A 120,027-nucleotide genomic window follows, 5' to 3' on the forward strand; every position below is an offset into this window, starting at 1 on the left:
ACTAACTAAGGGGCCCCTACTAACATCTTTTTATACCCTTTACACGAAAAAGTTTATATACCCTTATAAAGTTTGTCCAGATTTTCGTAACGCATTAAAGGAAACGTCGCAAATACTATGAAGTATATATCAGTAAAGTATATATATACCTTTTCAGTTCAAACTACTCTCTCAGCTTTTGAACTCTTCGAATGAAACTTTACACACATACTTTTTGGGAGCGGCCCCTGATCACTATATGATTTGATTGAAATTAAACTACTATTTCTTATAGCTGCCATATAAACTCAACAACCGGATATGGTGTTTCTCAGTTTTTAATAAAGATACTCCAATGAAATTTGGTATATGTTAATGGTTAATGGACTATTCTGCAATATGGAGTAGATGCAGATTTAAATATAGCACCGATAGAAATTGAGGATTGAAGCACAACTATACGGCAAATCGGGTTGTCCCACTTTTGAGAATTTATTAAAAATAAATACAATGAATACATAAATTTATAATGGGTCCCCTAAATTCGTGGACCCGAAAGCGTTGCTTCCAGTCGCTTCCCTGTAGTTACACCACTGATTCACAATGTCTCATTTAGGCACTAACTAATTTATATTAACGACATCATACGTTCACATTATAATAAGCTCATTTATGCAGCTAATAGAACTTTCACAAACTTTTATAAACTTTACTTAATAATAATAATAATAAAACACTAAATGTATAATTGATAAATTATATTGATAATGAGCTCATTTATATGAAAGCACTTTATGTAGTATACATAGAAGGTATATCATCCTGTGTATATACCTATAATGAGCAAAATCGCCTAAATGAGACAGTGTGAATGTGCAATAAGACGTGAATAATACAAAAGTATTATACATTAGTATTAGTATTGATAAAATAAATATGATTAATTTATATATAATTAACTTAAAATATAATTAATATATAAATAAATATATATATAATAAATTTTATTAGCACAGTTAAAAATATTTACAAAAAGTAAAAGTCATTATTATCCGAAAATATGTATTAGATACAATAAAGGTACATATTGGATATTTTTAATTACATAGTGCATAGATATATATATATATATATATATATATATATTATACATTTTCAATATATAATATATATATAAAACAATACATATTTATATAATATAATAAATGTTTGCTATTAATACAATTATTGAAAAATTAGTATTTATAATAATATTTCGTTTCATTATTTATGTTAATTTTTTATCTAAGATTACTGCATATTTTTTAAAAACTTATTTTTTAAACAAACAACACTAGACAATATAATGTCTTTTCACTTCATATTCCAATACATTATGGATATTGGAATATGTCATTCCCCGTCCTTAATAATATTTAATAAACAATTTAGATTGAAAATATAATTCAATTTTTTAAACAACCGGTGCCAATAACGTTTAAAGTATGTACTTCATTGATATAAAAAAGAAACAAAACTATACGCGACATCACCTATATTAAAACTAATTGATATTAAATTAAGCGTTTACACCTTTACTTAAATGCTTCAAAAAAACAAGAAATATAGCATATCCCAAAATAATATCATGACTCTCTTATAAAATACATAATATAATATTAAAATTTATTTGTTTATTTTCACATATATGTACATATCCATATAAATACTTCATATGACCTCATATTGGCGAAATAAATAGAATTTTAACAATTCCCGGTGGGATAGAATGCAGTATTGTAACGCACTTTACGAAGGATTTTGAAATTTTAAATCAAGAACATTTCAAATAAAGTATTAATTATACCTGTGTAGGGTAATATTATAACAAAATTTTTTTTTTTTATAATATATTAGCACTGAATATAGAATTTAGCAAAACAATAAAATTTAATTTATGATTATAAGATATAAGATGTATCACCTCACCTATAAGATCTACAAATAAAATTTTAGATCGTACCATCAGAAGGAGGTGCCGTTTGACATGACGTGACATGTGAATGGTGATCAAATTTGATTTAATTTAATTTCGGAATAATTCAGAAAGAATTGTCGGTTTTTATACTGAAAACAATTGAAGTTTAAGCCCACACCCTAACATCCATTTCGCACGAAAAACTCCAAATAAAAAAAATTCTCTACACAATTTTGACGTTATACAGCATTTTTATTATATAGAATTTTCTGTTAATTTTTCGTGAGAAATAAATATTAGCACTAGGATTTTTCCTGGACATAGGAACATCGAAAAGAACGAGAATGGTGGCAGCTTAGCCTGCTCTGGTGCTTCCCTAGCGATACCGTCTTATGTTACCCTAGATACCAATAAAAGTAGTACTTACCTCTACTTTCTTTAATTTGCCAATACAACACTAAAGTCATGTGCAACTTAGGAACTCATCAAAAGACATAATGTGAACACTGCAATACTTATTGTAGTTCTTGCTGATCATTGGTGTATAGGTACCCATGTAGAGAAGCTGCGCATTTTTTATAAAACGAAACAGAAACCATAAAACATTTTCTCTGTGACGTCTAGACAAAATAGGTCTTTAGGAAGGTACTTTTTTAACAGTTTATTAGACTGTTCATCGATAACGAAGACCTATTAAATTATCTAAATTCGACGGGATGAACTTAATCTATATTCTTCCATATTAAGGGTTCTTGTGAGTAATAAGCTAGCAATTGAGTTACATGGAAGTTTTAGGAAGGCCTTCCATTGCAACCAACCAACTAGGCTTTATATATAAGTAAACTCTTTTCAGCAATTCAATGTCTCGATAAAAAGGAGACCGATAAGTACAAAATATTCCTTTAATTTGAAATATATATAAAAAAATTCTTGATTTTTTTTCAGTTTGAAGTATAAAAAAGTTAAGTGAATACATCTTTCAAACTAATAACATTTCCGCCTTTAAAAGTTAAAAAGTACTAATTATGTGGTGTAAGTATTTATACTTAAAAGTGCAAGTATTCTGTAATTTTTAATTATAAAAGTTCGAGCAAACAAACAAGATCAAGTGAAAGGCAAATCATGATGAAATGTTTTGACAGCTTTCCCAGGAGAATAGTTAAAATTTTATGTCTTTACTTTCGCACATAGGTCGGTGATTATCAAAGGGTAAATCTATTTCTCGTCATTGATGACTGATTTATTGATGTCAATTCACAGCTTCAAGAAACTAATAATACTCTAAGAAGTTGAATAAGCATAACGTTATTATTTATTAATAAATTTGTTATAAATTATTGACGAGTTTTTTCATCAGAGTTTTGAATCTTCACTTATAAAAGATAATATAACTACAAATGATATTTACAGATTGAGTAAATCACTAAACCCTCACTAGTTTAGATTGGAAATGAGAAAACTATTAGATCATATATACAGATTGACTATTTCTCCTCACTAATTTAAAATGGAAATAATAAAACTATTCGATGATGTTTTGAAATAGAAGGTGTACAACCTGGATGAAAAATGTTTTTCCCGATAACATTGAACAAGCTGATCCAATTGCAAGAAAAGACAGTAGGAAATGAAATAGTCTAGAAAAAGTAAAACCTAAAAATCAATGGCAAATAAAAAATGAAAAATTAGATTCAGTTTACTGATACCTTTTCATACCTTCCTGTGTCATAATAGTATCTAGCTTAATTTTTATGGATTTCAATATAATATAATGCTGTTTTTATACGAAGTAGTGTATGAGTAGTGTATAAGTAGTGTATATTGTGTATTTAATACTGGAAGATTGCCTCATTGAAACACCACCACACCAGGGGCATTGAAACACCAGGAACATTATATATAAATTAGTTATACTGATCATTGTTCACCAACATTTATTCAGAAGTAATCTTCACGGATTCCATAAACCATCTAGATAAAGGCATTAATGTAAATGATATATTTATAAACAACATAGGGTATGCAGACGACACAACACTCATAACTGATAGTATAGACGATCTTCAACTTCTTCTTGAAAAAATTAACGTGAAGAGTAGAGATTTTGGCCTATTCATGAGTATCAAAAAAACCAACTACATGATTATCATTAAAAAACGACTAACATACAACGATATTACTATCAAAAATGAAACTGAAACTATTTAACCTATATTTAAATACCATGGTTACTGGTTAAATGAAGATCAAGAAATTAAATGTCGAATAGAAACTCTTTCCGCAAATTAAAAATAATGGTATAAAATAGCAACATCAGCATCAACTTACGTACCCGCTACGTTAAATGCTATGCCTATTACATCCTACTCTATGCCCTGGAATCTTGGACTTTAAAAATTCTAATAATAAACATATTCGAAGCATCTGAAATATGGTAGTACAAACGTATTCTGAAGTTTCCTTGGACGGACAAAGTGTCAAATGAAGAAGTTCTAACAAGATTAAGAAAAGGTAGAGAACTCCTAAAAACTATAAAAAAAAGAAAAACGAAGTATTTTGGTCATATCATCCGAAGTCCAAAATGTCCAAAATATTGTAGCAACTCATTGTGAAAGGCAAAATTGAAGGCAAATGCGGCATGGGAAGAAAACAAATGTCTTGGTTGAAGAACATCCGACACTGGACGGGATTAACAACGATTGAAGACTTGGTACATACTGCTAGAGACAGAGAGAACTTCAAAAACATTATGTCTAACATATTGTAATTTATGTGATTCTATTATATTCAATTTTTAAATAAACAATCAAATTAGAAGAAGTACTGTATGGAGTTCTGTTTTATCTAAACATAACTTTTCTAAAATTGACTTACATTAAATGTTAGACATTCCCAACTACCCCAAGATTTCAAAGTGTGCAGTCTACGTTTACTTGATTTTCATAAGGAATATATGTTAACCGGAATAGTTCATTTCGTGTTATTCTTGAAATATCTGTAGTTAACATTGAAATTGTCATTTTAATAAGGAGCGTAGTTTAATCCACTGTAAGTTAGTCTTGTTAAGCTAGTTCTCACAGCTTACTCAAGTTTTCCTCGTTATTAATTGGTTCGTTATAATTTGGCACATTCTCTATTTTAATTTTTATTTGGTGTTTACGTTAATTTAGGGCTATTGGAAAAAAAATTTTAAAATTGAGTTTTAAGGTTTTGAGTTTTGGTAAACAATCTTAAAACAATTTAGAAACCTTTCCCAAACTTCAATCCTTTTCCGTTTAATAGAAAAATGTTGTGAATACCTATTTCTTAAAACGAATTTTTTCTACTAGTTCTAGAGTCACATGTCTAGAAGTAGAACTGGTTCCAAATTTGAGTTCAACAGATCTAAATTTATCGAAAACCGTCGAAAAATTAAAATAACAAACAAAATTATGGAATAATAATTTTGATTTATTTACAATTATTTTTAAATTTCATAATTTACAATATTCATTCAGCTTAATTATTTTTGGTAGACACTTCCTTCCGATATTATTACGATTTTATCTGCACATACATTTAAATTTTTATATTCACTCCCCCAAATTCTATATCCGGCTAAATTTTTGTTTTAAGGCATCTAGAAATAGAGCAATAAATGTAAATTTAGCATACATCTCTGTTTTACTCTTGCAATCGTTGCCAAACACTGCGATTATATGATACCATTCCATATCGTAGAATTATCCTAGGTGAGCAACCCAGATTACTTAGCTTATAGAACAAAGAGTTTTTGTCAATAGAATCAAATACCGATTGAAAGTCTACACAGAAAACGTATAAGTTGTTTTCTTTTCCTACATATATTTTTACTAAATATTTTAAGGTAAAAATAACAACTATTAGTAGTTGAGCACTATTTCCTAAGTCCTTTTTAGTATTCGTTAATCAGGGTGTGATTAACAGGAATGCATAATTAGGCTTTTGTAATTTTAATCGTGCTATGGCATAAAATCTAGGGTTTTTTTTAAGAGAAACATTTTTCAGTTATTCACAAAAAAAAAACAAGATATTCAATATTTAACTCAGAATTAAATTTAATAATTGATTTCCTTTAATTCCTGTTGGAGCATAGGACACTATGCTTCTAGCATAGACTTCTATGCGTGCTAAATATAAATGAAGGGATAAATTATACTAAACTAAGTTATATTAAAAACACTTGTTCTGCTAAAATTAATAATAAATCTAATGCAAGGAATTCCTAAATATATTATTTTTGGGAAATAATTATTAGTATGTGCATTTAAGGCATTTGTGGGTCCTCTGCTTTATGCAAGTTAACACACACGTCTCCCAAATCCGGCCCTGTGCTTAGTTTCATTAACGGAGCAATCATGCGATATTATTCGAACGCATGGTTGCTACCAAATGGGACATCCACTTGTTTGTCTGGAAAAGTCCCCTTTCGCTTCGGTAGCTCCCAACTTCGCAAAAGTGCGCTTGAGCTCTTCTACTTGATCTATCGAACTAGAAACACGGAATACCGGACAAATTAAATTAATATTTAACTTACATAAATGTTAAAAAGTAATGTTACTTCTACAATATACTTTATATCCCCTCTACTGTTTATGCATGTATAAAATCAAATAAATTAAAAATATGTCAGTTCTTAAAGTTGTAAAACTCGGTTCTACAAATAAATCTGGAATATATCTCAAAATGGAATCACAATTGTCTTATTAACATAATAAAATATATTTTAGGTTGAAATCAGTAGGATATCCATTTCAGATATTACTTTAAAAGAACAATATTATTAAAATGAACAACTTCCATTTTTGTTTATATATCCAAGAAAATATAGAAAGAAGTGAGTGGTTCCAATAGACGGATTTTACCTGTGATTTAGAATCTTTTAGGAGAGATTCCAAAAAAATATTATCCTTAGAAAATTGTTCATTGTTGTATAATGAATTGCTAAGTATTACAAAGTCTACAATATGTCATTAAATGCAATTTCTTTTATGTTAATTAGTTTTTTGTACTGAATATACATCTAGTTGACAGAATTAATTTAGAAGACATCCTCGTCAGAAGTGTTTGCGGAAAGCATCCATATCACTAGACAATTACATAAATAACAACCCAAAATGAACATTCGGTGAAAAGAAAAACCAATAATGAAATAAGTAGTAACTACTTCAGGAGCGTATCTTTTTACTTAAACATGGGTGCTATACATTGGACGTATTCAGTGTTAAAAATATGTAACCAGTTTTCCGTGAAAACATTTGCTTTTTTATTATAATATGTCTTCAAAGACCGCAATTCATGACCAATGATTAATTGGTCTTTAGGTCGCTATGTCTTGATGACGTCTTCACTAGAGGATCGATGCATTTCTATTCCCAACTGTTTAACTAAAACAAGCTCAACATATATTAGGCACTTGTCAGTGAGAAGACTTGTACGATAAAAAACTTTACTTATTTGCTTAGAAGAACAGCAAGAGCATTTCCCATTTTATTGCAATTAAGTTATATCTATGAGACTCGGCAAAATGTTTGAAATTTTAATTTTGGCGATATATATTTTTAATATATAGGGGTCTTTACTTCTATTTTATTTAATTTTACTTTTCTTAAATTAATGTTAAGGTTTGTACCATTAACAAAGTTCATAAGTAATTAAGAGAATAATATTATTTGTTTCGTTGTTTCTGAAACTAATGCACATAAGATACACTTTTGCTTAAAATTTCGATCAACCTCTATTTTGAATAGATTATTTGGAGCGTGCTATTAGTTATAAAATACAACATCATTTAAATGTCCTCCACAGGACATTTTACAGTACTAAATCCTTATAATTTCTGTGACGTGACTGCACATAGTAAGCAATAATGGTCTCTTGCATAGCCCCCATGGAGTGTATGAAATCCCATCCTATTGGAACTACATATACTTAAAATCTATATATTCATTTTCATTTGAAAAAATGTGTAATCATGTGGCTGTACCGATCAGACTGGACGATTTGCAAAACAACTTGATCGTTTTCAAAGAAATACTGGTTATTGAAACCTACAGCCCAAATATCACACCATTGAATAACTTATTTTGGATATAAATATTTTTCGATAGATACTTTTTCATAGATATCTGTTGTCTCAGATGCAACAATTTTGCTTGTTGACATATTCACTAAGCGTAAAACAAGCCTTATCAGTGAAAAAAATCTTCTACAAAAACATATTATTTGAGTTAAGTTTTCACAATTTCAACATATCTTGAAAGTATGAAACGATCCACATTTTAAAATGCTAAAATAAGATATATACACGATGCCTTTTACGACAGTGTTGACTGACACCTATCACTGTAACAAAGCTGTCAAGTCAGGACCACGAAATGGATAACACTCTATTGAATTATATTATTTTATATTATATTTATTATAATTTTATATTATATGTATGTTATATTTATATTATACTGATATTATATATTTGAAATTATATATATATAATTTATATTTGCATTAAATTTTTAATGTATTAATATTAATTTTATATTAATAATATATTTATAATATATATTATTATGCTTACATTAAATTTTTATTCTATTTATATTATATTAACATTATATTTATGTTATACTTATATTAAATTTATATTGGTGATGTTATATTTATATTAAATAGAAATTATGTTTAAGTTATATATATATTATATTCGCATTATATTTAAATTATATTTATATTATTTTTTCGTTCTATTTATATTATATTTATATTGTACTTTCCTAATGTCCATTTTGTGTTTATATTATATATATATGTTATATTTATATTATATTGATGTTATATTTCAAGTAATGTGTATATTGTACTTACATTATATTTTTAATATATTTGTATTATTATATTTCAAGTTATATATTTATATTTTATATTTATATTACATTTTTAATATATTTATATTATTTTTATATTATTTTTATATTGTATTTATATTATATTTATATTATTTTTGTGTTATACATATATTGAATTTATTTTATATTTATGTTGCATTTACATATCAAGTAATTTATATTTTATATATACATTGTATTATTAATATATTTATATTATATTTTGTTATACTTACATTTTATTTTTATTCTATTTACATTTACATTTGTATTTACTCACATATATTTTTATTATTTATATATATTATATTTATGTTATATTAATATTGAATCTTATTTTTCTTACATTTTATTTTTATTCTCGTATATATATTATATACATACATGCATATTATATTTATATTATATTTTACTGTACTTACATCTTATTTTCATTATGTTTATATATTTTATTTATATTATGTTATATTATTAAAAAATATTATGTTATATTATATTATATTATAACGTTATTGTTAATGTTAATGTTAATCATTATAATTTATTGCATTATATTATATTTTATTATATTATATTATTTTATTTATTCTCCCTAATTTAATTAATATATTTATTTACTGTTTAATATGATATATAATATGCCAAGCAAAAAATGTTGTTGAATACATTTTGCTGCTGTTGACAGGGGGGAGCGAGCATGTTGGCATCGTTCGAACTGTTCGAAAAGTTCGAGGTATAAAGATGTTTGATGCTTCTTCATTGCGTGCGTTCATACATGGCATGCATTTGCTTTGCGATACATGCAACATCTTCCAACTAAGAAGACAAATGCTATTGGAAAACAGAACAGTTGCAAAGCGAACGACTAATGTGGTGGATGTGTGCCGGCGGGAGACGCGTCAGAATAAACCAGCGATTTGTACGTAAAATGTTTACAATACGGGAAGCGTTGATTATAAATATTTCAGAAGATGCTGTACAACAAATTCATTTATCATAAATATTGTTTTGAGATTTAAAAATCAGAAAGTCAGAAAGTCAGAAAGTAAAAGAAGATATTTATCAAAAAACCGCACTTAGTTTAATTTAGTGCAGCTATAATAAATAGTCCTCAGCGAAGACTGTGTGATCAAAGCGTTCTTAAGTATATTGTGTGTGTTCAGAATTGTTTGCTTTTCACCATGCAATTTGCGGACTGTTTGACTTTAAATGAGACGTAAAGAGCGTAGCCGCAAAGCAGCATGCCGGTTGAAATTGATCCATAAAGTTGAATCGATCTCTAAAAAATAATGTCTGTCTAAATTGATACGACTAAGCATATTTGTTAGTACAAACATTTATGAATGTTATTACGTTTGTTGCTTCCATCCACCCGGCGAAGCATCTGTTAGTGTTAGTGAATTGAATCGATGGGGACGGCAAAACATACTCGAACGGGTTTTAAACGTATTTGTCGTATTTGTCGGTATTTTAATTATTTAACTGATTTGAGCTTAGTAATTAATTTGTCGACCTGACTTTTTGGCTGGCTGGTTGGTTGGCACTTGTCGGTCTGTTCGTTGAAAGAAGTTGGAAGATATATACCAAAACGATCTTTGTTTATTGAACGAAAGCTAATCCAAATATTCCAACAAAATAAACGGTTTAAATAAGAAGAAGAAAGAAGTTCAACAGGTCAACAATCAACAATCAACATCAACATCAACAATATTTTTTCACATAAACGCTTTATGCGTAAACAACACAAAATATATTACAAATAATAAATAAAAATTAATTGCATTGGAATAAAGCAGTACCTAAATCTTTCTGGCTCCTAATTTCTAAGAAAATATATTTTTAGTGTAAACATATATATATTTTAGCTGTAGTAATTTATGACTGCTATACCAACGCATAAATACAATCGAAAAATTAATATTTAATTAATTTAGTTTTATATAATATATACATATATATATATATGTATATATATACATAAATTGCAATAAAACTAAACAATTAAATTAACAAGTATTATACTCCAGTAATGCCACAAATATAAAATTAATTAAATAGTCAGTGTTCTCGTATATAGTATATAGTATAGTAAAATTAATTATTTAAACCACATATAAGCATATAAGCAAATAAGCATCTAAGCATAACTTTTTCATTTAATAACGAAATATAAACGCCATGCATTTACTTTGGCTTATCACAATTGCGACAGTATCAGTTCTGCACTTGCAGCTAATAAATTGTGACGATCTGGCAATTCTAACAAATATTGTTGGTAATACCAATATCAAAAATGAACAGCACCTCAGCGACAGTATTAACACGATTACTGGCCTACACGTAAACAGTTCATTAATAAACAGTATTCTGAACAGCGGTAATAATAATGACAGGAGCGTGGGAGGTGCCGTTAATTTAGGAAGTGTAGTGAATAACGGTAACAATGGTATGAGCAGTAATGTTGGATTAAGTGACATTCAAAGGAGTACAACTGCCTTTACAACACTGGCCTCTTCGGGCGGTAAGAGTGGCGACGGTGGAAGTTTAACGGTTACTGCTCACGGACATCCATTAGCTGGGCTTACCGAACTAGGAATAATCGTTCCTAGAAATCCAGGTATGGGTATACTGGATGGACACCGTATGCTTGGCGCTGAAAGTGGAGTTACAAATGGCATTGAAAATGGCGTAGATCGCAACAGTGGTGCACAAGCCCCATACTAGTAAGTACCGAAATGTTTTTTACTATTTTATACAAATACAATAATATATAATATATTTATTATCATTGCCATTTTGGGTAATGGCAAGAAAATTATAAATTATAATAATGAATATTAATTAAAATATTTAAAATGTAATATAATATAATATATACATAAGTAATAGATGAAAAAACATTCAATATGCTTCTATAAGAAGATTCTATGATGTCAAAGTTCTGTAAATTTGTTCTATTGAGAAGATTGAAGTACTTCAAACTGACATCAGTTTACAAGTATACACAAATAGCTTCTTTGAAATTATTTTTTTTTTTTTTGTTTTTTTGTTATTTACTTAATATTATTTGAAATTTGTTGCTCTTTACAAACCTCTCATTAAAGTACTGAGATGGAGTGTATTTTATGTACGCATCCAATTTTATATGTTTAGATATATGGTATTCGGATTCTTTGTTGTAATGCTGTAATGTTGTAAACAAATTAAATGTATACAATTTTACCAATTACATTTTAACCTACACTCATATTAAATATTTTTTATGGAATGCAATAAAATTTGCGCAACTACTGTATATCCTACGAGTATCACGAGTATTAGGAATCAAGACGTTTAAGCTGATTGTTTATACATTCCGCTCAAAATCCAAAAATTTATAACGAATTCAAAACAAAATTTATTATAATTTTAAATTTGAGCAATACATTTTTAAAATTATTTAAAAATATTTCCCACTTAAAACATTTACTGCTTACTGCTTGAAGTAAATGTTTTATTGTCTTCAGTATATAGTAAATTACCTCGTTAAAACTGAACTATTCTATATACATATGTATATATATATGTATTTCTATATTGTATATATTGTATATATGCTTGAAGAATTTATCGTAATTGGAAAATCTTAGTGCAAATTTATTAGATACAGATATTCCAGAATTGAGTTCTAACTCATAGGAAAGTAAACTAAACTACGAGTATAATAAATAAATGTTCATTTAAATTTGACTTAAAAAAAACATTCAAATCAAATAATACTCAATAAATAATTCTTTTATTGAATTGTTGAATTGTTGAATTGTATATTTGTACTATACGAGTAGATTTATACTTCAGCATAAAACTTAAATTTTATTTCTTAGTGTCTTAAGCCGCTTAACCGCTTAAAGTTGTAATTCTCAATTCGATTTCATTAATTTAGTTGTTTATTTTTGTTTGAGTTATTTAATTTCTTAGACTTCTGTAGATTTCAGTCTGTTTGTTAAAGAAATAATTTAATTGCACCAATCAGGCATCAATTTATTTTAAAATGAAAAACATTTCTGCAATAATTTTTTATTGTGCTTTTAAAATTCTGATCGTTTTCGATGTTTAAATGCAATAATTATAATTATTTTCAGTTTAAAAACTTTCCGTACTAATTTATGATCTAGTACATTTAACTAAACCCAACAGAAACGAAAAAAATTTATGCAAATTCTGTTGTGTATATATTAAGATGGTTTAACACATAAAAATCGCGAACTCAATGTAAATAAATCCAATTAAATTACGATCTGATCTCCATCTATTTCCGGAGCGATAAAACTTAAATACAAAAAAATTTAACAGTTCGGCATATAGGTATCTTGCACTATCAATTCACACTTTTTTAATATTAAAGTCAGTGTAAATTATTTAAATTAAATTCAAATACATTCATTTATCCTTTTCTTGTCTTAATGTAATCAATCAAAATTATTAAACATCCTTAATTAATAAATTGACGTGTTATATAAAATATGTGTAACTTAATTTTGTCCAGGTAAGTAGGACGGACAGACAGACAAAAAACTTTTGATACAAGTTTTAAAATATTATATAATACAGTGAAAACTCTCCCAACAAACACCCTTATTAAGACCACATCCCTCTTAAACAAACAATATTTCTAAAAAGAACATTTTCTCATTGTTAGTTCGAAGCGCTTAATACTTTTTGGTCGGACACGTCCCTTGATTGTGGAAATATTGTCAGCTGAAGAGTGTTGGTTTAAGGGAGTTTACACTGTGTCTCATTACTTATTATATTATTTAAATATATATTTACTAAAAATCATACTTTTATACTACCAGAATAGCAGCATGCAACAGTACGATGTTATCTGTTGATTATATTAGAACATTATATTAGCATATTTTAAACGATCCCTGCAATATACACACCCACAACTTAAAGATGATAAGGTAATAACGGTTTAGTATACTCTAAAAATTGTCTTCATAAGATTTTACACGAAAATACCGTGAAGCGACGAGTATTTTACATTTTAAACAGGGTAAACAGGCACAATTGAACTGCAACTTTTAACGAAACCATATATTTTTGTGTAAAATCAAATTTCATTAAGTTACAAGCAAAATTTTGTAACAAAACGCATTTTTAGCACGAACTTTTGCTTTGAGTTGGTCATTAAATAGATTGCATACTATTCCTCTGGGTGCATATTTGAAATCTCCATTCATTCCGAAACAAAAACCTACATTGGAATAACATAACCCTGCACTCGGTCTTTGGCCAATTTGAGTAAAGAAAGAAAGGTGGAACGTTCTTGGTTGGCAAGTGTTGCATATGATAGCAGACAATCTGGTTGAAACGTAGACTTTCCCTAATCGATAGTACTGATTGTTTATAGCTTTAAAGCACTTTCCAAGGTAACGTGGTCCAAACACACCAGTAAGGAGTGATTATAGCTCAACCCAAATTATCAGTCTATCAACTTCTCTGTTAAAGTAAGCTTAATCTTTTGGTTAATTAAGAAACTGTTAATTTGGAAAATTTTTCAAATCAATAGGACGGTATTTGGTGATTGACTCCGTTTCCACAAGCGCAACAACCCCTTCTTTCTATCGAACACAACTTCTTTTTTTTTTAACCTAAATTCATTGTTGTCCTATTCAAAGCTTATAAGGTTTCTCTTTGAACTCACTTTTGAGTAGATATGTTTTTATTAATTTCAATACATTAAGCTGAGCAGCCATTTATCTACCACTGTAACGGGGATTTCTTTCTAGACAAGCTAGCAGTTTGCTATGCTATTGTTTGGGACACGGAAAATATGTTTCAGTTAAGATATCCGAAGATTCCAATAAATTATGGATAAAATTTTGTCTAAGAAACCAAGACGTTAGTGCTTTAACATGCTTGTAAAGAATTAAATTAAGGATTAATTAACAGTTCGTCGTAAGTTATATTAGTTAAAATTTAATTAAAAATTAATAAATACTTTTATAGTTTTCTATAGATAGTTTCGAAGAGTTTTTTTGATTGCGATTAATTTCATTTTTCATGAGACCGTAAATATTTGGTATTTCTAGATATCTGAGTATAAAATTGGAATATTTTTTGAGTAGTGCGAACGTATGCAAACTATACTACTTTGATATCCTAATCTCTTCAGTATAGCAGCACATAAATTTTTCAATTTTTTTTGTCTAGTTTCTAGTCTAGTTTATAAACTATTATTTCGTAAATAATAAGCGTTTGTTAATATTGATGTATTATTATCAAAAGTTCAAAAGTTATACTATTTTCAAGCTGAGGTCAGCTAATTTGAACCAACCAGTACAAAATGAAATCAGGAAAAATCCGCAATGCAGGAATTGCAAATTAATTAATCCAAAACTTATCTTCCTAAAATTATACACAGAAGTACCATAAAACTACAATTTCAAATTTGGTAAATATATTTCATATATCATTTGGTATATATATTAATTCAGAAAATTAAGTACGTTTGGACTTTATACATATGTCCAAAATCCATAAAATGAATATGATTTTAATTTTATCCATATTTTTAAAAATTAGAAACGTTTGGACTTTTTCCATATGTCCAAAACCATAAAATGCATATGATTTTAATTTTAGCCATATTTTAGAATATACCTAAATTTATGTTACTACTACCCATTCGATTATTTTAAAATGTGGTATATATAGCATAATATATATATTATAGCATCTAATAATTATAAATATTGGCTATAACATATATGCAACTAAATAAAATTTTTTTGTTTGTAAAAAATATATCTTTGAGTTACTTAAAAACCTTATCTCATTAATAATACACAAAATTCATACATTCTATCATTAAATAATTTGTTTTTATATAAATTTATATATAATAGTATTTATTGCAAGTTTTCTTCTTTATACCAATCACATCCCCATTAAGTTTGACACTCTCTATGTTGTGCTTCCAGAACACACAGTTCTGAATTCTCACTTTGTATATACTTCATTTTCTAAATCACTTACCACACCATCTAAAATATAGGTATAAATTTAAGTTATTGCTGATAATGTAAATAATCTCTTATGTATATATAATCTTGTAATTGTGAGAAAGTATTACAAATCAGTAACTGGATGTGAATTTGATATTTGGTTGCATGTATATTTCTCCCACGTAACGCTTTTGCTGTAATATACTCGGTACATCGCTGATTTTATTTTTTTTTTGTATATTTTGACCTTTAACTGCTGTGCTCTCCGAAGTTGTCATTCACATTGATTCTGTTATGCTATTTTCATTTAAGTGAATCTCTTTAGTTATTAAATCTGATTCTAAAAACTTAAAACTCTCCAACACTTCCATAGTGTCATTGCCAATTTTTGGTAATATCGCATTATCTGTGGCATCGATGAACCGAAACTCATTTTATCCAATTCAATTACTATAATAATATCTAAATTTATTCATTTTATTAATACATGTTCGTTAGATTATGCACATAAAACTGAATTAAGGATTCCTAGGACATGAACGAATGGATATTCTCTCTGCTTTATTAATTACCTATTCAGTGTCTGCCAAAATCGTATTTTTTTTTATTTTCATTTATATTGTTGATGGTTATTTTTAAATTTTTAAAAGGGGAACTTCGCTATCCGAAAATACCATATTAATTTGATGTTATATTACTTGGATCACACACACATGCGGATCATGTATCATTATTTTTAATGTACTTTTTCTACATGAAGTCAAAGTACATAGCTGAAACGTACTTAAGATTACTTTCGTTAAGTGACTGTCCTCTGCGTTACTTCTGCTAATATGCCTCGCTGCTTAGTTCTCTAATAATGGCTGCTTTTATTTCTCATGACATTTATTTGATGCCACTGACTCAGTGTAAATGTGACATTTGCCTCATTTATTGTGTAGACGAAATACAAAACAAATTACAAAACTAGAAAATTAAGAAACCCAACTACTCCTTACAAAAACGAAGGACATGCTTACAGGCAGACAGATATATAACCAAAATTGTGGATAGATGCTTACAAATGTATAAAATCTAAAAAACGTTGGGGTGGTTCCGTTTTATTGTAAAGCTGCTACAGGCAAGTAAGCTAAAGCAAAAAAATTTAATTTGCCATTGTTTTTTAAACATGAAAGGAAAACATTTTATAATATGTATAATAATAATAATAATAAAACCAAGAAAATTTAGCTTTGGCGTCACCGAAGCTTCAATACCCTTTGCACAGATAGTTTTGCTGCAAATCGATTATTCACTATTTTCTTACAAACATTTTCAGTTTCGAGTTCAAAAACGTTTTTAGATGCTAAGTCCAATGCAATTAGGTTTACATATGTAAGTTCATTTCCGATTGTTACTTTGTATTTTGTATGAGCCTTTCACGATAACGTCAATTAATTTTATTAATATTCAAAGTTCACTAGCCTGGACTCGCAAAAGGTCCTTTTGGCAATTTTCATCCAATTGCCTACGTTAATTAGTGAGTAAATTGCCGACATACAGGCAGACAGACACACAGACAGCAAAACGGACATGGCTTAATCGATTCGTTTTGTCATTCCGATTAATGAAATAAGTGGTTCATATGGTCTGTGATGACTCCGTTTCCCGTTACCGTGTGTTACAAACATTTTGACAAAACTAATATACCCTTCATTCGCAATAATGTAAAGGGTATAAGAACAATAATAATACAAAATTGGTTCATTAAACCGCTACATAGCTATAAACAGCAATGATGTTGACAAGCAAATATTATACAAATGGCTGTCAAATGGCGAACTGTGTGTAGAAACTGAAGCCTTGATGATTGCCATAAAGGACGGAGTCATTCAAAAAAAAAAAAAGTAAAAAATACAGAAAATACGTTATTAATATAGAAGGAATGGATAATAATAATTACAGAAGTACCCACAATCAGAAATATTAGAGCATACTAATGCATTACTCTGTAACTTTTAGTATGACTAATAAAAACGACAACTTTTAGGCAAATGGATTCATTCCTATGGTTCGTTAACTTTTCTATTTTATCGTTGTAGAATAATCTATTTTTGAACTCAGAATAGACTTCAGGATTAACAACTACTTCTACAGGGAAGTCAAATTTCTTTCACTGACACATAGTTTTTATATCTGCAAGCAGTTAGTAGTTGTTAGGCGCCGGACCACAGAAATATAATGGATAGGGAAGCATTTGAAAGACAAACTCTTGGAATATTACCGTCATTATACCAAGAGTTATGTTTTTGGTGTAGAAGTACTGTTTTTTCTATTCATTTACTACTGACATAGGTGGTTTAATTAAGGTAATCGATGAATGACAGACCCTGCGCATCCCAAATTACTGTTGATTGCAGTAGACTTAACTAACTGCCAATTTGATTCTATAGTATATATCACTTTTGAAGTAATGTAGAGTATAGAAGTAATACATTTTATTCATTTAATGCAGTTTATTGCGTAAAATTTTTTTAAGGTAATCGAGAATTGATATACATCGCGCATCTCAAATTACTGGGACCAAAATTAACATATATATTATTGTTCAATCCAGTCATATTTTCTTTATACTATTCACTCAATTATTTGCTGATTTGATTCTAAAGTATAATGACGAACTCAAACTTCATCTATTAATACATGCCTTTGCAAAAGCATCATTTTTTTAGTCTAATTAGCCCCAACCACACTTGCCTGGTTAGCAAACACGGTATCCATCCATTGAAAATAAATATAGAAACCTTTCGCAAAAATAAATATTCGTGCTAATTGAAGTTTATATTTCCTTTAGAAATCTTTAAGGTTTCAGATATCAACGTAAATTTCCCTTCACGGACATTCAAAATTATTTCATGGACTTTCTTGATTTTCTCTAGAAAAACCGCTGAATTCAAGTATTCAGACCATTCATGACTAATATGAACAAACTATCGATTGATAATAGATAATGACAGAATAAAACAACCATAACACTTTTTAAGCCATAGCTGGTTTTTCGCACTATTTATTAATATTAGAATTCACCGCATCGTAAATACATGAAATTTAGATTTTAACATTATTTTGAAATATACGGAAGTTGCACCATAACTATCACAATGATATGGTATGCCTTAAATAAATTGTAAATCGTTGTTATACAAAATTAAATAATAGTGTAGTGTAATAATAGTGTAATAAATTATTAATACCCTATTCTCTATACTTTCATACAACCAGAAATTTGCAACATAAAAATAGAAATAGTTTCATTGACCATATTGAAAATTAAGAATAGGTCTCATTATATAATTGGCCTCATTATAATAGGAGTGAAGAATGAATCCATAGAATAATGCAAAACTGCTAGTATTAATGAAAGGAATACTCAAATCACAAAATTGTCGATTCTGACCTCTTCCAATAAGTCTATTACGGATTGGTAATCGCTTGCAGTCCTGTTGGAACTTCCTGCACACGTTATGGTTCCTACTCTACGTCATATCTCCAGCAGGCAAGGTAGTTTCCACTTAGTTAATTCTTAAACAAGCTAGGGACTATACCCTTAGTATAAATATGTATGTTCAAAATGTTAAAAGAATATTTCAAAATGGCATTTTTAAATATTAATCGTTGAAATCTTAAAAAAAATCTCAAAAAAAAATCTCAAGAAAAAGTCTTAAGCGGCAAATATGTCATTAAGGCACTGAATGCTTTTCTAATTTATATTTTTGAGTATTGCTATGGCAATATTATAAGTCGCAGGAAGTACAAATGTATCGGACATACGCTTCGTAAAAACTCTGACGAAATAGTATATTCGGCCTTACAATGGAATCATCAAGGAATAAGAAGCATGGGTCGGCCCAAAATGACGGCTTAGATGCATTACCAAGGAAACCCAAAAATCTTTAATTAGTTGAAACCCTGCTGGAAATCGCGATATGTGGAAATCTTATGTATATAGATTTAGTTTTTAATTAATTAATTTTTTTTTTTGAAAATATCAATTATAATAATAATATTATAAGTCTGCAGCTAAAAGAAATTGCGAATAATCTTGATCGTGTTCAAAAAGAAAGGATATTTCTGAATGAGACAATAGCAGGAAGTTAATTAACTAACAATGGTGCATGACAACAGTTATTGAGATTAGAAATAAATATTTAAAATTAATATAATTTTCATTCAACTGCAGGAAATGTTGATGTTTGGCGGTAGATACATAGATACATATGTAATCGACTACGTTCACAAGCCTATAGACCCATAAACGACCATAATGTTTCCAAAACAAATCCTATCAAAATAATTATAAAATAACAACACATATACTAAACCCGCGGCACTTACGATTACAATTCGGTATATAATTCAAGCATAATGATACCATAGATCGCACACCATACACAGCTGCGATGCATATAGTGTCATAGACAATATAGATGTTAAGGTATGCTACAAAACAACAGTTCGTACAGCAGGAATCGCAATCGTCCACGAGCACGGTGTTACGTTTAGGCCAGGTGCACACTAACGGCAAAAAACGATATGTATCTTTAATCTACTCCATTGAGTAGTTATTAGATATATTAGATCTAATTGAGTAGTGCACGATAACCAGCAGCACCGCTGCGTGCAGTTGCATACACTTTTCATCGCTCACAGGCAGAGTGGCGGCACCAAGTGTTTTTTGTCTATAGTTTACTTAGATTGTTAGAGTTTTTGCAGTTACAGCTACAAAAATATCAAAATTTGCTGTGAAAAATTTAGAAAAAATAAACTAGAGGCGAAATGAAACTGGAGCATAAATTGAGTGATCGCACATATATGTTAGTAAAAAGTGCAAAACAATCCACTACAAATTGGCCTCATTATAATAGGAGTGAAGAATGAAGCCATCGATTAATGCATGCGCTGTGACAAAAGATGCAAAGATGCAAATTAATGAAATGAATTATAATTTGAGTTTTTAAAAGAATATTTTTCTAAAGTCTATGTGACTTCATAAACAAACTACCAATTGTCAGCCAACTCAATTATTTTTGATGACTCAACAATAATTCATTGATTTGAAAATTGATTTTCATTTCAGTTATTATTGTTTTAAGACACGAAGAGAAGTTAAAGACAAAGTATAATGCGTTCTGATATTGCAATTCAAAGATAAACGCATAAGATACATTTTTGCTTGCTTGTGCAATTCGTCAGTTGGAGGTCTTGATTGAAGCGTACCGCTTCAGTTAGAGATTAAATTCTCTTATTTAATTCAATAAACAATTTTTCATTGTTCTTATTCTTACAAATTCTTTTATATATCTTTATTAATTTTAAGAATTACTTGCGTTAAAATAACTATAATTTTAAAGCTTGAAGAAACTATTTTCTTCTCTATTTCATTTTAATACAAATGCTTTTTTCATTATTTAATAGATTTAATAAATAAAGTTCATTATTTGAAGTTCTGGTTTATAGTTCTGCTTTATAATTTTTGATATTTAAATTATTTCACTCAATATTATTGGTTTTCTTCTATTAGCATGTAACCATCAGTTTAACTAATGACTCATATTTCCTATGAATTATAGTGTTTGAGTAATAGGAAACTTGGTGTCAATTGTGGGTATAAGAAAGTAACACTGTTCAAAAGTCACTATTTATACAATAGATATATATGTATTAGTTTAATAAAACGTCAGTAATCATTTATACTATATACAGTGACATAGTACTTAGGAACTATATATATAGTGACATAGTGCTATAGTGACTATAATAAAAAGTCACTATTTATACTAAAGTTATATATTTAAGACTTCAATAAAACATTAGTCACTACTTATGCTATAAGTAGGGATAATAAAACGTCATTCACTATTAATATTATAAGCAGGGACATAGTACCATAATAAATATCAATTATAGTTCAATAATACATCAGTTACTATTTATGCTATAAGTAGTGGTACTGTAGTGACTATAGTAAAAAGTCACTATTTATACTAAAGACATATATTTGATAGTTAAGTAAAACGTCAGTTATTTTTCTCTTTCTTCACTTCTTTTTAATTTACCCGGTATAAATATTAAACAAAATGATATCGGATGCAATTTGCTTTCAGCTTAGGGATATGTTATGATTGCAGTCACAATCACACATTTGTTGTTCTTTTCAATGCAAAATAAAGTGAGCTGTCATTGTCAAATTTTCAATTAGCATCGAAAGCAACAACAATATATTCTTACATTTAGTTGCATTATGATTCCAAACTGTTGTACACATTATATTTAAACGAAACCTACATACGCGATCCCAGTTCCATTGAGAGTAGTATGTATATTTCTAGATTACATACTTTCAGTCTTTATAAAAGGATCAAGCTATGGCATACGATTACGGTTTATTGTCTTAGGATATTTTAGATTACTTTAATTCTTTAAAAAAAAATACATTTTTAATTAAAATCAGATTTAATTTAGTAGAATTGTTATCATTTCCTCAGCTATATACTAAGCTATAGTTTACATATTTTTAGATAAATGTTAAACTTCTTCGCTTTTATTAGATGAAAATAATTATTAATATTGTAAGAATTGTAAGAAAATTTTGTCATATTTCTTAATTGTAATAAGAATTGCGAAACAGAAAAAAAATTTCTTTTTAATATATTATTCAGTTAATACTACTTATAATACCTCCAAATTTTACTTAGTTTCACACATAATTAGTACATCCCTATATATTTTTTTTTGACAAATATATTTTTAAGAACTTTTAAAAATGTCTTGTACAAAATACATGAATTTTTTGGATCACTGCGAATTTCTCAAAAACTAAACTATAGGACTATCATCCATATCGTATGAAAAATTGGCATGAAACTCTATATAAAAAAATTTTCTAAACTGTCCAAATTATGTAGTTTGTTTTTTTAATAAAAAAAATTTTAATAATTTGTTGTTTTAATAAGCAAATATTTTTTAATAATAATTTTGTTTTTAATTTGGCTTTTTTTTAATGTACTTCAGCAGACGTTTGACCGTATTGTTCCATGATTATTTCAAACATCTAGCAATGAATTGCACATTTTTGGTTAATAAAGAATCTTTGAGATATCTTTTCTTAACAATCTGACAGAGATATTATCCTTGAAACTTAGCCAAGTTTAAAGTCTGATAAGGTTAATTCACTTTCATTTGATTGGTGTAGTCGTCGCTTTCACCGTTGTTCGCTGCGATCCTTTTGCGGATTCATCTGGTCTACGTATGAAAAACGTTAATCAGTGCATCATAATATACCATTATTTGAGCTGAAGTGTAGAAGGCTGCAACTCCAATAAGTACCATCTTATCGGGTCTCAAAAATTTTCTGGTTACTTGTATGTTATGTAATTATAATAATATCTACTGACTAAATTCGAATTTTCTCGATACCAATTTACTTCGATAAAGCTATTCATTATAGCGCTCATTCTCCATCGTTATATATTTAGATAGTATTTCGTATGCCTGCCAGAATTGACCACCACAAGGTTTTATAGATTAGTATACTTTGCTTAATGTTTGAATATGTACAGCGAATATAATATTATGATATACTATATGAAAGATATCGCATTTAGTGTTTATGGTATGCAGTAGATATTATAATATATAATATAATATAAAATATATAATAGTTAGATTTATTGAAGTCATCTAACTTGCACGAATATGTTATGACTTCCAATAGCTAAATTATTTTAATGTTTCGCTTTGTTACATACTTGATTCTAATTGCTAATTGATTCTAATTCTGAGTATTATGTATATTATAATACTATTACATATTAACATTAAAACATGAATTGTAATATAGAGAAAATAACTATTCAATACATTGACAATAAAATTTAAAAAACATATATAGAGGAATGGTATATTATTTTTTGTTGGAGGTGTTTAGGTGTGTGAAATCTGAACACAGTGTTGTATATCGGTTTTATAACGGAGCTTAATCTGAGTCCAGCATATTATTTTTTCCAACGTTAAATGATCGCACTAATGGAAGAATTTAATTATATTGATAGTAATAATTGAAAGCTCCATATATTGTGAAATATGGACTACTAATCTGATCAATCAATTATTCTTACGAGTACCAATATTTTTCAGAATAGTCTTAGAATAGTATGAATGGTGATCTATTATTGATGTTATAATTCCAATTTCAACAAACCCAAAAGAATTGAATATGATTTTTAACATATCAAAGTTTTATGACAATTTTGCATTTGAAAGAAGCACCAGCCTTCACCGAAACGAAAGCTAATTTCTAAATATATCTGTGCCATTCACGGACTACCTGCCAAATGCTTATTTTTTTTATTTGGATAAATTATATTAGTTAATTTTTAAATTATATTTTTAAAATACATATAGTGGGCAATAATTTATTTTTCAACCCACCTTCGCAATTTTCATTATACGCAAATATTATTTTTGTATAGAAAAAAACCCAAATTATTTACAGGAATAAGCATCTTTTTCATATAGTTAACTATAATAGGTAAAAATATTCTTGAAAATAGTCAAAACTTTTGTTTAAAGTTACTCTTTTCACTTATAATCTCCATTTCAATATTGATTCCCAAATAGCGCCAAATAAATTAAAAATTTAAATAACTATATAAATTAGTATTTCAATAGTTTATTTAGAAATCTATAACAGACGAAATTTCATTTAGTCATTAACTAAAAATAAATGTCTTTCTAACTATAAAATATCCTCAGTTTAATTACTAATCTTTTTTTGATTAGTGCAACAACATTTTAATTCATTAAAATGGTTACCTGCTTGTCATTAGTTCAGATATCTATATTTTTTGATATAAATTAAAGTAAAAGATAAAAAATAATGCATTTGTAAATTGCAATTCAGAGATAAACGCTGAAGATACAACTTTCCTTATCAGTTGCAAGCATGCGAACGTAAGTAAATTTTCATATTTAAAGGCAAATGACCATTTTCAGAAATTTCTTAAATGTAAGTTCATTTACAAAAAGTAAGAATAGTCACATTACGTTTTGTAAGGGGCAAGACCCCTAAAATATTTTATGTACTGTTCAAGTGTAATGAGAAAGACACAAATAAAAACCCAATGAAAGTAGTAATAGACAGAAACTTGACTTACCATATTATATATGACATTATACAAACGAAAATTTCAAATTTTGTTATCACTCGTATTCCTACTATGTATGTTTCTTTGGGATTGTTTTCATTATAATGATATACTAACCTATCTTAGCTTCCTCATTGTATCATTATTGTATAAAGGGGTATATACGTAACCAATCGTAAATGTAATTCTTGTCAATTTGCAGACTCTTAGTTGTCTATATACCATACTATCTTCTTCTCGAATTTTTATTAACAAAAACGAATGTAACGTTTTAAAAAATCTTCGGTAAATAATAGAGATGTATTGAGAGAACGCCTGCACAAAATCGGTTCGCAAATTTGTCCTAGAGTTCTAATTTGATCTGCTAATTTTGCTGTTGAAGATCCACCATGTACCACCATACCACTATCAGAACTGTCCAAACCACGGTCATCGGCTAACGTTTGTGCGAACCGCGACAAGTTTCTACCACTATCAGGCAAATTTTCCATTACATTATTTTATTTTTATAATAATAACAAATAATATTAATAATACTGTTGTTGATAGAATTGTGAAGGATGAATTCATGTAAAATTTATAAAACTAAATTTAACTTTATTATGTTGTTATTTCTGCGGCCCTCCAACCTATTCAGTGGTTTATATTGCACCGCTATCTTATTTGGTATGGACAGCCCTGTTCTAGAAGGTCAGTTGCGACTAACACAGGTATTATGAATTCATGTCAATTATGATGTAAACCATTTTTTCACTAACATATGCAATCTGTGATCAAATATTTTCAGTAAAAGATATTTACATTACAGATCTCTCGGTCTGCTTCGTATACCGTCATTGTTCACTCAAGATAGACTGAAATATCTGTAATGTAAGTATTTTCAGTAAAAAATATAAAAACTAACAAAATTCTTTTTGTGTCCTAAAAAATTGGTGGTAACATCTTTATGGCACAAGCCTCATTCACATAATGAAACGCAACACAAGATCCTTTTTATAATTTCTAAGCCGCTTCAGGTGTTGTTGGTGAAGTCATATCCGAATCTTTTTTTGTTGAATTATTAGCGAATACCGCTGGTATCCATTGTAAACATTACTTTTCAAAACCCAAATCTTAACTTAAAATATTACTTACTATGGATGTGTAATGAAATGCTTAGCACTAAATCTCTCTCCATCAATCGATGAAACAGTTGTGGCATCTAGTCCTAACCAGTTTCTTGAATTTTTTCGTTGATTATACAAACGACAATAAACAGCAATTGGAGATCTGGAGAAACAAACTATGTCGGCATATAATTTATAGTCTACGTATCGCTTACTAAAAGAGAGTATTTTGCTAGTTTTTGGCGTACGGTACCGTAAATCGAGTTGAAGCGTTATTTTTACTGGAATACGAAGGAATTAATATTTTTTCTTATATTGGAACACACAAATTGAAGCAATAAACATTGAACATTTAAATTGTAAATAAGAAAGAAACGATTTGTTTTATATATTTTGACATCTATTAGAATTATAATTTGCATAGTTTCTTTTTTCAAAGCTATTGCTTTCAATCAAAGCAAAGAGCGAATAGCCCAATATAGACCAGTTTTCAAATATTTCAATTTTACTTAACTCTTAAAGCAGATACTTGCTATGCCTGTACGTACTATCGGCAAACCTAAACCAATTTTTAATTGAGATCTTATTTTCTCTATACAACAGTAATTCCGTTTTTATGTTTGTATTCCCCCTTGAGGATAATAAAATAGGTATATGCATTCACTTAAATACTACAAAAAAGCAGTGAAAGTAGCATACTCGTACAATTGCTAACAGAAAAAAGGTCCTTTTTAAATGCTTATATTTAAGGCCATTGTTTTCTTCTTATTTATTTTCCTAAGACGACAAAAGGTCATTTTGAACAGCACAATTTCTGAGACGTAATGTATACTTCATCCCTTTTATCAAACAATTTACTGTTTACAACTGTTACACTTTGTTGAAGGTAGTAGCAAACAATGTTATCGTATCCTTGTCGATTTATGGATTTAATTTGCATCACTAGTAGTATAATAAAAAGAACTTTTGTTCCACACTTAACAAAATCTTCTGTTGTAAGAAGATTTCATCAATGCATCAAAATGTTTGCAAAATTATAATATCGGTTAACTTTCAGCATATAACATCATATATAACATGAATATATATATGACATATATTCTAGGTCTGTGACTTTTTCACGTGAAAAAATGTATCTATAGGTGTATTCTTTTGACATAAATGCTCCAATAGAACAACTTTTCGTGCTTAAGAATAACTTGGCATCACTGCCTAAACCAGTAAACATATGACAAGTAATTAAAATTCAAACAAATTTGCGGTTGAAATTTAATAAAAAGTTAAATGTATATATAGGCAATACGAGATCGTGAATAAATTCGTTTATATAATTTTTTAACAACTAACATCACTAGTTTAACACTGTTTTATTTTCCTTGCAATTGCCTTATAACTTTTTGTTTGTAGTTTAATTATTGTGTTTTGTATTAATTCGTGTATTACATTTTGTAATGAACACAGAAAGTAGAAATTCATTAAATAATTAACTTCTTCAAAATTACTAATCTGTCAGTCATCTTCAGAAATTTTATTGAAAAAATTAAAAGAGATTTTTTAAAAAGCAGCGAACTACAACAACAAAAATTCATTTAATATTATTTTACTTAATTATTGAGTATTGCCAAATACCCATTGTCAGTGGTCTTGAAAATAATTCTTGTATTTAATTAATCGTTAATAATTTTTTTAAACTGTAAGTACCAAGAATCGAACTTATGCCCGGCCAAATTTGAAGCTCAGAGTCAGCGCTCCTTAATCAACTGACCCAAAGCCGTACTTGACTTTTATGTTCACATATTTTTCTGGAGTTTTGTTAATTAGCTGTGAAAGTTTTATTAACAAATTCACTTGCTGTGTTTATATTTAAACGAAGTCATAAACCAGCTGTAGAATAACCAAATTAATTAATTATATTTTTATTTTTAATTGTTAAGCTTCAATACTATTCTGTTTGTACAGCCATTATTTGTAAAAAAATTATTAATCAAAAATATTTAAATTTACTTAACACTCGCAAACTCCTCTATCATCTGACTGGAGTTTTCCATTTTCTTCCGAAAATCATTCAAAATAGATTAGTTTTAAGATTAGTTAAGCACTTTCAGAAAAGTGGGCTTATTTTAATTTTTGTTTTTTTTTAAGCGACAAGTGTTCTATTCGAGCATTCACGTCAAAAGAACACATACTATGTTGTTCTGCCTATCTAATAAATACCTCCAATTTATTCCCTCTGTAATTGAGCTAATCAAATAAAATTAATTTTCCACTAGATCTTGTAAAAAATAACAACGTAGGGGTTATCAAATATATTGCTTGACTATTATATAGTTCCGACACCCCAAAGAGAGGTCGGGAATGAATTTTAATACGGTCAGCCAAAAATATTTAATATACGAGTATAATAAAATGTCTGTAGGTGAGGTGGTATCTGCGTTCACACACAATTTGTGTACTTTCTGAGCTATACGTATGTACATAGTGGGTAGCTACCATATGAATAAAAGAACGGTCATGTCTGAATTCCTATGCTGTATTTTTTGTTTTTATTTGCCCATGGTTAGACTAACCAAGTTAAATATTTACAAAAAAAATGGAATGGAGTAAAACATACATTACTACTTGCAAAAATATTTTTATCACATAAATATTTACAAAAGAAGTTACGGAATGCAAATAATTTCCTTCTGTTTTTAATTGGTTTTATTGAAGCAAACTGAAAAAACATAAAATTAAAACTCCTTTCAATCAATAATTGTAGTCAATTTTGCCATCAAAAATTCTTTTATTATATTTTTGAATATAATCGTAACAATAAATGTTTTATTATTGTAATTTTAAGCTTATTATACCTGTGCATATTATATGTAGTGTTATTATTTTATTAAACAATTATTTGTATTTCTATTCAATAGATTCAATTTTGCTTAATATTTAATAAATTAATTTTGAGTGTTTGTCCATGAGAGCATTGCATTGCGATGTGACTGCAATGCACTTTAATTTATTTAACGGCAGTTGCAGGTTTGAATTCCTACATCAACGCAATTCGATTATAATCCAACTTCAGTAATGGAGTAGAATAATTAATCATCCATGTGTTTATATCATACATCAAAGATGGACATTTGCTATATAATTTTGAAGCACTGAAGTACCAATCAAAAACTCTACGAAATATTGTAAAGCTTCATGGTACATATCAAATTACTCTATTCATCATGATCTGAAAATTCCTTTTCTAACAGAAGTAATACGAAAATTCAGTAATAGATATGTAGAAAGTCTACCGGCAGGTTGAAGAGGTTCCAAGTTCTAAACCTACCAAATAGAGTATGGATTGAGTAACATAAAGCAAAAGTAATATAATATAAAAGTAATTTAAGTTTATTCTTTTAGTATAATAGGTAGTATATAGAAAGGCTAAAAACGCATCCAAATGAGATAGCTATGCATCGCCTAAACAACAGCTAGTCAACCGGAGTTCCAGGTTCTAAACCTACCAAATAGAGTATGAAAATTAATAAAATAAAGTAATTAATAATAACAATTAATAAAATAAAGTAATTAATAATAACAATTAATAATAATAATTAATAATTAATTAATTTTAAATAATTTGCGTATTTTTAAATAAACATATTGTAAATAAAAAAAAAAGTGCATCGAAGATGGCAAGTGAGAGCCATAAAAGGTGAGCGGATCGTACTTTTTGGAACTGTGAGTACTTTTCCGATTATACTTTGTCGTTGTCATGTGCGTATGGAATAAAGATTATTTGCCTTCCTTTTTTGTATTAAAATTAACATAGCTTTTAAAAGTTTAATCCATTTTTATCACATTTTCCGTTATCGATACAAGCAGCTAGTTTTTCTCTACTCCGATGTGTTTCCTAGAATTTTTTTAAAAGTATGTATAAATTCAGAAAACAAATAATTTGAATTAAAAATAAATAAATAATTAAAAATATTAAAATAATAATATATTACAAATTTTGATTTGATTTTTGCCAATACTTGATACAGCTCATACTGGTCAGCCAAAAATAAGATATATTAAAATAATATAAAAAAGAATATTTGTTGTTGTAGTTCTTTATTTATCAAAACCTCGCCGTTATAAAATTTGGTTATAAAATTATTATTTTTTTTTTTAAAGTGGTTAACGTACTTTTTATCCAAAACTGAAAAGAATATTCGACAATATTGAAACACAAATGCAAACTACTGAATCCTGATAGTGTTAAGCTTTCATATTCACTTGAATGTAATTCCAATATCTTACAAGCATTCCCTCGCTTGCATATTGATGACAAGTTATATAGTTGTTGGATATTTTTCAGCAACTCTAAATGCTACTACTACTTAAATTCTTGACTCCTAAAAGAAGTATAGAGCCTTAACAATTAATTTAAATCTAACTTTGTTACGAGCATTAACTGTGACGTTGTTTCTGGTATAATTGGTCTTTAGCATATCTTCTTCAATCTTACGCTTCCATATTCTAGTTGGCGCCCGGGACGTCTAGAACCTTGTGGGCTCCAGCGGAGAGCCTGTCAGGCTGTGAGTCCGATCCAGTTTCATTTGCGATGTTTTATCTCATACGATACTTGTGATTGCTCGCTACGTCCGCATAAATCATTGTTCGAAATTCGTTTGGGACATTAGATTTGCAGAATTCTTCTTAGATACCTATTTATTTAGAAATACCTAAATATGAGATTTTATGCTGGACTTTTCTTTTCAGGCTTTGCACCTGTTAAAGAAGACAGACTTTACGTTTGAGTTGTATGCATATGCGGAATTTCGTTTTGGTGGTAAGTTGACTAGAACTTCATATGGGACCCAATTGTGCAAACGCAGATCTTGGTTTATAAATGCGTGACTAGAGCAGATCTAACAGTATTCAATAATATGATAATCAAATTAGTGTATAATCTGCAAAATCACCAGATTATCTACATAAATTTGTTTATATAAATTGCTTACTAATTTTTCTTTTTGACATTCTTTCATGCAGTGCCCTTGCAGCTACCATCCTGATGTAGTCTTTTTGATATGATTATCTGAACTCTGTTACCCAAATATTACTTTACTATTAATAATAGTAAATTAAAATGTATTAATTTTTTTATAGTTTCATAATTAAAGTCATCCACTTTTATTTATTTATTTATTTTTAAGTTAGAATTAAAATTAATTTTAAAGTTAACTAAGAATAGAGAACTGAACTACTAGGTCCTTAGTTCTAAGTCATCTACATATATTTTTTAAATGTTATAAATAATTTAAAGTGTCTATTATGAACAAACTCCATATAGAACTAATAATATTGAAATCGTTAGTAATTATATCAGCGACGGAAATAGTCAAACAACCCCATTTCGTTGAAAATATTATATTTAAACTTGTTACATACAAAATATATCTATGAAAAAAACTATCAGCAATACTTACCACGCAAAAGCACAATTAGTATTGAAAAAAATTATGAAATGCGAAATGAGGAATAAAATTGTCTGTCTGTCATGACTAAGTGTTGGCAGTTTTATCGCAAAGTTATAGAGCTAATTAAAATAACGTTTATACAAGGATATCTTACAGATCCAGGCAGATGAACTTTAATAACAAATACTTGACCATTATATATAATGTCTGTTTGAAATATCTTGAACGTCTTGAAAATCGGATTAATTTTTATCTTCGTTTCAAATTACAGCTTTTATAATTTATGAGATATTCCAAAAAAAAAATCCTTGCAAAATATGTCTATATGTACCATCTGACGATTTCTTAGATATCGTTCCAAAACATATATTGATTTAATTCTAAATAATCTAGTACATTATATTTAAAATTAAACGTTAATAATTAATAGTTCAGTTACAATCTATCTTATAGAAATAAAAATTTTATATGTTTGTAACTTGAAGGTTTTATAATTATAATATTTTGGGGTCCATTGAACTTTAAGGCTCTGCGCGAGTTCGAGTAAATTGAGGTAAAGTAAATTGAAATTTCTTAGGGACTTTTTTACATTGCACTTTTAAATATTTAAATATTTAATTATTTAATTATTGCACTTATTTTTTTATCTTGTTCAAAAGTTCTTAAATTTATTTATTAATCATCTTATAAAATTTTCACAATGGTAATACCTAATTTACCTAATTTTTATCTAATTTACCCTACTCAAAATTCTAGTAAATACCAACATTCGCTGCTTTGCCGATATAATTTACTATTTCCCTCAATTTACCATCAATTTATTCGAACTCGCACACGACCTAAATATGTAAATAAATACTTAAATACGGTTTGACTCGATTCCTCTCAGTTGTCAATTGTAAATTGCTTTACACATATTAGTTAAATAAGCTGATAAGCTATTAGAAATTATAATAAGTTCTTTATAATTATTAAATCTCATAAAACTTAAAAAATTCTTTTCTAAAGAACCAGAAATAAAGCATTACAAAGACACCCACAAAAAACTACTATAGCGTAGCATGAATCATCCATTCCAAAAATACGTCCATAATTTAGGCGTCTAAGCAAAACTACATAAGGACTACACTAAAAAATTATTTAAAAATAATCCAATACTAAAATTTTTATTACATTAATATTATACATTATACATTATATTATACATTAATATTATTTATGAAGCTGTGATATCTATTATAGCCTAATAATATAAGAGATTAAAATTCACAACTTGTCACTTTTTAATATATAAATTGCAAGTTTCATCAACAACATGAAACTGAACTAGTCTATCAATTAAGGAAGAGACTTTGTGGTAGATTTTATTGATAATAATCTATAATGGTTTCCTATGTGAAAGCAAACTAAAATAAATCACAATTCAAAAATGTAACAAATAATAGTTAATGCTGTTATGTTGCACAACAGTGAACACAATTATTACGAAACTCATAATGCTGAAATTCGTATGTACCTAAGAGCGATACCAGAGAATGGTATAGGTGTTTTTAAGTTCTGTATACATTCATACATATATATAATTTAGTGGAATATTTAATATATTTAATATTATGTACATTAAGACTGAAAAGTTTTCGGAAATTCTCATTTAAAATTCGCGCGCTGTATATTTTTCGATATTTTAAGTTTATGTAGTTTGGCAGCACTGTCCTTAATTACTATGCCAAAAATGAGCTCGATCTGTCAGACAGTTCGTTTACGGCAGCTGTTGAAACCAGTTCACCTCAGTAGTGCGTTGCGAAATGTCTTCGACGGTCGTACGACCGTCCTGGAAGGCTTTGTACCACTCATAAACTTGAGTTTTCGATAAAACTGATTCCCCATAAGCCTTTTGTAGCATTCGCAACGATTCTGCACACGAAATTTCGTTCGAAACACAAAATTTGATGCAAACTCTTTGTTCAATATTTTTTTCCATTGTTTTTTTCGCAACGCCCTACTGAGGTGAACTGGTTTCAACAGCTGCCGTAAACGAACTGTCTGACAGATCGCGCTCATTTTTGGCATAGTAATTAAGGACAGTGCTGCCAAACTACATAAACTTAAAATATCGAAAAATATACAGCGCGCGAATTTTAAATGAGAATTTCCGAAAACTTTTCGGTCTTAATGTATGTATAAGATATTAGGTGCTATCATCTTGTTCTTTATATACATATTCATATTGATTGATTTTTACCTATATGGTTTGAGTGAATTGTTACATGTATAAAATTAAAGACTATAAACTTCAAAACTTATCGTTTTGTAATTACATAGAAGCGCAGTCCTTGATCCGGCTCTCTCTCCATATGAGCACAAACTCTTCACATACAAATTCTTTTTTTCTATAATTAAACAGTACTTTTAACTTTTCGGTGGTATGAAAAGTAACATAAAATGTTTCACGTTAGCCATCTTGCTTCTAAGTCTTATTAAGTAAAGTAAAAGCAGGTAAGTGGAAATGATCACTCGGTCTACTGTATATGTCATTTTGTGATGTGATTCTTCAAACACTATAATGTTGTACAGCTTACGATTAATGCTTTCTCCACGATTATGACAACTGCTTCTTTAACTGAATCAGCATTAGACAGATTATAAAAGTACCCGTTGTACATATTGTTTTAGAAAGAAAGCTACGAGTATCATAGCATGTCAACTATATACTCCTTTCAAAAGAAACATTAAAGACAATAAGATTTCACTGCAATTTAGAACTCATGATAGTTGTTTGCAACTCTATTAATGGTCCACTATAAAGTTTTAATTATATTTTTAATTAAAATCTAAAATATATAGGCGTCCATTAGTCAGAGAAACTTTATGGAGACAATACGTTGTATTTCATATGTGTTTCTTATAGACAAATGACTTTCGAAGATTGCTCTTTGATAAGAAATACTTACTCAATGTAGTTGTTGTAAAGGCCTGTACTGTTCCAGTAAAAAATATTCAACATCAACTATTAAAGTAGCAGAAAATGCACTTGCTTACAATATATATATATACATATATATATATATATACATTTATTATATATATACACTATAAATAAAGGTCGTGTATTAATTATTGAATTGGGTCAGAGTCAGACTCGTTAAAGAATGTAACATGTTTATCTTGCGTGTTTGTTCGGTTATATAATGGTATTACGATGTGAAAGAGAGATTAAATCAGTAAGATTTTTATTTGGAAGACAGTTGGTGACAGATTGAGATATGATAATGCTGTTGATATTTTATGCATTGGGTAGTGTCAACGAAGAGTTTAAATTTGTGGCACGTAAATATTAAATAGAAGAAAGAGACAGTAAAAAGTTTGTTGATTCTATTGCTGAGATGCGACTAATTGAAGTTGTTGTGTTGGACATTAAATTGAATATTTTTTACTTGTGTTGTGCTAATATTCTTTTTGAGAGATTGAATGTTTGTTTTTTAAATATTGGCATATTAAAATAGTCATTGTCTGTACATATGCCTAGCTAATTCTACACTGCATTTCTTTGCACTTTTGATTTTAAAAATCAATTTTGGATCCAAGAGTAACGTCCAATAGTTAGCACAAAAGTTGCGTGAGCAGTTTATGTTATCATATAATGGAAAGCTTATACCCTATACACTTCGGATTATTCTTACAATACTCACAATACCATACCCATGGTATTCCCATGGTAAGTACATTATCAAGTATTTGACTTGTGAAGTATTCCTTGGCTCTAAGCTTACACCACTCATAGTATTTTATAAATAATTGTAGATGAATGAATTAAACCCATCTTTTCTGGTGAGTTTCCATAATTTCCACACAGTGGAAACTGGTTATAACTGCATTGAAAAGACCGACTCAATACGGTTGTTATAACCGACAGTTGTTATAAGTGGGAACATAAGATAAAAAAAAAATAGTTATAGTAAAAAGTATGTATATTTCATAAATCATTGCTATTTACATTTATCATATTATAGTTTACTTTTTATTTCATAAGTATATGTATACAAATATTTTACATTTTCTGTAGACAAATTATTTCGTCACTGGAAATAATTTTTGTTTGGTGATTACATTTTTAATGCATATACTTTGTATTTAAATAAGACCCCAATGCTGAACATTATTCGACTACTGAAGGTTACTTAAATGATATATCATACTGCAATCATTTTAATCTATAGCATATACCCATTTACTGCATTTAACGAACTGAAACGAACTATAACCAGGACCAAAAAATACAGCCGTATGTCTATATGTCGTTATTTAATTTTTATTTTGGGGATTCGATGTTAACCGAAATAGGTCGAACCATTCGTTGGGAGAGAGCATTAAGGCTAAGATGATTTTTTTTTATTGAAAAGATTCGACGTCGCTATTAAAGGTTGCAAATCAAATCTAGAACAAAGGTTGTTTTAACCGTTGTTTCAGTTGTCTTTATAAATGATTTCTGCTGCATAAGCTACGCCTTATTCTTAATCTAATGTCATTTTCGATTGGTAAATCTTGGCTAACTTTTTCAATCAAGATTCACTTGTAACGTAATTTTCATATCGATTGTTAAGTCTCGAGCAAAATTTATAATACTTGAGACTAATTTATAACATTCTTGATATTTTGCCAGAGTAGCACGATTACACTAAAATTAACAGCTGTTATATATGACTTAACAGATAAAGAGTGATTTAATATATCTATTCAGCTTATCTTTTGAACCTAGCCATTAATAAACACCAAACCTCCTTCTGTTACAACTTTAAGTTTATAAGTAGAACTAAATTAATGTTAAATTGAATTGAATATATGTATTTATGATAAATATAAATACCTACTAATTCAAACTACAAAAATTTTAGATTACTCTAAAAATGATCGATTGGGCAACAAAATTTGACGGATCGAAAATGAGTCGTGGGCTTTCAATTTTTATATGAGTTAAGTGACTCATTTCAAAACAAAAAATTAAAAGTTTGGTTTTTAAAAACTTTTTCAGTGAATTTTCGTATTTAAAAAAAAATTTCATTAATGTTAATTTTATTTTGTCGAGAGTGACACGTCTGTATGACGAAGAGAAACTATTTAAAAGTTAGAAAGGTTCGAATTGTTAAGAAAAAACAAGCACAAAAATTTTATTTTATTTATTGAATGGTCAAGTACTCATAATCAGTGGTCTTAGGAAATATTCAAATTTCATGATTAGCTTATATTCTGTATATAGTTTGCTTGAACTGCAAGTGCCAGGTTTAGACCTCGTGTCTGTCAAATTAGAAGCTTGGATTCTTGAGTATGGTCAGCCAAATTTCAATAAATTAAATAAAATTTTTGTCCTTTCCTTGCTATTCGAATCCATCTAACTTTTAAAATTTATTAAATTATTATTATACATTCTAGTATTTTTGTAAGTAGTTAGTTTTTATCATCACATCTTATAATCACGAACTTTAGGTGGCTTTAGGTGGATGTACTACTGGGTGGCAGTTAAGCAAAATTTTTGTGTGTGTGTTGGATCTAAGCATTAGCATAAATTTCGCTAGTTAGAATAATTGAAAAAAGTAATGTTCGCGAACTAATTATACAAATGGAAATGTGAATGTGAATGTAAAGTGATTTTTTTACTAATTAACAATTGGCATTCAAACTATTTATTTTACTGAAATCAGACATCTAATCTCTCAAGAGATGGGAGCACAAGCGAAGCCATTCACACTCAGGTGACTCCAACAATTGAAAGTATTGGCATAAAAATAATTTAAGTTATATTGTATTAATAATATCGCATTAAACAAATAAAAGGGTTTGATAGGGAAATAAATTTTAAATGGATTTACAATAATTAAATTTTACAAAATTAAGTAAAACAAATAAATTTCTTCAAAACCGATGTGGTTTATTACTTGATTTTTGTTTATTCTGCGTAAACATTTTTCTTCACTTCCACACTTTTGAATTCAGATTGAATTTTGCGTGTTACGCTATTTCCATCTGTGTTCACTCTTCAACGACTTGTTAGAAGTAAAAAATCTTCGAAATCCGAACATATTTTTGGAAATGGTACATATGTTAAATAGAGTTAATAATTGCTTGCACGTGCGAGAGCACGCTTCTAAAAGTCGCATACGATCGATCCCCTGTTCATGTGAAGTCTTCCGATCAACAGCGGATCGCAGAGGGTAATAAATGAACTAACGATAGAAACGCAACGATGGCGTTTCCAAGTTCTTTTACGTCCTGACTGACTAAAAGAAAGTATTATGTATATTTTTCTGCATTAAAAAGTGCGTACATGTGTGCATACATATGTACATTATACATTATACGTATGTATATATATACAAACATACATTTGCTGACTTTTTACTGCAAGGCTATTCATAAACATTGATTCCGAATTTTATTACGGCGAGTAAACAAAAAAATGTGTTTACTGCCAGCGATTCATGTACGAGTACGTGTTGCTTAAAAACTCGGCAAAACAATAATTACTTAAGCATTTCAGGCATTTTTAGGCTCAGCGCACAGCTCTTTAACCACATAACCACAAAATTCAAAATAATTGCAATGTCTTTATAATATAGAGGTGTTTGCCAGACTTTTGACATCAAAGTGAACTAATAGAGAAATTACTCTCGACATTGTGAAAACGTCTTCATTCTCCTCATATACCTTATATACCTTTAATTATAACACTTAATTAATCGTAGACAAGCGGCAATAAAATTGGCTTCCTGTGGACTGGCAGGCACATTATTTAAGTCGGAAATTTACTCCTTCAAATTTGAACATAATTTCATTATTTATTTATAATAGAAATTATTATTTATTTCTAATTTAAGTATTATGTACAAACAAAATAATATTGAAATTTAACAATTAAAAATAAAAATATAATTAATTAATTTGATTATTCTACATCTGGTTTATTATTTCGTTCTAATATAAACACAGTAAGTGAATTTGTTAATAAAACTTTAACAGCAAATTAACAAAACTCCAAAAAAATATTCGAATATAAAAGTCAAGTACGGCTTTGGGTCAGTAGCTTAAGGAGCGCTGACTCTGACCTTCAAATTGGGCAGGACACGAGTTTGATATCTGGTAATTGTGTCAAAAAAATTATTTAGGTATAATTAAATAGAAGAACTCTTTCCAAGATCACTGATCATGGATATTTGGCAATACTCGAAACAGCAGTATAGTCAAATAAATTTTTGTTGTTGTAGTTCACTACTATTAGAAAAACCTCTTAATGTATTTTATAAATTAACAATATAATATTATATCATAGACAAATCATATGTAGAAAACGTATACAAAAACGTTTTTTGATCCAACGTTATCAAAAAATTGACTTTTTTTCGCTCAAAGTATATCATAACAATTCATTAAATCATAATTTATGGCGTTTTCGATCAGTAAATCTGTGGTAACATTTTTAACCCCAGATTCACTTTTTACTTTTAGTGTGGTTTTCATTTTCGATTGGTTAATCTGTATAAGACTCGAGATTAATGTATAACACTCGAGATTAATGTATAACACTCGAGATGAATGTATAACACTCGAGATTAATTTAAAACACTCCAAATATTTTACCAGAGTAACACGATCACACTGAAATTAACACCTGTTTTATATGATTTGACAGATGAAAAATTATGATCTGCTTGCACATGTGCCCAATTTGTTTGTTTATGTTTTTAACTGTCCAGACCAGACCAGCCGAAGATATATTCTGCAACGTCGTGATATTTACAAAAACGGAAGATAGTAAAATTAATAATCTTGTGATGAATGTTATGTACAACTACACAGAAAAAAGTTAACTAACACAGTTACAAATATTTTAGATTATTATATATCCGAATGTTCTATTTGGTAACAAAATTGGCATATCTACAGTAAATCTAGATTAAATACAGATTAAACAATCGAAGACGGCATTAGTTTAAAGGTTCAATTTTTTATTTTGCTCTCTGTTTACTTATGATTTTATTTATTTTATAATTATTAGTTTATTTTGCAAATGAGATAGCTTTACGTTCTCATTCTCTCTTTTCTTAAATATATGGGTCTTTTTTTAATTTGTACTGAACGCGTAAATGATTATATTCTCTTCTAGATTGAACAGCGACCGAACGGTAGACATTTATCTTCATTTATATGTTTGTGGTTAATGATAATATTAACAGTGTGATCTGATAAAATGAGTCAATTTACTAGTCTTGAATCCTATCTTATGTGTACGTACATTTGAACAGGCTGTACATTCTGTGCACACCCATTCATCAATAGATTTAAGTAACGTTAGCTATTCTCAACAGCATTTCCTCCACTATTTATCTCATTATAGCTAACTTTGAGACTTAATTATCGGGATTAAAAGTTCTCAACAACTATTTACATTATCATATATCTCATTATAGCTTAGCTCTTGCAATACTGGGCTTAAAAGTTTTCAACAACTATTTACATTATCATATATCTCATTATAGCTTTAATACTGAGAATATGTTATAATATATACATATATATATCAAAATATAAAGTATTTAATAAGAGTTTTATATGGAATCAATTAGATATGTTATTTAGGCTATTAAAAAATATTGCTCGAAATGGCCGTCTCTATTGCAATCCATTGTCAAATAGACGTATTGAGAATACTGGACTCACACGAGAATTTTGTTTGCAATTTTAGCTGTCAAAAATTTACATTTTGCATTCAAAGCAACAACAACTGACAGCTATAATTATAAATAACTCTCGTGTGAATCCAGTACAAAATTAAATCGCACTGCTTACACAATCATAATCAAAGCCTCGTTTTCAATATATCATTTTCATTGTCAAATATTGTCAGTACAATGCAAACGGGTAGTCATATGATGTCATGAAATGAAAACGCATTTGACACACCAGTCAGTTATAATTGCCATTTGCGATGAAAACATAACTCTACGAATGTGCAGAAATAAGTAACAATTTTTATACAAAATTCATACAAAATACAAAAAAAGTTAATAAAGGAATATGTTTTTGATGTTCAATAATTATAATTTAACATAGTCTAATATTCCAGTTGCAAAAGTTGTCTTCGAAGACATCGTCATCAAGTCTGATTCTAAAAGACAATGTCCGCATAAAACAGTTACGTTGCAAATTAATTACTTTTTATTATACTCACTGTCTTGTAAGAATACTTAAACTCTAGTACCCGTAGTGCACAAAGCACATATGTATTTTATTTCTGTAGTTGTCTTAATATTTTTTATGTCTATATATATATATGTGCATATAATATTATTTTTGTTATGTTTAAAATTGTATCTTTTTTACTAGAAATTGACAATGTACCATATATTCAACTCTTCAAATTAAACATAATGCAACAAGCAAGTAGAAAAGAAAAGATAGTGTTTTATACTAAAGATAAAACAGATAAAAAAAAATTTGAAAGAATTATAAATATGTTTACATTAAGCTTGTATAAGGGCTTTTCGTTTTATCTGGAAGCCATGGAACCAGGAACAATATGTAGCTATAACATCAGTAATTTTTGCATCTCCAAGATCGTAGTGGATATGTGCGTTTTGAACATATATACTTTCATGTCTATATTTGCACTTTTTTGTTTAATAATAGAACAGTAAGAGAAGACAGCGACTTACCATATTAACCAACCGTTCCTGTTTCTAAACCAGGAGTCGTGGGTTTTAGTTAACTTTGTAAATTAATCAAATTTTAATACTATTAATTTTAGAAGAGATTTTGAAGTATATGATATCTGCTAATAGCTCTATTTTATTAGTAGTAAAATCTTTGAAAATAAAAGTTTATTCAATTTCAAAAATAAATTATTTGTTTACAAATATTTTGGTTCTGTTGAAGTTCAATAGAAAGTTCAATAGAAGGAACTAAGTAAAATTGTTAAACTAATAATTCTAAGCATCATAATTCTAAGTTTCGTTGACTAATTACTTAAGTGCAAACATGAATGCAACATGGTTTTTCTACTGATTAACAATTGTCATTAAAACTATTCATTCTATTGACATAACATTCAGTGCTATTTAAACCATTTTAAGCACATAATGAAATGCATTCGCTGTATTTCCAGTCTTCACGTACGTAAAATATTATCAAAAAAATTTGACTGATTAATTCAAGAGTTTTTTCGCAGTTCGTCATGTATTTCAATCTATGGGTCTACAGGTATGCGCCGCGTCATCCATGTTAAGAAGTCTTCGAAGACAGATCAATTCGGTTCTGACTAGGATTGCACTCTGATACTTACAAATAAATATTAATACTCACAAATATGCGGCAGTGGCCGAAACATTTATGTAGTCCATCGTAAATTGCATTCATATAAGTTGCAGACCCGCGCTATCACTATTTTTTCGCAGATCGTCATGCCTCACAATCTATTGGTCTACAGATATGCGCCGTGTCATCCATGTTAAGAAATCTTTGAAAACAGATCGAATCGTTTCCGATTGGGACTCTAATACTTACAAATAAATATTAATAATGACACATTTGCGGTAGTGTCACAAACATTTGTATGGTCAATCCAAAATTGCATTTATATAAGTTGCAGACCGGCACTATCACACGGGTCGTTTTTTACAATATTACAATATTTTGATTACCTCAACGCGTTCTCAAAATGTGCGTTCACATCATCGTTACCCGGTTTTGTTTGGTATTCGCTTGACATTTGTATATAATTTTGTTGTGAAAAAATATGAGGTGTTTAGTTGTTCGCGAAAAAGTTAATAAATTGAATGAAGAGTGCGAAAAATTTACAAATTAAATAAAGAGTGCGAAAAAACAATAGCCAACAAATAAAATACAGAAAGAATCATAAAAAATTATATATAAAATGAATGATTTTTGTGAGAAGCAGCTTTTGCTTCTAACAATACAGAAAAGTGATTTAAGGGACTTGTATGGGAAAGAATATTTTTAAATTTTATATTCCATTGTGTTTAACTTTAATTTAAAAAAAATACATATTTTTATATTATATTTTTATATTCCAAACAATTTCGAAAGTATTCACTAATATTTTATTGAAGACACCTGTAAAATAACTTTTCTTTTTTATCGCGTGAAAAATTTGGCAATTTAATAAATTCAACAATTTTTAATTTTCGAAAAGAATTTTTTATCACCTATACAGGTATTGCTCTATAGGTATATTTTGATACTGTTTCTACTGAATACAGCAGTTGGCGGCATCAAACAATATCAGACAATATCAGCAACAAATAAAAAAACTGTGTGAATAAATAAGTTGTTAACATTATATAAATTTTATACGGCATATTAACTGAAAATGGTTTTATGGTAAAAATATAATAATGATACATTTTATTAATACCAATTAGTAAGTATCATTACTCCAAGTAAGCGACGGAATTCAATAAGTGTTTTGGTCTGAGGGTCATCATGGTAAAAGTTAGGAATCAGACATTTCTAATTACCAGGTCTTTCCAAAACTTACATGAAGTTCACAAAAATATTTTAATTGCTGTTAATAGAACCTTTGACAACTAGCTAATATACACTGCTCCCAAGTTCTAAAAAAAATGTATGTGGCTTCAGTAGAAAACATTTGAGGTAAGTGAGAAAAACTTTATAAATACAATGAAATATATCAACAAAAATTCTCTAGTGATATGTTGCATAAAATTTAGAAGATATTTATGAAAAGTTCTTTATATTCTGTGTAACAGTTCTCAAATTTAATGAAAAAGAAAAAAAAAATTCTATAAAACATTTTCTTATATTCTGATGTTCTTTTCTAATGGCTAATGAACACAGACTCTGAGCTTAAAATTTGGCAGGGTACGCATTCAATTCATAGTACTTGCAGTCGCATGAAATCATTTAATTAAAATAATAAAATAATTATAATTATAATTTAAGAAACAATTACAAGACCACTTATAAAAGGTATTTGGTAATATTCGAAACAGCTGTTTGGTCTTTTGAAAATTCAATTACAATAAAAATAAATAAAAATTTTTGTTGTTGCAATTCAGTACTGTTCGAAACCTCTCTATGAAATATTTTCGTGAAATATCGTGTACAAACTTGATTGAGTGTTCGTACACGTAATATATCTAAAAGTTGTGTAATTCCACAAAATGTCAATATTTACTCATATGAGTACATTTTAAAATTACTAAGTTTCCGTACTTATATGGGTTAGTCGAAAATATTGTAACTTCTGAGCACTTGAAAGTTTGCACACGCATGCAAATGAAAAAATAAAGATCTTTTGTAAACAAATTCTAGCAATTTTGTAGAAAGAAACCTACAAATCGTCGGTATTGCTTATAAAGTAGTTCAAAGTACTTGTCTTTCGATAACAAACTATTTTCTGTATATACCAATTAAGTATCAAATAAAGGTATACTTTACAGGAGTATTTGATATCGAAGAAAAATGTCGAATATTTATAAGAATCAAAAGATTTATAATTAAATCAGGGCGAAGGACCTAGCAGTGTAGTTTCTTATTCTTAGTCAATTTCTAAATTAATTGTAATGTTAACTTAAATAAATATAAATAAATCAATACAAATAAATAAAAACAAATAATTATATATATAGTCCGCTTATATATTTAAAAATATATATATATTTGTAAACAATTTTTTGACACAATAACTACATAATATCTACTTTCGATATTCTTTTCCCGGTTTTCTTGGAAATTTTTTTCTTTCATATTTAGGAATTTTATGTAGAAAACGAGTCGGTTTTTTCTGCTTATTTTCTTATAAATAATATTAAAAATTGTTCTGTTTTACTTTATTATTATTTTTTTCTTATTTTTCGATTTAAACAAATATGTACCTATAACAGCAAATGCTCAAGCACCATGTGACGTTTGAATATTTTCGAACAGTTTACTGTGTTCGAACTTCGAACTAAATGTCAATTATGCAATTTCTCGAAAGTTTCAAACGGTTCAAATGTTTAAAACACACACTTCAAGCTCTAGTTAGTACTGGAGTCACACGAGAGTCTTGTTTTAGCTGTCAGTTGTTGTTGCTAAAATTACAAACAAAACTCTCCTGTGAAACCAGTATAAGATACTTCAATTACTAAATACTAATTCGAAGTCAAGTTAAACTTGTAAGTACAAATGCAATAATATTTTCAAAATATCAGATCTGTACAAAAATCTTGTTAATATTAGGATTAAATCAATAGAAATCAAAACTATTTTCCTGATTTTTTTAGAAAGGTTACAATTTTTTTTTTGGAATTATAGGTATATGAAAAAAGTGTGGAAATGGTAAATCACACACATCAAAATTATATTCACTAGCCTACAAAGACCAACTAAGTTATTTCTAGAGTCTTTTATCTCGCTTAATTCGAAATACCCGTAGATAATAAAAAGAATACTCGAAGCTATTTTCCACATCGCATATTCGCTTAAGACGACATGTTACTTTTGGAGTCGACAACAGATTTTTTTCTAAAACTATTACGAAGTCGTATAGATCATACGAAAAGAAATAAAAAGAGTAATGCTTCATGCATGCCGTCACACTGGAACAAATAGTTTTAATAGTACATTTTGACATGTTTTTCGAATATCCACATTTTTAAAAAAAATTTACTACACATCAAATTTTGACCGTTTCAAATCAAGTGTTTGTTATATGCACATCAACTCTTACTTTAGAAAAGAAAAATGTACTTTCAGTGTACATACAAATATATTTATTATATTAAAGGCAAATCAATTTCACAGAAAATCATAAACAGTCATTATCTCCATTTTAATGACCAGTTTACCACTTAAGTTTGTGAATTTAAGTGAATTCTTTTCTAAAATATTGAAATGATAATATCATTATATGTATGTAATTTTCAATGTATATATGTATATATATTATATATAGATTTTGTTTATTACATTAGTGGTTTTAATTCGTTGATTACATATAGCCCTGAAATTTTGATCAATTGTGGTACTACAGAAATTGCCACCTCAAAACCGCAAGACTCTATAATAAAATTAAGTTTATAGATAATGATTAAGTCAGTTTGCCTTAAAATTTTTAACCCAACTAGCTTCCTGTTTTTTATTCTTAAATTAGTACTGATAACAGTATGCAATAAAAATGCACTACTTGGTCTATTTTTCAATGATTTTAAGTTAGTTTGAAGCTATCGAACTAAAATCTGCATATCTCTTATGCATATGGGTTGGGTCCCTGGTAATAACGGGATCAAATAGATTTATAAAACTATTTTTGCATTTTAAGAGATGCGAATTACGTGTCTTCAGTGAACTTGCTGCAAATAAAAAGAAAAAAATTTTAGATTCGCTTTTCCTAAGAGCTAAGAAGTTTCCTAAGACCTAAGAAGCTTTTCCTTTTCCTAATTATTTTTAAATGGCGGGATTTTTCAGATATTCCCTAAAAATGTTTTTTTTTAAATAAGTTGATTTTTGGAAATATTAAAAATAACTCCTAAATAAATGGGATATTCGGGAAAGTTCGGATAAAAATGTTTATCTACTCATTCTTTGTAAGTTTGCTAAAGACATAAAATTCGCAACTCCTGAATTAAAACATTTTTATTTATCTCCTTAACTTTAAATTTAAAACATAAAGCCATTGTTTCCAAAACCGCAGATATCTAGAGGAAAAACGAGTTGCAGGTTTAAACTTAAAAACCCCGGATTAATGTAATACCATGGAAAAATCAAAAAGGAGACTTCAGTTTCACACAGTAAATGTTTTTAAGCTAACGACAGAATTTGTAATAAATTTTATTACAAATATTTCATATCCGATTAAAAATAACTTTTTAAATAATAACAGCAATACTACAAAATACAAATTTTAAATTATTAAAAAAACATTTAATCGTTAAAATTATTTTTGAAAATAGGACAATAATACAAATTATTCACAATTTAATCAATTTTACGAAAAATGTTATTGTCAAAAATATTGACCATTCTTTTCGAATACTCGCAATAATTTCTCTAGTATGATAAACCTATCTTTATCAAAGAATTCCTAGGTTTCATCTTTAAAAAACCAATTCAGGCTTTGTTTTAATCTCTAGAGTTTAATTTTAAACCAGCAACAAGTGTTGAAACGGAATTTGTATAGATATATATACATAGAACAAAGCTTCGAAAAAAGCTTTGACCCCTTAAAATTTTTATTCCTCTTTAACTATTTTCAATATTTACCCCGAAGGTTTGAAGAGAAGTCCTGCATGAAAATTTTTTGCAAAAAATATTGTGTATAATCATCAAAATCTCAAAAATTGCTAATCTTACAATAAGTACACTAATTTTTCAAAATCAAATCAAAATATCTTTGATTTTGTTTTAAGTTTTTTTTTCAAGGGTCTTTGAAACATTCTGTATTTCGGCAAATCATGAGAATACTCTGCACAAAACAGTGCTCTCTCATATTAAACTAAGAAATCCAGCCAGTCGTGTTCATGCGTTATATCAAGTAGCTAAAAAGAAGACACACTGTTTTTAAACTATAGCATCGGGACACATTGTTTTTACACTGTAGTTCCGGGAGTTTTTTTAGCTGCATGAGAACTATTGATATTGATAATAATGGTTTGACAGCTGAGAATGTCAAACTGTGTTGTCGTTTTTGTTTAGTAAGGTTTGACGATTCATCATGAATAATTTAACGCTTACAAATAGTGTAAATTTACTTTAAAAAAAAAATAAATCTCTTCGCGAAGTGTTCATAGAGCACTTCATCCGTTTTGCGCTCAACATAATCAGTCTAGTAAACAAGTATTTCGTGCAGTTATATATCGTTTCTGCACTAATTTTACTTTTCTCGATTTAAAACCATTATCCACCCATTAAAATTGACTGTTTGGTGCAGTTTACCCACTGGCGGCATCATCGGTCCTTAGTGCTTTCAAAATGAAGAGTTACCGTTAAGATGTTATGGTGAATGGCGAGCGCTATCGAGCTATGCTAACTGAATTATTGCCAGCAATTTCTAAAAATCGAATCATCGACGACATTTGGTTTCACAAATTCTCCGCAACTTGGCATACAGTGTAAGCGCACTGTCGATTTATTGCGAAATCGATTTGGTAACAATTTTATTTCGGGAAGCGATCCTAATAACTAATCCCCTCGTTCGTGCGTAATCGAGTAACGCCTCTCGATTACTTTTTATGGGACTACGTTAGGTAATTGGTATATACCAATCAGCAATAACCAGTAACTCTTCAATTCCTGGAATTTTCTTGATAAAGTAAAAACCGAATTTGCCGAAATACGTATGGAAATATAATTAAAATTAACACTAGAAATTAAAATTAATATTCTCAAAAAAAAACAAAAACGACTTTAAACTCTTGAAGCATCTCTTGCTTGAGTGTTTATCCTAACATTGACGCTATTAATGCAATTTGACTGATCAAGTGGACCATGTAATTCGTAGCCGCGAAGGACATATGCCGGAAGTCATATTTAAAAAATAAATGCCATAAAATTATTTACCAGATTATAATATTAAAAATTTTAATGTCATTCCAACAATATTTCTGTCTTGTATTATCATTTTAAATTCATATGCAGTTAAAAAAATAACCGATATATTTTATCATGCCAATAATTCAATTGCTATTCCAAATATATATATATATATATATTTCATATATATCTTTATCAATATAATCATTCAAATAAAAAGAAAACATTTTAATTTTAAGAAATTTTTAATTTTTTAGTTTTAAGAAATATGTCTTATTTTATAAATTTTAGTTTCTAGTTTTTTTACTAAAATGATTTATTTATAATATTATATAAAATAATAAGTTCATAGTTTTTATTAAATGTATACAGATTGATAATACCATTTATGTCAAAATTTAAAAACCTCTTTCAATTAGCAAAACGCCAGAACGCAAAACGCAAGGACGCATATAGGCATCATATTTTACGTTTTCTCGTTGTATGAAGTGAATAATCAAAAATTAAGAACGTAAAATCGCAAAAATTGTCGTTAGACCCTATATAACAACTTCTTTTATTTTGTTGCTAAAACTAAATATGAGTACATCCAATAAAACTGTTAAATGTGCTCAAATAAGTGCAAATAAATTAAAAACAATTAAATAAATAACTAATATTAGACATTACAAGATGTTACATCCAATTCACCCAATAATTCTGGGCTTTTTCTTTTATTTGCCATGACACCATCACAGAAAGAGATTAGTAATATAATTTTCAGGAACAAAACTGAAAATCAACCCCGTTGTGCAAATAACGAGTCTCTCCTCCTATAAATAAGTGAGTTCCCCGCATATATGTAGTATAACATAAATACGTAGTATGTGTATGAATACAAAAAATAAACCTTAACTTCGCAACAAATAATAAAGAAAAGGTTTGTTGTGTTATTATATATATTTATATATATAGAAAAAATTCAAAAACAAATAGCAGTATATTTATAAGCCATCATTTAATTGGTTTTAAGCCATTAATGAACAAATTACATGTAAGTAATGAGACAAGAAATAGCTGCAGGGGTTTACACATGTGCAGACTAATAGTTTACTTCAGAGAAAAACCACTAAATAAAACAAAAATCAAACAAAGTTTTTGTACTATAAACCAACAACAACAAAACCAAAACATATATTGTTCTTCACTTATTTGAAACATAAATAAATAAACAAACCCCATAAAATGCGTTTCGAAAATGGCTTGGACATGCGGCAACCTTTACCTGTTTTGGCATTTATAAAGGGGGTTTCAGATTCAGATACTATTTGCATGCTCCTTGTTAACCACCAATAAACAGGCAGTAGCAAATATAAAAGTTTTCAAAAAACCAATAATGGGGGAATATCGTATACGAAGTTCAACTGTGGTAAGGCTGTTCATTATTGACCGTCAGAAAAACGACAAAGTAGAAATGATATTAGCTCTGTTAACAACGAAGTCATTAGAAGCTTTAAGGAAAGAAAAACCATCTGGAATGAAAAGAAAATATAAAATCCCCAATTTACAAATAATGTGCTGTTAGGCGATATGAATAACGTAGCAAGTGAAGAAGTATCTAAGTGCAAGTGTTTCGTAATTAAAACTGAATGCATCCCAAAATCAACATACTCGTATAAGTTAAAATTGTGGATCGTGACACTTATAGATAATATACTATAAAGAAATGCTATAGTTCAGTTTTAAAAAAAAACATTCTAAGGTATAGGAAACACTTCTCTATTTGAACAAATCTAAATTTAACGCATTGCATGTAGATGGACAATTATATCCGTATTTGTGATGGAAGCCAGTGAGATGCTTAGGAGAACAAGCTTTCGATCAACTTGTTTGTGGGACCGTTAGAGAAATGAAATAATGTGATGCTTTAACCATCAGAAATGCCATTATATACTGAATTTTTATATTAAAAACCTTTAAATAGATTATGGCAGGAACAACTTAATCATTAAATCAGACAGGTACACTTAAATAATAAAAAACACTGACTTGACAATGGAGATTTTAGTGCAAAACACGTCTTAATCAAGCATTCTCAATATTAAACTATTAATATACACACTGACGTCTGAAAGTTCGTCGTGTTGTCAGATTTGAGTAATGCTAATACAACATTTCCACTGGATTCATTTAGACAATTTTACTCATTAAGATCGCTAATGAGAATAATTTACGAGGTCATTACATATATGTGAGCTCATTACAAATAAATCTATTGATTTATGGCGACAAATGTCGAAAGCAACCTTAAAATAAATTAAAATTAATTTAACACAAGTAGTTTAAGCTGCAGTGGAAACATAATATAAGTTTCGCATTTCGTCATTTAAGCAAAAACTCTTTCAGTAAATCCTGTTTTTTTAACTCATATTAATTTAGGACATGAAGTAAGTTTTGTAACATTATAACTATAATATTAATTTATTGATTTTAAAAACGTAAAGTCGATTCATAATTCCTTTATTAATATTTGTATCAGTTGACATTTTTCAGGTGGAATTTTTCATAATTCCATTGGTACATAATTTTTGTGGTTTATTGGTGGAAAATTGGGGGAAGTGAGTTTGTAGCTCTACGGTTAACTAATCTTTTACCATAAAATAGTTTTGCAGAGATCGACACAAATTAGAGTAATATGATGAAAGGTGCGAACTATATGATGAATGTATCAAAACTACCCAACTGAGTTTCGTTAATTTATTCCGTGTGATCAAAGATGTACTATATCTGCCCGAGTATATTATGTTGGAACACAATTCATTTTCTGTTGATCGGTTTTGTTTGTTTGTTTCGTTAAAGCCTCAATTCAGGCGTGAAAGTTATTTGCAGTAGGTCATCAGCCATCACCCGAGTTGTAAGCAGTTGAAAACCGAATTAATTGTTGTATCACGCTCGTAATAGACAATTTCCTTGCAATACTATTCAGTTCAGGCTTTAATGTTGTTTGGAGTGTGTCATCCGTCATCGACTATGATCACTTCCATTCGATATTATCGTATTAAATCCATTTTCCATTTGATTTCATTTCATTTCACCAGCATTTTACTTATCGTAATTCGGTCAATCAAATTTTCCTTGTATTAATTTATTTAGTACAAAAACATCGAGCATCTTTGCTTAGCCTGTTCTTTTTAAATGATTCCAAGCTGTGGTGTAGTTACCTCCGCTATTTTGCTATCTCCTGACAGCTTGCGTGTAGTGTTCCTCCATCAGTTAGATTAGGTTAGGTTATACCGGTGATCTCTAAGGGATCCACTTAGGCCTATTGGCCATTTGGGTTACCGTATATAGAATAAAACTCAGGGCTTAAAACCACATAGAAGCTTTGGGGAAGCTCAAAGTGCTGTTTAGTGTTAGGTCTTGTATATGACCAAGATCCTCTAGAAAAGAGTTACGACGGATACTTTTTATATTACCCAACATTACCGCATTGAATATAGACGTGCTAGAATAACAATTTAATTATGATATTGAATTGTTCGATCCATTTAAGAATTAAGGTATTGAAACTAAATGAGATGAGATTGGATTATAAATTCAGTTTTACGACCAAAACAATATTTATCGCCAAGAACATTATCCACTCAAAATTAAATCTATTTATTGAATATTTTATTTAGTATATCCCAAATCAGTAAGCATTATTTAATCTCATAATTTTATTAAAATGACTATAGGCGTATGTTCTCTGCCAAAGCACATAAGAAAATTGAATTAAAGGTAATTGTTATATTTAATCTATACAAATGCACCCTTATTGAATTACAACTGCTTTCATATCTTACGAAATACTCAGCAAAGATACTCGTATAATTAATTTAAGTACGGATCGAAATCTACCGAAACACAAATTCCAACATTTTTGTTGACTTAATAAAAAATATTTCTGCTAATTTTCATTATGGAGTAGCAATGCCAATAGTGGTATGTCGGTTGGTTTTGTATTTCGACTCCTTTCCCCGTAACATCATCGTGCTCCTGGTAGTATCATAAAAGTCTGTCAAATATTTCATTATTTGCTTTCATTAATGAAAAGAAAACCAACCCCTTTTAATGCGAAAATGTATGCGTTATACGCAATCTCCGCATCTGCAAACATTAACGAGTATTCCTACTCGTAACAAAATGCACAATGTCCTTTCCACATGGGCTAATAAACATTCTTTAAAATTTAAATTATAATTGAGACAAACCAGCTGTGTAAGGCCTTTTCCATTCAGAATGCTGTCAGGATCCAGCGGCAATTATGAAATATTCAACACATCCCTCTATCAGCTCTTAGCTCTCAGCTCCTGTGTGCTGCTTGACAAAAGAATTAGCGGAGTAGGATTTTGCGTTTGTATGCGGCCACAATTAATAATAATAATGCATCAATTTCTGGTAATCGATGCAATTATGACAAAACCTATTCAAATTATTGACAAATAAATAGTATATCAGTATCCTTGTAAGCCAATAATGCCTGTAACAATAAACAGGGAAGGAGGAATCAATTAATATACTTACGACATATTCAGAGACGAGTATTAATTACGGTATTGCGTTTCATAATTAATAATTTCTGCATATTTTAGTAAACATTATTGTATTATATTACAATATAATGTAATAAATATTGTGTTTAATTGTGTTTTATATAATATTAAATTATATTTAAATTAGAATTTATTATTCTGTTTGATTGATTTTGTCATATTTTCCAAATGGCGAACGGAGTCCAGTATAAACTGTCAATTGGTTCATTTTTATTTAACAAATGAGATATAAGTGGGTTATTGATGGTTAATTGAGATTTGTTTTTATTGATTTTAATACTGGTATATATATATATAAGGGTTTTTGTGTATTGTGCAGGTATGTACGTACATACATTTATAATGGAAAGCAAAGAATGGTTCATATACCTTTAAAATATTCTTGTGTAATAACAGGTAATGAAACGTGGATCACATGCTATAATACAGTTTTCCTAATTTCTGATTAAATGCACTTATTAAGCAGTACTTATAAAACTGTATTATGAGGGCTGCATTTTAAGTCTTGCGCCCAACAATTAAAAATCAGTGATTAATCAGTAAAAATAATTTTATTGCTTTTTGAAGTACTCGTATTTTTCATTATGATTAATACATTTTAACATGCGATAGAATCAATTTTAGAAACATTTTTGTCACTCCGAAGTTGGTATCTCCAAAACCAGGTCTCAACGATCCTTTCGGACGTAGAAAAACGATCGCCACACATTTTTTTTCTAATGTTTGGGAACAAATAGCTCTCATTGTCGTGATACAGGATGATTTTTATTCGCTAGTTGGTTTTTCTTAATTCTCGGAAGACTTCCGGCAAATAAATATAATAAATGGTTTTGTATTACGCAGAATTGACCGTTGCAAATTGTTCGAGACGTATTTTGAACTACCTCAACCTTATTTTCGACATTTTGTAGTACACCACCCGTTTTCAAATGCCCTTCACAAAATTAATCGTGAAAAAAACGACGACCAGGTTGGAACTCATTTTATCACCAAATGTTGATCTAAGCTGATTTTTCTGCCTAGACGTAAGCCTTAAAAGGAAATCTATGTATATTAGTTTTACGATTTGATAAAGTGATACTATTTTTAATAGAAGTGAAAAAATGAAATATAAAGCAAATACTCAAATAAATAATCAAATAAGCTTGACCTATGATATTGCTAGCAATGCGAAGATACAAAAAAACTATATGGAATGAAAATAGAATTAAAATTATTTATAATTTAAAACAAACTAAATGACATTCAGGAACTTATAAGGTTGTACATCCAAACAGAAACGTCAAATATTAGCAATTTAGTCTGAACAAAATAGTTTGGGTAGTATATTAAATTAAACAGGAGCTAGGGTCTGCGTATTTTATTCAAAACATATGCTTGCATATAAAAAAGTAATAATTAGCAACTAAGTTAAAACCAACTGCGACAGATGATTCGTGAATTATAATCTTAAACCTTTTAAAAGTCAATATTTTAAGATTATTATTGTTTTATAATTATAAATAAAAGTGAACAAATCAAGTGTTAAGTTTTTGCAATTGCTTACTATTTAAATCAGAATTAAAAATTTTTTGATTTTGCAGGAAATTCTATATAAAATAATATATGTGTAAGTAATAATAATAATTACTATTATTAAAAATGTGCAAGAATATCATAAGAATGTTCCAGAATGAGAAAATGAGAATTCAAAAATTTTATTAAAATAATTTTATGTGTAACAAGTTTAAGAAGTTATTTATAGCATGAAATATTTAAACTAAAAGAGAATTATAAATTGTTCTATCGTTTTATATAATTTATTGTAGCACTATTAAACTTATGTGAGTGTTATTTTCACGTATGAGTAGAAAAGAGTTCGGAAATTATACTTAATCGTAATCGGTTAAAAAAAACTAATCGGCTTAGCTATTTCCCTCTGTTATGATCATTTCGCTGAACTGGGAAAGCTGTACGGTATTTAAAACAAAATCTAAATCCATCAGCCACATGATAAGAAAAGGTTAACAATTTACAACTCAAAAGAACAATTTCCATTCTGAAAGTCTACGCTTCTATTAAATAAGATAATTTGTATCTTAATTAATTAATAATTAATAAAAAAGCAACAAAAAATAACCGAAATTGAAGGAAAACAATTGGCGCTTGTAATCTTCTTGAAATCAACTTTTAAAGTTATACATTAGAAGAGATTAACTAGTAGAGGGTATCTCTGGCGATATAACTAATATTTTATTATGTGTAACATGAAGACTTTGTGAGTTATTTTTTACTTTTGTATTCCTTAGTATAAATATTATAGATATTACATATTATAAACAGTTAACACTTCACTTGTTCAATCTAAGTTTAAGGTTGTTAAAATAATAAATTGATGATTATCTTCTAATTTTAGGGTAAGTTTTAATTATATTTTTTTTACAAACCATTACGTATATATTAACTTGAATGTGTGCTGCTCCCACTAATGCCCAAGGATGCCTCTAACTCCCAGTACATACCATGCAGATCCATCTCAATCATTTCTCGCCCTACACACACAATTTAGAATAGAAGCAAGTCTTTAAAGGAATCCTTCATCCTACTGTTGCAAGTATCACATTCTTTTTGTTCTAATTTAAAAATAGTCAGTACAAGTTTTCCACAAACGATTTTTTCATCTATTAAATGGAATTGTTTATTTTTAAAATACTTTATATATGATATATTATTTAAAAATTCCAAATCTTGAATGTTTTCAATATCATTCCTTTCTAGCATGACTAATACGCCTATAACGAGGGAATTCTGCAAAGTTTACAGTAGGTTTCAGCAATAACCATACTTGATTGTAAAGTTTAATGGACTTTTATATGATCTTCACGTGATATGAGTTAATACCAACTGTTAACATGGCCTTAGTTATTACTATTGTGTCTTTGTTTGCTACTTTTAAAGTGCCTTTGTGAACGCACAAAGTTCGATAGTATTCAATTTTGTTGTTATATCCTATATATTTACTAGGTTGTGTACTCTCATGAAAACCCCATTTATCCATCAAACGGAAGTTATTATATGAATAAAGAAGTATTAAGGAAACAAATTAAATATTATGGTTATATTTGGTAGTTATAACAGTAATAACAAACATACGTATCTTTGTTAATTATTTATTATTATTAAAATTATTATTATTTATTATTACTTTATTATTTATTATTATTATATCTGCATATAATGTTTCGTATGCAATCCTAAATTGTTTCCATCATATTTGACACATTATGTTCTTCACTTCCGTTATCGTTTGCAAAACTGTACTAGTGATACGCTGACTTAGAATCAGAGTCTGTAGGACTTAGAATTAGAATGATTTTGCAATAATTTGTTAATTAAAAAAAATCCTTTCAACAAGTGATAAGGCGAGTAACCCGAGACAAATCTCCTTATGTGAAATATATGTGTTGCGATTTCTTAAATCAAATTTTGTTTAAGTATTGTCTTCTTTATTTTAATAATGACCAAATGCAAAAACAATTTTGAAAGTCTCTATTATTTTAAAAATAGTTAAAAAAATATTTATTTCACCATTACGAATAAATTAGGATATGGATGATTCTTCAACACGAATAAGCATTTTTCATAGCAGTCGATTAAATTAATGTGTCAATCGTCGTATATTCCTAATTTGGAGCTCAATGACTTTTTTTTGCTTCCGTACATTAAACATAATCTGTTTCGACAGAAAATGGGGTCTCAAGCGTACAGGCCGTAACTCATAATTTTGATTTGACACTCAATGATTAGACAACGATTTTCGTAGGCAGAATAATCCATTGATGCATTAAAAATCATGTTTTGGAGGTCTCTCAAGTGGAATAGATATGGTGGTTTGGTAAATGGTTCGAATGTATGCAAATGTGTATAGATCATAAAGAAGAATATTTAAAAAAAAAACAATTAAAATCATTTCAATGTCATTGTTGTTATTTTATTATTACGTCTACAATGTAAACAGTAACCCAAATATATACACATTTAAATTTAGTCAAAAAACAGGTAGAATGTTATGTCACTTAATGCATAAGTACAATATATAATAGACATTAATACTTTAATCGTTTGTTATTCATAAGACAGCCTGCAATTAATATAGAGGCAATAATAAAAAAATAAATAAAATAAATTTACTAAAATACTGAATTTAATATTTTAATAACCAAAAGTTTGAAATAATTTTGTACTTTAGTACTAAGTACTAAAGCGTACTAAAGTACAAAACTATTACTGAAGTTATAGTCATTTTCATTATTAACTAAACTACTATTACTACTAAATTTATACGCAGCTATATTCCAGATCACTCAGCTTATGCCTAAAGATAATTTAATTCCTTACAACAAATAAATAAAGTATTTATAGGACTTCAATTTCTATATGGATAATTCTAAAAAAGCTTTAGCTTTTATAAAAGCATTGTCCCTGTTTCAATCTTCTTAAATAGTTAACATATAAATTACAAAAATTTATTATTTTCTAATATCTTCAATTAATAAAAAAATCAATATAAGCGTTTTACCGTTCGGTCTAGCTTAGATGGTACATTCAGAACCTGCCATTTAGTTGACGATCAAATATGTTAGGAAGTGCCATTACAGTTACATTTGAATCGTTCGTGTAGTAGTTCAAAAATGTTCAATTCAATGATCATGCATCGAACCGTAAGAAATTAAAACAGTTGTCTTCTTAATATATACTAACCAAACCCTTCTTACCATCACACAAAGAGATAAGAAATAGTCACACCTCTCCAAATCGAAACTAAGCCATCAAGTTCGAGGTCGAAACTCGTGATTTGCGTAGATTAAATGCTGAAGGTGACATATAAATATAGACTATAAAATAATGAAAATAAAGAGGCTAGCAGTGATCCCAAAAGGAAAAGTGTGCGCTGAATGACCATCAGAAAAAAGGTATATATCTAAAGGTAACTTGTAGAAATTGAAATTAGGGGAATAAGACTATTATTAAACTATTACGAATAGAAAAATGAACTTGTATTTTCCCGGTCGATTATTTAGAGACCAACTAATTAACGCAAATGGGGCAGTTACGCAGTGAACCATTTTGGACAGAATAGATCAACTGGAGAATGAAGATGGTTAATGTGTCAGGTTCTAATAAATTAAGTTGGCTATCAGCAATTAATGAGCAAACTTACCCAAAGTTGTAAACTTTTAAAATAACTGCCTTAGAGTACAATATGCTAAATATAACTTTTAGTCAGAACTCAATTGAGCCAAGCAATATTGGGCTGATGAACCCCATTGTTAGATATTTAGGTTGACTTGATCTAATTTCGACCAAAAATGCACTAGTCAGCTGTTTCAACTAAGGCGAAACCTGCTCAGTACTACGGTGTCTGTGCTGATAGACCACTGCGAAATAGAAGGGCACGCTATGTCACTACATAGATGCTTCGATATCATATATGAATCACTCTGTAAACTGTAAACTACGTTTACAGCAACCATAGTAGTAAAATTGAGTGGGAATATTTAGGCACAACTCAACCTAAAATATAAATTCAACCTCTAATAAACTAATTCTTTGCCCAATCTTAGATAATAACGTAGAATATCTGTATTAAAAAAAAACTGGCCTAACATGGATATCCTATCCTATCCTATATATGTAACATTTCGCTTGTGGTGAAGCCACAACATTTGAAATTCTATCGGATCGTGTCGAATCACAAAGATTTCCGCTGATTTAGTGGTAATATCACTGCTTTTGATAAAACTCATCCGCAATCTATATCATTACCTTATTACTATTTAAAAAAACTTCTGTGTGTTGTATTGTAATATAAAAAGTTTTTTGATATATTGTAACTTAGCAATATATATACGAGTAGGAATCGAGTAGGTAATAAGCTAGTTAATTTAAAGCAGAGATTGTCAAACTTTTTCAGTCTGAGAGCACTTATGAAATTGAAAATTCAGCGCGGGGTACAATAGACCCGACGATGGCCTAATAATAGTAATAATAAATAGACATAAGTAATAAAAAGATCACTTGTTTTTTTAACTCTCCCACTTATGTAAACATATGCAAACAAAAACTACTACTTAACCTAGTACTAATATCCATTATGTTAACTAACATAATCCCTAACATTTACAATGTCAAAATTATATAAAAAATTTTCTTTTATGTAGAATTTTGTGTCAAATTTTCGTGCAAAATTGATATTAGCACTAGATTCGAGTTTCTCTTCTCAACAATTTAGAGGAATTAGTGGAAATTGATATTAACAAACTCCAGAAGTTACTAAACCGCATGAACAGGACTTAACCGTGTTAAAGATATAAACAACTAGATAATCAATTAGGTTTAAGTAAAAAAGAGTCTTTATACAAAAAGTACTAAAACAAATTAAAAACCTACAGAGGCTATAATTCCACTAATTTACTTATTGTTATACACAATTATTTATTATTTTTGTGGAGTAATAAATGTTTAAGAAACTCTACTTTTACAATATATGAAAATAATTTGTGATAGAATCTCTAGCTTTGAAATCAGATTTAGTACTATTTAGTGATGGCATTAAATTTTCTTGGTGATTTATGACATTCATACAATACATATAGTTTTGATGTGGATTTATACCATCAGTACATTCATATACAATCGGGCTGTAAATTCGAATAGAACCGAAAACCGAAAACCGAAAAAAACCGATTTTTTTGCCGGAGCGAAAACCGGTACCGAGCCGATACACTTTTTTTGTTTTGGACCGGAACCAAAACCGATTCGAAGCCCAAATCAAGGAATATTTAATAAATACATAATTTAAGAAATAATTTAATGTTTTTTGTGTTTCGCATGAAATATAATGCCAATGCGTATGTATGTCATATAATGAAATAGTTGATATGAATAGTTAGCGTGTCTAGAAGCTACAATATTAAATCAATCAAGTGCCTTCAATCATGCGCTATATCTACGTAGGTTTAAAAAAAAAAGTGCTGACACAAAACAGGTTAACACAAACATTGAAGTACAAGTTCGCGACATATAGACTGACAGACAGCCAGATGGTTTGGCCGAGAGACAGACAGATAGACGGACATCGCTAGCTCAATAGCTGATCAATAGCTGATATCAAAATAAATCCAATGTAAATAGAAGGTGTTAGACTTGTCATTCAAGTCGCAAACACCTTAACAAACTTAATATTCCCTTTTTACACAATAATTAGTGGTGAAAAAAAAATAGAACTACACTTGACACTAGTTTCAATTAAAAATCAAAACAAATAAAATGCACCAGGCATGCGTCAATTAAAACAAAAAATAATAACAATTCCTGCCTCTCAAATATAAACACACAAATGACATACAAACATTTTCGACTATTTGAAATTTGTTTAGATTTTGTAGCGAAGAAACAACTTTATTCTTTTCTAATAATGGCGCTTTCGTGGGCGCCTCTATTGAAAAATTTGTTTATTCCAGATTTCAAATCTGAAGCACTTATTCTTAATGGTTCAGCTGATATGTATTTATTCGTATAATTGTAATTTTTTTTTTAGAAATAAATGACGACATCCATATAGCTAGCGTTGTATGTGTCTTAAATAGCAGACATATGTTACACGTATGTGCGGTTGCTATATCTCCTATATACTGTATTTAGTGTACTTTATGATAGTTCATCTAATCAGTGACACTAAAAATTTATAAAACTTATTTTTGAAATTACAATAAAAAAAACGTTATAACATAATTGTTTTTTCGTTTGAAATAGTTTTTGAGATCTATTTTGAAATAGATCTCCAATAATTGCTTGTTTTGAGAGTAGCTACCAACTAAACATGCATGTAAAAAACTCATATGAGTACTATTTAAAAAGAAAATACTTACACAAATAAATACCTTTAGTATTATATTTAAATTAATTAGCACGGATACAATATTTAATTTAATTAAAATTATAAGTGATTGTGATCTGTCACAGCCACTCTAAATAAAACGCTCTTCAATTATCTCATTAGGAATCGGAATATACTCATAAACTGCATTGATTAGACATAACAGAGCACAAATGCAATCAACTATTTAAACAGTTGTTACCGTAATTGTGGTATCAAAATGATGCGTACCACTAGTTTTATTAATGGACTAAGTCACTACTTGACCCAATCAAGAATCAATAATATTAATCACAATTTTTTTTTTGTGATTTTCAAATAATGAATACGAAAAATATTTAACATCATAAATTATAAAGAAAACAAATTTATTCTACTAAGCAAAAAACGCTTAATTGAACTCATATATAAACGATGTTTCCTGAGAATTACTTGTAAAGTCCAGAGTTGCTTACCTGATTCAAGTAAAGATAATACAATATAAATTGGTCACAACTATTATGCAATTTGTCAGTAAAGAACTTATATCGAGTAATATCATAAAGGATCGCAGAAAATCCTTAAATTATCGACGCTTTAACAAAGATCCAATAAGTTATAGCCGAACTATTCGCAGCTATGCAACAAGTCACAGAAAACTATCACAAAAAGATCCAGTACTTCAAGATGTCCCGTGTAATTCAAGTCTCAAAATGGATAATTCCTTTTGAATAATATTATAATGAACACATTTAAATAATGGACAGCTTAACCGTGAACTGACGTGCTTTCACGTTTACATGAGCCTTATGAACATATGTAAAATATATATTGACGAAAGAAGTAACTTGACCATTTTTGGTATAACTTATTAAAACGTGTAAATGCTTATGTTAATATCCACTTGATAAATACATAAGCAATGATAAAGAAATCCCTGAAAGTTTGACTTTTAAGATATAAGATATAACGCACATTACTTTCAGTAACTCACTGGTTATTTCGAGGATGATGAACATAAAACACATAGACTTGAAATTGTAGTAGTTGGTTACACAACGATACTATTCTTTAAACTTTGGAATAATATTATTATGGTAAAACCATTCATTAAAATAACTTTAAACTTCGGATAAATAATGACATAATAATATATTAATAATATATATAATATATATAAAATATAATATGATAATAAAGTATTATTATGCCTAATAAACTTGGTCGAGTATACACAGGTTATCCACATTGTTAGGAATGATTTTTTTTTTTTTTGAAATAATGTAATTCAAATGTTAGAACAAAGTTTTGTATTTCAGGTATTAAGAAGTGGACAGATGGTATACTGTTATAAAATTAACATTTAAATTAACGTTTTACTGACTTACTGAAATTTTAGACTTAATTTTTAAAAACAAACAAAATAGCATATACCTCATTTAATAATTAAATTAATAATTTATTGTTTAATAACCAAAATTATTAATAACTTAATTAATAATTTTTAAACAGAGCAAATATCTATATTGAGTAGTAAATCAAGCGTGTGTTCACATTGCAATAAATTAATTATATGAAATCTTACCTGTTTACATTTGTAATGTTATAAAGATATGCTATTCACGCAAAGCACTAAGGCTCTTTTGGTCTTAAATTGGTTAAATTACGCTCAACATTTTTAAAATGAATGTAAGTCTTGTGGAGAAATGCTTTCCCACGATTTATAAACCAGCGTCATTAATAAGTATTAAAAATTTCTTAATACTATTTAATGACGCTGTATTTTATATAAAAATATTGCACTTTCGGAAGTAAAAATTAATTCTTTATGTATTACGTGTTATTTAACATTTAATGAGTTTTTATTAATTACAATTTAAGTGAATTTTGAACTTAAAATATTTTGCGATACAATTGCTTTTCGTTTGTTTTTTTTTGTTTTTGTTCTGCTGTTTCTGCTAATTTTGTTGCGGTAGTGTAAACATTTAAATGTGGTTTCGCAAAAATCTATTACTCACATTCGATGATTTTGAAGTGGATACACTTTTCACTTGATTCTTGTAATAAGTTTTATAAAAAAAAGTACTTTGGTGTTTATTTGCAAATTTTCTTTCAGACCTCAAAATTACTTGCATTCCAGGTGATATTCACGCAACTGATTATTTGCTTACTTAAACAAAAAACTTTATATTAAAAATTAGTCAAATTTACAGTTGTCAAGTGGGTGGACATCTTAAAATATCTGAAGCAATTTTTCCTTTTTTTCGTGATTCCTTTTCTTCCTATATTGCAGTCAGCAAATTTTATTTTGCAGACTATTTATCACTAAACAATCAAAAAAAGATGAAATCTATGTGATGCCTGATAAAGGTATAGGTAGTATAGGTATGAATTCACTAACATCCCTAATAATAAAAACCTATTTTTTTTGGACTAATCAACAATATATTTTAACTTAACAACAATATAATTTCATTTGAACAATTTAATATGCAGTGGACATAACTTAATTATAATGTCCAATTTCAAATGTTTCGAAATTTTTCGATTTCAAATAAATTTTATCGATTTATTTCTACGATTATTGCGAAATAAATCGGGAAAAAATTATTCGAAATTGTAAATTTTACTCTAAAGTTATTGAAAATGATTTCATTAAATTTCTCAATATTTTCTGAAATAATCACCATATTCGGGCGTCCAAAGCAGTCAACGTTATCGATGTTGATACGGTCACGTTTGAACTCAGTAAACAATCGTTGATTTCGAAAAGTCAGGATTGTCAAAATATTTGTCACGTCTGTTGGAAATTAAACCACACAAATTTATTTTCAAAACCTGATACTAAACAGTCAAAGCATATTAGTTGCTAATGCAACATGTAACATAGTTCCGTGAACACCCCTAAGTGGATTTTATAACAACTTCTTTATTTAACTTAGAGGTTGGTTGGTTTTAGTGATCAAGTTTTTCAATATGACTCTTAGACAATTAATTTAATGCTAGAATTGAAGTTGAATAATTATTGTTTGTGTCATAAATTTTATAATTTAACGTTTGAACATCTTAACTACAAACGACTTTTTTTACTATAAATTTTTTTATGAAGGACTCAAGAGTTATGAAGGACCCTCAGTTTTTCGAATAACCAAAAAATACTCATTTTTATGCCGTTTGTAAGGATATTAAAAACAATTGTTTCCAAGCGCATAAGCCACACAAATAAGAGTTTTTTTTTCAAAGTTACGGTATCAAACTATATATTTAACGTAGTTCTTGTGACATTCCAGTATTGAAATCATTTTTAATCATTAATGCCATACAGCGATCTATCGAATAGAGAACTTTTGACTTTTTTTTGCTCATTTTTTCTTTCAACTGCTAAACTTCGCCATTATTTTACGAAAACACCCTGTATTTATTTTAAAAATTTGTGAAAATAAGTATATAATGAAACGTTCTTGGTTTGGAAAATAATTATAAATTCTCGTATAAACCTTTTGAGGCCTTATGCTACAATGGGAGATACAGGAATCGATACTGATAAACACTTCAAGAGAAAAATTGTTAACAAAATTCGATTTAATGTTAAATATTATTTTAGTCTTAATTTTATTTATACAAATTGAAAAAAAAAACATTTTATTTAAAATAAAAAAAAATATTTATTGGATATTTTAATTTTTTATTTTTTCTAGATTCCGGTATTACGAAAGTAAAGCCATTAGGCATATAAAGATATTGCATTTGAACTGCCTGCGCTGCTAATTAAAACCGCGACCACAAGATTGCAAGCCCCTTAGCCAGCTGCGCTATTGCCACAATTAAAAGATCAAGTTTAGTTTTGTTTTTGAGTAAATACGCTCAACTGATAGAGCTGCTCTAAATCTGCATATCAAGCGTTTGATGATTTTTAAAGTGTAGTCATATTCTATTATATTTTGTTAAATTTATTATTATTATGACACATATGCAATTAGAAATTAATTTAAATCACAAAACACAAAATTAGTAACAAAAACTCGTTATTTTTTTTTATTGTTTAAAAAAAAAAATTTTTAAATGTAAATATTATATAGTAAACATTTCAAACAAATAAACGAAATCAAGATTATATATTTTAATTATTATTATTAATCTTATTATATTGATTTCGGACAGGTTTTTCTTTATATATGCAGAGACCCCAAAATTTTCATTTTATGCTAAATCTTGTTTTTTTATTTAATATCCCTTAATATGGAACTGTGGTCTCGTACTAGGTCGTGGGACAAACCTAAATTAAAGTTTAATATTTCTCTTTTTTTTAAATAGTAAACATTTCAAATAAATATATAAAATCATAATTATTATATATGATTATATGAGTAATATATATGAATAATAATATAATAATATATATGAAATGTGTGTATTATATATATATATATTATTATATATATTATTAATTTTATTATATTGATTTCGGACAGGTTTTTCTATATGAACTTTATATATGCAGAGACCCCAAAATGTTCAATTTATGCTAAATCTCGTTTTTTAATATTTTTCTTTTTAATATAGTTTAATATAGTTTAATATTTTTCTTTTTTTTAAATCTATATACATAAAAATGAATCGCCGACATATATACGTGCATAACTTTAGAACTACTACATCAAATCTTTTTTCATTGTATTCCTTATTGTCAGGACAAGGTTTGCATTTTTATAAAAGATCGTACGATGAGGTTTTTCAAATCACTTGAATGAAAATGAAAAATAAAGGCGTGAATGTAACAAAAGACAGTTGAGAAGATATTCAAAATTTTAAGAAAATATTGATAAATAGACGTTCAGTTGTTCAGCCAGCAGCTATTAACTTCAAAAACGATGTATTCTTAGTTTTACATTCATTCATATTGAATCACCGTTTCTTTTGCAAAGTGAGAGCAAAGCTTTGTACGTTTCATGCTCTTCTTTCCTCTGAGGTTTCGGGTGTTTTGACGTGTGTTTAGAGGCTTATCGTCGTATTATATAAAAATAGGATAGGATAGGAAAATACGAGCAGTGAGGCGTCAAAATATCGGGCGGCATATGCGAAACGCAAGCAGAGCTCATAATCTACGAGACAATGAGACTGAAGAAAAGTGTAGTCAACGTTGGCATGCAAACAAATTATAATTTTCTCAAGCGAGATTTATTACGGCACAGGAAGAATCCATCAAGTTCAGCTGAGAGGGGTGACTAAACATATGTTCAAACGTAACAAGTATCTATGAACCTTTGGCGTTTATGTATTATTCAACAGTCGATTACAACGGTGATAAATCGGTCGATTTTGGAACAATGAGCACAATTTGTCAATATTGCACTGTATTGGGGCTTCTACTCGAAGCATCAGGATTATGTTGTTCAAATGGAAAAGTTAAATTACCATTGAATTTTTCACATTCAGTAGAACAATATCTACCAAAACACTTCATGCAGATTATTAAAAAATTACAACAGTGTGTTCGAAATGATATCATTTGAGGCAAATATAGTTAAAGAAAATTTTTTCCAGGCAGTCTTAACACATATCATGCGTATTTCAATTTCAAAAAAATAAATAAATAAAATACTAAAGTAGTGAAATAACGCTTTCATTGAATATGAAATTCGACTCATAAATCCTAAGGACGTAGAGGTATATAACGCAATGACATTATGAAGAGATCACTATAGGTTACAACCTAATAATGCTTCTGGTCTACTATATTATTATTTATATTCTTTACTTCATTTTTTTTTACTTTATTTTCATAACATAATAGTGAACGAACTACCTCTCTCCATTTATTCACTTGTTTCCTATAAACAATATATGGTATCAGATTAAAAATTGTAATCAAAGTAATACGACATTTTTACACTATGTAATTAACACGTAGATTTTAAAATAAATAAACCCTAAAAACATTTATAACGAGATGTGATCAAAAAGCAGCAAACTTTTTTTTAAAACTCGTTGATTTCATCTTTAATCTTTATTCCATCCCCTTCAGAACAGTTCCCACTACGCATTTATACCAACGTAATTTTAATTTGAGAAAGACAATTGAAACGCAATTTTAGATATAGCCTTGAGCTCAGTCTTCAATAAGTCTTTATCTCAACTATTGTTTATGATTTTAGCAAATCAAAAAAAAAAATCGCAATATGCTATGTTTGAAGAATATCTGTGTTGCGACATTACATGAACTGTTAAGGAATAAAAAAAACATACTCAAAACAATTTTAAAAATTGTTTGTAATTTCCAATTTCTTTAGAAAACTTTCAGTAATAATTCTTTTATTGGCAAGCACAATCAGTTTAATTTTTTCTATGGTTTTATTATTGAAAGACCTATAAGGCCGCGCAGCTATCACATCAGCTACAATGTTATCTTCATATTCTATCAGCGTTAACTCTCCGATTTAATATAGTGTTGTCGGCAAAAGGCGTAACATATTAACGTAGCTTACGTTCATTACGAATAGTGCAACCATTACAGGAAAAGACACATTTCTTTTAACAAGGCACAAGGACCTTGTATAATTATATGTTATTCATTTGTACTATGTATTGGTCCATTAATTGTATATGTATATATAGTCGGCAACTACCATTAGTTGCAAGCAATAAAAATTCTACTTTACTTCACCTTATTCTTCAAGACCTTTGTGAAACCATTCAAATTGTACTAAATTATACATAAAAGGTATATATAATAATATATTCTATCTTTTTTATAACTTGCTGAAAGCACATTAAATGTGTTCATAGGGAAATTTTAATATAAAAACATATATGATATTAACTTAGTCTAAAAGAACCAAGCCTTTGAAATTTATATTAATGTTTGTCCATAAATTAAAAATTAGATATGTATATATGAAAATGAACTTATATTCGATATACAATTCTGTAGATAAGGACATGCGTTCCATATTACTCAGTAGGTGGCAAATTTTCCACCTCTTAACGAGCTTGTACTGAAGTGTTATTTATTTCGTGAAGATTAAACTACTTATATATTCCTACAAAACTAAACTTATAAAATAGCATTACTCTACTATATTTTTCTAAGCGCGTTTTTGGGCTACTTCCTAACTAAATAGCATAAATTAAGAAGATAATACCTTAATACAAGAAACAAAGACATGTGATTAAAATATAGAATAGATAATAAAGTCATACATTTTGAGAATAGTGATAGATCAGATGATCTATTTGAAATATACAACAAAACAACATTAGTGAGAATTATTGATTCATACTATTGATTTTATTGTCCATTGATTTTAACTTTAAATGACAATAATAAAACGCCTGAAGAACGACGCAAGTCTTCAAGAATCGTTGGAATGATTGTGTTATCGGTGTATTTCAATTATTTGAACAATAAAGATTTAAAGGATATTGAGAGTGGTTATATTATTAGATGACTAAACTGGTTTCCAAGAATGTTGGAAATGATAATACTACAAAAAAGAACACACAGATTTTCTAAAGAAGGTCTGAGGTATTGAAGGTACTGAAAGTTAGCTTGTAAAAACGTTTGGTTAGATTTGTATCATCTGATTGTTACAAAAATGTCCGAAAGTATTTTGTATACGTAAGTATTACTTATTGGAATTTGTGTATTTCGTTAAGCATATTTTTGCGATATTTTCTAACTATATAACAACAATTCAGAAGATAATTTCATAATACAGGAAACAAAAACACATAATTGAGAGACGGCATAGATATTAATATAATTTTTATTTTTTTTCATTCGAAAAAAGTTCAACTGATATCTGATTAATTTAATATTCACATTTAATGATTCTCGATTCTAATCCATATGTGTATATATCGATATGTGTATAATAGCGATTCTATTCTAATGTCCTTGTAAAATAATGATTTATTTTTTTAGAAACTTCGTTGACACAACATTTTTTATTAATTTATTTTCTGTTTTCTCCATAAACCAATGCCTTATTATCGTTAAAATATAATTTGCAAAAAATTTGTTTTGATATACCGTACTATTTCTAAGGTATTGGGGTTATTAGATAATGCTTCAACAACTTTTATTTCGGGTAAAATAGAAAATAAATACCACTCCAACAATCCAGTCCAACAATCGTCTTCTAAGTTTATAACATTTACATAAAAGGGCGTCTGGTATAAGTGGTACAATAATGGGTCCTATCAAAACTATACGAAAAGTTTGTTAAAAAGCTGTTCAAATACAGATGAAGTGTAACTTCTCTGGAAAATTTTAATGCCGACTGAAAGCTTAGGGAATATATTGTATACCTATTGATCGATCACAATAGCAATGATGAAGATATGAAAAAAATATATATGCATATATCTATTTTTCTATCTATATTATATACAATAAATTAAATAAGATATTATTATCAAATAGCGAAGAGCTTCATTATGAGCGAAAAGAATAGTTTATATTGCAATAATTTAGTTATATATAAAAACTAATATAAAATAATCTTACACTCTTAGAAAATCAAACAAAACATATTAATTTTTTCTCAAACCAGTTAAGGAAATAACATAACAGCATTTGACTAACATTAAATGGTTAGAAGCTGTTACCAACCGGAGAGTCTTTCATTAGATTATGAATTACTATATATAAGAAATAGATTCAGAAATGACTCATTAAAATTGTATATAAAAGATTTCTTCATAACAAAAGTACTATAGAAATTGATTTCTGTTTTAACCAAAACTAAACTCCTATGAACACTATGAACTCCTATTTCCATAAAGTTAGTATAACGGGTGGTCTCTTCACCAGATTGCAACTAACATAGTTCACTGATTTCTACGTAAAACATGTTGATGGTAATATACCGTTTCATAACCACTTGTTAAACTGAACGTCAGTAATTTGTATACTCACGGTAGCAAAATTCTATAACTTCTAGATCTGGTTTTTTTGAATCTTGAGTTATTTATATTTATAAGGTATGTGTACGCTAATGTTTAGCTTCTTTATTCCGTTCGTTTGTGATGTTTTTGCAGATTTAGATATTTTTGACATACATACATATCCGTGATGTGTGTGCGATCCTGCATTTTGTTTACAAAGGTCGGTGCGTTTTAGTGCTTTCGTTATTTACAAATGTGAACTAAAAATAGTTAAATTAGTAAAATAATTATTATTGATATATAATATTGACAAACCGGTACATATTCTGTTATTAAAAAATAATTATGTTTTTATTATACAAAGATTTTAATATATTTTAAAATTTTTAAATAATTAAGAAGTAAACATATGTGTTCTTGGCTTAATAAACTAATAAATAGTTTTCCAAAAACGAGGGTTTTTTTCCTTATGTTTAAATATTGCATGTTAATCTAAAACATTTGCTACAACTTTTTAAATTTAAATAATTATTTAGGACTATTTTAGTAAATATATTGTTCGCCATGAAATGTGTTGTATATTGGTTTGATATATGCCGAAGCGGAAGCATAAATTCAGAGCGGTACTAAGTCTGACTTACTTTCAAGAAGAGAGCAATCCAAACTTGAGACTATCCAACTCCGACATCAACGATGGTGCAACGAACCTATTCCATACACAAATCATATGCAAATTCCGTTGCATCAAACAATAAATTAATTAATTTGGTTTGCCATTCGCAAAACTTCTACTTGAATTGATCAGATACAGTATGGAATGTCTTACAAAGTGGTTAGGTGAGGTCTTCAAATGTATTTAATTTTCTTAAATGCTTTTCTTTCTTTCTTTACAAAGCAAATACGAAAATATATTGGGATACGGTTTTTTTAACTTTGTGAAGGTTTATTAATTATAATTATTATTTCAATTATGGTTTTCTATTTTATATATAAATACTCCTAAAAATTTAATATATTGTGTAGACAGTATAACTCCGCTAATCTGAAACTATTATAATTGTGGTCAATTCGAATTACTGAGGAATTCGGATTACGGAAGTCATTATAAAAAATCAAAGAGAAGTCATATGTATATTTATACTTACTATACTATTTTTAAAACCTATTTACTAGACTGATAGATGGATAAATGGTCATAGTTAATAAAAATGTTGATAATATATTAAAAACAATCAAAATGCTTTAAAAAATGGATTAGTACTCTTATTCATATTTTCTAAACGTTCTTATAAATAACTGAACCTATAATTTATATATAAGCGTGTTTTTAATAAAACAATATTCTTTATAGAATAAAAGAATTATAGAATAAAAAACTATTTAAGTTTTATATTCAAAACTATTTTATAACATATAACAATGAAGCAATAGCTGCATTCGGCCGCTCGAAAATGCGGTAGAAAACAAAAAGTCTCTTAATAATGTCTCTACTTTATACGCAGAATTGCAACACAACTCTATTGCACTAACAGACTAGTTATAAAGTCTCTAATCATCTTAGAAACTGCAGAAAAAAATATTACTAGATCAATAAGCGAAGTGTTATGAGGCTTTGCACTCATCTGTCAAAAACTGTTTGTAAACTAAAATTACAAATTTCATTACAAATGTCTAACAAATTTCAAAATTCTTAAAAAAAAATTATACAAATATATACAAAATTTTTGAGAAAATATGAAGAAATCACTACTACTATAACTAATTTTGTTGTAAAGAAAAATTTTAAAATTTCGTGCATTATTATTATTGCTTTTAATTCGCTTACATAATTATATTTAAAGAGAATAGTATTAAAATTTAACAATAAAAAAAAAACTATAATTTATTAATTCAATTAATCTACAACTGATTTATGATTTCGTTCGAATATAAACACAGCAAATGAATTTATTAATAAAACTATCACAGCTAATTAACAAAACTACAGAAAAATATGCGAACATAAAAGTCAAGTACGGCTTTGGATCAGTTGATTAAGGAGCGTTGACTCTGAGCTTCAAATTTGGCAGGGCGCGAGTTCAATCCCTGGTACTTGCAATCTCAAAAAATTATTTAGAAATAATTGAATACAAGAAGTAATGCCATGACCACTGATGATGAGTATCTGGCAATACTCGAAACCGCTGTATAATCAGGCAAAAATTCAATTAATTAAAATAATATAAAAAAAGAATTTTTGTTGTTGTAGTTCACTACTTTTCGAAAAGCTTCTTTATTGATTAAAAAACTTAAAAAAAATAATAATAAAATAACTTTAATTATTTCACAAAATTCTTTATATATTTTCATTATATAGTATAATAATATTATATAAATATAATATAGAAATCTTATAATAAATACTTATATCTATTTGCATTTATTAATCAAGTTATTATAAATTTTTAAGTTTCAATTTTTCAAAGGTTATTATAATCAATAAAAACCAAAAGTTCGAAATAAGTTTTATTTATAATAGTAGTTATTATTTCTTAAATAAATGAAATAAGTTCATTAATTCAAAAATTTAAAATTAATGATAAAGTAATTATTTTCTTAAATAAATATAGTAAAAAAAAATAGTTCACTCATAACTGAATCCAGGAACCCAAAAAAAATTTTTCTCAGAATAAAAACCGTTTCACAGTTGACATATTTTTGTTTAAATTTAACCAGGATTAAAAATTTTTTGATTTAAAAGTCCTGAAGAAACTAACAATCTCAGCAATGATAATGAACAGTTTCGTATTGTGACGTTTAAAACCATTTCAATGAGGAAATCCTAAAAAAAATAATTAGCTATTTTAGCTGAGCTGCATTTCAGCAAACAATAATCTAAACAACGAGCACGCAAAACAATAACACTGCGATTAACTAGAAATTGAGCTGGTTTGGTTCACTTATCGCTAAAATCGTTGACAATAGAACTTTTTAATATGATACTACGTTTCTGTCAAAATACAAAACAATCAACAAATGAAAACTTGGAGTCGTAAGCATAAAGTAAGATTAAATTTTCAAAATAAATAAACAATTGACAAATTAGCAAAGTATTAGAATCAAGTACTTTCATTAGATCCGTACCGTTTCCGCAATGAAAATTTAGATCATTATTTGATGGAACGCAGCTATTATATGCCAATTTGATTATTCACTTTAGGAGTGCTGCTGTTCAGCTTGCAAAAAAAGTGCCGGCAAATAATCCATATAAACCATATAAACCATATAAACCACTGAATGAATATAAACAAAGATGAAGAAGAGCTATTTATTTATTTATATTTTAATTTTCTAAGAAATCAGAAATGATTTGCTATAGAATTATTAATAAATATTATGATGACAATACTATATAATAGTTATTCCTATGCTGATTTAAATATCAGCATAAAAATTTCAATAAATTCTAACAAATTTCGATTTTCGATTTTTACTATTAACGCTATATACTTCCTACAGGTGATTGCACCTTGTGCCAGAAATTTTGCATACGAAAGAAAGTAAATTAAGCATTTTAAAGCGTTCGCTAAACTGATTATTATAATATGATTGATTGTGATTTGTTAAATAGTGTTTGTTTTGAACAACTAAGCAAATAAACATTCGTGTGAATACCCCTAATGTGTTCGTTTTGTTATATTACACGAACAAAAAATAGTGTGAACACGTCCGTAGAAGCAAGTAGTATAACTCTTAAAAGCTAGCTGGCGCCTTCCACTTGCCACACATGATGAATACACACATGCCGTATAACAGTGATTAATACGAAAATATTAGGAATAACACAACAACACAACAAGTAATTGGTTTGATGCAACAAAATACACCTAAAACTCATGTGCAGAGAAAGGTTCGATTGCTTACGTTTGTGCTTGAGTTGTGCAGGCTGATCTCTACAACTGACAAACATGTTCGATTGCGTTGTGAGGGTTGGTAATTAAATGATATTTTAAATGAAGAATTAAATGTTTGTTCATTATTTTCTATAATTGTTATTTTTTATAACAGTTATATATTATAATATATTCTAATTTTTTATAATAATAATATATATATTATTTCTATATTATAATAGCATTTTTTGGGGAATTTCTTAACTAAAAATAAACAAATAAAAATTTACAGAAATTTGGAAACACTCGCAGTTTTCAGAAAAACTCACTTTAAAAGTATTAAGTACATTACATTAATGTACAAAAACATCTAACAGTACTTATCCAGTACTTATAAATATAATGGACTAAAAACTGTTGATGATGTTTTGAGTTTTAAGTTTTTAACGGTTAGTTCTTTTCCTTTCACATTTTAATATTTTTGAACCATGGACCAACAATATAAAATGTTTTTTCTTAGACTAAAAAATTAATAAATTTGAGAAACCCTGTATATTATTAAATATTACACTATAACTTTAAGAAACATCAAACATTAATTTAGTTATCGGACTACATATTTAATTTTTCAGTGTTTTAGATGTAGATAAATATCCGCAAGAAAAAGTTTTGGCTGGATTAGTCACACCTTACGAAAGCCGTCAAGTAAAGTTTGATTTCAAGCCCTTACGTATAATCCGCAAGGCAGTAGAAGAAGAGGAAAGCATTAGATTACCTAATGCAGATAAACACTAAACGATTTTAACTGCCATTGCACACAACTTGGCATCATACATTTATATAGTTGAGCTAAGAGAAGTGGCAGAAGGAAGGCGAAGATGGAGGCAATTTGTAGTTAGCCTATGTCCAATGTAGAGACAGCTTGAAATCATGTGACGCCAAGCTAGAGTTAATAAGAATAAAATAATAATGTTTTAGATGATAGATTCAACAAATATGGCCATCCATAAATCAACGTAGAACTTAAAAAGAAAATAAATCGAATAGAAACAAAATCGGCAATATAATATATCTTACAACCGGTCATTGGTCAATAGGCAGGCATTCACAGAGATTTGGAGTTTTAACTGACGATGTTTTCAGCTTTCCCCAATATAATGAGGAAGAATAATCAAGCGTCTATTGTGCAGATAGACAGCCTACAATGCTTGGAAAACCTTTTTTTACAACCGCAAACGGAAAAAACTATCAGAAGCCTCATAAAACTCCCAGAGAAAACAAAATTTTAATTAAAAATTTTATGTCGTGGAAACGAGTGTAATAGTGAGAAAATGTTTAATTTCTTTGTCTATAATCAGCTATATTCATATAATAGTCAGCTAATATGAGTGCGGATATCGCAAAATACACATCATCAGTGGTCTTTGGAAAAATCTGTTAGTTTACATGTATAAACTACATATGTGTATCTTTTAGTTCCCGTAGATCCTATATGGAACAAAGAGCCACAAAACTTGGCACTTTATACGTGTAGCTATATTATTGGACTGCCAATGCCAGGAAATTGAACCCTGTCAACTTTGCATCTAATTTGCATTATTCAGTTTAAGAGTTTTATCTATATATAAATATAAAGTAACAACTGTACTTGCTCTGATATCATTTAGAACCAACGCATAAAACACAACTATATAAATTAACTTAATCAAACCATTGTCTTTGAAACTGCAACACTATTGTTTGTAGAAAATATTTCAACGTACTCTCTTTAGAGTGCTTGTATTCTGCAGGCATGTTGAAGAATCTTGGTTTGTCGAATTCTACAGTCGCGTTTACGAGACCGAACCATTATTCAATTCGGTTCAAAGCGGTTCCTAATTTAAGAGCATCAGTGTTATACGTATTACCAAAAACATATCATTAGGTGGTGATCATTTAAAAACGAGTGTCTTAGGGTAACGCAATAGATCCATAGGTGCTCTACGTGGACTCTCTCGTAACTTATCCTTAAACCTAACGCAACCCAGATAATAGATTATATATTGCTTCTATTCGAAACCCTAATCTGATCTTAAAGAGCTAATAAAACATGTCGTACTTCAGATATTAAATTACAGAAAAATTGTAAAATTTAGCGCTGTGTGAACTTGTTCAGATTCAGATTGATTTCTGTAGAACTGAAGAAGTAACAATAAGATTGTATCGTTAAATTAACAGATATTGAGATTAGAATTGTTCTTTATACAGAGTGTAAACTGCCTACAGAATCATTCAAAACTGTTCACTATAATAGAGTATATATGTCTCCTTTGTAGTTTATCTATTTTCTTCAATTTCTTGTAGTATCGTTATGACAAAATGAAGTATATTAAAGATTTTGGACAGTTTTCAGCAATTAGTGGTATATAGTTTTGGCCTAGGTATATAACACTGACAGACACAAATTGATTGCAGCAATTTTTAGCTTGGAAAGTATATTTGTAATGCCATATGTTTTTTTTGATTTCTTGGATAAATAAATAATTTCTCGCCTTTGTGTCAAATTAAATCGAAAACATTTTGCATATGTATATGAAATAAAAAATAAAATTTTCTTGCATTTTATATAATACAAATACATTATTTGCAGCTTTTTTTTATTAAGGGTGAGATAATATTGTATGGACCGATTTGCCAAACCAAAAACAAATAACCTGTAGAAAATTAAAATAAATAATCATTTTATTTTTGTATAAAAACACAACTACTGGTTAAATAAATACGGACTAAAAAACTCTTTTGTACAAATATATTTACAATATTATTTTAAAATGGTACGGTCCAACTCATAAACATTATTTAAATTAAAACAAACCGAAATATACAAGCTTTGGCTTGTCATAATAATTATTTTGAAAACGTTTTATTATTATAATTTTTTTGTTTAACAAACGATTTTGGTTCAAGTTTGCGGGGCATTTGGTAGGGCATTCAACTGCATGAATGAACTGGTCTAGTGATAACAAAAGGCAATGTGCACCAAACTACATGACCGAAATAAACTAGATGTGGAATCATATGTGCTAACATTGGCCAAAATTTATAAAAAAAATCACTTCGTACTCACCAGTAAAATTACTAATGTCACAGTAGACCTCCAATCAGCTAAATCTTTATATTAAGTAATTCATTTTTTGGGGCAACCACATCCATTTCTCCCATTCTTTATGAATATAATTGACCAACCCATCAAATCAATTTGACTTCACTATATCTTCCTAATACATATTAAATAAATCATTTTTGGGAATAGTTGATTTAAGCTTTTCTATCTACTATTATTACTGATTACAAAGTGGATGTTATCCACGGAACTCCCGTTTCTTAAACCTCATTTATTGAAGTTAAACAATTGATTTCACGGAGTAGTTAATTACATCAGTTATATTCATAAGCTATACCTGAAATTAATATCTGGAAAAAGTCATTTCCACTTTTATATACCTCATCTACAAATAAACCAACTCAATTTTATGGAAAGCTAATTCCTTTTAAGCACAAATTTCATTTCCCATACATAAAATAAGATAAATACAATACGTAACAAACATGGATTATAATTAGGATCTTGAAGCAACCTACTTGACTCAAGAGCATATACAGAGACTCAATTAAGTAGAGTTTGAAAAACCTAATTCATATTTTCCATGAAAACACTTAAATAGAAAAATCCATCATATCTCAAGTCAAATAGTTCAGCGAAGTGTCAAGTTCTGAAATAAACAGTTTTTAATAAAAATAACGATTTTTAAAGTTTTCTATTTTTATAAATTTAATTATCTACAACCTTTAAAAAGTTAAAATTACCGAAACATATATTTTTTTTTTTAATTATATTTAATTTTTTAAGATAGTTTATGAAATAATAATAAATAAAACAGTGTCAAAAAACAGCAAATAATAATATACCTAAATAACTATCAATTCTTAAGGCGAACTTACTCGATTAAAGAATTTAAAAAGTTCGGGACCAGAGGTCGAATGTCTTTCGGTGTTTAAGAGGATGTATTTATTTGAGATTCAATAGGTTGCAGCTTAACAATACGACGAGTTTCTTTTTCTATTCTGGGTAACCCAGGTTCAAGTTGCAGGTCGAAATTTTATATGTACCTCAGTATATTTATCATATCCGATAATTCAGTAAAATTTTTTCCTTGCTCCCTTTTTTGTCTTGTGCTCTTAGAATATGTGTTTTTTTAGTTTCTGTGTGTATTGTTTTTGTAAATCGCACGTACGTAAACTGTTCTTTGCTTAGACATATAGTCCATTCCAACAGAAGAGGTCACTAAACAAGAAAACTGTCAAAACCGGTTTTACAATGTCAGTGTGATTTCTTGTTGAAATTCATTATATCTGTTCAGATGCTATCTGTATACATAACAGCGTAGAGTAACGTAGCGATTTCTGATTTGAATCGGTCTTCTTTTCTTTATTTTCACTCTTTAGTGTATCTCTGAATAAAGTCAAAGCAATTGATAGTTATTGAATTCGAGTACTATTTTTATTAAAAATGCGAAAAATGAGTCCCACTTATTGCTCTAAGAACATGTTTTGATTTTGTATTCAGTCTTTTCATAATTAAGCTATGTATTTATTATATTAAATGAGACATAAGGATTGTCTGTTGGGAAGTTGGGTAACTACTAATAAACTGAATCTGGGATTGTTGCAAAATTTTCGAGTAGGTGTCTTTAATTTACCTACCGTCCAAACTCTTTAATTTCAAAGACAATTCTTTTAACCAAACAGCTTCAATAGCCAGACAAATTTTGTGAACATAGCTTCAAATATCATTCTAATAACCGGACGTTCTACTAACAGGAAGCCGACACAACATTTTAATCCATTTTGATCAAAAAACCTCTTATAAACCGGAAAAACATTCAAAAAAATTCCGAAAAAGTTTTTAAAAATCTGCAGTTTTCTATAATACAAATTCTATTTTTATTTGTGTAAAAAATGGTTTGTTTTAGTCACCAATAATTTATTAAAGATAATTTATAAATTACAAATAACTTCAACCAAAATAGGTCAGAAATAGAGCTTTTCTTTCGCGTATTACCTGACAAAATTGTCGTTCTTAAATCCAAAAAATTCATCGGCAGTAAATTTTCGAAAGAAAAAGACTCACAATTTTGTTTTGTGCAAATATGGTTGAAAATATAGAGCTACTTTTAGTTATAAGTAAAGCAACCCGCCCTCGAGCACCTCGATACCCTCGAACGATATTACGTAACTGCCACTGGATTGGGAATCTAATAAAAAAGCATGGATGACTCGAGATATAATAAAAGAATGGCTGCAGCAGAAATAAGAAAATGAGAGTTTAGAATTGAAAAACTCTTTTGTTCTTGTATAATGCACCACTTGCCCCAAAGGGGCGATCCAAAATATTAAAATTTTTTATAGAATCTTATATCTAAAACACTTGTTATATAATATTGACACTACAAGATCAGCCTCAGAGCAGTCGAAATCTATTAATGTGCATGAAACTGTTTATTTCCTCAAAGTATTTTGACATAGAGTAGAAACAATAACAATCTAAAATTGTTTCCGTAAAGCAGGATTTTAAAAAATATATAAAAGTCTTGCCGATGTTGATCCCGAAGACGACATTTCGCTCGCAATTTATATTAAATTTCAGGAAGGTCTCGATTTGGCAAATGATTGCGACAACAAGACAACAATGTTGAAATCAATTTGAAGAACAAAGTGATATTATGGACATAAGTTCAGAAGAAGAATCTAATGAAGAAATAAGTGAGCCCATAACATCGTACGATACGGTGTTAAAACTTCGACTTCATACAAAATATCATTTTGGTGCAAACGGACATCTCCCATAACCGGAAAAAAAACACTACGATGGTGAAAGTACGGAGATATTTCGTACATACAATATATGCATTAAATTAATAACTTCTTAATCATTATTAAAAACTATAACAAATAGGGTATGCTCTTGATAATCTAGATTTTTCTAATTACCAAAATATCTGAATAACCGAGAGATTTTTATTTTAACAAATAATGAAAAAACTATCACGTATGTATGTGTATATAATGTAGTCATCAAATAATACGTATTTTGTGTTTGTTTATACGAGATATCCATCATTCTTGCAAGCAATCTTCAAAAAAAATGCATACACAAGTCTATATATTAATGGCTGAAGTAGGAAAATATTTGATAAAATCGTACGTCTACGTATAAAATAAATAGGAAGTATGAAAATAAAATTGAGGAGAAAAGTAAAAAATGTTGTAATGTTTTCTTCACTTTAATTATCTGATTACCGCTCTTGACTATGGGGAGCATACTGCTTATTATTTATGTATGTAGTTTAAGTCTAAAATTCTAAATCTGGATATATGATATTATAAACTCTGTATTGATAAGCTATATGATGCTAACTAGCACTTTCATAACCAGACAATATCTGTGCCAATTTATGTTCATTGTTTTCCGTACCACCTGCACAAAGGCAAACTATTAAAATCTCTGCGCTGGAGGACATAAATATGAAGCTATTAAATGTATTTTCGGAAACGTTGATTTCATATAAGTACATAAAAAATAAAATGCTTCCCATGTATTTCTTGAGTTAACTGTTTGCTACACGATTAGAATATACCATACTCATTTTCACAGATACGAGTATGCAAGCGCCCTAGCATAGCCGCTCCTACATACTGATGCATTTACACTTATTTGCACTTGTAGATATTTGTTTATTTTGGTAATAACATTTGTATACCTTGTTGTTTGTCGGTATTTAGCTTTTATAAAATTTAATTCAAGGGAATTGAAAAATATGTGAGTCTACCGTAGACGGTCAGATTTCATAATGTTAATACAGCACGGCGAGGTGCAGTGCAATGCAACTGTGCTTAACTCAGCTCAACTATCTCTACTACCTCAACTACCTCAACCACCTCAGCTCAATTGCATATAAATACTTATCGAACAACACATATGCAGGTTGAGCACTTAACTTGCCTCTCCATATATTCCGTCTTTGATTACATATCATCAACTCCAATTAATAGCTTTAGTGTCACAAATGCTTTTTGATTTATTTTCTGCCTCTATTTACATTGCTTACCCGCCCTTGTGGATAACATATAAAATGCAGTAATCCATGAAGGCACTAAAATTCGAAAATTAAAATAGATTGAATGTATTCCGTTTTCACTAGAAGAAGCGCTGCGTTGCGGCGGCACAACTTCTTTGAAGTTCATGCTAAAATTTTTTCTTTTATAAAAATCTATTTCTGTATTTAAAATTTCCATTTTACTCTTACACATTTATATTTATATTCAAATATTTTTACAGTTGTTTGTAGTTTACACTATACATGCGAGTATAGCAAGTACTGTTCTTTTTAGCTGCCTATCTGCATGAACGCTCGTACATGGCATTTCGTTGGTTTATATACAGAATTGCGATGATGGGCAGAAATGTCGTCAGTCGGAAGTTAAACTCAAAATTCCTAAATTCATAAATGAATTTCTGTTATTACTAATTCCTGTCTATGCAGCGATGAACTTTGCAGGTAGAGAATTGATTTCCCAGTTTTTGCCAGCACAATCACTCGTTTTCATTTGTACCTATACGCTTTCCGGAAAGCAAATATTCTTCACTATTTTAGTATTGAACGTCTATTTCAAAAATTATAAGCATTTTTACTTTCGGCCTCTTCAAACAATATATTAATTTAATCTACTACCCACTATTACGAGGTTTTTGTGGATTCAAAACGGCTTTCATCCTTAGCTATTTGAGGAGGATTCGTCCTCTCTCCACCACAACTAACTATATTAATTTAATATATGTTAAGAGCAGAGATACGAAAACGTATATATAAATTTAGTGATTCGATTTATTAGAGTTCATTAAACGTGAAACATCGATTTGGCTTGATAGTGCATATGAGATCTACTATACTGAATTGTTCAATAATTTCGCAGCACAAAAATAAGCAATTAATTTTAGATTAAAAAGTGTGTTTTAAGTTAAATCTTCCTTGATTTTGATACACTCACCACAACGATCCCTCAATTCATGGCTACCAACATGTACTACTTTCCCGGAGGACTCTCAAAATACTATATTCGTATTTCAATTCCAAAAGAATCTTATGTCTGCATGTAAAGATAAAATCTTACGTGTGCACGTAAAAGTTAGGTAATTTGCACAACCCAAATATAGAACTCGCTGTACGCACTATTATGATTCAGCGAGTACCAGGTTACTATCCAGAATTGCCACGTGGAAACTGTGAACGAAAACTAGAATTAGGAAAAACAAGGTTTGCGTTGGTATTTTCCAAGTTAATGCAATCAGATACATTGCCTTGTGTACTCGCTCCCAGAGGATCTTGAGCAAACTCACATAAAAATCCCAACACCCCTCTCCGCAACATTATTTCCTATGTTGGGGAGAGGAAAATCGATTTGATGAAAATCGTTTTTACGATAAAATTTTATAAGATGCAATACATATCAAAAGTTAGAGATATTTGAATCTGATAAATAGGCTGATTATTGCAACAATTTATACTTTAATTCACTGATTTGGAATATGATATAGATATATATGTTCTTCAAGTTTCTTTAATAATCTTACCTTTACATTCGAAAAATATTTATTACAGTATGGTCAATTGTGTAAGGAAACTTTTATGGCAATTTCTTTAACTTCTATATATTATTTCATAGTTCCGGTAACAAATTGGTTTTTTTCCGTTTGGAAAAATATGGACGCCTCAATTTTATTTGTAGCAGCTTCAAATCTTGGAAGAGACATAATAAAGAGTGTGTATAACTCTCAATATAATAATCGATACTAAATAAAAATTTTCCAGACATCAAAGTGTAGGTGATAACATGAACTTAAAAAGCAACCTCTACGACTTTTAATACTAAACACATTTACGTTAAAGGTAATGTAATTTTCCATAAAATTTTCAATGAAATTAAAAAAAAAAAATTAATAAGAATCTCTAGAGTCATTAAAAAATATTGTCGTATCAAAATGTATGATGGTTTGCTTAAAATTAAGCTTCTAACTTCAAAAGCTTTGTATAATAACTTTACTAAAAAAATGGAAAAAAAAATGTTTCTTATTTTCAATATAATTAAAAATCAAATATAAAAAACAGTAAAATCATGTTAACATCTCCTATACACTGTCCTATAGTAAATTTGTTGAATCCATCTTTAATGAAAGAGATTAGTCAGGTCGTTGTAGTACAACAGACAGTAAGATCAACATAGAAATCTGCAAATTGTCAGGATTGATACAAAGCAGTGAAACGTTTCGGTTACTTAAATGAGCACGAACTCATCACCCGTGTAATGTTAAAAAAGCCTAGAAATGTTATCAAGAAACGTCTTAAGTTTATTTTATTTTTTGGTTCATAAAAAAGGAATTTCATCGATTTAGTAATAAAACTCTATGATTACATCATCCAGAATCTTTTAAATAAATTATGAAATTGTTTTATTTCTGATATTAAGATACATGAGCCTCAGAATCAAGGTTCTAAGGGATACAATTCCAAAAAGTCATTCAAGATTCATTCAATATAATCGTCTTTTTTGGAAACTCTTCTTTTGATCGTGTTATTTTGTTTTAATAATCAAATACTAAGCATTACTACGATTATAATTTTTAATTGGACCTTTTTTCAATGTTACTACAAAAAACTATATATAGTATATGGAAAGTAAAGTAAGTAAACCCATTAGAATAGACTGTTACTGTGAAGAATGTTACTTCCTCTCTCTGAAAATATGAAAGATCAAATTAAGAAGGGAAACTTAAACTCTTCTACAATATATTTGAATTTCGACACATTTTTCCCGCTCTGCTCCACTGTATGCAGTAGAATAACTAGGTATATAGATTAGTTCCGTTGTTCCTGGGAAAAACAATGTTATTAATTTTGTGATTAATCGCATGACTCTGTTTATCGCAGTCCCATTTAAAACAAGTGCCGAAAAGTCCTGAAGTGTTTAAACCATTCGTTATATTGATAAAATTATAGATTAAGTCCACACGGTTTTTTTTTTCTTAAGAATATCAACTTTTATCTCGAACGTTAATTTTTAGTATTTTTCTTTACATCTTTCAGAAAATTCGATTTTGTCTTCATTAGGAGAACTTCTAATATTAGGAATATAGGGGAATAATTTCGACGTAACAAAATTAAAAACAATTTGCACATGTATGTATATAGTTTTGCTTCCCAAAGTATTAATTCAGAAACTATTACAATTCTAAAAATGGTTGCGTCTGTATCAAGTATGACAGAACATCTTATTATGTATTTACAAATGTCTTTACTAACATATCAGATTCTTTTAGTTGTCTAAATTTTAAACTGCAAACAATACCTATAATATAACTTTCATTGGGCACATTTCTGTCAAAACCAACCATACCAATTCTATCAACAACGATCTCCTGCCTTGCTTGTATTCCATTTTACTGCAAAAATATGTTATCCTGTAAGCAAATCCCTACCGCTGAAGCATACATACAATATGTAACATCATTTCAAAATATGAAATCATAAGATATAACGAGTGCTGTAAATTATATACATATATGATACTCGTATAATATATATGCAGTATATAGAATAAAGTAGGACATTTATATTTTGATGGAGAAACAATGGTATATGTAAAAAACTTATCGGATTATAACCATCATCTCTCCCGCATCAACCCAAATATTGTCATTATAACTTATCCAGTCTCTGATAAATTATAAAGAATCTATTTTTCAGTTAATTCTTAACCACATATTTCAAGTCCATGACTTCTATATATATATATGATATATGACTTATATCAGTGATTAGTCTCTCATAATTGTTTCCTTAAACGCAGCTCAATATTAAGAGGACACAAATTTAGAAGAAAGCCAATATTCTGAATTCTGCTACAAAAATCATGGATAAATATTGTACTAAACGGGGGTGGTGTCGGCAGTATGTAAAAAAAAAAAATTGACTTTCTGCAATGAACAAACCAACTAAAATTTATTTAATAATTTTTTTTTCGCTTTAACACTGATAAGTTTATAATATGAAGAAAGTATTATATGAGATAGATTGATGCCACTAGTGTTGCTAGTATTTGTTCGCTTTAAATTTGTTTCTGTCTATTGTATGTAAATCTATAGTTGTGTAAATAATTATAATTTCTTTTTGCTGAACAGCGGCTTGCTTTTGATGCCATTCCGCGTATCAAAAAATTGGGTATAAACTTAATAAACTTGACTCGGGAACTCCCCTCCCCAAGTCATTCAACGCGAAATGCGCATAAAGTGAAGTTGGTTGTGAAGTCTGTAATAGACTTGTAGCACTTGGAGAGGTGGGGCTTCGACATCAAATTTAATGATTTTAACAAATCATAATTTTTTAATTAAATACTACTTACTCTAACGTTTTGTTTTGCTGATAATAAATTTACATAGAAAATACTTTTCAAAATAAGTTTTGAAATCATTAGAACTCTTATTATTGCTTGATTGATTAGAAACCTTTTTTCAAACCGTTTTATCACCGTTTCATTAGATCCGCAATATGCTTAGATAAATAATTTTTTCAACTAAGAAGAATACAATTCCTTTATATATAACGCAATACATAGTTATGTATTTGCTATGTACCATATAAAATATGTTTTAATTACACATTTCGTACGTGAAGGATTGTGCTCTCCATACTTGATAACAAATGGTAAGAGTATGTATCCATGCCTATATATTGTACATACTATACATATATCCTATTTATGTATATATACATATATATATTCAATATATAGAAGATAACGCAAAAATGGTCATATTGCAATTATGACATCATTGAGGGATGTTACTGATGAATTATAGCGAATGTAATACACACGCACCACTGCAATTTCTTTTCAAGAATTCATTTATTATCTTATCGGAGTTACGCGTGTATCTGTATCTGTTAATACAACAAACAAAAGAAATTTTGTTACAGTCATAAAAACGCATTTTTATGCGTCAAAATGCAGGGTTGCATAAATTAATATGGCTTACAATTCTTTCGCTGGTAATGTCCTGGCAAACATTAAATGGACCCCTGCAATAAAATCCATACATTTCGGATGGGTGGAATGCGAAGCAACAAAATTCGAGTTGGTAATGTACCAAAATTCCTTTTTAGATGTTTTACTGTTTTACTTATTGTATAATAAAAATGCAAAAGTTTTTAACAATGATCGCATATTTGCCCACAGTTTAATGCTTTTGTCATACACAAAAAATATTGCGAAGCACCAATAAAGGTTTTATTCACAAACTTTATTACGCTCGTAAAAGTACTTTAGTATCGAAAAGCGTGATTAAATAAGTGGCATTTCTACTATAGAGGAAGATTTAAATAAAAGCGAATATTAGAACATTTTTATAAACAGCTTGCATTTTTGTAGATTATAACATTGAAAATATTTTATTTGAGGTTTTCAACTAGAAATTTTTCTCTTATATTAATTTTATTTTTACTTTTAAAACTCATATCATCTTATTTTTCTTTTTTAAAACTCACGTCATTTTGTTTTTCTCTTTCACAACAAACATATTACGGATTAATTCATAATTTAATCCTGACAATTCTAGATCTCAACAGAAATAATATAAAATGTTAATTTTTTAATAATTAAAATATAATATTGTTCAGCTTTTCCTAACCGCGAAAGCGGATTTGTAGAATAACATAGCATAGCTTCTTTGTAAAAAGCACCAAAATGGTCGCTTTACATATAGTAAGTAAAACAATATGCATTACAAAATGTCTCTACAAAAAAGAGTAGCTTTGAAAAGAAATAAAGAATTAGCAAACCCAAAAAGTTAAACTTTCAATTCGTTGAACTTGTGTTTCCAAAATAAAGCTGTAGTTTATAAGGTCGTTCTAATTTAAAGCACGGCAAGTGCTTTGGTTGTTGTCACTAATTAAATAAAAATAAGTGACAATAAAACCTGGAACTTGAGCATTCAAAGTTTGTGCAGCCTTGGCTTCTTGTGGTTAAACACGATTAGTTATCGCTTCTAATTTGACAGGCACGAGTTCTAAGCCTGGCACTTGCAGTCCACACAAATTATATACGGACTATAAACTAATTAAATAAAAATTCGATTATTCCAAAGACCACTGATGAAGAGTACTTGGCAATACTCGAAACAGCGTTGTATGGTCAGCCAAACTTCAATAAAATTAAAATAAATTTTTGTGTTTGTCCTTCATTTCTTTCTTTGCTATTCAAAAACCCCTCTAAATTTTAATAAAGCTTCTTTGTCACTATACAAAGAAAGTCTAGCTTTACAGCAACACGAATACTTTATTCAAAAAATGTTAATTTTTTCTTGCCGAGAAGGACGCGTCTTTATGACGAAAAGAAACTAAAAGTTAAACGGATTCGAATAGCAAAGAAAAGACAAAGACAAAAATTTTAGTTAATTGAAATTTATTGAAATTTAGCTGACCATACAATGCTGTTTTGAGTTATTAAAACTTGCACTATTTAGGATATTTAGGACCACTTTTAATGCTTATAATGTTTTAAAACGACACACACACACATTTATTTTTGTGGCAACAGAGTAAGGACACACCTACGAAAGGAAGATGGACACTTAAGCTGCTACCGAAAATAAGTAATTGTACCAAAAGAAAGCATAGACAGATGAACTACTACCTAACCCAGATGCTAACTGGACACGGCTGTTTCAGAGCATATCTTTTTATGCAGACGACAAGTACCCAGATACAAAAGAAATCGTAGAACACATGTTCTTCGATTGTTCGAGACATGAGAACCATATTAGCTCCTTGGCAAGAGGAACCAGAGAAGAGGTCACACCTGATAAAATAATAATGATAATAACTGGAACTTGGTATGTGTATTTGCGAAAGATACAATAGATAGATAAAGAGCAACAAAGAGAGCTAGAACTGCAGAAATAGATGATTACTAAATCACCACCCTCCGAAATAATGCTAAAATGTGGTTCCAGAGGGATATATGGTTAGAAGAGGTCTAGAACGCAGGCATTAATATGAAACCAAATGAGTAAGTCTTGATTGCGAATCATCCATATTGGTAACACAAGTCTCAGCTTCTTTTGATGATTACACACCCTTCGCTCATATAGCTTACTTAAATATTTTATTTAAATAGAATATATATTATTTCTTGTTTGAATCAAGCATTTAAAAATATTCACAATTGCAAAAAAATTGTTTAAAAACATTTCCCAAAATGTATTCTAATATATTGTATTCAAGAATGACTGCTCCCAAGTCATAAAAATTTTCTTTGAAAAGAAATCCGTTCGCGAAGTTTAAAGAGCACTTCTTCCACTTCACGGTCAACATAATCGTCCTAGATAGCTATATCAATAGCCAAAATTGTCGTATATAGAGCGAACATGATCCTCAAGGTGTTAACGAGTCACTATTAAAATTCACTCTTTGATGCGGTTTACAAGCTAGCGGCATCATCGGTCCTTATTTCTTTCGAAGAGAGAAAAGATGGCGCTATCAAGCCATGCTGACTGAATTTTTATTTCCAAATATTATTCAGTGAAATATCGACAACGTTTGGTTCCATAACAACTTTATTTCCAGAAGTGGTTCTGTTACCTGGCTTCCTCGTGCGTGCAATTATTAATTATTATTATTATTTATGTAATTATTAAGCTATGTTAAGTGATTGGTTTGTGCCGACAAACCATCAACATTTGAAGCATTGGAATCTAATGTTTATGCAGCCATTGACACCATACGGACACATTAATTGTAAAAAATAGTCAAATAAATTATAGTTCCAAGACCACTGATGACAAAGATCAACACCACTAAAAAATAAAATTTTTTTGTTATTTGAATTCAGTACTCAGTACAGTACCTCTCTGTTAAAAAAAAAATAATCGTTTCGTAAAAGTGAAATTTCTGCAAATCAGAAATGTACCGGTTAGTAAACTACATTGGAGGCAATTGCTATCTATAAATCGATACCAAAAATGCAAAACTTCTTAAAAAATCATACATTAAACAATCCAGCCCAGATTTGATGAGATTAGTCTCAAAATATTCTTTTATTATTCTGATTTTTTATATTTGTTCGTAAAGCATAATTGTAAAGCAGTTTCTCACCAGCACAGTGCTTTCCAGTATTTACTATCGACATAATGGACGTTAGGCTAATAGTTTTTATATATTCATAAAAATGTCTGTGATGTTTAACAGTATTAAAATGTTTGAAATAGAAGAAAGACAATACCAAAAGATTTCTATAAGAAGAAGGATTGCTAAAAGCGAAGATTTTAACAATGCGCCTGGATCAGACCCATCAATCACAGGAGTCGTGTGCCGGTAGATAAATGAATGTAAAAGGCCAAATTGGTTACTTCTACTTAGGAAAAATTTTTACCCTACTACTCAATCTATCAATCAAGGATATTGTCCATATGTTTATATGGATATAATACTGTAGAATGGTTACTGTTACTCTAGAATGGTAATTCTATGATAGACTGCGACAACATATATTGCACAAATAAAAGTGGAGGACAAATATCTTATAAGTCAATAAACTTCACGATAAAAAGCTTTGATCCAACTTGTTACGAAATACAGATAATATACTGCATGTATTAACGCACCATTTTAGCATCGGTCAACGGAATTTCGGTATATATTTCATCAAGATAAGAAATATCTACTGTTGTATAGAAATGTGTATCCTAATAATGTAGCTATAGTAGTAGTAGTAAAACACAGTAATGACGTTAATTTAATTTATGCGTTCTGATTTATGGCACACAAGCTTAAAATGCTGCCAGCGAAGCTTAAAAAATAGCTAGTCAACATAAGTTAATATGATCAGATCTAATTCCGTACCATTCTATGCAGGTTGAGTGGCAAAAAAATATCAGTGGTAAGTAACATAGGATATATTTTAAAAATCAAAAAATAAATAGTTAAAAAAACAAAAATTTCGATATATGTTTACAGTAAGATATCTGACTTTCAAAGCAGTAGGAGCATTGTGAGGAGGAAAGTGTGTTGTAGCACTTCTGCACCCAAAAATATGCCATATATCCTAATCCATAATTCGAACAATATGCGGACTAAATATATTGTGGTATTTGAAATGCCACGCGTTTGCTCCTGGAATGCTTGAAATTACCTAAACTATCTGGAAGCGAAGTATATTGTGAGTTATATGACAACTTAAGGAAGATGAGGGGAAAGACATGACTCCTACGATTTTTCTCTAAAATTGATACAATGCTTGTTTACAAGCAAATATTGTTTACAACAAATTAAGCGAGGTTAATTGCAAATTATAATTAAATGAAGGATATTGTTCACAGTATTTTTTTTTTCAACTTGATATATTTAGTAAAATAAAACTAAAGCAACCTTATTTTTTTTTCCTTTTCGCACTTCTTTATAATTCGGCCACAGTTTTTCGGATCGACATCTTCTTCAGTACTTTTTTGTTCCACAAAAAATTAATTCTGTGGTTTAAAATAATTAATCTACTGCCTTATACAATTTTAGATTAATAAATCTAAAAACGTGTGAAATGTATAACACTCGAGATTAATTTATAGCACTCTAGATATTTTGCCAAAGTAGAAAGATTACCCTGAAATTAACAGTTGTTTTATATGATTTGACAAATAAACTGTGATTTGAATAAATATATCTATGTATTTATGAAAAATATAAAACAACTATTAAAAAAAATTATAACACAACATCAGGGATATGATATTGAAATAATAACATATATGATATTGATATTGAAAAAATGCATAAAACCGAGAAGTAAAACTAAATTAATTTATATAAAAAATTAAAAAAAAAAAACCAAAAAGCATATTGTACGTATCAGCTGATGCGATAAAAAAAAAAAGAGCTAAAAAACAAAACTCATAATTTTTTCAAGTATGGAATATTACAGAGCTTACTTAAATTTTAAAGTATACAGTAAGGATGATGTGAGTGAACACTAGACCCAGTCTGCTTGAATCCGGTCCAAAGATACATATTTCTCTGGTCGGTCAGTTACTAAAAAAGCCAATGAAGTTGTGTACGCAAGCTATCAGAAGACATGAAATTAACGAAGGAACTAAATATCATCTTCACAAAGAGTAGACTACCCAAAGACACTTGATGTTAAGGTACCACATAAATTAACGTAAAGAAATTGATTGACCAAAATACCTTCAGTGAACCACTGTGAACCACTGTGAACCGCAATGAAATCGTATCATTTCTGAATCGAATTATTACGGGCAATAAAAATAGATAATATATAATAATATCCAAATAAAACGATTAAGATCAAAACCCAGGAATCTTTCACAAACGACTTGAAAACCTGTTTTGACAGCAAACAAGAACATCTTGACTGAAATTGTCTATTATAAGCGTGGTGCAACGATTAATACTGTCCTCTACTTCTACATCTCGATTGCTTGAACGAAGTAATCAAAGAAATGTGACAAATATGAACCAAAAGAAAATGAGTTGTTCCTATATATAATGTCAGGCCACATATATTTTTGATGACTCAGACAAATTTGTCAGAACTTGGTTGGGAGGTTTTGATACATTTACCATGTAGTCCGAACATTGCACCACTGACTATTAGTTATTTTGGACTATGCAAAATTAACCGACTGAATTTGAAAATCATTTAGCCAAGTTTTTGCCAGTACACCACAAATGGAATTACAAAACTACCCGAGAAATAAAGAAAACATATAAATTATAATGACTAATATATACTTGATTGAAATTGATTTTTGTTTTTATGTCATGATTTTTACTATTTTAATCAAGTCAAATTTAAGTAAACAGTTTAGTAAGAACAAAGAAAACAACAAAAGACATGAATAATATGGAATTATTATGCAATGTGAATGATCCATGTGAATGTACAAGAAATATAAGAAATTGTGCATTTTATATAATTTTCTTGGCAATCACCAACATAGGTTGCCAACGTCTGAGTTTCGAATCGAATTAGTATCAACGTTAATAAACTTTAATCCGAATCAACAATCACTTCCCCACATTGCACTATTATGTCCCATAACATTACTGAACTTAATGTCCCATTTGATCAAATAACTAATTTCCGGAGTTTTTACGGAGTTTTTAACAGTGTGGGGTGCAACCATACAAACTCCAAAGATCTTACTGAGATAGTACAAATAGTAAAAATATTTCGATTGCGAATTACCACCAAAATTGAAGCATAAAAAAATTAAATTTAAATAAAAAAATATAACGCATAATTTACACAAAATAGCTTTTGCATTTATTGTAATTTTGACCAAAAGTAAAAAACTTGTTCTAAAAATTCATGGCAATTACAGACAATATCCCTTAAAGAGGATAATAATAATAAACTTAACATTTTCTTGACTTTCATCTTTCATCTCGCAAACACAATAAAATATATCACAGGTGTACGGAGTCTGGTGTACAAAAGGCAATTTCTAATAACAATGCACTTCTAACATGACGCTACGTAGACGCAATCTTCAGCATCACTTTACATCGCGAATACAGTAAGTTAGAGTCACACTCAAATCTATAACGACTATATGCAAACTATAAACGATTTATCTTCGAGAAAGAAGTAGAAGCCTTTATACACTCTACAGTTAGCCGGAGATCCTCTACTTAGTAGTTAGGTTAGTACTAACTTCTGTGCCCATTGCTATGGTACTGTCGGTGTAGTACCTTTGACTGTAATAGATAGAAACCAGGTGAATGCCGGTAGTTTAACATGAAACCATGAACGTCTCCGAAAAGTATGTATATTTATTAAAGACTAAATTTAATTCCAACATCGACCAACCAAATAATGAAATATATTTAAAAGAATTGTTAAAATAAAACAAATTAATAAAAGAGTAATATAAATATAAAATAAAAATTGTGTTTATATATCCCAAGTTGTGCTACAGAGTATAAATTTCTTGTGGACGGGACTCTGCAGAGAATCCTAAAAGCTATTAATCTGAGTAGAAACAGCGTTATTACTACTGTATATAATATTTGATACTTTTTCCAGTTATATCTTAAAACAAAAAATTAAACTATTATTAATTTGAAACTAGTGACTACATATCTTACACATGCATAATGGAAAACTTAAGACGTTTATCACAGTTTCTCTTAACACTAGGAGCATTTCAATACAAGCAATACTTATGAAAACGAGTACTTGTAGAGTTATTTATTTATTCGAAACTAGGTGACCCCGCGAACTTCGTACCGCGTAACAGTCAATAAATGTTATATTAAATTATAGGTAAACTAAATTTAGAAATTTATTAACGTAATAAAATGAATACAAAAAATTTATTGTATTCAATAGTTTATTAGGATATTGATACATAATTAATTATTTTAATGGTCTGTCAGCAAGAACTTATGGGTTGCACTCCGATTGATTCTCTTCAATAAAGAACCTTGTGATATACGATATTTTTTGTTTTTTTATCAGGCGCAAGAACAAATAAAGCAGATGGTTTGCCTACACGTGAACATGCCACGTACAATTGACCATGTGAAAAATAGTCATTTATAGTCATAGCGAATGCAAGCCGAATAGGAAATTGAATTCGTTTAAACTCAAAGGGCATATCGATTGAGATCATTGGAATCCTCGGAATGAGAACTTCATCACTTTTGAATTTTCCTTTGAGTATCATTGCGTGAATCACATTGGCCATCAGTTTTGTTATCACTAAACGCGTTCCATTGCATAGTTTTTGTTGGTTTAGATTTCGAAGCATAATGACTACCGAACCAATCTTTAATTGTAAATTGTGCGGTGGTAAGCCAGGCACATCCAAGGAGTTCAAAAATTCAGTTGGATAGTTGGTAGCTTCTTCTTCGTTTGTTACACAGTCAATAGATTTGAATGTATGCAGAGGACCAACGATTTGATTTTGAATTACAAAGCTTAAGTCATTCATATCTTTGTTCTTAGCTGCCAAAATTGCTCGCTCACTCAACCATTTTTTGTTTTTATGATTATCAATGATGTTCGGAAATACTTCATTGATGAGTTCGTCTTTTGATGAGACGAAATTGCAAAAATTTGAAGGAAATGCAATTAATCCGCTCGATTCTTCAACAGCTACACGGCCATTACCGATTAACAGCAATTGCTTGGAGAACTCTTCAGCAGATGTATCGTTTACCAATACAACTCTCATGTTTGTTATCAGCTGAAGTTTCTTCACATAGCGCCAAAGATTTGATGATTTAAGGCAAGCATTTATTTCGTCGGCAGCAGTCGATTTTGGAATGACTGGGAGTGTTTGGCGAAAATCGCCAGACAGTAAAATCATTGCGCCTCCAAAACATCTCGAGTCATTGCGAAGATCTTTCAATATTCTGTCAAGTGCTTCTAATGCGCGTTTGTGCGCCATTGTGCATTCGTCCCAGATGATGATTTTAGATGCTACTAAAACTTTAGCCATTGCAGAATGCTTCGCAATATTACATATCGGTTGCTAATCTGACTAACAAACTACCGCAGGTATGGTAACATATGTCTTCGATCAAGAGCAAAGCCTGATTATGCATTTCATCATTCTCCTCAAGATCGGGATTTCTTGAACTGACACGAATTCTATGTAAAATGTCTTCTGACATATTATCCTTATATTTGTTCCACAGGTCACGTGGATTCGATGGTATTTTGACAACAATATTTATTTATTATATTTGAATTTATCATATTTGAAATTTCAAATATTTCAAATATTTGAAAAAAAAATTTAAAAAGAAATCAATATCACTCAAACTGTCGAACTGTCAACAGTTTGAAACAGCATTTACAAATTTATTATTTTTGCAAAAATTAGTGGATTTTTCCAATATTTTATAATGTATTCTGCTATTCGGAGCGGAGACGATTCCAACAAATCAAAGATAATTAAAATCGGTTCAGCCGTTCTTGAGTTATGAGTGGTGTAACTAACACAACTTTCTTTTATGTATATAGATTATTATATAAACTGGTAAGGTGAAGTCTGTTTAAAATTAGATTATATTTGTGTTGTTAATACATATATAAATAATCACTAATCAACTTTTACCCAACCATGATGGACTGAGTTTATTTAAAAACGGTTCTGAGGACGTAAATACCTTCAATAATTCAATTATTGTAGGAAGGTAAAAATGAGTAAATAGGCTATTTACAAAATGATGGACTACTTAAAAGCAGTCGATAACAATACACTTTTTTTAAGATGTCTGTGTAGTTCAGTAGGGACGTAGTTCAGTCCCATAAAACCAGTCCCCCGAAATAATATCCTGCACTGCTAATCATTTTTAGTATACAATCATTGTTATTTTTCAACAATTCACAATATTATTGTATGCAATACAATCTATCAACATTGTAATATATTCAATGTTGAACTATTTCTAGTTACCTTTTGCTGGGTGCACATATACCTAAGTAAAAATTTTGGTATGTAGATATTTCCTGAATGAAATTGGAATTTATATCAAATGATATTCAATGACAGTTTACAAGTACACAACAATATTCAAATATTAAATATATTATTTAACAGTCCTTATATTTAGAAGTGTGAATTATGTTTTTACTATAAATCTATATACATTTGTCAACTAAATACCATACACGACGTGAAAAACATGTATATATAGTCTAGTTATTTAGCAATAATTCTGCATTTCCTATTAAAGAATCTTTGTTTGTTAACGATTTCTGTAATACAGAAAATTAAAGTCAAAGGTTGACTTAAAGTGAGTTGTAAATATATGTTATATAGTTAATCAATTTGTTGAAAAGTGTGTAAATAATCCAATGAAGGCAACTTTGGTGATGATAACATTGAACCTACAATATATTATACATAATATATTAAGACAATTACTAAAGCACTTCAACTCCTAACTAATAAGGATACCTTCTTAATATATAAAGAAAATTCGTATCAAATCTAATGAGCTTTATAGTTTCTAAACTGTTTTTTATTAACACATATAAAAGTGTGTTATAATATATATAGTATCTATCAATTGTTCTTAGTAGTTATATATATGGAGAAAGACTCCAACCTTAACCTGCAACCTGATTTATGTTTGTTTATGTTCATATTCCTAGTGATACCAATAAAGGCTCGTATGCTGGATATTGATATGTTTAAAACTTTATGAGAGACTACTACTTAAAATAATTCAAACTTTTCGGGATCTAAACCAAGTCATACCACAAGAGAAATTTTGATTTATGAAATAGCAATATATATATATGAAATAGCACAATAAAGCATAGATTGATGTCTTTATTAACAAAGACATTCGAAGCAAATCAATATTGCAGTACACTCTGTTTAGATGTCGAATATACATTAAATAAGATTTGATTAAAAGATTTGTTGTATTTAAATATATACGCAACATTTATACATATTTTATAAATATATAGATTAACGAAGAACCTTATATTAATAAAAACACTTCTGATAACAAATAAATTACCAGTAAATCATCTAGTCGATCGAACATACCTATTTAGTGATACCATTCTAAGTCAATAACACATTTAATTAAAGTTATGTCCAAATTTAATGAACATTTGTATATATGTTGGTTGTAATACATTCCTCTGGTATTACAATAGAAACAAGACAACACTTACTGAACTTGAGTAATTTGAACTTAAGTCATACAATAAAACATGAAATGTCAGTTTAACATGTCGGGTGTAACAATTTACAGGTCTCATCTCATTGGCATCTGTAGCCAGTTCTCTATCTTTAGCTAGTTATATGGTAATACAGTCCATGAACACTTTGAGGTAACGTGCCAGCAATCTCAGCGCTGTTTTACTGAAGGAAGAAGAAGCCTACCAAGTTAGTAAAAACAAACAAGCTCAACCAAGAAATTATTAATATTTTGTTTCATCATGAAACTTTTTTCATTCAATGATAAATTTTATTCAATTTTATTTCAAGTGGTCACAGCAACCGTGCTATTCTGAAAGGAGATTAATTGTAGTTATATCATCTACCCAGAGGGAAGTTTCCAGCAGATGCTAAGATATTTTAATTGTCCCAATTCGCAAAAAAACCATTCTTTCTGCTAATCGGATATACCGGGAATATCAAATGCAATATGTTGATATTTAGAGAAGGACTTATTGTCAATTACTGAATAATTCCATAAAGACTATACTGTTCCCATAGTACATATTGTACTCTATCTCATTCTCTATTGCTTTGATGGAAGTGGGCTTGTAACCCTTTTTTTAATAGCTATATGTAATTCTACTGACGTAAAATGCTATAAAAGGTGCTCTGCCTTTTTGATAATGTTGCTGCTCCCCCTTATTATCAGTTGATTTTCAGCACCTCTGATTATAATTCTATAACTATTTAAACTTTCCAAGATGTAATGGTCTTAGTCGTGACTTCTTCTAAAGTTCAAACTTCCACCAAATTCACCACTAGTGCTCTGAAGAGTTTGTTATATAAAGGGAAATGGCTTTTACTTTTACCGATTAAGATGACTGTAATAGTCACCCATAATTTTAGGTTATAATCTTTGACATCTTAGCTATAAAAGGACATGTGTCTAGTTAAGGTATACTAAAGATTTTAAAACAAAAGAACTACATCTGTAATTTTCTTTGATATAAAGGCGCTATAAAAATTATTTTTGTTGTCACAAATTGAGGCATTTATCCAAACCTCATATTGTGCAACCATATTAAGTTGGCTTCTTTGAGCTGTCCGATATCACTGCACAAAAATATTGTTTGTTGGCTATGTCGACCACTGCTTATTCTCTAAAGTTTAGTAAGACTTCGAGGTACTGTAAGTCACTCGAATTTTTTTACAAGCGTTTGGAAACCGAATGTATCCTTGAACTTAGAAACTGAGAAATTACTTATTGGCGTAAAAAGACTAGTTTACTGACCTCTTGATGAAATATATTCGACCAATGGTTATTTCAAGTGAATTTATAACAATAAATATATGTTCAATTTTTAATTTTAATATTGTAATATTGAAATATTTTTAACAATAAAATCAAGCTTTACTGCTTAATTCTATTCAAATTTGGTTTTAATTCTATTGTTCTTATTTTTTCTTTACAGCGAACATTATATTTCGGAGCACACTATAATGGCCGTTTTTACCTCCCAAGGTCAAATAGGTGGACCTTGCAGATTCATGCCTGCCACTCGACGACAGAATCATCAATGTCGTAAAGAATTTGGTTTACCGGATACCATTAAAGAAGCACGACGTTTAGCCAATCTACACTGCGAAGATCAGTTTCGTTATGATCGATGGAATTGTTCGATTGCAACTCGCGGAAAGCGTAATATTTTTAAAAAGCTTTATAAAGAAACTGCTTTTGTTCATGCTCTAACAGCAGCGGCAATGACACATTCAATAGCTCGGGCTTGTGCTGAAGGACGAATGACAAAATGTAGTTGCGGACCTAGGAAACAAAACCGTGTGGATCAAGATTTTCAATGGGGTGGCTGTAATGATAACCTTAAACATGGAAAGCGAGTAGCAAGAAGTTTTTTGGACTTACGTGATGGAGGTGGCGATGAAGTAACTGAAATATTGAGGCATGATTCAGAAGTACGATGAGTATCATTTCATAATTTTTAATGTTGACGAAAAATTTTAATATTTTTTTCCTTAAATTTTTAATTAGGTTGGCATTGAAGCTGTGTCTAAGTTGATGAAAGATAAATGTAAATGCCATGGAGTTTCGGGTTCCTGTTCTATGAAAACCTGTTGGAAAAAACTTTCTGATTTTAATGCTACTGCTACATTACTTCGTAAAAAGTACAATGAAGCCATCAGAAAAGCACCAAATACTCGTACTATGCGACGCGAAGCAGCTACAAGTCGCGTGAAGAAACCAAAACAACGACGAAAAAAAGTATGAGCACATATCACTACAATTAATTATTTTTCAATAGTCCTCTTTTGATTTGTTTTTATAGCAACAATCACAATATACGACACTATACTATTTGGAGACCTCACCTACATATTGTTCGGTTACTAAAGATCGTCAATGTCTGCATCCAGACAATTGTGCTAATCTGTGTTGTGGTCGTGGCTATACGACACGTGTCTTTAAGCAAGTAGAAAAGTGTCGCTGTCGATTCAATAATGGGCGATGCTGTCAACTAATATGCGATTATTGTCAACGCTACGAAGACAGATATTTTTGTAAATAGACATCATTCTAAAGTATTTTCATTCCTATTTATATATGATTACTTTTTGTCATATTTTGTATAGAAAAATTGTCACTTTTATTCCATATTATCGTTTTTCATTCTCTACCTCTATTCTTTAATTCTTTATCCACTCATCTATTATGTAGCTCCGAAAAAATTATTCATAAAAAAACTGACAAAATATTGTAGCAAAATATACTAATTTTAAATATTAAAATTAAAAGTTTAAAATCAATTTAAAAAAAAATGTCTCAAATTAAAACTAAAATATTGCAACAAAGCAAAAATAAATAAAAAACCAAAAATTATATATAAAGAAATAATAAACACGCTACAAACATGATTACTGTGACTTTTATTTATTTTATTATTAGTTCAGTTAACAATGAACGTAAGAATAAAATGAAAACGTTTATGTATTAGCAAAAAATTATTATTATAATAACATTCCTTCTACATATAATACATGTTTTATATAATATATATTTGCTTTTAAAAATAAAACGGAAAATAATAATAATTAAATTGGCCTTATATTACAAAATTTAAAAATAAACGTTATTATTTGTCTTTTACTTTTCCACGCACGAATAACATGCACATTATACCTTTTATTTCACACACATAAATAACTATTGTTCTTGTCTTACAAACAAGAAACGTAAATATAACTATTTTTTTTAAGCCAAAAATAAAACGCACTGCATGCAACTTATTTTACAATAAAAGCAAGTAAAATAATTAACAATTAGCTTACAATATAACAGTAAGTGCAGTATTGAAAGGAAAAGATGGCATGTTTTCTCTAATGCACTCGGCAAAACAGGAAAACCGTTCATCATCAGTTGTTTTATATATATTTATTTACTTATTAAGTGTATTTTCAAAATACAAAAGTTTCAACTTTTATGTCATCAATACCGTTTACATATATTGAATGGCGGACACAATATTCTACACTTAAACTGCCATTGATATATATTTTACCGTACCTCGAATACATAACGTTCGAAAATAGCTAAATAAGTAATGATCTTACCGAAAACGGAACAAATTTCTGATTATTATTATATATTTAAAATCGCATATTTTGTAATATAATAAGTAGGCGGAAAAATAAAGAGAAATAAAAAAAGAATAGAGAAAATTAAAGGAATTTGGAAGAAAGGTGGATATGCTATCAGATTACGATGGCATGATCGCTTTTCATTTTAATCTGAAACCCGTGAAACCAGGAAGCAGATGTTTTGACATTAGACTGCGATACAGACATAATTTCGTTTCGTATTGTTGGTAATATATAAGTGAACCACCGCTTAGAGGAAAATGCCGAACTCCATACTTTAATGTTATAGGATCAAATGGGTTTTATGACTTAATCGTAAATTAGAATTTTGTTTTTCAAGATTAGTTTCGAATTCGTAAGCCATTGCAATTGCAGTGATTCACATATTATTTAACCTTTTTTCTCTCGTTGGTTAGGGTATGATTATGTTGTTCAACATAAAAGAAAGACTCGATTTCTTGCGCAGCGTAAAAGTGACTTCCACACTTTTTTTTCATTAATTTTGATGTGCTATTTAAAAAGCCATTTTCCAAAAGACTCAAATGGGCTGATAGACTTTACGGTCTACTCTTATGATCATTGTTTCTCAGAGAACTACAAATAGTCAAAGAGAATTTTAATACTATGAATACACTCATAAAAACCAAGTATAAATGCTTAAAAATATGTCTCACATTCGCTACTTATCCGCCTTCAGACTCACCACAGAAATGATTCAGATAAATTCTTGTACTTGTGAACAAATGCCGGTGCTAATGAATCGGTGCCACAAAACTACTTAATAAAGTAGTAACTAAGTAAGCAGAAGTTCTAATAAGTACTTATCATATACTTGAGTGGTATGAATCGATAAGTATACTCATCAAAGAATGAGTGAACACAATGTGAAGGCGTATCGTTCAGTTTTGGAATTCGTACAAATTTTGTATGAACTTTGTTGTGTTTGCTCTAATTATTTTTGTGTTTGGTGTTATGTACGTTGTTGTTGTAAGCATTATAAACACGTGTATTTTGTTTTATTTTTTGAATGTTGTACATACATTTATTCATATTAAATTCAGGGTTGTTTTAGGCAAACATTAGTATAAGTGACACAAAAAAAATTTATTTTTTAGAAGAACTGTTAGAAGGGATCGAATAATAATGAAAAGACAACAACAAAAATTTAGTTAATGTATTGAAATTTGACTAACCATACAACGCTGTTTCGAATATTGTCAAGTACTCATCATTTTTATTAATTTTTAATCAACAATTACAATCGTTTCTATATATCGCTGTAGTTTATAAGAGATTTATTTATATAAAACTTTTAAAACTAAATAAATATATAATTACATTCGAAGCTATATTTGAAATAAAAATGTTTTTGTTTATGGTATAAGTTAATTTCAATAAAAATTTTATTGAACTTGGAATGTTTATACCCGTCTAAACACTTTTGTCAAGTTGTTTTGCCAATTTTTGTTTTCGTTTTCTTAATTTAATTTCTTTTGTTACGATCTGTCACTTAAGAATAACAATGAACAATATATAAAAGTAAGTGACCAAATACTTAAAATTTTTGTGGACTTGAATGGAATGTGCTCAGTAGCACATCCATCTGTAGAAGTCCGTCACAGATTAAAGTTTGCGGAGATGGCGTTTGTTTGCGGAGACGTGTGAACTTTCTTCCTTCTGCTATAAATGTACTAATGAAATGGTTAGGATGATATTGCACACGTTTTGAATGATTTCTAGCTTGGATAATTTCTTTATTCGAAGATACAGCAGTTCTTCAGAGTTCAATGCCATAAGTCCAGATTGGTAGAAGTATGGCTTTGTAGATAAGTTTATTTTCGATTGAGACCTTTGAACTTTTATTCAGTATTCAATAGAGCTTCCGCAGTCTGATGTTAAATGCTTTTATTTTTGTAAGAATATGATACTTCCAAGTTAGGTTTGTGTCAAAGTGTATCACTAAATATTTTGCTTGGGTGAATTGGGGGATTGAAACATTGTTAAAGCGTACCGGTGGGCGTATATATCCTCTCATTGTAAAAGCTATTTTTGAAGACTTGAACTCATTTGCTTTTATTCTCCAGGTTTTAAGCCACAGAAATGTCATTTACCACTCGCTGTAGTTTTTTGGATGCTAACTGGCGATTTTCATCTGTAGCAATTACCACAGTATCATCGGCAAAAGTTCCAATGGCAGCACCAATGGTGAATCACTTATGAAGAGTAAGCATAATGCAGGTCCCAAAACACTGCGTTGAAGCACTCTAGCCTGATTTGGATGCAACGTTGACATTTTTTCGCCCTGTTTTACAAAGAAATATTGACATTCGATGTAGGCTTTAAAGAAAATGAAGTAATTAATTTGGAGCATCGTTTTAAATTTAAATATAGACCGTTATGGCAAACTTTATCAAACGCCTGAGATATGTTCAGAAGTGCTGAACTTCCTTTTGTATCTATAACATTAACCACTCCATGTTTTTCCTCTATTGTACTAAACTTATTTCTAAAACAAAACTGATGTTCCGGAATTAATCTTCTTGTATTGACAATAGGCATTAATAAGTAATAAAGGAAGGAATAAGAAAGGAATAAATTTTCCAACAACTTGGATATAATCGGTAGAAGACTGGTTGGACTATATGACTTAACATCTTCCGCCGTTTTTCTTGGTTTAATTATCATGCTAATTTGAGCCACCTTGAATTGAGGAAGGATAAAGTCTTTTGTGATGATAGAATTAAAAATGTTTCGCAGTGATAATATTACTTGATCCGGTTACTTCTTTAATGTTTTTAAAGGAATTAAATCATAGCCGAGTACTTCATTAATCTCTAATCTTGTAAGGAAGGAAATATTCACATATTTCCAACTTACATAGATTCAATATAAACAATCAACAACAACAACACTATACTAGTAACTTCAAAAGACATTTCAGTTACACATCACAATACACTATGTTTAACACTTAACATATAATTTAATTTCACTCACTCACAAAGAATTTTAATATGATCTAAAATGAAATAGATTAATTTTATTTAATATATTAAAATAACTCACAAGTAATACACCGCACATTCATGGGTAACACACGGAATACATCTGAAATTATTATTACTTACTTACTTACTTATTTGGCCATAACAACCCGTTACCGAGTTTCGGGACGCAGCATGTCTCCCCAGGCGCCTCTGCTGCATGCGCGCCTTCTCCAGTCTCGTATATCAAGTCCAGTTAGTGCTCCCTCAACTTGATCACTCCATCGGAGACACGGTCTACCTCTTCCGCCAACTACTGCTTCAAACACTTTTTTCGCCGGAGCATCTTTATCCATTCTCACGACATGACCAAGCCAGCGAAGCCGCTGGATGTTAGTGCGCTGAATTATATCAATATCGTTATAAAGCTCGTACAGCTCGTGGTTCATTCTAATGCGGTAGTCCTCGCCAACTCGTAGAGAACCAAAGATCTTACGAAGAACTTTTCTCTCGAATACTGCCAGTGTTGCTTCATCATTCTGTGATAACGTCCATGCTTCTGCGCCATACAAAAGTACAGAGAGGATGAGCGACCTTTAGAGCGTAAGTTTCGTTTGTCGAGAGAGAACTCTACATCCCAATTGCCTACTGAGCCCATAGTAGAATCTATTAGCAATGGTGATTCTTGGTCTGATCTCCAGACTGACATCATTTGTGTTCGTTACGGCGATGCCAAGGTAGATAAAATCCTTTTCAGATTTGAAAGTATAGTCGCCAGCCACTAGCTCGGTGTCCGAGCGACGCACATTCCTACCAGTAGCCGACATATACTTTGTTTTTCCCTCATTCACCGCTAAACCCATTCTTGCAGATTCGTTTTCGATACCAGCAAAAGCAGCTATAACATCATGCTTGCTACGCCCAATGATGTTGGCGTAAGCAAGGAGCTGGACACATTTGTAGAATATTGTTCCATTACGATGAACACCTGCCCTACGCATGATCACTTCCATGACGAAATGCCTCGCACGGTATCAAAAGATTCAGAGAGACTCGATCCTACCTTGACGGAGCTACGGGTATTGCTCAGCGTCATTCTGCAAAGTCGAATTAATTTTGCAGGGATACCAAGCTCAGACATTGCGGCGTTAACGCGATCCCTAATGGGGCTATCGGAAGCTGCTTTATAATCGACACAAAGGTGGTGTGTGTCGATGTTATGTTCGTGGGCTTTTTCCAGGATTTGTCGCAGTGTGAATATCTGATCAATGGTGGAGCGACCAGGTCGAAAGCCGCACTGATAAGGCCCAATCAGTGAGTTGGCATGTGGCTTCAACCTTTCACACAGTGCAGTTGAAAAGACCTTGTACGCGACAGGTATTAGGCTGATCCCACGATAGTTGGTGCAAATCGTCAGGTCACCTTTTTGCAAGACAGGACAAAGAATACTGAGATTCCAATCGCTGGGCATACTTTCATCTAACCATATTCTGCAGATAAGCTGATGCATGCACCCTATCAGCATATCGCCTCCGGCCTTGAACAATTCAGCAGGCAGGCCATCTGCGTCTGCTGCTTTGTTTGGACAACGGCTAAGTATAATTCAGCATCATCAACGACAAAAAGTGTGTCGTTACAATCTCTTCAGTTATACTATTTGAGGCTTCATTAATGTTTGGAATAAAAACTGTCAACAGATGGTCCGTAAATACTTTGCATTTTTCTATATCTATTCAGGCCCATTGCCCAAGCTATTTTTTTACTGGTGGGCTGTGCGTTGATGCTTTTTTTTATTGCTTGCCAGAGTGAGTAGTTGGTGGAAGTAGTTGCGTCTAGTCGTTGGAGATTTCTGTGTATTTCCAAATTTCCGGTTGCTTGCAAATGATCTTTAAGATTTTTGATCAGCGCTTGAAAAGTTTTTTATCTTTTGGAGATTTGGTTTGTTGCCAGCGTTTATTCGCTGCTTTTTTGGCTCTAATAAGTTTTTGAGTCGTGCTGCATAATAGTGTAGCGAGTTTTTGCATGTTTGGAGACGTTGATCTCCAGGCTGAATGTTGGATACTCCATATAAGATTTTCGGTTGCAAACGCAATTTTGCGTCTGTTTTAAGGGTCAGTTTTAAATAAAGTAATACCTTAAGTGTATACCTAAAGGTATTCCAGTTGGTTAATTTGTTGCACGCATAGCATTTTTAAGTTGCATATTCGATTTTATCCGTAATAAAACTGGAGAGGGCTCTGACGAAATATGAAAGCTAGGTTTACAGGACGCGTCGTTTTGTTACACTCCTTTAGTAACACAGAAGTCTAACAAAAGTAAGTAGAAAGGTTTTCGTTTCTTATTGCCGAAAGCATCTGTCGCTTGCATCTCTTCAGTGCGATATTGTTGCAATTCATAGTGTAATATATTTGTTTCAACTAAAATCACCAATTTCCAACCTACATGGAATCAGTGTGGAGTTCATATGTGATATAAAAATTGCTAAATTTTTATTTAATATATAATATGTAAACAACTTACAGTTAGTACACTCACGAATAATGCGTTTAGGACGAAAAAACTCAAATGTGACATGACTATGCATCAAACTCTTTATGCTGTATTATTATTATTGTTAGGGTGGCACTGCAACTATCGGGTCTATTGTGCCCCCTTCTGGATATCGGGTAGGTCTTTACGTCCTGTTGCGTCAATAAAAAGTAGTACAGAGTTTTTCTTACTCTTGCGTAAAAATATACATTTATAGGAGCATATTTCGTATGCGCATTACCGCAGGGCATTCTAAGAGTACATGTGTGGCTGTCTCCTCATTCTCTTGTTAGGATTCCTGTGATTATTCTAAGTATTTTGGATTCATTGATGGATTCATACAATTCTAATTTCAATTATTGTTATATGTACCTATAAGTGATTTGGATTATTTTAATCCTAATATATTATCCCAATAATCCTTTTTATTCTGGTTCTCCTTTATAGCATACTATTTCCTAGTCCACTAAAAGGTTCCGGCTCCATTATCGGTGTGACTGCTGCTTTCCTGACCCACGTATCCAAAGAATTGACACCTGATTTAATTCGCCAAGCAGATTTTACTTATCAAGGCTGTCTAACACCAGTCTTGAGGTCACCTGATGCGAGTTCAGTACCTTGGTTGTCTGTCAGTATTGCAATACTTTTACCCTAGTAATTCTGTTCAATATTGATGAGTAAGCATTTTAAAATCGCATAAGTTTGCGCTTGAAAGATGCTCAGTGTTTGCCTGAGACGATTAAAGAAGCACCTTTCTCCATAAGCAGACCTTCAGTGAACCACGCGATTTTTGCATTCGTTTGTTGGTAGGTTTGATTGATGTCGTCCCAACTTCTTTTGTTGCTTAGTTCAGTTTTAAAAAGCTTAGTAAAGCTGAACTTAGGATTCGTCGTGTCCAATGGCATTGAAAGTCTCGAACGCTGCTTGGCAAAATTTTCGAACTTCTTACTATTGAGCCAACTATCCGTTATATTTCCTTTTTTCATTTTTAGAACAGCCATTTCCACTTAACATCTGATGAATATCGGCAAAGGTGTGAGTTCTAGAAGGACTTCCATGGATAATTTTGAACAAGTCCGCATACCACCCGTTATACATACGCACGCCAGTCTTTGTAGCCTGTTTAGTGCGCAAGTGTTATTCTGCTGTCTGGTTCCATTTTCCCAGATGAGTGTCCCATATGAGATAATAGGTCTGAAGATCGCCGAACATACTCATCGCAATATTTTTGGTGTTCAGCCTCAACATTTGCCTGCTATGGATCTACAGGTCATAAGAGCCCTAGTGGCTTTCTTCGTGACCTCCTCAATGTGGTGTTTCCAATTGAGTTTTTGGTCGAGATGCATGCCCAAGAACTTAACCGCTTTCTTTATTTCTACCACAATTCCATCGAGTCTGAAGCCTAAGATGTTTGAGCTTGTATTTTTTTGTAAAGGTTACAACTGTAGTTTAAGCTGGGTATATACTCAGTCTTAACTTGATGCACCAGTTTCTTGTGATTTCTAATCCATATTTTATCCTGTCGTATAGAGTACTTTCAAATTTTCCTGGTGTTCATCCATATTAGGTCCATACTAGTGCGTATTTCTCCGAAGCATGTTGCTCATCCATCGTGCCAGTGTAGAGTTTATTCCTCTGTTTATTAGTGATCTCTTTATAGCGACATGTGAAGTATTGCCAAAGGCACCTTTTATATTTAGAAAGGCGCATGTTGCTGTTTCCTTATTTTCAATACAATCCCCTATCATGTAAGCGTGTTGAATCTCCCCGACCTGTAAGCGGTCGGGTTGAATGTAATGTAATAGGGTAATTACAAGTGCTGTCATTCTGATGAAGTTATCCACAACTTTTTCTTAGCCCAGGCTCTTTTATCTGCTGTTTGGCAAACTTCCTGATTGTTATTCTCAGTTTCTTGTTCCTCCGTGCTAGAGGATCCTGGGAAGTAAGTCTCGAATAGTAATTGGATCCTTCCCTCCTCATCTTCGTGTACTTTTGACGCAAAAAAATATGTGTAAATACTTTTGACAACTAATAAGCATCAGCGCAGTTGCTTATATTTTTGTCAAATGAACAGTTATCTTGCCGATTCTTTTTTTATTTGGTTCTTCATAAATAAATCTAAGTGACAATAAAAGAATTTTTTGCAACTGACGTCCAACAACAACAATAAAAATATGTTTTTATGCAATATGTACAAAAATGTTCGTTGTGTAAATACTTTTGACTATGGCTGTATATAAAATAAAAAACATATATAAAATCACTAAAACACAAAGTTGTCTTTTTTTTAAATAAGAAGTTGAAATTTTCTTTTTTTTTTGAATGTATAAACTCATACTTGACAAACTATATATATAATTATATATTATACATTAACATTTTTTTTGAACTATATTAATATCTTTGTGACTTTTTTTCATATCACTTGGCTAGTAGAAATAGCCTGATCATGAAATAAGTAGCAAGTACCAGCTGTAAAGGTGTGCTGTAGATTTGTTTAGTAGGTCAAACAAAGAAAAAAAAAAAAAGAAATAAAAAAAAACAATTTAAACACATATAAATTCAAGCATTAGAAAGATTGTCGTAACCCAAAAGAATTACTCTGATGTTAGAAAGCATTGTGATGATAATGAGGAACATCACAAGGATGTTGGCGAAATAGTAAATGTAATTCATTCCCAGTAATGCACAACCTTGGAATGAGTCCCGGGAAGACAGAATGGCTTCAATACTTTTCATATATTGCCCAGAACAAAATTGTATTGTTAAATTGTAAGTTAATTTTGCTTATATTGGATAGTACAATATTAGCAACCCTACTTTATCTCGCTAGTTATTCAGGAATAATTTTCATGTTCAAATTATATGAAGAATGACTTTATATAACTATTGCATGTAAGAACAGTATGCAATTTACTATATTGGAAGCAATTCTGCAAAAAGATGATACTATTAACAGTAAGTAGGTAGGTAAGTTGAAGTGTCGGCCTTGTGTTCAAAACGCCCATTTCAACTTAACCCATGACCCATTGTGGTATCACAGGAATAAAATTGGTACGTACATAGATTGAAACATCAGTATACAATCATCACAGATCGCCTCCACGTGGTGCACCCCGGATAACGCCAAATGATCTATCTCTCTCCTCGGACACTGTCCCTTTTATGGGCTCCAGTATTCGTTGACCGTTTTTTTCGTCCATGGACTTCTTTATTGATCAACTTTTTCTGTTTTTTGATCGCCTTGGGCTGGTAGTTATAGGTTTCTGGACCTAGTTGTCTTCTGACACGGTAGCACCGGGGTGACACCCGCGTGTGAACGCATCTGCATCCGTCACCATTAAGTTGGTCGTGTAGGTTAAAATAACAACAATACAAAAAAACAAATTTCCAACCCTTCGAGGGGACGCTCAGGCTTGATTAGGCAAGCATCCGTTAATTCGTGTAGACCACTTCCTCAGACGGCAAAATCAAGTACTGCTCCGTCATCGAACACCTCGACATCTATGCCAGGTAGCAACGCTGTCTCCTGTTCCTCTGCAGGTGCCCCGGTCAAAACGAATATGCTAACCGGTCCACCAGCAACCAGCACCAACTCCACTTCCGGTGTGAAATCCTATATTAACCCCTCGACGAGGGCGTACAGAACACGGAGGTTATCTCACCGTATTCTTGCCAGACTAAACGCCACCGACCCTTCTTCGCTAACAGAAAGCGACAAGGCAAAAATTACTTGGGCAAGGGAGAACGTCAAAGTCCGTTCCGCCAATTTTACTAAAATTACCTCTGCTCCAGTGCAAAAACGACAAAGGTCGATTGAGCAGGCTGGAAGCGCCACAAGCTGGGACCTTCAAAACCCTCCAAACCCCTCAGTGAGATAATTAAGGAGAGTCTGACTTGGGTCATAATTGACACTGGCAACAGTGACGGCACCGTCTTTCCAGTAAACTGAAAGAAGGTCGAGCGGGCTAGTGCGTTACCTGAAAGTCTATATGGAAGTCATGGCCCTTAACCCTGGCCCTTCGCCTTACTGTCGTGAAGCAGGCTGGTACCAGGGTCATATAAAAATAATTGCTTGTTCTGATCAACGCTCCGCGGCTATCTACAAAGAAGCAATTGGGAGACTTGCGGAACTCTGGTCCGGTGCACAGCTTAAAGCTGTTTCTATGGACAATATTCTACAGCGCCCTCGCTCCAAAGTCTGGCTACCTTCGGAGCTCTCTTCGCCTGAGGAAATATTATTACTTCTTAAGGCAAGCAACCCCGATCTTCTAACCCACGACTGGAAGGTTGCTAAGGTCAGCGAACCCAAGGGTGACTTCATAGAGGCTCTAATCGTTCTTAACGAACAATCGCTCGCCCCCCTTCAAACTGGAAATCGGGTGGTTAACTATGGCTTCGGGTCGGTCACCGTCAGAATCTATAAAAGCGACACCCAAGTAGTTCGACAACAACCTTCTGGGGTTATCTCTTCAGATCCGGTCTCTGATGGCAGGGCCGTGGTAGCTGATACCAATATCACCGAAGACGGTGTTAGTGATAAAATCATCATCCTTTCCTCCGACGACGAAGGCAGTATTTTCTCGTCATCCGAACTGGTTGGCGAACTATTTTCAAGTATAGCGCTGTCCCGCTAACCCTCACCGATGCCGGACGAGGACAAGCTGAACAGCACCGTTATCGAAAACACTTAAGTATGTTGAAGGTTGTGGAAATTAACCTCAAACACTCAAAATCTGCCTCGGCAGCGTTAATCCTCCGCCTAGCTGAAAAAGGAGCCATCTGATCCAAGAGCCTTGGGTTGTTAATAATCGGGTTTGCGGTCTGAACGCAAACGGATACCGTATAGTATTATGATCGCTACTAAAAGCAGTGAACCGACCTTCATGACTTCTAATAGAAGGAAGTACTCGATATTATCCTCATTAGCGAACACTCCTCAAATTTTCTCAAAAACTGGTCTGTATCACAGGACTGCTCCTTTTCGGACCATAGATACATATTTTTTAACCTAGGTGAATAATTAGATCACCCTAGCCAGCCAATAGGAAACGTACCGAATGGTCTACTTTTCGATCAACTCTTAAGTCTAGCTTACAACCCCCTTCCCCCCCCCCCACTATACTTAATTGCTCCGTTATCGTACGGACAGTCGACCTACTCAGAACAGCAATTAAAGGCACCACAGATGCGGCTTGTAAATCGTCAGAATTTCGTAGCAAACCTAAGCCTCCATGGTGGAATCTAGCTATTGTAGATATCCGCAAATGTTGCAGAAACTCTTCAATGAAGCCAAAGCAACCGGTAAATGGGCACTGTATAAGGAAAAACTTAGGGAATTTAAATATGCCATTCCGCGGGCGAAAATAACAGCTTGGAAAAATTTCTGCAGTAACATAGAAACTTTTTATGAGTCTAGTCAACTACGCAAGATTCTCAACTCCTCCCAGATGACCCTAGATTGTATACGGGCTCCTAATGGTCAATGGACTAACTCTAGCAAGGAAATTTGAGATATTCTGCTAGACACTGACTTCCCAGAGAGCGTAGTTTCCGATGCTTACGCATCAACACAGTTCGAGCAACCTCCTCTGGCCACCTCCAATCCCTTTTAAGTGGGGCTTTAAAACTTTTCAACCATACAAATCTCCACGTCTGGATGGCATCATTCCTGCCGACATCCAGCAAGGTGAATTTGTCATTCTTCCCTGGCTTCTTAGTATATATACCAGTTATCTAAAACTTATGTATATCCCCAGTTGCTGGAGAACTGCTCGAGTAGTATTCATTTCCAAAACAGGGAGAACGGCACACACCTGCACCAAGGATTATAGGCCCATTAGTTTGTCCTCCTTCCTTCTGAAAGTACTGGAAAGGGTTCTTGATTTTCATATCAGAAACGCTATAAATCCAGGACTTTTTTCTTTATCATAGCATGCATACACTAAAGGCAAGTCTGTCGATACAACGCTTCATGCACTCATTTCACAAGTTGATCATTCCATCTCTCTTATGGAATATACACTTGCAACTTTTCTAGACATCGAAGGTGCTTTCAACAATGTGTGCCCATATGGTATTCTTAACGTTAACTCCGCGCTCGTCACGGTAACTTTATGGTGTAGGGAATTTGATCTTGATATCAACCCCGAAAAGACGGAGGTCATTCTCTTCATTAGTAAATACAAAATTCCTTCCTTCTTCCTTCCCAAGGTAAAAGACATTACACTGAGCTTAAGCTCGAGTGTCAAATATCTGGGCCTCATACTAGACTCTAAACTCAGCTGGAAGGCATACTTGGCTGAGAGAGTTGGTAAAGGTACATGTGCTACTTACTGTTGTAGAAGAGCTATAGGTCGCTGCTGGGGTCTTCAACCTCGCATTTTAAATTGGCTCTACACGGCCGCCATTGAACCAACTCTTCTCTACGGTGCTGTTTTCTGGTAGCAAGTTACTGAAAAGGCATGTCACTCAAAACTTATTGACAAAGCAAGGAGGATATCTGCCTTACAAATCACTGGAGCTCTACGCTCCACAATCAAAGCGAAAAAAGTAGAAACTTCCCAATTAGGTAAAGGAAAACCAACCTCGATTGAGTTTTAGTTGAAGCATCTGACTAGTGCGTTTCTTGTTCAAATCTTGCCCACCCAAGCGGTGCAGCTTTCAATCAACATCAATCACTAGATGAGAGGCATTTTATATCTTTGATCTAACTTCCAGCACTATTCACGTGCTCTCTTGAATTAAAAATGCAGCATTAGAAAAAAGGAGTCGCGTAGAAATCGTAAACAGATAGAAAGTTGTCCTGGCATTGTCAGGAACATTTTTACAAACTTCAGGTTGCACTTGTATTTTATGCCCTGGGATAACGGTTGATTCCGTTGAGTCGGAATACTGATGGGTGTACATAAGAGTGTGCACGTAAGAGGGTGTATTTTTTCAGAAATATATATAGCAGCCCACCTACAAGTAAGGAAAACGCAGAACACTTTGAAATTTGATTTTTAACATAAACGTAGACAAAATATATCAACTGTTACTACCATTGAGTATGTCTTTGTGCGCAAAATGTTTGTTATTCAAATTGAACTTGGTTGTACTGGATTCACTATGATAGAACTCACTATGTAGCTTATTTCAGCTGACATGTTTACAATATTAGCTGTTGTTGTAAAATACCTCCTTGTATACCATTCAAACTACAACATATCTGACGCTCTTAAGTTCATCAAAAGTTTTTTATAAAAAAATGTGAATTGATCTGGGACCTCTCTAATCCGCACTATAAAACAATTAATCCTCATAAAAACAACATGTATGATTACGCAAATGGTGATATACCTTTCACACGCAAGGAGCTCCCTTAATTTATCCGCCTACGTTTAGGGCATTTTCACCTTACACACCAACATCTTTTTGACAATTCTCTTTCATTCAGATCTCAGTTTTGTAACTCAAAATCTACTACTATAGAACAATTAATAACAATTAAATTTGTTCATGATAATCTTTCTGATACTGAAGGAAATCAAAAACTGAAAGGGGCTGCTCCTATTTTTGTTAAAAGAGAAGAAAGAATTATCAAATAAAATAATTGAAAATAATGAAATAATTGATCTAAATGCTTGGATTAAGAAATATTTTAAAGAAGCTTCGGAAGATATCAGTTTATTTTTATTGTGAATTAATGGTTTGCACATTAATTATAAATAAATTAGATGTTTTTGTTTTCAATGTAAAATTTTTGACAACTAAAATTACAAACAAAACTCTCCTGTGAATCCAGCAAAAATATAGATACACACAACGTATCATTGTAATTCGATTGTCAGATTAATCATATGTGTTTCTCAAAATGTATACTCTGCACATTTGTTGTCTTTGTATTATAAATAATAGATTTTTTTATTTGGTATAAAATTTTCATTCATTCCTGAAAACTATTCACAATAGCACAAGTTTGTACTGTACACTACTGTACTACTATTAACTGTCCAAATTAAAATCAACTTGATTTTGTAGAAATTAAGATTCAATTCTGTTTTCAGCTGTCAAAATTCCCATACAAATTTTATTGATTTGAACTTGTTTTGGAATCGAAATGGAGGATTATATGAAATGATGGTTAAAATTAGAATCAAAACTCTCGTATGAATCCAATATTTTTATTTTATGCTGTGTGTGGTATGACACACGTAATCACTTATTGTTTTGACTTCGACCTTTTCTACATCATCTACATACATTCCAACCAACTAATTCTGTCTCGAAGGTAGTGTAGCCATTCAACTATTTTCCATTCACTAACAAAGCTTTTTTTAACTTAATATTTGTATTAAAGTTTTGTTCACTCATATTTAAAAGTATAAAATACTGTAGCAAATTTACAGTAATTGTCTATTAAAGTCTCGTGATAAAATCAACTAGTTACACTCATTTATTGACCTTATTTGCTAAATTTCACACAGTCCTTATCCAAACTCTTATTCAAATAGTTTAAAATCTAAAAGACCAGTTTTATTTAAACAGAAAAATAGGTACACAATCAGACACACAAAGTGACAGTCAATGCAAAATCGGGTCATGTTGTCATCCAGGTTAGGAATAAGTATGGCTTAATTTATATTCAGTGTATATTCCTTCTCTGTGTTACAAACATTTCAACAAAGTTAACATACGGTTTTCAGCGTATTGGACAGATACAAAAAGAAAACCATTGGTTGATTACTTGTTTAATATGAGACTACTTTTATTATCAGTTACTTGCATCCATATTTTTGGGACCATCATGCCCCTCAAACATCGTAAAGGGTATAATAAGTTTGTCAAAATGTTCTTAATATACCGTATAAACCGCCTAAAATCTTTTATGATTTTTACGTTATCTAAGCAGTATAAATTGATTCCTTCATTTCCGTCTGTCCGTCCATGTATTTGCCCTCATCATATGCATTCAATTGTTTATCAAACTGAAAATCGATAGATACGAGTAGGCCTTTCAAAAAAAGAGACTTAATATTTACTGAAATGATTGAAATGGACTGAGTTCATCTGATAGCTACCAGGTAATACGAAGTAAGCAAACAAAACTTTTTGTTTTATTTTTTTTTTTTATAATCTTAGTTACATAACTAACCAATTTCCGGAACTCAGCCTGACACAACATTGTTTGCAATAAAGCCAGTGGTGCACACAAAAACTTATCGATGCATTTACCAAATTTCATTAAAATCGGTTTATCTACGCAGTTATTAAGCACCCACTACAGATACAAACTGCAATAAAAAAAAAATATTTATTCCTTATTCCTTCTTAACTGCGGTTGTATGCCTAACATTCGCCACAATTCTACGGAAGTAAAAATTTTTGAATTTTTGCAAAATGAAATGAAAATTTAGTTTCTTGCAATCAAATGTTTAGTACATCACAGTACATCACTAACTGCGTTTATGACTCAGTATGATTAAATACACCTCGTTTTGGACGTTTTACTCAAACTGATACGCCTAAAAACATCTTTAATATAGTTTTAATTGTTTAAAGGTTCAAAGCATATGAAATTGCAGAAGGCACAGGCATTTCACATGGTACAACGATTTCAATTTCATATCACCAATTTATTATGAAGATCCTTTTGGTAGATTGGGTGCTAAATATATTCAATAGATGCAACCCTTTTGACAATTTAGAAACAATACTTTATCGTTAATCAGTTAAAATTTTCGGACTGTAGACAAAAAATGAATCTATTACAGTGTACTCGATGCCATAAAGTAATCACAATAAGGTATTCCTGCCTTTAAGAAAGTAAAGATTGTGAAATCGGTTTGAAAGGAAAAATCCATAGTCCTTGAAATACATGTGGTATAATTGTGGTACAATCAATTGCAATTACTCTTAGAATGGTTTCAATAATATTTCAAGCGAAGAACGTTTCTATTTCATCTAGAGAAAATATGCTGCGGTGATATCTAAGGAATTTCAATGCGAATGCCCTTCCTTATGTAGCATATTTCAAGAGTAACTACGATTTATTACTTTTCCAAACCTGCAGAAATATATTTTCAGACAGCAGATAAGAGGGAGCATAGAGTCTTATTTAACAGTTTAACAAATAATTTTATTTGACATTTATTCAAATGTCAAAACTGAAAATTAGTTACATTACAATATCAATACGTATTAACTTGCCATTTCAACAGGGCTTAAAGACCTACTCTAAGCCCAGAAGGGAGCACAATAGACCCGACGGTCGCAGTGCTACATCCCCTAACAATAATAATAACTTGCCATTTGTTATCTGGTTTTAGTTGCGGTAAGCTTTTTCTTCTGTTTCTTCTGAGCATATAAGCTCCATGCTAATAAAACAAAAACCCGGTTATGTAAATCTTAGTTTTAAAACCAACTTTCGCAGTTGATCAAAAAATTGTTTATTTTGAATGCCACCCAAGATTCTAAGTTTATAAACATCTATTAACGAAATTTTTCAGTTCTTTCTTTTTTCCTTTCTTTCTTGCAGCTTTTTTTGATTGAAAAATATACCCGATTTTTCAACATAGGTGCTCACAAGCCAATGGCATATCAGCAGTTCCACGTGTTTTGCAACTTCATATCTTACCCCAACATAATTATTTTTTCATTATTAAAAATATAGGTGATCAATTCATAGCTGACATACGAGTGATGATTCATATTTTTGCTCAACTTCAAGAGAACGACCTCTTTCTGGGGACAGTTTGGTTGTTAATGGGAGACCTATCCAAAATGTGAATGTTACCAAATTTGATTAATATTACCTATATATATTAGCAGATACAACTGCAATTAATATATAGGTACAGTAATAAGTTTGAAGTTATAATATCTATAATATAATATATACTATTAGTTTCTAACATCAATGGTTAGATGTTAAAATTCACTGTCGATAAGTTGACCTCTCAGTGCTCTTTCTATAGCTTCATAGTCTTTGATAAACGTCCAATATAAGTAATTTCCGACTGAAACCGTTATTTCATTAATAGACACTAGTGCGACTAGAAAAATTTTGATGATGCATAGACAACAATTTATAAACAGCAATTTTCTTATTTATTTATAAGCTGTCGTTAAATTTGTTAATTTATTTATATTAATTACTTAGCTGCCGGGACATATACCACATTTGCTTGATTCTAGGGACATAGAAGAGACATTGATAATATAAACAAAAAAAATAGTTGCGATGTACAGGATATACTAGACAGCTAGTACAGGAAATTTTTAAAACAAAGTGTTATAAGAACTTTGCATACTTAGTTAACGATTTACACCCAGACGAGATTCTTTTAATTGGATCAATCTGCAAATTATTATCACTTAATTCACAGAAACGATTAAGGCGCAGTTAGTCGGTACGTATCGTAAGAACTTAAGCGAACTTGAGCCAAAGTGAAATATACAGTTATGATTGGTTGTGGATTTCGCTTTAACTTAAGTTCTTACGGTACCTACCGACTAACTGAGCCTCAATAAATCAACATATATATGTCGAAAATCTAAAAGCTTCTAACATAAACTAAATTTATACATTTTTGAGTAACAAGAGAGAAACGTAAAAATTACTAAAAAGAGAAAAAAAAACATAATCCTTTTATCGTAATGTTGGTCAACCATAAAGCAGCTGATTTTCTATGAAAATATTATTTTTTTATTTTATAAACAACTAGACTTAGCAGGTGGTATAAGTTCGGTTTTTGATAGTCTGTAATTTGACAACGCCTTTTTATAAAAGTTTTTATTCGAAGAAACTTTTATTACTACTGTATTTATCAAAATAGATTTATTATCAAATTATGGGACTTCGAAATTTCAAATTTTTACATAAAAACTAGATGGCGCATGCCTTCTATACAATATGAAAATGTTATGTTTTAGTTGGCGGTAGATGGTGCAACTACTTGTATAATGTAAGTTTCGTAAATAAACAATGTAATAAGTTTACAATCTAATATCTTGAGAAAAAATTTTATATCAAGAAATTAGAGCGGCTAGGAAGTCATAATTGAAAGCAGCCTGAATGGGTGCTTATTAATGGATGTGGCGTTATTATCACCAAAAGTTCTTTACAACATAATTATTTTTATAAGTTATAAAGTTGGAAATATAATACACATTACTTTCACAGAACACTAATATTCGATATATTAAAAGTTAGACTTATTTTAGTTTGTATTTACTAGTTAGTTAGTAGAATATTCTTTGTTCAAGAAGATCTCTTGAATATTAATACATGTATAATGCAAAACATAGTTCAAATGCCGGCAATAACAAGTCAATATTATATATATAAAATACCTAATGCCAAGATATTAAGTAGAGTTGTAGTTGACATCGTCAAAGAGCAGTCAATAATTAATCGTTTAATAGCAAGTATATAACAAATAATGTAATATAAAACTTATAATATTCAGATTTGAAATAGCGAGTTTGATAATTTAGCACCTAAGTGAGACATTACCGCATCTTCTTTATAAGGCTTTTACGTTTATTAACAGAAAATACTCACACACAATATTCGGCATTATGACTGTTAAGTGCAATAAATCATTAAACAAAGTTAATGAGAACGGTAACATTATCCTTTTAATAGCATTTTTCAAGTAAATGTGCTACTGTTATGTTAGAAAGGTTACGATGAAATATAACAGAGTTCGTTTGTAAGAGCGATGGCAGCTCCTACTGTTCAGTACCTCCATCACTTGCAGACTAATACTAAACTTTGAATAATAAAACAGACGTAGAGCTCATATTAAACTTAATCTAAAAGTTTGGGCGCGTACACATAGGCATTGTGCAAAGGTTAACTGTGCCAATGTCACAGAAAATTGTTCTTCTTCTACGAATGCTCCTTCATACATTTAACATTACGCGTACCCCTACTTAATATTACAGAATTCTCGTGTTTAAATCGATAGTATTATGGGTTAATGTTAAAATAGAGCCTGCGTAGTGAAGACACAGAGAGGAATTCGTCTTCTACAGACATCTCATTATTGTTTTTTAGCGAACAAGTAAATGTCACACTTTCAAGTAAGCAGAACATAAACTTTTAACTTTTTGCAAAAGTATGCCATATTTGTACATGGAAGTGAAAAGTGCTCACGTAGAGTTTCTTGTGAAAAAAAAAGTTAAAACAAAAGCGCAACCTTAGTAACAATTCAGCAACAATAACAAAAGTTACAACAATAAAAGGTTCATAATCTTTAAACATATATATGTGCATAAATTAAAAATTAATATAACTTTTATACGATAATTTTTAAGTAATGGATTGTCAAAAGTACAAATCGAGTAAATCTATTCAAAACAATCAAAAGAGTGAAAGTCATTCAAACCGAACCGAAGACAGGCAACTCTGCCATTGAACCGCGTACAGCAGCTGTGAGATTTCGGAAATCAATAATTAAAAATAAAAGTTGATTTAGTTAAAAATTATATGAAAACGGAAATTAAGTAATATAAAAAATAAAGCACTGCCATTGTTTCCTATTTACTTTTAAAAAAAAATCTAAACCTGTAACTGTTCCAAACGACTTTAATCTTAACTGTCAAAATCTCCACGTTTAAACGGATCCTCCTAATGTGAATAAAACAATCCAGAAATTTGTTGTATTAATCAATCCATTCAGATTGATTCTTGAGTTTTGGAAATATTAATTCAGTGTCTCTACGAATTTATTTTGGTAAGAAAATCATTCATTCAACAAAGTATAAAATAAATACATTAAATTGTAAATACTGTATTTGCATATTACATATTCGGAATTTTTAACTACATCACAAATAATATTAATAACAATTATATTAACATAGTTACAAATGTCAAAAATTATGAAAAAAAACAAAAACAAACATAAATTTAGATTACAAACCGATTATCTGATAAACATAAGTATATCTTAAGTTTCCAGCAATGTAATTTTCTACTTGTGCCTCTTCTAATCCATTTCAATGTCAAGAATTTTAATTCCAATCCATGTTTTTAAACCACTTTTCAAGAATTATAAATGCAATACTTCCGTTTGTAAACGATATTAACATTATAATGCCAATGATACGATACAGTGGCGTCGCAAGCATAGGTGACGTTTGCGGTATCACAGCCTTATGATATCCCCCGAAGAACTTATATTAATTGGATGTGTAGAACACATTTCTCTTGGCACCAATTGTTTTTATCAATTACGTCTAGAACATGATAGACTTCCTCCATCCACTCGCTTCTTTATTTACACTATTTTTAGTATATTTTAACTTTGAATTAAGACTTTCATACCAGAGACAACCTATATATAGATAACTAACGCCTTGCAAAATACACCAAAATATACACCATAATTTGAATTTTTTGACATTTTGGTCTACAACAAATCTACGTAACATCATTCACACGCACACAATATATAATGGATTAATAGGATTAATGGTTAATTCTTCTAATTCAAACTAAAGAAATTGAGAGGACAAAAATTTTCACTTTCGTACGATACTTACAAAAACTGTAGTAGTAACCAAGGTTGATATGATATATAGTTGGAAGAAATGCCAAGGAACTTATAAAGGAAATTAATAGACCTTTAATTTTATACAATAATTTAAAAAAAAATCATTGTTGGTTTGGTCTTGAGTTCACGTACACGATTAAAGTTAATTTTATATTAGTATTTTATATATCAAATTAT

The 120,027-nt window shown here is 29.9% G+C and overlaps 1 protein-coding gene across 1 annotated transcript; it reads left to right on the forward strand.

The window, feature by feature from the left end:
• Positions 1–10,922: 10,922 nt before the first annotated feature.
• Positions 10,923–98,873, forward strand: LOC119688073 (protein Wnt-4). Its single transcript, XM_038102707.1, has 4 exons — positions 10,923–11,561; positions 97,613–98,111; positions 98,188–98,418; positions 98,483–98,873. The coding sequence occupies exons 1-4, from the start codon at positions 11,017–11,019 to the stop codon at positions 98,720–98,722; spliced, it is 1,515 nt and encodes a 504-aa protein (XP_037958635.1). The 5' UTR covers positions 10,923–11,016; the 3' UTR covers positions 98,723–98,873.
• The last annotated feature ends 21,154 nt before the right edge of the window (positions 98,874–120,027 follow it).

This window comes from Teleopsis dalmanni, chromosome X (genome assembly GCF_002237135.1).
Source record: "Teleopsis dalmanni isolate 2A chromosome X, ASM223713v2, whole genome shotgun sequence".
In the NCBI taxonomy this organism is placed as follows: Eukaryota; Metazoa; Arthropoda; class Insecta; order Diptera; family Diopsidae; genus Teleopsis; species Teleopsis dalmanni.

What these genes read in the sequence shown, in the direction of transcription:
- LOC119688073 (XM_038102707.1), top strand. Translation starts at nt 11,017, where the DNA reads ATGCATTTACTTTGGCTTATCACAATTGCGACAGTATCAGTTCTGCAC. An exon ending in TATTGAGGCATGATTCAGAA is followed by an intron (nt 98,112 to 98,187) that starts GTACGATGAGTA and finishes ATTTTTAATTAG; the next exon opens with GTTGGCATTGAAGCTGTGTC. An exon ending in CAAAACAACGACGAAAAAAA is followed by an intron (nt 98,419 to 98,482) that starts GTATGAGCACAT and finishes TTGTTTTTATAG; the next exon opens with CAACAATCACAATATACGAC.